The 144,179-nt window shown below is 39.6% G+C and overlaps 3 protein-coding genes and 2 long non-coding RNA genes across 9 annotated transcripts; 2 read left to right on the top strand and 3 right to left on the bottom strand.

Moving 5' to 3' along the window:
- Positions 1-2,964: 2,964 nt before the first annotated feature.
- On the bottom strand, positions 2,965-7,429 carry LOC120792377. Of its 2 annotated transcripts, none has more exons than XR_005707798.1 (3): positions 7,258-7,429; positions 4,753-4,821; positions 2,965-3,568 (listed from the first exon to the last, which is right to left on the bottom strand). It is a non-coding gene; the product is annotated as an uncharacterized LOC120792377 (long non-coding RNA). The 2 variants fall into 2 exon arrangements; XR_005707799.1 differs by lacking the exon at positions 7,258-7,429 and adding an exon at positions 6,726-6,923.
- A 608-nt stretch (positions 7,430-8,037) lies between these two features.
- Positions 8,038-19,978, bottom strand: aasdhppt (aminoadipate-semialdehyde dehydrogenase-phosphopantetheinyl transferase). The gene is made up of 7 exons (XM_040130745.1): positions 19,527-19,978; positions 19,318-19,431; positions 16,572-16,692; positions 15,494-15,615; positions 14,473-14,634; positions 9,730-9,798; positions 8,038-9,493 (listed from the first exon to the last, which is right to left on the bottom strand). The coding sequence occupies exons 1-7, from the start codon at positions 19,668-19,670 to the stop codon at positions 9,326-9,328; spliced, it is 900 nt and encodes a 299-aa protein (XP_039986679.1). The 5' UTR covers positions 19,671-19,978; the 3' UTR covers positions 8,038-9,325.
- On the top strand, positions 19,945-21,548 carry LOC120791901. 2 transcript variants are annotated; one of them, XR_005707754.1, is made up of 3 exons: positions 19,945-20,148; positions 20,318-20,438; positions 21,380-21,548. It is a non-coding gene; the product is annotated as an uncharacterized LOC120791901 (long non-coding RNA). The 2 variants fall into 2 exon arrangements; XR_005707753.1 differs by having other exon boundaries at positions 19,945-20,438.
- Positions 21,549-21,799: 251 nt separating this feature from the next.
- Positions 21,800-27,051, top strand: msantd4 (Myb/SANT-like DNA-binding domain containing 4 with coiled-coils; the record flags this gene model as incomplete). The annotated part of the gene is made up of 4 exons (XM_040131249.1): positions 21,800-22,171; positions 23,218-23,313; positions 23,453-23,752; positions 24,893-27,051. Coding segments are annotated over 4 exons (1,533 nt in total), but the record flags the coding sequence as incomplete, so codon positions are not given.
- Positions 27,052-35,389: 8,338 nt separating this feature from the next.
- gria4a (glutamate receptor, ionotropic, AMPA 4a) lies at positions 35,390-134,528 on the bottom strand. 3 transcript variants are annotated; one of them, XM_040130407.1, is made up of 18 exons: positions 134,435-134,528; positions 131,147-131,305; positions 92,650-92,889; positions 89,354-89,406; positions 88,935-89,066; positions 85,733-85,786; positions 84,703-84,861; positions 79,601-79,768; positions 78,809-78,913; positions 77,792-77,902; positions 69,042-69,248; positions 66,728-66,943; positions 65,726-65,886; positions 53,711-53,909; positions 48,142-48,389; positions 44,262-44,376; positions 40,055-40,192; positions 35,390-35,554 (listed from the first exon to the last, which is right to left on the bottom strand). In XM_040130407.1, the coding sequence occupies exons 1-18, from the start codon at positions 134,526-134,528 to the stop codon at positions 35,390-35,392; spliced, it is 2,724 nt and encodes a 907-aa protein (XP_039986341.1). The 3 variants fall into 3 exon arrangements, with proteins under 3 accessions (XP_039986341.1, XP_039986342.1, XP_039986343.1); XM_040130408.1 differs by lacking the exon at positions 44,262-44,376 and adding an exon at positions 41,824-41,938; XM_040130409.1 differs by lacking the exons at positions 35,390-35,554; positions 40,055-40,192; positions 44,262-44,376; ... (3 more) ...; positions 66,728-66,943; positions 69,042-69,248 and adding an exon at positions 76,212-76,247.
- Between the last annotated feature and the right edge of the window lie 9,651 nt (positions 134,529-144,179).

Genomic DNA, 144,179 nt, shown 5'->3' with positions numbered 1-144,179 from the left:
CCGAGGAAACAAAATAAAACTGCAATGAATACTGGACTGAAATGTGATGGTCGGTGACAGAAAGGACTCCAGTGGGATGCCAAAGTTGCTTTGCATTTTTGGTGAACCATGTAAAAGACTTTAGAAAAACCAAAGCAGGCATCATACAAAGGCTCTTTTGCTATATGTTTGTTTTGGAATATTTTGGTCCCCTGGGGGGTCAAAAGTTATTTTAATGCTTTTTTGAGGAGAATATTTGGTTATGAACATCGCAAACTGCGTCCTTAAAAATGACAGAGATATAATTAACTCTTCCCACAGTCTCGATCACATAGTCTTCTAGCATCTTTGCTGTAATGTGTTTCTTAACATAGAGTTACAATAGCTAGTTTAAAGAAACAACATATTCTCTGGGGGGCAGGTGCAGCAGTTGACCACCGTGGCAGTTATGACACTGCTTTCATCTTTCATCCTTTTCGCCTTTCTCTCTTAAATTATTTGAAATAAACAACTTCTTTTTTTCCCCCATCCCCTCTCCATTGCATAAACATTGATTTCTCTCTTCATCTCCCCTCTCCAGCTACCTCTTCCTGCATCACTGGGAGCTCCATATCAGCGTGAGAGTGTCCATTCAAGGACTGAGAATATGGTTTTCTGACGCAATGAAATGACTTCAGAAATAATTTTCCAACTCGAGTAAGAGAGTGGGTTTGGTGGCCTGAATGTCAGAGCTGGCATTGCTGTGTGGTGGAAGTACTTTGCGAATTATGACCAACTCTTTGGTCATTGTTAGCATGAAGGTAATTGCAGATTGCAACAAGTCAACTTAAAGACTGACTTCACTCGCTGCTTTCCACAGTTATCTGGTTGTAACACCACAGAAGAAGATGCTTGTTTGACGCTCATTCTTTCTGGTCTTCATTTATTCCTTATTATTTTTCTTTCCAAGATCCTGACCATCTTTTTTTCTTCTAGTTATTTCACCTCTTATCGTCCTCCTTTCATGATAATCTCTCCTAGTCTTTTTTTTTTGTATTTTGTTCTCATATTTCATTCTCTTCATCTCACCTTTATTTGCTTCAGAGCCTCCATTTCCCCCTCCTTCTGCTTCTTTCTTTTTGTCTTTCCTTCCCTGTTTCTCTCCAAGGAAGCTAAAGTAACTCTCCTGTTGCCCTCTCCCACCCCCTCCTCTCCATCATGCCCCTGTGACTGATGCTGGAGTTCTGCCTGCAGCACTAGACTGTATTTGTGCAGATGGCTGGGAAAACACACACACACACACACACACACACACACACACACACACACACACACACACACACACACACACACACACAAACACACACACGCGCTCACAAACACACGCACACACACACACACACACACACACACACACACACACACACACACACACACACGCACAAACACACATTGGTTTACATTCATACAGCTGGCTGGACGTAGGTGACCCATTTACGTATGGAAAATAGGGCAGTGACGGTGGTCATGATTAGGTTGTGCAAATGTGTGTATCTGTGTCTTAAGGCTGCTTGTTTTGCACATGTGAGAGAATGGGTGAGGAACTGTCCTAGCCCATAAAATGGAGTGTGTGTGTGTGTGTCCAGTGCGAGAAAGATGAGTGAAATCTTCCACATTGAATATTTAGTTAGTTCTCACTGCTGGAAGGATCTGATCTATGGTGAGGTATTGGGTTTAGCATTAAGGTAAGCATCAGCATTATTGGGATTGGTTTCGCATAATGCACAGTTCAGTCAGCAGATTGCCTGGTGCTGTCTGATGTGTGTAGCAAAATCGGGGAATACTCACTGCCAAATGAAATACTGAATCTTATAAAAACAACCTTTTTACTACTCAGTACACTTTTTACAGTAGATGAAGACTGAGCAAATGCATGGCCAGTTTATTCCTTCAAATATTTCCATTAACTAGTTCGGTGAAATACGACAAAACAAGTTTTTGGTTGGTTTTGTTTTTGCATTTGGGATACCAGGGACAGGCTCAAATTCGCTTAATTTATTGGATGCCAGCGCACAAGTCATACAGAGTTTTCACCACTCTAGCTAGTCTGCACACCTCCCTGATTTACTCTTCCCTTGGTGGTAGCTGTGTGAATTAGGCTTAAGGTTTAAAGTTAGGCATGCCGTTGTGAGAATAAATGATCAGAGGCTGCGGACTCGATGTTGACAGTGGATGGTAGTCTTACATTTACAGAGAGTTTTATCCAAGAAGAAGAAGAATCCTTTATTGTCCAAGTATTTTTTTTTATACACCGTGAAAATTGACTTCTGCATTTAACCCATCTGTGAGTAGTGACCACACAAGTGCTCAAGGGCACTTCAGCCAGGGATGTTGAGAGAGGATTCAAACCAATGTCCAGCCTGCTTCTCTAACCTCTAGGCCATGGCTGTCTTACAGTGTAAAGTTTATAGTAATATATACTGTAATTGAAAATATTGTATGAAATATAATATCTTTCAAATGTTGTTATATAAGGATAATCTAAGGCTAGTCTACAGGTGATTAATGCAGCACTGAATTTTAATATTTGTAAGAAGACAAACTAAATCTCTATAATCTATTATAATATAATGTATGCATCCGTTATGTTTTAGGATTCTGGTCATTCCTCATCATTAAGCTGCATGTACTGTAATTACATGGTATGTGCACTAATACTCTGGGTTACCTCGAATACGTGTAATACCACCTACCACAGACCACAAATTGACTACCTGAATGATGTAAGCCAGGCAGGTGATGACAGGAGGATTGGACGAAAATACACACCAATACCTCAATTCGGTTTGTGTAACACACGCGCACACACAGCATGGGGTATTTGATGCGACAGTGGGCGTAAAAGATTAATGCAGTGATTTGGAGAAAAAAAAAATCTACATCTTAAAGACAGAGCATTTCATTTAATTATCCTGTGAAGCAAAGATGATTTATTTAGTTTACATGGAGAATGTACAGTGGCCAAAAAGTGGGCAATGTTTTTGTAAAACAAAAGTAATGGGAGAACACAAAGAAACATAAGATTATTGGAAGTAATAGGAGAAATACTAGGAGTAATATTTGGTAATGGCCTATCAGTACTGCTATAGAGGGCATACCATTGTGGAATTTATAATTCTTAATTCTGGTTGCTCTAGCAATTATCATTAAGGAATTTATAGTATGTTGTAATGTCCTTTTGCCTGTCACTGCCACAACCTTTACTTCTCTACAAGATGTGATGCTCATGCTGTTTGCCCAATAAGTGACTAGGAATAACTTTAGGTTAGGACTTGTTGGTCAAAATGGCAAGGTTTCTAGTTATAGCCATTTTGTGTATTTTGCCTGTGTGGAGGGGGGATATAGAATAGCATAGAACTGTGTCAAATGTGGTAATTCTTTCTCCCAAAACCCATGTTGTAACCAACTTAAGAAGTGTTTCACGATAAAAACATTCACAAATCCATCATAGGACAATGATTGCTGACAGTGATCAATCCAACCATTCATGCTCTTACTGTCGGTGTTACTGCATTCAGTTCACCATGCCGCTGCAGTAATAACGGTGTCGCTAGAGAGAAAAACACATCAGTCAGCCAGCTGAATTGACTATTGAGTGGCTGCAGACTGACTGCAGGATAGAAGAGCTTCTGCTCAAAATATCAACAAATATCAACAACAATGTTGACACTAAGCCCAAATGTATAGATCAGGAAAACAACCAGTTATGGCTGTTGATAAGCTGTGTAACACCATAACAAGTGATAGTGTCATTTCAAAAGATCTGCTAAGGTCTCTTCCCACATAGACTGGAGGAGGCTTTGCTCCATTTCTGGTGCACATACATCATGAGGTTTGTAGAATATCATGTTTGTTATGAAGTCAATTCTGGCTATGCTAAAATGTCTTACTCAACCAATATTCCAAATATGTAGCATGGATTTATCAACAATATAAATACTATGTATGAACACCATTTAATTGCCAATATCCTGTGAATGGTGAATTTTTAGGTACTGAGGGTGAAAAGTTAGAAGAAAAAATATGCAGTGTTTCCCTGTAAACTGCAACCACACTTAAAACACACACACACACACACACACACACACACACACACACACACACACACACACACACACACACACACACACACACACACACACACACACACACACACACAGATGCAATTATTTAAGCATGCAGCAGACAGCCACAGTGGATGCATCTGTAATCAGAACGAGCCAACAAGTGTAAACATGTGTTAATGTTTCTGATTGGGCTGTGTTATTATTGTATATCTACCCTGTGTGTGTCAGTGTGCGTGTGAGCGTGTGTTTTGATCGTGTCAAATGTGGCATGACTTTCTAATCACATGTTGGGCTGCATAGAGCATGTTTCGAAGCGGGGGAAAAATAAACAGAGATGACTGATGACACAGGTACAAACATAAAAACAATCCACCCAGCTGGTGTTTAAAGTAACTCTTTCACATTTAGGAAAAGCTGGTCTGGAAAAGTCAGAGATTAGGGCTGATCAGAGCATAGAAGTCAAATAAAGGCAAATCTAAATTTTCTCCTGTCCTCATTTAAAGCTCGTGGATGAACATTTGACCTGGTTAATAAACCAGATATGCAAGTCGAGGGGCTGTGACTGGTGTTAACATGATGTTAGTGAGATGTGTTTTAAGTTATGGCTGTCTCTTGTGTTTTTCCATTTGGCACTGATTTATGACATTGATCTTTACAAAACTCTTACCTGTTATTTCATCTTAATAATCTGGTAGGATTCTTCCATGGTTCATTCACTGCTATTTGTACTGGAAACCTATGGGTTAAGTGAGTTAATGTGGGGATTCAAAATGGCAAAATTGAAACATTATACACCACTGAAAAATATGACTGCAAAGTCAAGATTGGAGTATTACCAGCCTGCATGAATGAAACTCTGAACTAATTCCAGTGGCACGTGGTATCCAGTCCCCTCATCCATTGATGAGGGGACTGGATATGAATGATGCTGTTTCATATCTGAGCAAACATGAAGCTCAGTCAGAGCAACGTCAACCATCGCTTTGCTGACTCCAAGCTGCCGGCTACATCAAAGTAGCATCCCACTCCCTTAGAAGTACCACAGATTCAAGTATTTGTCAGGAAAAGAAAAAAACCTTTATGTTTTCCAGCTGGCCAGAGAGACATAACAAAGTCTGGTCTTTGACACCACAGTAAATCACTTTAGGGCTCAGCATAAAACTTGTTCTCCCTGCAGTGGTTGAGGACTAATTTGTTTTTTTAAACCTAAAGACCCAAAACAACATATTAAACCACCTATCTCTCCAAAACAAACTCAAGTGTCTGAACAATCCACAGTTGAGACTATAATTCTCTTTGGTGTCAGTAATGGGGATCAAATGTAAATTAGGGTCTTCTGCAAATGTGTATTCTTAATTAAGCAATCATCCTCTTCAAATCAGTCTTACAGGAACTAAAACAAACAAGACTGTAGGCACAGCAGTGGGTTGGCTAAATGCTAACATTTGCATTCTAACATGCTCAGTTATAGTTCGACATACACGATTAAGAAATGCGCTCTTTTGTTTTCTGACGGAGAGTTAGGTGAAAGGATCGACACCACGCTCATATCTGTGCATTAAATAAGGCTAAATCAAGCAACTGGTTAGCTAAGCATTAAAAAACAGGGGGAAACAGCTAGTCTGGCTCTGTCCTGTGAATGGTGAATTTAGAGTTTCTTTAGTCCATACACAAAACAAAATGAAAAACAGAGGCACTGGCACATAGATTTTGTTACCTTTGGACTGAGTCATGCTAGCTATTCCATATTTCCAGTCTTTATGCTAAGCAAAGCTACGCTAACCAGCTGCTGGCTGTAGCCTTACATGGGAATGGTATCAATCATCTCTGCTCTCTGCCAAAAAGTAAACAAGAGTATTTCCCAAAATTTGAACTGTTGGTTCAAGATCTTGCCTGTTGTCACGCAAAATCTTAATGTCTGTACTTGCCACATTTATGCACATGAACATACTGTCTGTCACATAGCCAACTGGCTTGTGAAAAGCAGATGATGTTTACCATGGCCACCACGTGTTAATATTTGCTAATTACTTATAAAGTAAGACTACCTTCCAGTGTCAAATAAATTAATAGCTGAGGCTGGGAATGTTGTTATTTTTGCTGGTATTTGGTCATAAAACAATGTATTGGGTAAATTGAAATTTAGACCTGATAGTAGAGCTAGATGAAATTTCAAGGGGATCACCAAAGTTATTATAATTCATCCTGACGAGGCCACGAATATCTGTATAATTAATAATATAATTTCATGACATTACATCCAATAGTTGTGAACATGTTTTTCAATCTAGAACCAAAACTGGTGGACTGACCAACATTTACACTTTTAGAGTCATGTCACTAGTATGGCTAAAAAGCTAATGAGCAGATTGCTAGAGTCAGGTTTTTTCACTTTCGCAGTCCTACCTACATAGTTTCTTCGTTTAATTGCATTATATAAAATGCATTATGAGATTCATTCAAACACAGAGCATTTTTTATGGCTGTAACTGTCATGGTACAAAAAAAATGGTATCCCTTTTTGTAACAATGGTTGAAAAGCAGGAGCTTAAAAAAAAATTATGCAGCCTTGGCACTAAAGCTAATTTTAAAATGTTCTCTTCCTCCTCCTCCTCCTCTACAAAAAAACCTTGCTCTTACCCTTAACAGCAGGCTGAGCTGGGTCTCATCTCTCACCTCACTCTAAACTCTTAGTCTGATGCCCAAAGCACTCATGCCTCCATCCCACATGTTGAAAAAACAAAACAAAAACAAAAACCCAGCAGTAAACCTGAGGCAACTAAAAATGGCTTCTCTGTGAGGAAAGCCTGTGTGACTCCAGTCTGACCCTGCTGCCTCCTGTCTACTCTTTCACTGCTGAAGAGAATGCAAGATTTAAGACGGTGAGGAGGCAAACTAATTCACTCCAGCTGGAGGCAATGACTGGGTGTGTGTGTGTGTGTGTTTTCAAGCTCTTTTGCACATGCTCACCTACACACACTTAACTGACTGCACTTTCTCTGACATACCGTCTATACTTAGTTCTGTCTCTCACATACAAACAACGGAGCTCCATGGAAGTACGATCAGTGGTGTGAAAATAATAAGGCATAGGGATGGAGGCAGAAAAAAAGAGAGGATGGCAAAAAACTAAACAACAAACAAAAAAACTGATAGAAAGAAAGAGGGTTACCTGACATGAAGACGAGCAGTATGTGTGCAGGTCAGTGTCAGATTGCAGGTCCTTGTTATTGTGTGTGTTTGGGTTTGACACAATCCAGATGAAGTCAAGTGTCAGGGTCACATGTGTGAGTTCACAGAAGTTCAGATAATTGTATTTAATTTGGATTTTATACAATAAAAAATTTAGCAACCAATAATTTCCTCTTCCTGCTGTCAGGTTGAAGGTTCCAGCTGTTTTGAATTAGAATTGATTGCCTGGTTTCTATTCAAATTTAATTACAAATTCACATTAGTTTTGGCAGTGGGATAACTCATTGATCTTGGCTTCACTTCATGTTTTCATGTATGTGTTCACCTCAGGGAAGGGAATCAGGAGTGTTTAATGTCACAAACGTGGTGCATACATATTTTTTGACCTCTAACTTCCTATGATAGCCAGTGTGTGTGTACAGGTGAGAAAGGCTTATGATTATAGGTTGTGATTAGTAACAATGTGATGCAAAAAGAAACGTGCAGACTGACACTAGCTCTACATGCAGTCCTCGAGAGAGAAAGGGAGGATGGAGGAGAAATAAACTGCAAAGAAAAAGAGAGAGAGAGAGAGAGAGAGAGAGCAAACTAAATAGTCAATGGTCAACTAAATATCCTCAACTAAAAGAGATACACTACTAGATGGAGAGATAAAGATAAAGCGAAAAAAAGGAAAGAAAGATACAAGATGGCATAGATAACATGGAAGGATAAAGAAAGGAGAAAACGAATGCATGATAAGATTGGGGGTAATTTTTTAACATTAAGCTATACAGGGAAGAAGAGAAAGACAGAGGCAGACACAAGCATCTCTCACACACAGTCAACAAATACATGCACATATAGGGTTGGGCATTATAGTTGAAATCAATATATCAATATTCCTAAGAAAGTCTTTCTGATGATCAATATAGGTAACAATTAGGCAAATTAATGCAAAATCACATGTAAAAAAAATGAAATTGAAGTTGCAATGAAAAGTATTCCACTGTTATGCTTCACATAATAAAAAAAATGTCTTCAAATATGTAAAACAAAAGCTTTCATCAACTCTTTTTTTCTGTTTTTAATTATATTTTGCTTGAAATGAATAACTGGGACGGCAGGATTTTGTAAAAGGATAACAAAACATGATCCTGATCTGAAATATCACTGAATACTGATGGTTAATATTGAATTATTGTCCGGCTCTATGCACATGCACAGTTGAGACAGGAAGAAGGAAAGTACACATGGGGAAGAGTGAGAGGAGAATTGAAAGATCAAAAATTTACAACCAAGTGTAAAATAGTTATTGGATGCTTTATCATTCGCTTTGTATTAAACTCACAAAAACTGCAAGAAAAACTGGGCTAAAGAAAGAAGAGAAAAAAAGAAAAAGCACTTGAAAGGAAAAATGACTTTGTTAAGCGAGATATCCATCTTCAATACAGTTATAAAAGGGAATTATTAGTGTTTCCTTCACCAACAGACCTGCATAGACATTGCCGTTTTTAATCTTTATTTGATCCTTGTATCCCGTGACTGCATAGAGATTTGATTAACAGAAATTCATCACCAGCTATTAATCTGTGAATTAAGCATTACTTATCGTACATGTTTTACATTAAGTACACACTCTGTATTACAGATGCATTATCTGCATACTTTTGTATTTTGAAGGACAGCTTTATCTTACTTTAAACAAAAACTCAATATATTGTAGGGGGGATGTTAATGAAATTCAGAGGAAATTACTCTATTGATTAAGGTTAAATGTTTGGATGCACTGCACAGTATGTTTGTGTACATGTATCAAGTGTGTACAGGTTTTGTTTTATCTGAAATGAGGATCTAAAGATACAGGGTATCAGATGCTGTTTAGATTCTGAAATCCTCTGAGACAAACCTGTGATTTCTGGCTTTATAAATAAACTTGACAGGACTCGACTGGACTTCTGTTGAATGAGAAAGCAGCTTCAGTGTCAGTGTACGTGTGTTTCTTTTTTGGCACTTCTGAAAGGTGTGTGTGTTTGTACGGCAGGTATATGTCAGTGTGAGACAGGTGGTTATCTGGATGTGTGTGTCTCTCTCTGTCTCTGTGGAGCTTCAGCCTTCATCTTGAAGCTGTCCCAGTAGGCGGGGTCTTCCTCTGTCAGAGGTGAGGCCGAGGTGATGAGGTCGCTGAACGACAGCAGCGTAAATGTGGTGGGAGGAGGAAGAGATGAAGGATGGGGCTGACGGGGTAACAGAAAAAGAATGTGTTTATAGAAAGAGACTGTAGTGTCTTATAGTGTGCAACTAATAAATTAATTTTTATTAAGTCTGTTTAACTTTGAAAATGACTGAAATTGGACAAGTTAAAATAAAACCCTGTTTCCTTTTAACCATGAATCCTGAGAAAAGCTCAAAAAGTCAGTCTGAATGCAAGCAACCGTCAAATGCTCAACATGTAAACGCTTTGTGTCCTTACTGCAGAGTCTGGTCTGTCTGCTGGTCCGAGTGCCACAGCAACATGATGGTCAACATCCAGCAAGCTCTCCTGCAGAAACACAAACATACGCATATAGAAGCAACCACATCAGCACATGCAAATACAGTATGTAGCTGGCATATCTAAATATGCCAGGTACATACTAAATACAAAGATCACCTTTATGCTCATTCAAATTCATACACGATATGATGAAAATGGCATGTGCATCCTTATCAGACGTTCTTTCATACATCAACCCAGCATGCGTCCTCTCGTGCATAAGCTCTTGAATATATGAATGTGAATATCCAAATGTTGTGTCTGTTTGCATGATTTCTAAGGAGCGCGAGTGAAAGTGCAGTCAGATAACCACTTTGTTTACAAGTCACACATCGCTTCCCAAGCAAAAATGGTGTCTGTGAAACCAGGAAACATCAAGCATACATGTATTCATTGAAAAATGTCACTGTAGGGGATGTAGAAATAAATCCATTCTAGAGTATATATGATTAATACATGTGGCAAAAGCAGATGCATATCCAGTATTGCAGCTTTGCTTATATGAAGCTATACAGATTTTTAACACTGTTGGCCTCCCTCCCTTCACATAAAACATGCTACGGTTGCATTCACATTTTAAACGACACACACATTTCTCAGCATGCTCACAGCCACTATTAATCCAGTCCTGTTGAGGCTTAATTTTCCTACAAACATCCATTCAAAGGCTTTTTTTGGTTCGGGATTGTGTCCAATAAGTAACTTGTACTCCAAATGCAAATGGTGCGTTTCTTTTGTTGTTGCCTTTAATACTGGCAAAATACACTTGGACAGTAAAAGCCAAAAGCTGAATGTGTATATGTGGGAGTAACAGGTGGTGGTGTGTGTGTGTGGTAGGGAGTTACAAACAAAATGGCAGAGAGTGACGTAGGGAGAGAAATATCACCAGGAGCTGTATTTAAATTTGACTTTTTTTTGGGTCATTTTGCTGATAATAAAGAGGAGAGTACTGGTGTTGTTGCAGTCTGTTTTAATTGTGTGTGTGTGTCGAGTTTATTAGGTCCCTCTGCGCATGTATCTCAAAGCCTGCGGGAGTGACATCACCAGAGCTCAGCAGGAAGTAATAAGTCTCATAGCTGTTCGGATCCAGCCAATCAGCTTGCAGTGAACCAGAGGACATGAGGTCAACAGCAGTGCTGCTCATCTCATCTTTCTGGTAAGAGCTCAGAGTGTGTCTTATTGTATATCAGACAAATCCAAGAAATCGATTCACTTCAAGTTCATTTGACCTCTCGAGGTCACTGCAATCATTCACTGATCACAAATAATGATGCTTACTGCTGCTGTAAGCGACATACAAAGAGGTGGCCTGCTACACGGAGGTGTGTAGTGCAGTCTGGTGCGTGTGCCTATGTGTTTTTAAATCTTACTGTATTAAGCATCTAAAATATGATATTTTATTTTACCCTTGAACACCTGTCTACAGAATTTCATCTTTTTCTTTAAAAAACAAAAACAAAACACGAGCATAGGCTCATATGCTCTAATGTGTAATGTTATAATTTATTTTAGCCCTCATGGATTTTTCTAGTTTTCAGTGTCGATGCTGTTTTTAGACAGTGGGAAGGTATTTCATGGACGATTAAATGATATGCATTCAGTAACTTCTCTGACTTTTGCTTAGTGTGTGGTTGGTATGTGAATATTGTTGAAGGTAACCTTCTATGTGTAATGAAATAAGATTTCTGTTTATGATGAATACAGGCATTAGTGCTGTAACTAAATGCCAATTTATGCTTCTGCGTTGAATCGATGCTATAGGTATGACGTCGACGCGTACCATATGCCGTAGCCTACGCCATAGCCTGACGTGCAGCTCCTTAGAAATATAACTACACGTCATGGCGACGAAGACTGCAACACCTCTGATTGGTCTGCTGGGTAGCATTTCTCACCCTCTCAATGGCCGGAAAGGCACAGAAAAACTCATCCTCATTCTGCCTTAATGGTCAGTTGTGGTACACATCATCTCCTCTGACGTCTCAGACATGCAGGAAATGCTAATTTATTAAGATTCTGGTATCTGCAAATGTTTTTCATTTTTTCTTGAAAAGTGACTCAAATAATTAAAACAGTTGTAGATTAATATTCTGCTGCTTGACTAATTAATTAATTGACAAATATTTCCAGCTCTATTTGGCATTTTTGCCCTTATTTATCTTTTAGTCTCTTTCTAAACCAGCCATTTGTGCATTTTGTCAAAGCATTTCATTCAACAACTGACCTAATTTTTGTGGATCTCCATTTGGACAATCAATCTAGAAACTATAACATGGAACTGTTGTGAAGCTTATTCATATTATCTGATGAAGGTAATTTAAACTGAAATGTCACATTAAATACATACAAAATAAACAAGCAGTAAAGTACTGTACAGTATGTTGCTGTTACTTCACCCTTGAGTTACAATCTATCGTTAAAAAGAGGACACACGCATTACCATCTACCTGCGATCGATACAAGCGAGCTGTTATTCCCTGGTGTGAAAACACAGACACAAAAACATCATTAGGCCTCCATGACCTCGAGAGGAGAGGAGAGAGAGGTAACATCAGCCTTTTCAAACCAGTGGTAACCTTTTAGCAGTCACTTGTTAAAGGAAGTTTCTGAAAAATGTCTGTTGATATTTGAACTCAACAAACTCCAACCAAATAATCCCACAGTGCAAGCAAACTTGTTTTTTTTTTTTTTTTACATCTTTGTGGCTCTAAAACCCTTCACATGTTTACAGACAAGTGCATGTTACAGAGCAAACCACGAGACAGCAAACTGTGGCTACAGTTGCTGCTGCGAAGCAGAGAGGAGGAGATGGTTTCCCAGAGCCTGCACAAGTCTCCTGCTACCACAGCTAACATCACACCAACAGCATATCTTGGCAAACTAGAAAGTAAGCTGAATGTCAGTGGGCAAGTAGTTCTTCTGACATTTTCTTCTTTGGCTGGTCCTTGGCCATCTCTCCTTCTTGACAATATGCTGCCGTTATGCTGCTGCCGGTTTCTTCTCTGTAGTCCCAATCAATCCTATTCAAAACTCCACACAGTCTGGCAGCATAGGAAGGGTAGACTGCTCCTTCTCTTTGCCCTGGTAATCCTTAAATTGGCACTATCCATTAGCATGTGCCAGATTTACCGTCTCTCCATCCCACTGCCCCCCATCTCCCCTCTTCTTCTTTCCCCCGTCCTGTGCATGAGCACCAGTGCCCCCTGTTGCTGATTGGTTGGAATAGTGTTGTGTGGCTCGGTTTCGAGCCACTTTGTTTGTTTCCTATTTAGAGAGCCACGACTGTTTAGGAACACCGGATTTTTTTTCAGCACACACACAGAATGGACAGCTAGCAGCTATTCACTGAATCTGACAAAAAGCGAATTGGATTAGAAACGCTTACTCCACCTTTATTCCCTCTACCACTGGACATGGAGGAAAGGAGTGGGGGTGGAGGGGAGGAGGGATAGACAGGAAAAACACAAGGGGGAGGAGAGGAGAGGAGGCTGGTACGGTAAAATAAAGGAAAAAGGTGAAGAGACAAGAAAGCTAAGGAGATATTGGAAAAAAAATCGAAGGGAGAAGTGGAGAGGAGGGGGTATGAAGGTGAGGAGAGAAGAGAAGCAGAGCAGAAAAAAGGAGATGAAATGGGAAACAGAAAGGGAGAGGAGTGATGGCAACAGATGATTCTTGTGCTCTGACAGATAGGTGCATTCCTCTAATCTCTTGTCATGGGGTTAGGAGGGCTGGAGGGCCACTTGAGAGCCCCCCCATTGCAATCTCTTGTGTGTCTTTCTCTGTAGGACCACCTGTGATTCACTTTGCAGATGTTTTCCAGGGGGCAGCCACTATGAAACGGAGCACAGAGGACCCCACAGCACCACTGCTTTTAAGCTCATTGGTTTCCCAGAGGCTGCCTCCAGCTGCTGCAATGCATGTTACTATTCTAAAAAATATGCCACAAAACCCATTAATAAAATAAGTAGCTGAATAAAATAATTATAAAACAGCTGACAAAACAATCTTAATACAACATCAACTCAGTAGCTGTCTTAGAGTTTTTCATCGCATCACATGAAGAAGAAGAAGTAGATGTTTAGATTTCCATTCCTCTAAGCACTTGATGGACTTCTTGTCCATGTAGACTTAGAAGCTGAGGGTGAAAGTTCATTCTTTACAGCAGATGACAAAACAACCTGAAGGAGATGCTGTATAAAACTTTAGTAATTTCATCCTTGTACTAAAAGTATTTCTCCTAGCACTTGTTTGGAAATTGTGCTGAAAATCAACATCTGGAAGGGAACAGAGCCCGTTTTGGACACAATTAAAAAAGTGAACACAGAATCCAAATTGAATATCTAAAGTGTGAATAAGCTGACTGCATCTTAAACAAGCTATGACACTAGTAGAAAACACAGAAAATAAAACAGTTTGGCAGAATGCCTTTTAAATCTGGCAACTGATCAGTAGGAGAAAACACTGCAGGCTACTTCCATCACAGACATGTCGCTGTTTCTCTTTGGTATGTGTGCATGCCCACACTTTTTTGAGATGTAGTGACTAAATCATTGTATCCATCTTTGTCATTTGACAGAACATGCACAAGAAAGAAAAGGTCAAGCTTTTTAGGAATCTTTTATAGCTAGTTTTTTGTCTTTTTCACCTGTACTTTTCGCACCTGTCTTCAAACAGACTCACCTCAAATATCCAGTCCTCTTCTTCTTCCTCATCTAGATGCATCTTGGTCTGGCGCAGTGCCCGGTCCTGTGTGAGCGGTTCAGAGGACAGGTGAAACTCCACCCTCTGCAAGTTGAAGCCCAGACCTGTGCCGATGGCTTTGATGAAGCTCTCCTTCAGGGCCTTGGTGGAAAGGGAGCAAACTTGATAAGTTACAAGCAGCAAATCATCCCAGGCACATATAGGAAAAAAAAAAGATGTTTATAATTCTGACAAAGCTGAGAAGGTCTGTGTGTGCCCCTTTGTGTGTGTGTGTTGTACTTTGGCTCAGTAGCACAAAAACTTAAAACTACAACAGATGGGAATCTATGCACACATGTAAGTGTGTATATGTGTGAATGTGTGTCCATCCAAAACCAACCCTGCTCGGTAGCCAATGAACCACAATAACAGTATTACAAGGCTAATTGCTATGGCAACCATCGAGCTCTGCCATTAGTCAACAGTGTGGTGATGATATCAAAGCTTGACGTCTCTGTGCCACCCGCTCAATCTCACAACATCTTTACTTAGCACCCCCATTGCTGTAGCTGTCCATCTCTGTGTGTGTGTGTGTGTGTGTGTGTGTGTGTGTGTGTGTGTGTGTGTGTGTGTGTGTGAGAGTGTGTTTGTGTGTGAGTGTGTGTGTGTGTGCGTGTGTGAGAGTGTGTTTGTGTGTGAGTGTGTGTGTGTGTGCTTTTACAAGAATGAAAAAGAACATGAGAGAAAGACGGAGAAAACAGAAAAAGGAGAAAGAAAGGTGATGCAGATATAGAGGACGACAGAATGTGAAGAAGAGACAGACATGGAGAAAAATGTGACTTGAGAAGAGTTCAGACATGTATGTGTAAAATGTACAAATATGTGTGTGTGTCTCAAAGGACATTTTCTCTCACTATGTTTCCCTCTCAGACACACACACACACACACAAACCAAAAGACTGGCCATGGGGCCCAGCTCTGATGCAATGTGACGACAAGGTAGTATGGTTGCCATGGTTACCCAGTGGCGGTAGAACGCGGCGAGCTGCTGGTGTTCTGAGCTAGCTGATTGGATGACGCTCCACTCGTACGCTGTAAACTGACGAGTCATGATGCGGAAAAACTCCGGCACAGAGCTGTTACCTGGAGGGGAAGAAAGAGGGAGAAGAGAGAGGGAAGAGGAAATAGACAGGAAGATGAGGACAGAAGGGAAGGAAAGGAGGGAGATGAAGGGAAAGCAATGTGAGATGAGAGGAAGATGGAGGAAGGCGTCAGATGCAAAACAGAAGCAATCTTAAGATTATTCCAAGAACACTAAATTTTCGAGATTTAGTGTGGACTGCGTCCTTTCTGAGAAATGTCTCATACCACACACACACACACACACACACACACACACACACACACACACACACACACACACACACACACACACACACACACACAGGCCTACAGCTTTTACATCTACAAGACAACAGTGACCCCTTAAGGTCAATTTGGGAAATAAGGAAGCAAAACCATATCTCTATTTTGGACTAATGCTGATTATAACTGTTTTTAATTAGCCTCAGTGTTTACGTAAATGTAAGATAATAAGGTGTGGTGATTTTTGTAACAGAATTTGCTCTAACTATCTCACTGTCATCCCTTTTTTACATTTTCTTCCCACAGCTGACCTTACTCTCCAAGACAATCTCATGTTGCCAACTATTTTACTGTAGCTGTTCACTATTGCCCTTCTCCCCAGACATAGTTCTGCAAGTGACTTCCAATGTCCCGAGGAGGAGGCTTGTTTTTTTAATTTAGAAGAAGAGTGTACCTGAAGAAAGAAACAACAGATTTTCAATGAAAGGCCACTTTAGTGAGCCTGTTCATTCAGCTCTAAAGAGGAAGTCATTTAACTCTAGAACTATACTTGTTTCTCTGTGACTGGAAAAAATATCTGTAGTCAGCTTGTGTAAATTCACACCTCATGCAAAACTACATAGGTTCAGCTATTTTGTCCTTTATAACCAGTGAAATATACAAAGATCTTGATGTATCTGCACATACTGATTGATATTATTAGCGCTGCATTAACTGTTCACCTCAGCATTTACCTGGCATGGTGATCTTCATAATATCCACTCCCACCTGCGCCCCCTGCTCTGCAGCGAGCACAGCATAGTCTCCCTGGTGGGACAGGTTGAAACTCCAGGCCAGACCTGAATCTGAACTCACCTGGGTGCAGACAGCAAGACGGGAGATGGAAGATATTGCAATAGTAAATATTTGTAATTATACGACAAAAAACATGGGTATCAGAGAACTACTTTTGTTTGTTCTGACATCTCCAACTTAGCCTTTCCACTGAGTTGTGTGAAGTTCTACATCGAAAAACAGAAAACTAAGTCAAAAAGTCCACTATAATTTAATTAAAATAAATGATCTATGTCTTAAGCTTAAAATTACCAATGTACAGGTTACATCTTATGTAATTCTATTCATACTGCACAGAAAGTACAGCAAGTAAAAAAAAAAAAATCAGATACCAGCTTTTGAGGAAATATGAATAAAATCATTCACATAACATCTAGAATAGTTTCCAGTGGATGGAGTGGTGCAGCCATAAAAACATGAAGTCTTGGGTTTAAAATTTCACTCAATATACACATCATTTAGCTTCAATGAAGAGCTGGAGGAACGTGATACAGAGTGTATATGTAAATATGGTAACACTTGAAGTCCATATGCTTAGCATTTATGAGAACTACAGCTGCAATCAGAAATATTCAACGCCCCAAAGATTTTAAGGATTTATCCATTAAAGTTTTCTCAAAGAGCAAGATTCTGCTTCGGATGACTTCTTTATGAGTTGAGTGATACATAAAATCAACAGAGAAAATGCATGATGTAGTATTTGTTTGTAACAGTATATTTTGTTAAGATCGCCATGTCACAATTATTCAACCCCTATATAATATTGTTGTTTTCAAAGCTGTCTGACAGTTTTTAAGGCCTAAAGTGGAGTTGAAACGTAATTGAGCCTTTGGGAACTCTATAATGATCCTTCATTTGTTTCAGCTGTGATGCGTAATATAAACCCCACCCATGATGATATTCAAGGTGAGTTGCAATCATGGGAAAGACAAAGGAGCTTCCACAAAAGCTGCGAGACGAGATTAGATCATCACACCTGAAGGGCCTTGGGTATAAGAAGATTTCCAAAAAATTTAATATTCCAAGAGACACAATTGGGAGCATTATAAGGAAGTTTAAAACTTGTGGAACAGCTGCAAACCTGCCTGGCTGTGGAAGAAAGCCCAACATTTCATCAAGGGCCCTTAGCAACTTAGTCAGAACAACTAAGAGAAACCCCCATGTGATTGCAAGACACTTACAGGATGACCTGATGAAGGCTGGTACACGTGCTTCCGCGTCAACTATAAGACGTGCACTGAATAAACAAGGACTTCATGGCTGGACTCCAAGACGCACTTTACTCTTGACCACAAGGAACATCAAAAGTCGACTAGACTATGCCAGGTGGAATTTGGATAAGACTACAGAGTTTTGGGAGGCAGTTCTATGGACTGATGAAACCAAACTGGAACTGTTTGGACATATGGACCAGCGGTATGTCTGGCGTGCGAAAGGCCAGGCTTATGACCAGAAGAATACCATCCCCACGGTCGAGCATGGAGGTGGGTCGTTGATGATGTGGGGGTGTTTTTCGGCGGCAGGAACTGGCAATCTTGATCGTTTACCTGGCATCATGGATTCCCAGAAATACCAGGCCATTTTAAAGAGGAACCTGATGTCTTCTGTTGACAAATTAAACCTTGGTGATCACTGGATTTTTCCAGCATCATGATGATGATGATGATGATGATGATGATGATGATGATGATCCCAAGCACACCTCCAAGTCAACCAAAGCTTGGTTGAGAAAAAGATCCTGGAACGTCCTGGAGTGGCCTTCTCAGTCACCGGATTTAAATCCGATTGGAAAATCTTGGGTGGGATTTAAAAAAGGCAGTGGCAGCACGGAAGCCATCAAACATCACTGAGCTAGAGGCTTTTGCACGTGAAGAATGGGCAAAGATTCAGATCGAGAGGTGTAAGAAGCTTGTCAGCACTTACCGAAAATGTTGGTTAGAAGTTATAAAAGCTAAAGGATGTGCCACAAAGTACTGAAGCTGGGGGTTGAATAATACTGCACATGCACATGTGTTAAGAGTTACATTTTTCATTTGAACTTCAAACTTAAGTCAACTTCTGCTGTCAAAATAACTCATGTATCAATAAATATTTTTTGTTGTTAGGTTTTTTGTCATTTATTGTCATTCTCTTTCATCCACATCACTAATATCTTTTGAGGTGAGGGGATTGAATATTTCTAATTGCAACTGCATATAATAGGCTATATTACTATAATGTGGTTATAAGCAAAAATAGACATTTTAAGTATGTACAGTATTTATAAACAATTATGTATCCTATAAGGACATATTTTATACTATTTCTATTATAAGTATTTTAAATGATCATTTATTATCAGCCTCCACATATGGGTGCCCAGGCGACACACCAATAAGCACATAACAATAAACACTTAAAAATCGTAGTGTTAAAACTAAATTTATACTGCCTATAAAGGCTAAATGAGGGAGTTAAAGTGTGGTGTTATAGTGTGAATAATATGATTAAAGGTACTAAGCATCCACGTTTCCCCCTTGATGCACTGCAGTTATTGTAGCAGGTTATCATTGAAGGAGAACAGACAGCACCATATACTGAGGTAAACTGCTATAATTTAAGACTGATATGATTTATGGAAACATATAAAAATTAAGTATGATTAACCTTCAGTGGTGCTGCCAGGTAAGGTTTCCCTCTGGGAGATCGCTCCAGTCTGATCTCTGACCAGGGGACCCCCATCCTCTCAAAGACAAACCTCCTCAGCAACAACCTGCCAGCCTGACGGGGTAACAGACAGAGAGACAGTGAATTACTCATGGTTATCTTGATGTGACGAAAGGAGAAGGTGACAGAAAGTTTACTGTCGGACTCACCATGGCTGATTTCGCATCCTTAGCAAACATAAACTGACCGATCCTGTCTTTCTCCTCTTTCTGGATGCAGCGGGCAGCGAACAGCCAGTCGCCCCTGCTGGGTGTCCACGACCCACAGCGAAAAGCCCAGCGGACGGAACCCATCTCCTTACCTCTGTAACACCCTGTCACCTGGACTCCCCCACAACTTCAGGCTGCTCAAAAACTCTTAGTGAGCTAACGTTAGCATCGCGCGTTAGCATGTAGGGGTTTGACCGAAACCAAAACCCTGGAAAAGTTCTTTGTCAGGCTTTCAGGGTTTTGCAGGGGAGCGCCACAGCAGCGGTTGAGTGAGGGCTGCTCATTAAAACACTGGAAGCAGACTCTGTTTACATTTTGGATTTGACAGCAGGGCACACACTAGAAGGAGTCCAGCGAGAGTAAATGTCGTCATAAATGGGCGCGGTGGAGGATCGACCAATAGGAGCGAGCGACTAACGACACTTTCAACTGCTCTCAGGAATATTACAGAAACCATCAAGCCGCCTTGAAGTAGTGGGAACTGCCGTGACTAAACTGCGGAGTTCACATGGCCGAGATGTGATATTTAAGAAGAAAATGTCTGAAGTTATCTGAAAACCGTGTAAGTATAGTATCTCAACCAGTCGACCTTAAGGAATCACCTAGCGTGCACTTATGAATAAGTATATCCCTTGTCCTCTGTAACTGTGTGGCAAAAGTAGCGACATGTTGCTTGAAAAAATAAAACAGCCTAAATTGCAGGCCTAGTCCAAATGATTTTTCTCGACTAGCACCTGACTGGTCTGCACAACTTCAACTTCGAAATTCTCAGTGTCCGAGGCGTCTTGAAAGCATCATGAAAATTACAGTGCTCCGGTGTTGTTTTGACTGCGGTACGTCTGTGTGCTCAAGGTGAGTTGTTTTCACGATATATCAGAGAAAATGCTCCACTGGAGTTGGTGGGAGGATAGGCGACACACAAGACTCCATTACATTTTTTGACCGTGATGATGAAAATGTGTTGCGCTCGTCCGGTTAGAAAAATAAGAATCTCGTAGCCCAATATCGCTTCAAAATAAAAACGCTATTTTAATTAGAAATATTTGGGAGATACATGAGGGCATTACCTAGAAGCACAGATTAAATGTAGGTATATTGTCTACATGTAGGTCAACAGAAGAAACGTACATGCCAGATACACTTACAATAAATGTCTCTATGTACACTGAATATTTTTAGTATATTTTACATAATATATGTATTAGACATTGCTTAGTGTTTAGTCGAGCCAAAAGGGAGAGAAAAGAACCACGTTGCTGGTTACAGTGCTGCAGAGGAAATTGGTACATCAGCAGTATTTCTTTGCTGGCAACTGTGAGCATCTGCAAATTCACCATGTTTACTTACAACCTAAAACTCTGCATTTCTCTTTATTGACAAGTATTTTAGTTAATAAGGGACCCCTCACTCAAAAATGAATGAATAAATAAAAAAAGATTTTGCTTTACTGCGACCCATAAGAAGAGCATCTCTATGCCACCAGTGATCTACCATAAAATGAGTTTTCCCCATAACTAAAACGCACCACATGAAAACAATTTCCAAGCAAAACAAAGTGAGACAGTAAGTCACTACACTTAATATTATATACTATGTGCTTTATCTACTTTATATTGGCATTCTTTTTCTCTGTGCTGTCATTCGGCTACTGCTTCTTCTGTCAATGACAGCTGTTGCATGTATGTTTGGCCTGGAAGAGGATAGACTGTAATTCATCTGTGGTTTCTCCCTTTTTTCACATTAAAGGTTTTTTAATGAATGTGAACATTAACTACTCTCTGTTTTACCTGCAGCAAGACTGCAGAGCCATTTCAGCCTGTGATGCTTCTCTACCTCTGTAAACTCACCTGGCAGCAGTCCAGTCCAGAAAATAAAGGTGGAAAACCCTGCAAATCTTGCCATAGTCTGTGGCCTTAGCCACGTCAGATCAGGGCCTCATCAAGGCAGGAAGTGAACCCTCCACTCAAACTTGGAAAAAAGAAAAAAAGAGGGCTTTTGATGATTTACTCCCCCAGCCCACCTGGTGTGACCTCTACAGCTACCCTCACTTATTTCCATAACTCCAAGTCTCACATGTCGGTACATAGCCTCTAGTGTAACAGCTGGGATCAGTCTCTGAGGTGGGAAACTTCACAGGGACTGTTGGAGCCACAGAGGAATTCCTCCCTGATGAAGACTGTTGTACTTTTGAAGGGAAGTTATGCTGCTAAACATGGACTAACCTTTACAACAGACATCCACACTTTTCTCCCTCTGAGGACTGTCACCCCTTTACTCTTACCTGTCTCTCTTGCCAGCCCTGTTTCGACTGTCCCTCTCTCTTCCTCCTTTATCTTTCTATTTCTCCTTCCATACCTACACCTCTCTCTTTTTGTTGCTCTTTTTTCCCCAATTATTTCTCCTTGTCTCTCTGTTTTTCTCTGTGTATTTCTGGGGTTTTCTGTAACCTCCTTGTTGCCAAGCTGGATTTCCTGCAGGTGAAACATCTGAAGAGAAAGAGGAAGAGCAACTACACTGTGCGAGAAACACAGACTCTCATCAGTGAGATCCACAAGAGGAGGGATGTGTTGTTCTCCAGACAGCAGGTGTATATTTTCTCTGATCATTTTCTATGATCTCTGTCCTCTGAAGCGTGAGCCAAGTTGAACAGATCAGTAGCAGAGAGAACAGCAGCACAGACCAATTAGCTAACTCCCCTGTCCTATCTAATTAGCAGCTTTCTTCGCTTCTGTACCCTCTCGTAACCTCAAAGTTAAATGTGCAAATTGAGTTTTTAAACTAGCTGTTTAATGTAAGTCTCAGTGAGTGTACTCACTCATTACTGACAGAAAAAGCTGCACTCATGTTTTTTCAAATTTATTTTATATATATATATATATATATATATATATATATATATATATATATATATATATATATATATATATATATATATATATATATATATATATATGAGAGAATATCACAAATTTGTCTGAGGAGGTTTTTACACAGTCAGCTGATGTGGTAATCTAAAAAGCAAGTGACAACTAAAAGATTAACACATTACAAGTCAGAGGAAGAGTAAAGCTATACTGATCAGTTGCCCAGGTTGATATATTGGCTGGTATTAGCAGATACACTGCAATTAACATATATACCGGCCGTAAGTAACATGAAGATGCAGCACAGTAATACCAAGATATGTTGATATGAAGCAGTGTCTTGATTATCTCCTCTGTCGAGCAGAAGGCACTGACACAGTGTTTTTTTCAGCCACAAAATGTCCTGCATATCACACACCTTGTTCACAGTTTTTCTACAAAAAAAATTGTTGTGTTTATGACAAAAATACTATCGATTGATATATAATTAGATTTTTTATCTGTATCAAAATCCAGTATTGGTTGGGCTATACACCAGAGGATAGTTTTGTGTTAGAGACTTAGTAGCTTTGTACTGTTTAATGGATAACTGGCATTTCCATTATTTTGACAGGAGTCTGCATTGCTCACACTATTCCACAGTCCCACAAAAACCTCTTCATTTATCACAACACTACACCACCATCAAAACTCCTTGTTAGAATTGTTAGAATAAAACTATGTAATTGTTTGCTCTTGTTCTGCTTCTCTTCTCTGTGTCTGGACAGAACACAGCCATTAATGAGCTGAAGAGACAGGCATGGGAGGAAGTGGCCCGAGGTGTCAATTCACTGGGGGAGGGTGAGCTACGAACTGCTGCTGAGGTGGGATTATTTCTGTGTTCAAATCACACTTTTATTATCTTCTAGTCCTTATTTCTTAGTGTTCCTTCAGTATAATAAAAAGCTCACCCCCTGTAATCTCTTAACCGCTGGTTCTTTAACTTTCCTGTCTCCTCTACAGGTGAAGCGACGCTACCTGGACTGGCGTGCACTGATGAAGAGAAAACAGCTTCAGGCTGAGCTCTCTCTTTCCTCTTCCTCAGCATTGTCTTTTGCCCTGAAGACGGAGTACAATCAGTCTTCCCCTGAGCACGATGCAGCTTCTCTGGGATCAGGGTGTGACCAGCTGCTTGACCTTTCGGGCCTCCCAAAGGACTGTCATTGCGACTGGCCAGAGCTGGTGGCTCTCAGCGAGCCGAGCGGTCAAGCCACGATGGCACCGCCAGGCACAAAGATGGAGTACGACGTCAGTGAATACAGAGTAAGAAACAGAAACACATAATCGAGTAGTACCTATGTGTGTACAATAACAATACAAGACTGAAGCTTTGTCCTTACACCCTACAGATTCCCTTTATATGTTAGATATTCTGATTAAACCTTAGAGTCTATTAAATAAATTTCCATGTAAATGAGGACAAAATGATTTTCTCAAACACCTTCATGCTTTCTGATACAGATCTTATGTTAAAGCCACTCTTGATATGAGAAGACAAGTACTAATTAGCTTAATTAATGTCCTCATCAGCAGAGGTAGTTATGTTTAATATTTCACAGTGATTATGCAACACATTATGTAGCTCAAGTGGCTCTTACTAATTCGTTTTTTTGATTGGGCTCATAGGTTCACAAGGTAGAGATTAAATTAAATTAACGATGTGTTAATTGATTATTATTTAATTAAAATTTGACATTTAAATGTGAATTTTTTGTGATTGTATTAAATGTCTGACTTTCTTGTCCTATTTGTCCTTTTATTACTATCACAATAATTCCCTTAAAAAAATCTTCCACCTTATTTCTTAACAGTGTTATTAAAGAGTACCCAGTCTATTGAAATTCTTTATATGATCAGCCAGACAATCTGCAGTAGTATTAGAGGTGGTTTTGTGTGTCAGACCACAACATTGTCAGCTCGTCACATGAAAGTACGATATAAGTTGGAGTGCCATTCTCGCATGGTGTAAATCACTTAGGAGACAAACGTCTATACAAGCCAACCTGAGATACTACCTTAAAGTGACTCCAAAAAATATCATATGATAAAGATAAAAGATAACACATAAATAAGCTCATAATTGTATTCAGTGACAGTAGTATAAAAACTGCACAACATTCCGTGCATCATATATAGACAAGATCGAAGCTGCAGAAGCATACATATTCAGGTTTTTCGTCTCTTGTATGGGTCCAGCCTACATTTCCCATAAAGCATCTTGATCGTATCTTTCTTCATCTTTTGTCAGGGTTATTTTCTCAGACTTTGGAAAGCTCCCCCCAGAGCCACATTACACAGCTTTTCTCACAAATTGGGTAGCAGTACTTCTCATGACGTGTAAACTGAACTTCTCATGTAAAATGGGTGGACTGTCCCTTTAATGATGTCACTCTCTCCCTCTAGCTCGATGGCGATGGTGATGTGGGAGATGGAGATGGGGAAATAGATGAAGATGAGATTCCCTCCCTCCTCAGTGACATTGAGTCTCGTGGCGAGGGGCATGCTGGTGATGTTTATTCCCACAACGGCTTGGGTGTGCTCAGCACCTCCAAGGCTCCGACCTCCGCCAGCAACAGAGACCTGCCGCTGGCTGCTGGCCTGATGGGAGTGCCGCCTCATGCGCTGGGAGGACTCACCAATCATGAAAACATGGGTGCAGGGTTTCTGGTTGCTGTTGAGAAACAGCGACTGGAGCTGGAAAAACAACGCCTGGCCATGGAAACTGAACGCCTGGCAGTGGAGAAAGAGCGGCTGGTAGTGGAAAAGGAGCGACTTCGTCAGATGGAGGTAGAGAGGGAACGACTACAGCTGGAGAGAGAGAGGTTACAGGTGGAGAGGGAGAGGCTGAGGCTTTTGCTCCTCAGCCAATCAGACCACATCGACTCCTCTTTTAACCTGCTCCCACAACAAGGCCCGCCCTCGTCCTCCACGCTTTCTTTATCCTGTATTTATGATGGACAGAGGGAGAGAGAGAAGGAAGGTAAAGGGTGGATGTCAGTGGTGGATCTGGAGACAGAGAGGCTAAAACTGGAGAAGGAGAGACTGCAGCTGGAGAAAGAGAGACTGCAGTTCTTCAAATTTGAGGCAGGCAGACTGCAGATTGAGAGAGAACTCCTCCAGGTGGAGAAAGAGAGAATGCAGCTGCACAAAGATTATCAGAGCCACTAAGAAGAAAACTGATAAGAGAGAGAAAGTGGAGGTCTGAAAGTGATGAATAAATTCAATTTTCACCATCTTCTATGGCGTTTTTAAAACTGAAAAGAACACAGCATTTGCCCTAATCAACCGTAATTTCATACACATATATCCTTAAAGAAGGTTTGAGCCACTTAAACGATCATTACTGTTTATAATTTGGCCAAGGAGAAGATAGAGATTGAGGGCTGGCATAGTTATGACCATCTTGGTGAAGCAGTGCCTTATGATGTCTTCATATAGTGGGGGACAGCACAGGAAAAAAATGCCATGATAATATATCTAGGATCTGTTTGGCGCACAGAGCTGGTTATTAGCTGAACATATAAGAGGTTTGAGCAGATGCTCATGGCCCCATCCAAATACACTAATGCACAAAATGTGCAGTATAGAACATTAAATGCTGGGATATCAATGCAACACTTCCTTAGTAGTGTAGAAATGTTTTATAATGGTATATATGAAAGTATGGGATTATGATCTCCTACTCCATTTATGCATCAAATCTGTGCCAATAATTTCTTGCATGGGTGCTTGCCTATAAAATTTAGCTTCCAACATTGAAAAAACAAAAGCACACAACTGTTATTTGTACGGAGAGATTTTTTATGCTATTTATCTTTTGCTGTCAAGTGCTTGTGTTAAATATACTTTTCATGGAAATAGTTGTGACTTTGTACATTTGTCCGCCATTTTTAAACTGATATTTCTCCTTTGCTATTTTTCACAGCAGAAATCTTCGCTTTGTCATAGCAGGAAAAGCACAAGTGTGTTACTGATAACATTAACAGTGACTCTCTTCTATTTAAGTGTCCCAGCAAAGCCATGAGAATGTGACAGTAAAGACCCTGAAACTGAAGCAGCTAATAATTTTATTATTTACATCTCTGCTTTTCCTACTGTGACATGTGTGAAAATGTCTTCTGTGAAAAAGGCCTATTAAGGTTTGACTTTTGAAATTAAGATTAGAGGACTTGGAAAAGAACCTGAAGATCTGCAGTGAGCAGCTACTGGATGTTGAGAGAACTATAGTGAATTATGGGTATGTTTTCTCCAGCTTTTATTTTAAGCTCTGTTTTGTTATAAACATACTGTTAAGTGTTACTGGCTTCTGGAAACTTTATTCTGCTGCTGTGTACTGAGGGTTATATCCTCCAATAGAATTAAAAACAACTCTTCTCCATAATACAATACCCTTTGGTTATTTAGTAACAGTTATCCCTTTTACATGTTTGTCCTGAGTTAAAACCAGTGTGTCTCTTTAAAGACCTCATGACCTGAACAGGAATTCTATGTTACTAAGTTGGTAAGTAATCTTTGTTGAGACAAAAATAAGTGACTTACAGACAAATTTTGTAATGATCAGAGCTGAATAAAATCTGCGTTACACATTCAAGACCTAAAGTACTGCTTTTGACGACCAACCTCTGTGGTCTCTCTCTTGCCTTCATGTTCTCAGCAGGGCCTTGGAAGAAAAATGGCAAAAGAGAATAAGACAATAGTCCTTTTTTTTGTCTCTGCTGTATTGATGCTGCTAAGGAAGCCCGTCAGGGGTTCCCAGATCAATGCAGGCAAATAAGAGAGAGAGACAAACATTAAAAATCACTTTGAGAGCATAACACTGATGCGCTACACAAACCCTGTAACCCTAAGGAGTCAACTTTTGAGGATTTCAGTAAAACTTACAAGCTTTTCTTGCAATTCAGGTTTAAATGTTTTAATACATGTCCCAATTACTTTAAAACATGGACACACTTTTTATTGTAAAAACTGAAAAACTGGACACACAGTCTCTTAACTGAACAGAGACACTAAAGCTGTCCAGTTTGAGATGACAAAGAAACATCTAAATCCATAACGTCTAAAATCACCTGACCTCCTACACAAACACAGACAACTGACTCAAAGCAGGTGGATCGAATCACAGAGACTAGTTTATTTTACCATCTAAGGGTTATTTTGTTGTCTGCCTGTGAGATGAAAGACCCTTCTCTAGCGCTGTCTGGATTTAGAATAGATGAGAAAATCCACCGTGTTCCTGTGAGAGGGGTCCCTGAGCACTGGAAGCATGCAGTAACTACACTGGCTGCTGTGCGGAATATATGTGTGTGTGTGTGTGTGTGTGTGTGTGTGTGTGTGAGACGTGGCAACTCTGGTCAGAGTTGGAGAAAAAAATTGTACAACATTTTCTTTGTGATACTTCATCAGTTTTGATATTTAAACCCACAGTTATTATGACCTACTATACCCATTACAGTAATGCAGTCAAATTAGGAAAATCTAACCAGACTGTATAATATTAAAGTTCAGAGCTACAGTTAAAATGAAAGACAAACATAAAATATTCATAGAGACCCATCAGACGAGGAGAAAAACTGTACAGAATATACTAGGCTCAAACATTGCCCACAGACTGAGATACCCTCAGGTCCCCTGGCACACTGTTCCACAGGTGGTGACAATAAAAACTACAAGATTGCTGCCCATTGGTCACAGACCTCACTCCTGGTACAGCTTAAAGGTCTGGGCCTGTGGATCTAAGGTGTTGAATACCTGAAAAGCGTGTGTGATACTCAGTATGCCTTGGTGCTTTGAGATTTGAAAAAAAGTGGATGTACCTCACAGGTCTCTCTGAGCAGACTTGCCGCAGAATTCTGAACATGTTTCATTTTACCAAGGGCTTTCTTTAGCAGTATATACAGGAGAGAAATACAGTTAATAAGCCAAGCCTGCAGATAGTAAAATAATGTATGTCTGTGTCACTGTGGCAACATTACTTCAATGTTAAAATGTTCTGTGTGTATGTGAGTGTGCATAGACTTCAGTGCTTTTAATAAGGCCCAAAAGCCAAAAAGTGCAAAAAAAAAAAGTTATTTAGTTTTGCACCTGTTCAGAATTATCTACATCCTCAATTCAAATAATTATAATACTGACGGGGATTACATTAGCAGGTGACACATACTGTATACTTGTGTGTCATCTGCATAGCACTAAAATATACAATACATTTCCATTTTTAAGGTACATCTAGCTTAAACTGATGCAGAGTAATACAACAGTCATGCAATAAATCCTGCAGGTTATAAAGATCAGTTTTTATGGAAGTGTTTTAGAGAGGTGCTGCTAAATTTTCAACATTTAGTTTACCCTCATTGGGGTGGATGTATCCATATTTACTGAGGAATATTTGAGTTTGAGTTCGGCTTGAAGTTATTCAGAACTTATTTTAAAGTATGGCTTTATAATAAAACATGCTAAACAATACAAAATTGTTTTCTAAAGGTTATCTGGATCCGAGAGCATGAAGGTATAAATTCAGTTCAGCCACTCTAAATGGGGCCAGCTATATATTCGAACACAGAGAGGGGATGAGTGAGAGCTATGAAGGCTTACTGATTAAATATAATCTAGATGTTGTCATCTTGTCTTTTAAATATTCAGCAAACTCACTACATTTAGAAAAGAAATTGACATTGTTGGAGCCATTGGGCATTGGATTAAAGTGGCTGTCCGTAGTTTTAAAAAGCACTTTGGGGATATGCTGCTTTTTGTACCCAGCTTCAAGAAATGAACTCATTGTGCGTTTTTAAAGGAACTTGCTGATGTATTTCTTTCTCTATCAGTCTCTGTACAATTTCTTTTGAGAGCTGCAGTAAAGAGAAAGTGTCTTGCACTTGTATGTAATTTGGCCAGAGTCTAAGGGTCAGTCGTCACTCAGACTCTAAATGTATGTAATATATGATATATTAATATTGTTGATTATATATTCAGCACAGGATGAGGGAATACTTGGTGGAAAAGCAGCAAATATTTAGTTTCCATGGTGACTGAAAAAGATCTACAATAATCATCCAGAGACCGATCCTGGTTTTTAATCAACTTGTATCTGTTCCATTTGAATCACTCTTCAATCTAAAACCAAATATTTTAGTCACACTTTTCAGATGACTATAAAAATGAATAATAATATGATTTATTCTTTATTCAGTCAGAAAATTATATTTGTATCAATTCAACCCTGTAGAAACAAAGCTTTGCGTGTTTGTTTGTTGTTGTATCCGAATGACTATAGATCTGTATATACTGTATATAAGTGAGTTTTCGGGAACCACACTTCTCAGCAGTCCTGAAATAAACAGACCACAGCACCACCAGCAGCAACAACAACAACAATAAAACTGCATAAGGAATGAGCTGCTTGTGAGAGTGTTGGTGGAATTTAATTTCCTATCCAATCATGAGGGATGCCTCGAACAAAAAGAGAGAGCAGGGGTGGTGGTCATGACAGAAGAGAAGCTGTAGATGAGAAATCAGGGTTTGAGGTGGATTCTCATGAGAGAGGGATGCAAAAATGGAGAGATAAAGTATGACAGTAGGAGGGAATGAGGAGAGGAATAGAGAGTGAGAACAGAGGGGAAATGAGGAGGGGCTGAAAAGAATGAGGCATAATGCAGAGCTGAGACAGGGAAAGACAGAGACTGAAAAAGAGGAGATGAAATGAGCCAATAAAAATAAAAAGGTGAAAAGGCTGTATTCAGTCTGCAGTGATGGTAAAACAGGCAGACTGAAGGTGTGTGTGTGTGTGTGTGTGTGCGCGCACATGTTTGCATTTGCACATGAAGGTGTGAGGTTAAAAGGATGGCAAAAACCACCTCCAAATTGTTATTTTGCTTCATCTCCGGGTGGGAAATACTTGTAGGAATAACCCAGCATGGTTGTGTGAATATGCGTGTGTGTGTGTGTGGGAGTGTGAGTGAGATGGGAAAAATGGGTAATGCTTGTCAGCGATAGCTCTGCATTAGGAGTGTTAGGTCCCCATGGACTGAAAAAAGGAGCCCAAATGACAAAATCGTAGCAGGGAATTTTTAACCCCGTGGCTGCTGGTCTACAACAGCAGAGACTATTCACTAACACAGAACTGCAGGTGAAAAAAAACTCTGGCAAGGCTTAAAAAAACTGCTGTCCTTGAAGACATTTCAAAGGCGCTGGGTAATTGATTCAAATTCTGGCTCTGGTTTGAAATTTCTCTCCTGTTAAATCCTCCACTGAGGCTGTGTTGTAATTTTCGAGACCCTGATGGGTGCCAAAAATGATAAAAATGTTCAACTAAACTCATGACTAATTATTACATTTTTCCACAAATGTCATTTTTAGCCATGCTAGAGTGGTAGCTCTGGGCAAGGCAATGTCAGTCACCTATTTGGTCCTGTCTCAATATCTCCACAACTAATGGAAGGATTGGCACAAAAGTTTGTAAGTGCAGACATTCATGGTCCCCAGAGGATGAATCCTGTTGATGTTAAATACCTTCAAAACTAATGACAAATTCTCATTAGCCTCAACTGGACAGCCTCACTGAGCCTCCATCATGGCTGAAGTAGCTCAGTCTTATTTATTATCTTAAATTAGGTTTAAATAGTGGAATTCAGGCATTAAACTGTGTTGTGTGATGTATGAATATCAATTCTCATTTGTACTGGTTTACAGTCTACTGTCATACTGTTCTTGCTGCAATAACCTGTTTTTTTAAAGACATTGTGTGGTAGTATATACTGGCTGACAGACCCAGGACACTAACCCACTGCCACCAATGATAAAACGGCAAGGAGTTGTTGTATCTTGGCACGTTAAAACATTTGGGATGTAAATGTTGAGTGTTTCATCAACTGATGAATAATGAGTAGCATGAATCTGATACGATTTACTATAGTTAGTCGCATATCGAGGCCACACAGCAGGTTTAGGATGGCTGGAGGGTATTTTTCCAACAAGATGGAACAGTGTGATGAAATTTGTATGCAACAGAGCAGCGTAACACCTCGACTCGCTAATTTCTGTCTTCAATAAATTTGAACGCCTTATACCACCACAGCTATCGACGGTTTGTCTTCAACACCTGTGATCATACTTATACATTATTAATCACTCAAGCTTAATATCTGCTAATTCTGTCTTAGTACCAGTTCAGAGTTTTGTAAAAGAAAATTTATCTTATTGACAGCAAAACAAACAGCACTATTACATTTATAGAAAAGTAGAACTCAGTTTTATCAGTTGAGGCCATTAACAGTAACCCTGCAGCTCTCTGCGTTAGTTGCCAGTCTAGTTACCATATAGTAGCACATTCATACATATTGATTATTTTTCTGTGCAAATTAACACCCCTTCTTACTATATTCACCTTATGTGTGCTCCCAAAAAGCGTTGTGTTTCTGGTCTATTTCCCACAGTATGTGAATATGCAAACAGGATTGTAATAATAAATTTAAAAAAAGACGTCAATCCAGTATGGTGAAAGTCTCGCTAGTTACTTCCCTTGATTTGGCTGTAAACAAGGCCCTTAGCCTGATTGCAGTACACAATAGGAGGAGTGGATAAATAACCACACGGAGAGAGCAGGTTCAGAATTGATGTTTTACTAGAAAAAGAAACCAAATGGAAAGAAAGAAATAAAGGAAGAAAGAAACAGATGTTAAAGCCAGCAGTCAGCTTTCTGCTGTCTATGCATGAAATATTATGTGCAGGAGGTGGCAGAGAAATAAACAGAACAGTGTCATGTACAGTTTAACTGCCTGGTTTGTCTGTTCTGGTGATAGCTAGATCAGTGTTAACTGTCTTTCACAAATCCATTCTCCATTATAGAAACCCACTATTTCTTACATGCTGGATTTCTGCAGTATTGCTGCACTGATCCCCTGGGTCGAGAGGAAGTGATTGGAAACTGTCTATCATCTTTGTTTACAGAAATAAAGAAGGTTGTTTTAATATGCTGGTTGGGATACTTGTTGTTTTATGATATTATTTTCAATTTATGCTTTTGTCTGTTGAGTTTGATTTGAATACATCTGATGCATGATGAGGTATGTGATTGAATTTAACAGAGAAGTGGCTGTTTTTCCAGATAATGTTTTTTGTGTCACAACGCAAAAGTTATGCAATGTTCTGAACAAGGAGCCAGAGGGAACTCAGGATGTCAACTGGTGTCTCCAGTTCTTGATTCATCTCTAGCCCGTTATTTTGCAGTGTATCAGGGCAGAAAATGTAGTAATTGCCATTACTGAGATGAATTTGTACAGAGTTCTGTCTTACAGCGGGACAGGAGGGGAAATGAAAGCAGAGGGAGAGGGGAAGACAAAACAAAGGAAGGAAGATTTGAGAGGTGGAAGGTAGGGCACAGGAACGGGAACAGTAGAATTTTAAAACAACAAAGACAAGAAAGAATAGCAGAGGTGAGCAGGGCAGAAAACACAAGATTTCATTGCCACATACAGTATCAGACTGTGTTATGACACAGTCCCTATGCAAATATAATGTATATTTTTTTTATACCCAAATCCAGCAGCAAGTAGATGTGCCAAAAAGGCTGCCATACAGTATATAACAGATTTTTAAAAAACTGTCTGATTGATTGCTCTTGCTTAGCATGATGGATCCAATAATGTCCTCAAAAAGTGTTCAAACCCCCGTCACTCTGAACTTTCAATCTGTAGCTGACTTGGATTTGGTGAGAAGAAAAACAACAAAAAGCACTGAAGTGACATGAAATGCAACACAAATGCTACACTCTTGAAATATCAGACAGCATTGTTTCCTTACAGTACAGTAGGCCCATCCTCTCTTGAGGCCTGCCAAAATGTGTTCTCATTGTGTCGGCTTCAGTGTTGAATACTGGCAGCTACACGCTGTTTCAGGGGCCCTTCGCAGCCCCCCAACAGAGAGAGTTTGCGGTAAAAACACTGTTAGACAATGAGGAGCAGTGAATAACGGTGAAACAGACAGACAGGCAAAAACAAAATCATCCAAACCTCTCGTGGTGCTGGAGTGATCACGCTGACCTGACCCTGTGTATGCAGCAATGTGTGTGCGTGTATTTCTACATGTGTGTCCGTGTGAGTGCTAGATGGACATTCAGTGTTGAATAGGACACACCAAGATTGTGGCATATTAATATTCTCAAGTTATCAAAAAACAGCCATATAACAGAATGTATGCCATGGCCTCTGACAATCAGTGATCAATGTTTTCTATAGTTCTCTATAGATATAGATTTATTTGTATTATATATAATATGTATATTTATAAAAAAAGATTTTATCTTAATTACAAGTAGTGGCATTTTCTTTTATATTCATTATTGCAATGAACTGTTATCTAAGATGATTAAAAAAGACAGGTGAGTTCTGTTTTGCTACGCAGTTATTTACAACAGTTTTAAAAAGCAAGCTTTTCCGATATGGTACCTATCCCTGGCCACCGGAAAAGACTGAGGATTTCAAATGACAACCAAACTGCCCATAGAGTATATATTTTTAGAGAAATTGAAAATTTTACCTGTAAGTCTATATAATTCAAGTCAAATTAGGTGCACACACTATAGGCTAGTTATTCTCCGCCCTATTACCGTCCTTGAAACAAATGGTTTACTAGTCTGGACACCCTACTGTGGGCAAACGTGCAAAGAAAAATGAACTTTGATTTGCCTTTTCCATTGTGCGACTTTTTGGATCAATTTTTCAAGGGGACATGGAGGCTGAATTTTCTTCCCCACAATTGAAAGGTTTTATCCCACATGTTTTAAATACTGTATGTGTTCCCATTTTCTCCATCACTCAAACTTCTGTCAGGGCCCAGTGCTCCTGTAGCCATTTTAGATGTGGCCCTTTGTTTTATTTTTTTTTCCACCACTGAATATACAACTTGAACCTCACCTCTGCCACTTGGCAAAAAGTGATCATCACTATGTAGCATTTCTACTGTCATGTTGATGCTGTTGATGACGTATTTTATTACTACTGTTTATTTTTTTCTTTTACAAACCCCTGTGAAGTCTGTGGCCAAGATCAGCCACACATATGTGGTTCAAAGTTACTTCAGATCTATATTGGCTGATTATCTCGCTGGTTTTGGACGAGAAATCATTCTATATGTGTAGGGAGAAAAGCATTTTTTTCAGTTTAAACAGTCCATGGCAAAGTAGTGGGTCGCACAGTCCAAACGTTCAAGCTTACAGTTTTCTGGTCTTCTAAGGGTGATAATACCTGGCACTCAGTCTTTGCAGGCAAGATAAGATGATGACGACCATGATGATGATGATGATGATGATGTTAAAAAGAAATATTTGAAGTCTTAGTAAGGCGTTGTCAGGGGGTGTGGCTTATTGGCCAATTGACCAATGAAGACAGAGCAGGAACAGAGTTGTATGGTTGTCTTTTTTTTTTCTTTTACCGACAGCTGTGATCATCATCATTATTACTATCATCATCATGGTCAGTTTTGTGATCAAGTTCACAGCTCATATTTCATTTCCATGTAAGTCTGTGCTGGCTTTCCTGTTGGTTTGTAGATATCACGATGATATCCTCTCAAAAAATAAAAAAAATGAATGCTGCAGGCAAGTGTGATATTCATAGTTGTCCTTTGTTTTTTTCTCCACTGTTCACTCCACAGTTGTATTTCACTTTTCTATTGTAAAATAAGTCAATGGCAACAGGAAAGTGAGATGATGATGCGCAGTGTGTCTGTGTATTCAAGTGTGTAAAAGTAGGTGTTCTGTGTCTCTGTGTCTAAGTTTATGCGTTTGTATATGTGTTATGTTTGATATTGTATGTGTGTGATAGTATGTATGCACATTTGGGCATGTGTGTGTGTCTTTGTCAAAGTCTGCATGTTTGTGTGTCGTTAAGGCACGGCAGGTGTTTTTGGTTTTCAGGGCAGTCCAGAGGAGACCACTGCAAGGCCGGGGTGTCGGAGGGAGGCGTGTCCAGCATGCACAGCTTTGGGGCAGTCTGGCGTCAGGACGCGGCCATTCTCCCCCACACTTCCTGTGATGGACAGACGGGCCTTGTTCCGCATGGCTTCAGAAAAAGACAGCTATAGGGGGAAAGATGGAGGGGAAACACAGGAGGGAGTGGAGATAGCAAGGTGGAGAGTTTGTTTGAAAAAAAGCACCTTGTAGACATAGATACCGTACCAAAAATGCAACCACTTGCATAAAGACAGACATTTCTATACAAACACATGCACTAAAAACGCTTATACATGCATGTGCCTGTACATACACCGTACACACGAGTACAATAACAATCAGAAAAGTCTGAGGGTGCAAACACACATACTGCATAGTTAAAACAATGCTGTGAAAGTTTTGCTTTTTGCATCTACTTTTGTTGTTGAAGATATTACCTTGGACTTTTGGAAATGGTCATGGGCATTTTTTTTCTAGCTATTAATCAAAAAAAAAAAAAATCGATTTCTCAAAAAGATTATCAGCTGTGGCCCAAAAGCAAACTATGTTTTATAAATAAAGGTCACATGGACTCATAAGTGGATTGCATATCGGAAACCAGCCAGATTGTGAAATTAGAGATTTTAAAGGTGCCCTGTCGAGTTTTCTTGTAACCAAATAAAATATTTACAATCAGTGTTTCTCACCAAAACAGGCTGTGTGTGTCCCTGAAGTCTAACAAATGTGTTAAGTCCATTTTCTTCCTGATAAAACATTTGCAAAACTGATTTTTGTAATATTTTACATTGTGCATTGTTTACATCCACATATGCCTGCTAGATGTCTTCGTCCCTGCCTTTGTTGGTGCATTACTATGTTTCTTAGTGAGTTACTGCTACCAACTGAAACTATGGCAGTATGTGAATCACGCTGTCAGCATGGTCATGTGCATGGTGTGAATCCACCCCAGACATATAAACATTCAGATCTTACAAAGGCTATCACACTGTCTAAGTGCTAGCAAAGTTCAAATAATGGCAAAAGTAAATGTGAAAGCGGGCAGAATCAAATGTACAAAGTTGACAAGAGGATTCAGGTTGTAGACATCTGCATTTCATAGGTGATCATGCATTTCTGGGTTCTGGGTTTCAGTAATCTGACAGATTCAGGGGAGGATTTGAAAGGATAGGATTTGAAAGGTTAGGACTTTGGAAGGACAAAAGGAAAACATGAAGGAGTGATTTTTCTTCCAGGGTTTCAGATTTATAGAGAGGGAGTGACTGACCATACCGCTCAGAGTAGGGTGACACTTCACACAGACGGGCTACTCTCTGATTTTTCAGTAAAGGTTGTGTTGCTGCTGTTGGATGAAAATCTCATATCTCTGACAGCTGAAAAACTGAATTTTCAGATAGATAACCATGTGCTGTACCAATGTTTCTACTGTAACTCAAGTTAAAGGGTTTTACACAGAAACCATCAGCAATCCAGAGAGAATAACCTCTGCAAATGATGCTAGGAAAGAAAATATTGTTCAGTTTCATCGTTGATTTCTGAAGCATAGCAATTTGATGTTCTCCTTATAAACTAATAGCCTTTCTGCAGTATCTAGACTTGTAAAACGAACTTCTGGATACACAAATTGTAGGACAATCTGAAAATAGGCCTTTATATGCATTATTTTTCATCTATATAACAGTATTCACAAACAGCCAACTGTGTTTGGTAATACACTGCCAGAAACCGAGACAAAAGTATGCTCCTCTCCTCTTTCAATGACTGCTGTCATTCTGATGTACAGCTCATTTAAAAACTAAAGAGAAAAAATGTAATTTACTACTCTAAAAGAACATCTAAGAAAATTTCTGAGGAATCTATATTTTTTTTTAGATGTTTTGGATGGTATTATTGCAACTTGAAACTCTTTTGGATGATTAAAGTCAGACATATATGGTATATGTCTAGAGAGTTTCACAGCAGACTACATTAATGGAGGGAAAGCTGTTTAGATCAGTGTTATTGCTTCTGAGCATAGTCCAAAATGCTCCACTCTCAAAATGGTTTATCTGTGGTAAACTTTATACTTCATTTAAAGTTGGTACTTTTACTTTTTAACAGATAATAGCCAATATTTAGTGTACCACATTTAGCGCGCTTTTATTTTTGCATCCTCTGTATTGATCGTGCTAATTATCTCAAGGTGATCATCAAATATGGCCTTATATTGCTTCTGAATGGTTTGGTCAGCAGATCATCAAAATGAAGTCCAATTTTTCCTTTCACTTCAGTTACTTGCTCTTTTACAGCAATAAACAGGAGTCATCTTTTTACAACAACATCACTAAGTAGCCTTCTATATGAAGTGTTTCTTTCATCAATTATTCCTCTGCATTAACAGTAAGTAACTGGGTTATTTTGAAGTCGTCAGGGCTGGAATAAGTCAAAATGCCTGTTTGGAGCATCTACAGCAGGGGTGCACAACTCCGCTTTATGGACGACACATTAAAGGTACAGAATGTGGATAGGAAAAAGTGCCAACTCCTAGCCACCAAGCTGGGAAAGGTCAGTTCAGCAGGAATAAACTAACTCTAGCTATTATGCACAGAATAAGGTTTTTGTACCTTCATTGTTATCATGTCCTGGTCTGACCAATATACATTTGAAACAGAAAACCTGGTAAATGCAGATCTATCAGGTAATTAGAATAAAACCACCACCACTATTTTGATTGGCTGCTGTGATTAGTTATAGTCGGAACTAGAAGTTACGATTAGTAAATATTTTTCCCCATAAGAGATTGACTAATAATTATTAGCATTTTAGACAGTAACCATTGTACTTGGTGAAGGGATTCACAACTTAAAAAACTCACTACCACTCAATCAGCTGATGACTGCAGGTAGACCAATATCTCTGAACAAAAATTAAAAGCAATTAAAAACTGCTGCGGGGCAAAAATTCATCCTCCTATTTCATTTGTTCCCTAAATAATTCAAACTTCTCTGATTAGATATTTTACCTGAATGGACAAGATTAAATCGGTATTTCAAAGGAATGTTGTGCAGCAGAAAGTTTGCTCAAGTTACCAAAAGCCCAGTCTCACCCTAAATTGGTTTGAATTAGCTTAACAGCCACCGAACAAACGGTGTATTTTCTGCTTTCATGCCCACCTCACAAATGACTTCATCTGCATGTTCTCCTGACATTGTGAATAATTACTGAGAAGTTTAGTAATGAAAATTGTGGAGAAAGACTGGACAGCCAGACATAAAAATGTCTTACAGAGTTTTTCTTCCTGAACTATCTATGACATTATGGTGTGAAAAAGTTTTACTCAGACCCAAATCCATAATGATTGGTGTTCACACGTTAACCAATTAATTTGTAGCTAGAAGCAGTCACAGATTTTAATGAGGACACCAAACTAACAAACCTTTTTTTGATAGCAGGATAAGTAGACTATCCATACAAACTCATAATAGTTTAACCAAGAAAATACTGAAACATTGGAATAAAATCCCAACATTTGAGCTTTAGGTATTAGTATGAATAAACGTGAAACTTTTATGATAAATGCTGATTATTATTAGACCTGATATATCAGGAAGTCCCTTTTATTCCAATCCTATTTTGTTTTCGTCAATAAAAAACTAGACTGAAGGGCAGTATATAATATATGTACAGTATTAAAACTTAATTCATAAGTCAATTAACTGATTAGTCAGAAAATGAATTTTTTAAGCAAAAATGCCAAAAATGACCTAGTTCCTCCTTATCAGTTGCTTCTTTTCTTTGTCTTTTGTGATCTTAAATGGAATATTTTGGGGTTTTTACACTGTTTGTGGGACAAAACAAATGTAAAATCTTCACTTTGGGCTTTGGTAAACAGTCATGGGCACTATTTTCTGACATTTTATGGACAAAATGATGAATCAAATAAATGAGAAAACAATCAGCAGTTTAAATTATCATAAAAATAATTGCTATTTGAAGCCCTATACAGTATATTAAATATTATTTAATACAATGGTAGACCTGGAGGCCGGAGTTGTTCATCCCTGCTTCATCAATATCTTTTTTTAACGATAGAATTACAATGCAGGTGCCTAGTCAAGTCATCGGCAAAGGGCATCACCATCAATGTCATCATCATCACCATCATCATCATCATCTGCAGCCAAAGACGATGGAACCAAATCTGTAGTCACACAAATCAAACCCCATTCTAGCCTGGGATGAGAGCTAAAGAATGAAAAATAACAACCATAACAAAACTCAAAACGAATTTAAACCCAAAAATCTATGGAAATATAAGGCCAATAAATAAACAAAACAGGCAAAATAAATTTTCATGAAACATAAAAAGCTACATTGGTTCCACAATGCTTGACCACATCCTCATCACCACATGAAGAACAACACGGTTGCGTGGGGCTGCTGCGACAGCCTCTACATCGACAATACAATAATCTACAGCACTACCACCATGATCAACACCACCATTACCCCACCTATATGGGAGCCTCTAAATCCTACCCCTATATCTTGACCCCCTCGGAGCCGTACACGTTGTACCCCTCCCTATAAGTGGCTAGATTCTGGGTGCTGGGGGAGGGGCTGGGGCAGTGGGGGGGGCTAAGGTCCACCTTCATGCGCTTGGCTTCGGCCCGTGACTTGTAGCAGAACTCGACCAGGGCCACCAGCATGGCCAGGCCCAGGCCTCCCACAAGGATGTAGAAGACCCCAGCCACGTTAGACAGGCTCAGAGCCTGGGACGACTTGTCCTGGAGAGAGGGGAGGGAGGAGTCGAGCCCAAATGTTGGCAGAGTTAAAGGATGGGTGTTGGGGAAGGTAAGGTGAGAGGATGGGTTAGTTTAGGTAGGTGCATGAAAAGGAAGATTAGTAGGGATAGGGAAGACAGGTGGAGTGAAAAATATGAAAGATGGGAGAAGAATGGAGAAAAGAATGATAGAGAAGGAAGGGAATGAGGGATAGAGGATGTGGAGACAGCAAGAAAGAAAGGAGGGGGATGTCAGAATATGGGGGAGTGTTGAGAGTACAGATAAAGAGGTGGGGAAAAAGCAGACAGGGACAATAGGGTACAAAGGATTAGATACAAAGAAATGGAGATTGTCAGAGAAAAAAATACCCAGAGACAAATTCCAGTATTATATTGTTACTGCTGTACTATTCTGTGCTACTCTACAATATTGTATAGTTATGAATTATCACATTATTACATTCTACTTCTACAACTACAATTATTACAACACAGCAACTACATACACATTCTACATATCTGTAACAGTCAGTACAACTACAGCACACTCTACATTTCTACAACACAGTGATATCAGAACAGCTTGATTGAAGTCAAAAAGAGTGTAAATCACTTTTGATAAATCACAGAGCAGGCTTTAATCTGAGCGGTGATGACATTTGACAGTAGTCTTGATGAAATTTAAAGGCTCCAGTGGCCTGTTCTAAACATCTAGAGCAACTCCCTAGTTCTATATTGTGAAAATCCTAAAAATTTTTCCTGTCCAACAACTTCTTTTCTACTCTGAAAATAAAAACGTAATGAATGTTTTTAAGTGCCAAGATATTCAGTATAAATTAGCTGTAACACTTTAATATCAATGCTAGTATACAATACGGTAATGCTTTAGTCACAAAGTCACATTTTTGAATGTTCAGCTGACCTGCTGTAAATTGGGGTCTTCATACACTAATGATTAATCTATATTAGCCTAAGTATTTAATTGCAAGTGAACAAACTGAACATTTGACCTATAATTAGTACCAAATAATAGTTTGTCCAGAGAACTACCTAGAATATTATTTAAGAAAATGTGCACCTGTAAAATAAAGCATTACCAAGCATGACTCCAAGTTATGGAAATAAATAGATCCTATAAGTAGGTTTTAGTCCTATTTAAATCTTAAACATGAAAGCAAAAGTTACTATTGCTGAAACTAAAGAAAGGGCGGTATTCTCATCTGGTGGATGAGTTTCAAGCTACCAAAGATGGGCAAGTGTATGAGATCAAAATAAAAGCATGTGAGTGAAAATTGGCTGATGATAATCAAAATTTACATTAGATTTCTAATGCTGACTGTAATGAAGATGGAATTGCCACAGATTGCTACAGAAACTGAACAAGAATCTGAGTTTAATCTGATGCAGATTTGGATAAATGTGGTCTACCATCAGAATAGAAATAGGAAAAACTTTGGAGTAAATCACTAAATGGACAGTCTGGTCTGTTTTGGACCACATTCGAGATATGTTTCAGGTTAATTGAGAAGGTGCTCAAAAAGTTATTTCTCAGACAGTAGTTGCAGTAATCTGGAGTGTATTCAGGATGAGAGTTTCAGGCTAGCGTTCTGTGGGCCACAGCAGCGTGAGACTGACCTTACTTCCAGAGTCCTTGGGTCCACACTCTCCCTTGTCATACCACCATTTGTTTTTCAGTTTGTCTAAGACGCCTGCTTCGCTCAGTTTCAAAACTGCAAGGTTTACCGGGGTTCTTCGCGTGTAAAAATAACATAAATAACATCATAGGTCATGTTATTTTATGTTATTAGGGTATTTCACATTTGCATTGAACAGCTAAGTCACACAGAAACTTTTTGTCAAGATCAAGTGACCTAGCATGGATCCCACTGAGTACATGTGTGTATGCTCGTTGAGGAGGGGCTGGGGGGAGCAAGGAGCTAAGGCGAGCTACAGACATATGAGTGGGACCCACCTTTGTCACTTCAGGTAACACACCCATACTGCCCCAGCTGATCCTGCACTGAACCAGAGGCAAGTACTGTTAAGCCAGGACTATTGGCATCAGGCTAGCACTGTGCTACAACTGGGAGAGTGAGCTGCAGTGAGACAGGTCTGAATCTGTAGCTGAGGATTTCATAAATTTAAAGACTTTAAGGGCTTCTATCCCGTTACAGGAACAATCTTTTCTCCTTGCACTGAGATCCCACACCCCTTCCTTAATACATCTTTTCACTCTAGTCTAACTTGTTGAATTCTTCAAGCACTGTGAGGCTATTTTAGCTATGCTAGCAGTGTAGCTCGAGGAATGGTAATGTAAGTTTGTTGCTCGGCCCACCTCTTGGTCCAAGCTGAAATGTGTCAACAACTACTACACTGAAATTTTGTACAGACATTCGTGATTCCCAGATGATGTATCCTAATGATTTTGGTGATCCCCTGACTTGTCCTGTAGCGCCACCAAGAGATTACATTTGTGGTTTTTACTGAAATGTCTCAACAACTATTGGACTAGAAATTTTGTTCAAAAATTCAAGTCCCCCTCAGAATAAATTGTAATAACTTTAGTTATACCCTGTCTTTTCCTCTAGTGCCATCAACTGTCAACTGGTCAAAATTATAATTTGTCCAATATTTAAAATGTCTAATCTAAAACTAATGCCATAATGCAATCTAAACTTTGTGTTTAGTGCTGATTAGCAAATGTCAGCATGCTAAAATGCTAAACTAAGATGGATAAAATGGTAAACATTACCTGCCAAACATTAGCATATTAGCATTGTCAGTGTTAGCATGTTAGCTTGCTATCGGCCTCATACAGCTGTTAGCGTGTTTGCAGACTTGTTTAAATTTTGCAAGAAGGTGGATGGACTGACAAATGGTTTTATGTCTCAATTTAGGAATTAGCGTTATTCCAAGCAAGATGGGTATGTGTAACTAAATGTTTACTGTTATTGTATAAAATACATGGTAGATAGGCTGTGAACAAGTACGAATCATATTAAAGCTTTGCCTTAAACATACAGGAGAAAACATATTCAGGAACTAACAGTAACAATAGTTTTAAAAATGTTTGATTCTTTAACACAGTGAAGGAAACTGAACTGAAAAAAAAAAAACCCTGAATAGGATTGTTGAAATTCTACAAATGAACAGGAGATGTAGGAAACTTGGAAACATGTAATTACATTCTGCTTCTATCAATTATTCATCCTCCCCTTTGCCTCAAGTCAACGTGAGACTAATAGAATCTGAGAGCTATGATTTGACTTGGGTCTCACTTTCCCATTAAACGTTTTAAAGCCCATTTTGTCTGCTGGGTACTTGAGCAACAGGTTTTCACCTGTGGTTCAGTTTGGAGTCTTTCTGTCATTCTTCCTATTTGACTCTCACTCCAGACTCCCCCTATTCTCTCTCCTCTCCCCAGAGCTGCCACTAGGGGGCTAATATTCCTGTCTTGGCAGTAACTGCTCTCTTCTCTTTTTCCACATATCCATCACTGAACCCTCCTATCATTACCTCACACTTTGTCTTTTCAGAGGGGCATTAGATCTTTAAAATGGTTATTATTACGAGGTGTGCTTTATTGATCTTGGCAGGCCCTCACCCTTGAAAATAGACAATTTTTATTTTTTTTTGATGATTAAACGTACAATTATAAAATATATTGATCTTTTAAAAATGCATCTTTGCTCTCTTTTTGGTCTATAAAAGAGACAGCCAACAGATTTCTTTTAAAAAATTACATTTTTGGAAATTTTTCTTTACCAGGAAATAATATTCACTTTTTCTGCATCTCAACAAGCAAAGTTTTGTACCTTTGTCGCTGAGCCTGAACCTTCTATATAGAAAGGCACACACCACTAACAACAGATGCAACACTTTGCCTATTTTTCAAGCTGCAGGGTATCTCAGAAGATTTATGGTGTCACTTTTGCCCTCCCTGTTTGCTGCTTGACTCTTTGCCAGGGCAGATGCATGGGTTACTCTACCAGGATGGGGGCCGTCGCGGGCTGCCCAGCCGGTGAGCGGCCCCCATCCCCTAGTGGTGGGGTGGGCAGACAGAGAGGGCTAACCTTGGAATCCCCTCCCCCGCTGCCACATTCTCCTTTGTCATACCACCACTTGTTTTTCAATTTGTCCAACAGGCCCTGCTCGTTGAGCTTTAGCACGGCCAGGTTGACCGCGTTTCTTTAAGTAAAAAAGGAGGGACAGATAAGATAGTTTGGTCAGAGCAGAGGATGGCAGGACAGACATACAAGATGGACGTGGGGACCAAAGCCAGGAGGAAGAAGGAGAGGGAAACGAGGAGGAGAGGGACCAGAGGGAGGAGAAATCATATGGGTTGAAGGGTCAAAGGTGGGTTAGTGGGGAAGGATGCTCCCCAGACAACGCTCTCTCTTACTCTTTCTCTTTGAGTTTCTTTCTACTTCAGAGCCTTTTTTCACATTTATGTCTGTTCACCTCACATTTTCTGTTTTATAAAATATATTTTCTGTTATTTTTTCTATGCATCACTCCTCTGTCGCTCACCATTACTGGGTTGAACTCACAGAGGATGCTCCACAGTGTGTGTCAGATTGCTGGTATAAATTGTGTTAACCAGGTCTCTGTAGCCTGCTGATGGTGCGCCTGTCCCCTCCTGCTGTCTGTATGTGTGTGAGTGTGTGTGTGTGTGGTTGTGTGGCTCCAGTTTCCTACAGCCCTCCTGCTCACACCCCTGAAGGAATTGACCTCCAAACAAAATTCAAGGGACATGGGGCTAAACATTGGGCATTCATGCTACTTGTGCACATGTATTCATCTAAGCTCTTTATTTCTAGCATGTTCATAAAGAGAGGAGCTGCAACTCATTATTTTAGCATATAATCAAAATCAAAATGCTGATATTTAAAACATACTTTCAATTAGTAAATCAGTTGTCTATTTTTTTAAGCAGTTATGATCCTTGTCTTACAATGCAGTTTAAAGCATGGATCTTTAAAAAGGTTTTAAAAGTAGTTGCATTGTGGAAAGCTTCAACACTCGATACTCACAACTGTGAGTCAGCTTCTAAACAAAAGGAATCCATCCTTTTCAAAATGCTGAGTTTTGCTTGAGTGTGATTTAGTTAGATATTTCAAAAACATACTGTACCTTGTGAAAGCTGTGCAATTTAGAAGCAAACTCTCGGCTGTCAGATGTTAGTGCTTCTAACTTGCACTTCCGTACATCATCCAGAAAACTTCAAAGAATCCATGCTTTAAAGTGTGTTATCATGCAACAATAACTTTAATAGGCAAGTAGAGATGACAAAATGGATTACGTATCTTGAGAAATTGTTGAATCTCTCCAAGTTGATTTTGGTAGTGTACTGACATGAATTCCCTGGAAAGTAATGTGCAATCAGTCTAATCTGCTATGTTAAACTTTAGAATGTGGGTGGCAGTATCATAGGCTATATGTAACATTATGTTAGTATTAATATTAGTATTAATAATATTATATTAAGCTAAAACTATGCCCTTTTTGCAACAAACAATCCAACAGCAGTTTTATGAGACATAGACAAGCAAAAATGGAAATTCTTATATTCATCAACCACTGTATTGTCCTCTTTTAATTTGCTCCAATTTTCACCATTCTACTATTCCTGCAATTGTTTCTGGATAGCGTCAGTCTCTTTCCTTTCTATAATGTCCACAAGTGTCAACAAAACATGGTTACAGGAGCTGAATGATTTTGTTAATTTATTCCCCACATATCCTTTATACGTTCATTTTGTCCTGTCTCTCTTTCTTTGGTACACCCAGGACTGTTCTTCTTCTACCCCCTCTGATGACCACTCTTTTGTTTGTGAGATGCTTTAACCCATCAGACTAACCTGCCTATCTGTAAATCCCGTCTCATTTCAGGGTGTGATGGCTTGTGACTGATATGTTGTCAGTTCAGGGCCATGTAGGAAAGCAAAAGTAAAACACTCTCTCCACTCAACAAATACTATACTGCTCAATTCATTATTTACATGTATATTCACCTTTGTTTCTTCTTACTTATTTTGCCAATGCTAAATTGAAAGGTATAAAACCTTCTATAGGTCTAGCTCACTGAGTAAACATAATCAAGAAATTAAGAGAGAGACAGTGTTGTCTGGGGTGATCTAAGCTACAGGCCATAACTAATCTCATCAACATAAGGGGTATGGATGAAAACAATTCAAATATATCTGTGAGCCATGATAAAAACAGTCACATAACATATCATATGAAAAAGTAGTTATATTTCAGGAAGAATACTTTCCTAATCATCAGGGTATTCATTCTTCTCATCAACGTCAATCAAGTCAAATTAGCCTTATGATTTGTGTATTGAGAGAAGAGGCAGGCTCACCTGATGTGCACATTCCCAGCCACATGCGTGCATCAGATAGATCGGGTTTCCATTGTTGAGAGAAGCCAGAGACAACCATGGATAGTCCCAGAAATGTGTTTTGAAGGGGGCTTAAAAAGGGACCTATCCACCTGCTGTCTTTCACTTTCCCCCCATAAACGGAAAAACCTTTGTTTTTGTAAATAAAAAGAGATCAACTACAGTGACTGTGCATTTGAGGGACTTGTATGCACCACACACAGGGGAAAGTTATAGGGACAGGATGTGAGGCTGATGTGCTGTTTGTGTTTTGCCTTTTATAAGGCAAATCTCAAATACTGACAGAGAGAGATGGAGTGAGAAAAGAGAGAGCAAGTAGTCCGACTTTACTGAATGTAGTCAATTATTTTCCCTCAACAAGCTCTTGGCACATTATGTTGACAAGGTCTCGAAACTGTTGTCATAGTCACCTGAAAGATTAATTATTTGCATTTCTAGCATTCCTCAGTGAAACCTACTGGGACTGTTAGTTTAGGCCCACGTTAACAAGCCAGATAAACAAGTGTCTGCTTAGGGAAAATCTAAACAAAAGGACCAACTTTATTAGCTATTTATTCACTCACTTTCTCACTTGTTTCCTCCATCTTACACTGTCTTTATTAAAACACACACACTGTCATGTATTTTTTTTTTGAATAAAATACTGACAATTCCTAGATTTGGGTTTTAATTTGGCATTGTTCAATTACCAACCACTTTAATTGGTTTAAGAATTTAAGTGACATTTTCCTTTTTCATTTGTGACTGAGTTTTTTTGGCGTGGGATCCTGTATTGTGATTCCTTTCTAGTCCCCCCATTGGCCAGGCCCCTCTACTTCCCATTTCTCACTTTTTGTTTCCTGTTTGTCCATAAATTCCCCCTTGAGGCCCTGGATGTAGTGGCAGCAGTCTGAGGTTCTGCCTCTCCTCACAGTCAAATTCAGTGAATAAATCTCTCCTATAATAATCATAATCATAATCATCATCATCACTACCATTTCTGAGGATGAAAGGAACAGAGGGACAAGATGACTGACAAATGGACAGAGTTACCTGTAAGGTGGCCCTGTGGAGAAACAGTGATCGAAAGAGCAACAGGGAAGAGAGGATGGATACGAGCATAAAGGGGAAGGGACAAATGACAGCGACACAGGACACAGGAATGGAGCTAACAGGCCTTAGATTAGCAGAGCGATGGCAGTATATAGTGAGGAAAAAAAATACAAGAAAGAAAAAAAGGCAAGAAAAATATGATGAAATATGTAATCTACATACTCAACACACTTGTCTATGTATATCGCTGCTGCTGGGTGAAAACCTATTAAATCATTAATACATAAATTGTACTGGTGCTAAATTTTGTATGTCTTATCCTTATAACCCCTAGCACTAACAATGTCAAATGTAGCTAAATTCTAAAATTTTTGTGGGTGAGATGTTTTCACCTGACAGCAGTGACTGGTTAATCTACTTGTAGTATAAAAAGCACAGCAGGGTAGGTGGAATATCGCAGCAATAGTACAGTATCAGCCTTGTTACTGTTTCCTATTGTTACACTATTCCACCCACCTTAACTGTGAGCCTTTTGGTGTAGCAATGCCATATCCTTTGGAGTCCAAGTTCCCCCCGACTTTCATGGTGTCACAAGGCTTGCGCTGCTCTGTGTATTCGTTCATGGTGGACTCCAGGAGGAAGGCGTACTTCCCCTTGGACTTGCGGACCCTCGCCACGCCCTCCGCTGTGGTTTTGGTGAAGACAGTTGGCTCGGCAGATTTCATATATGACCACATCTTCTCGTATACAGCTATTTTGGACCTCTGGGATTGTGGAGAGTGAAGAGGAGAGAGCAGAGGTTAATTAGGAATGAATGGGTCACATTTTGCAAATATACAAGGCCAGATTCTCTCACAGAATCTAGTTTTTGTGGTCAAGTGAGGAGAAGAGAAACAATGTTGGGTAAGGCCACTTACAAATTATTTCACTTGGGGAAAAAGATGACAGATTGAGAGAAAGATAGCCATGTCACTCCTAAATAGCCTAAGTGTTTCACAGGTGTAGATAAGGGAGAATTGTGTGGGTGGCTTAGGTCTTACAAAGCAAAGAACACAGTGTGAGTTATAAGACTATTGAACCTCAGTAGATAACACTTAGCATTCAAGTGCCCCTATGAAACAGGATTCAGGTAATTTGACAAAAGCTAACACTATAGTAGTTCACTGAAGGTATTTAATTTTTTTGCACTTTCTGTCGTAAGTTTATTCCTTTAAAGAATAAGGTTGGTGATATTCTATATTAATACTATCAACAAATTCAAGGAAAATATCAAAACAAAAATGAATTAATCGTGCTAATCATATATCATGATAATCAAGTATTACCGGTGTAGCCAAGTAGCTTATTCCTCTTTAACAGAGGCTTTAAATTTTGTCCAAAAACTATAAAAACACATCAGCCCCAATTGTTGTGTTCTTTCAATACAAAGAACACAGCTACTGTAGTTTATTTTGAGTCAGTCCCACATACTGTATTTTGTACTCCTGCTGCTCAGAATACTCAATAGCCAAATGTGGATTAATCTGCAGCTGAAAATAGTCCCCAGCAAATGAGGTATTTACTCCTGACTGAATAAAGTTTGCTAAAAACTACAGTGCCCAGCTGTTTTAGTACAGTACTTAGCTCTGAAAAACTATATATATGTGACCTGTTCTAAAAGATTTGTGTCTTCAATAAGAATGAATGGGCTTGGGGCTGAGAGCCATAGACAAGGTAGCAAACAAACCAACACATCGTTGCTTTTCAGGGGATTTGCCGCCTTTAAGAAAAGTACACAACGATGGCAGCTTTAACATTCAAGACTGGCATGTTATTGTTAATGCATCCATGCTGCGAGTCTACTTCTGGATTGTCATTCACACCTCAACGGTGCCCAAAGCAGCTTCTCTAACCACAGATTCTATTATTCAAATCAACATACCATCCTTAATGAGACAAATAGGAAAAATCTGAGATGGTATATACACAAGATGTGACAGCTGAGGAGATGAAAACAATGCTCACTATTCATTACACGTTTACACAATGACACTAAATGCTGTTTATTGATCAGGCACAAGCATTTTTTCCATGCTTCTTCAATAGAAACAACAGTACAGTTCTGAGTTTTTACTGCATTTCATTTATTGCTCTAGTTTCTCATGATGTAGAGCTAACTGCTGAGGCTTTTGACTCTTATAGTCCTTGAATAAAATAACACTGCTGATGGAGGGCTCTGTCTTCCATCTTCCATTTTGATCCTCTAGCATATAATGACATTTATAACCACATTTAAAATGTAACACTACATCTCCCCTTGACAAGTCAAGCATCAATCTTTCTTTAAATGAGCTTATGACTGGAATAATGGCATACTGATCTGGTTGTGCAGTTATGAATTTGGTCATCTGCACTAACAGAAGAGCTTGTCAGAGGACATCTGGCATGATGCACTAGATTGTATTATATTGTGTATATAACATGCAGATGTGCATATTTGCGTCTGTGAGTTTATATGTGCAGTTCTGTGCACAAGTTTACATGTGAGTTTGTGAATTAGTGTGTTTCTGTGTGTGTGTGTGTGTGTGTGTGTGTGTGTGTGTGTGGACTGTGTGTACTCAAGAGTGAAAATAACAAGTGGCGAACTGTCACCCTCCACAAGCGCCCTGTTTCTTTCTTCCCCTTCTCTCCTGGTCCTAAAGTGTTATTCTGTCGACCTGCAAGCCATAAGCCAAGGCCTCAGTCACTGAAACCAGCGCCCAGGGATAGTGTGTATGTGTGTGTGTGTGTGTGTGAGCGCGTTGCTAGTGCGTGACGGACACCTATCCCATAATAATGTCACTCACATCCGAGAGGACCAGCAGGCTCCTCCTCTCTCCATCTTACCTTTTCTCTCTCCCTTTTCTCTTTTTATTTCTGTGTGCCAAAGTCCATCACAGATAAAAAAAAAAACCTTTCTCCTCATCCGCTTCTTCAAACTCCAGCCCTAAAATCATTCTCATTCCTCAACTTTAATCCATCCATCAATCCATCCATCCTATTTCCTTCATTTTTCACATTCCTCTATCAGATAATTTCTCTGTCTGGCCCAAGCAAAAAGTGTGCGTGCTTGTGTGCGTGTTGCTTTTCTGCACTGTGTGTTTGTATCTGCATGAGTGTGTGTCGGAAGAGAGTGAATGTGAGACGGTGATAATGATTGCTGTGCACAGTGTCTGGCCTCCAAGGGATGGATGTGTGACAATACGGTGTTGACTCTTTCTAGATTCTTAAACAATGAGTGAGGCTGTGAAAGAGGAAATGGATGCTGCAAGTCACCTTCAGGCATCGACACTACAGAAAACACTTTTAAATATACATCAACACACAAATCTGCTCATGTGAACTGAACACACTCACATGCACATATGTAAACACTCATACTGTGCATACCTGGCTGAATATGCATACATGCATGCTTGCATATACGCACATACTGACGCAAACACACATACACCCAGACAGATAATTAAATGTGGTGGCGAATCCCCCTCAGCTGTGGGAGAGTAAATTGCTTTTTCACCCTCCACAGATTTCAGCCTGCTCGTTATGTTGATGATGCCAGAGCCGCTCACAGAAGCACAAACTGTCTGCTACAACCTCCCTTCTCCCCCTCTGCCTCCCCCGCATCCCCAGATACACACTGTAGTGCGCAGATCTTCACAAAACATTACTGTAAATTGGTATATATACACACACACACACGGACACAATGCATGAGCACACAATTCTGAATATCCCAGAGGATGACTATGTGACAGAGCAGATTTCTTTGGGAACATGTGATAACACTGGTGTTTTGCCCATGTCTGCAGAAAATTCTGTCTTCATCAGCACTGCTCGTACATGTATGTGTTTGTATTTGTATATGAGAACTTATGTAATTGCAATCCATATGGTTGAAGGGGTCACTGGGTGAAGGCACTCCAGGTCTCCTATGGGTCACTTCCTCCACTTTGCTGTCATTTTCTGCTCACTATTTAATTGTTAACAGCTCCCTGTAGTATATTCTGTTCCAGCTCTATCCACCTCTTCTACCTAGTCCATCCCTACTTCACTGTTCTATAATATTTGTTAATATGATTATCATTGCTTTATTTGTTAGAGTAGGAGACTGATTAAATGTAACAGGCGTATGGTAAGCAAACATTGTTCCACTCTAATCATGATTGTTTGAAAATTTTAATCAAAGCACCAAAACCCATGCTGGTCCTTCTTCTTCTTCAGTATAATCCTCCAAAATCTTAGCGTAAACTTTGATGAAGCCATCAACTTTTATAAACAAATAAACTGCAAAGGGAATGCCAGAAATTTCAGCTTTGTGTCTTTTTCAAAAATAAAAGTCTCTCTCAGTTCAAGATGAGGAGAAAGTCAGCCGTTCATTTCTCTCCTCCAACCTGGACTACTGTAAATCGGTTTACACTGTCATTACACTGTCACTCGTCCTTGTCCCACCTACAGTCAGTGCAGAATTCTGCTACTTAGCTTTTGTCTGGCTTCAATAAAGGAGACGACACCTCCCCTCTATTTGCTTCGTCTTAGTGGCTGCCAGTTTACTTCAGAAGTTTACTTCAGAAGTGACTATAATATTTTGTTCTAACTAATTTAATGGCATTATCCAACTGCCTATTTTACCGCTGAACCTTTTCCCCTTTACACCTTGATATTCCCTTTCATATCTCCATACCGCAAGTGAGACATAACACAATAATGAAAGAGGCGAAGATAAAGAGTATAACCAAGCAAAGCAGAGAGGCATTCTCGGACGAGCAATGCATTGTGTGTATCCTTGGGGGCTAATACACGTCTTAATTCATTTCCTTCCCCGTATAAAATTTTCTTCATTCCTTTTGCCAGGGCATTGCTACATTTTGTGGTGTAAGTGAAATAGTGGGAAACCACTGGCATAAAAGAGTGATGGATCTACAGACAGGTGACAAGTTAAAGGAAAAACCAACATAGAGTGTCTTATTAAGGTACTTCTAGTCAGTGATTCTCCAACCCTCTGGAACTCTACTGGAGGGATGATCACCATTCTTCCAAAAGACATTCCCTCATTGGTGTTTTGATGATGGTGGTGAAGATTGCTGTCTAACATGATGGTCCAAAATCGCCCACAGGTGTTCAATTGGGCCAAGCATTCAGCTCCGTACCGTTCTCCTGGTGTACGCCACACATGCACTCGTCCACTTGTGGATAATACGGTGAGGATGACCCATCTGACTATATCACTTTTTTCCACATCTCTGTAGACCAGTGGTTTTTGTACCACTGTACTCTCAAATGTGCATTCATCTTTATAATGAGGAGTTAATGCACTGCAACCCAAATATAATATCCCTCTCTGTGTAATTGTTGGTAATCAAATATGTGCTGTCGACCACAGTTTCAAACCCTATTTTCTGATGTCTCTCTCATAGATCTAAATGCAGATGTCACTTTAGTCACTGTTCCTATTGAAACACTATCCAGTTGAGCAGTCTTTGCAACTGAAGCTCCTGCCATCTGTGTCTCAACAAGGAACCCTCTTTCGAAGTAACTTAGATATTTTCCTCTTGCCATCTTGATACAAAATCAGAATCAACTGGGCCTGCTCAGCATTTGTACACATGCCACAGAGCATGATTGGATGTTTTTTGCTTAATTGTACGATGCAGTGCACCTGCGTGGAAGCATCTGCATTCGTTAGGTTTCTTCTTTATTCAGGCTTTTCTTTTTATTTGTCACCCATCTGTATGTGCGTGCTAGACACAAACAAAATGGGGAGTCACTCATTGAAACATTGTGCCACTCCTCTATTAGTGGTCAAAAACTCCACAGGTCACCTTGAAACTTCTTTGGCTTCAGTGGCAAACAATTTAAATGTCATCTAGATTATTTTATTTTACGTTTCTCTGTGTATTATCATGACATCTATTGTTTCTTTAAAACCTTAAGATTTTGACTAGAATTTTAAATAAAGGTGTGTGTGTATGAACATAGCTGGTTTTGCAGTACTGGTTGGGTTTTAACATAGTGAAAGCCTGAAATCTCTAAAGGAATCAAGTAAATGAGCAGAATGTGTCCATACCCGGAAAAACTCCTTGGTAGAGCCTGAGTCCAGTGTCCCGTAGGCTATTTCTGTCTGTTTTGCCAAGTCCTCTGCACTCTCTATGGGTGAGACCATCCTCTCTACAGTGAGGAAGGCAGCCAGGTTGGCTGTGTAAGAGGAGATGATGATAAGGGTGAAGAACCACCACACACCTCCAACAATACGTCCAGACAGAGACCTGGAGAGAAGATAGACGGAGGCGGGGTAAGGAGAAAAAAAAGAAAGAAGGGAGTCAGGAATAAAAGGTGGAAAGATACAGAAGGTTAAGAAGGAAGTGATTTGACAAGAAGAGAAGTCATGGCAAGATTTAGGAGACGAAGGAAATGAATTGCAGATGAGACGTTAGCAGAATGACGAGCAGAAGATGATGAAGGAAAAGATGAGGGTGAAGATTACAGGGATAAAAAGACCATAAAAGAAAGACAGAAGGAAAAAACAGAGGAAAGGAAACATAATTAAGGTTAGTTCCTGAGTCACAGATATGCAACACAGCACAATGTAGTTTTACAAGGTATTTTCAACACCACTGTGTGCATGACTGTGAGAATGACAGTACTGCCAAAGTAATTGTCTTTCAATTCAGCTCCAACAATAACAAAGTATACTTGAAACAAGTTGTACTTGTGGAGCTCCGCCATCCCTACTATTCTTATTCTCTCCTTTCCTTCCTCTCCATGTTTACTCTTTTTATCTACCAATTGTGAGTGGAAACACCAAAGTAATTGGCAATTCCTTATGTTTACATGAACTTGTTTTCACTGAGTAAAGGCAGGAGAGCAAGCAAGAGTGAGCACATTACAGAAAAGGTAGAGAAAGATGGGAGAAGGTGGCAAATATTTTTTTAAGCGCCGCAGTCAATGAAAGACTGTGAAATACTAATGGGCAAAAAGAACCATGTAAAACATCCACGGTTTAGAAAGAGTTCCTCAGTTTTCTTTAAAGTATAAAAATTTAAAAGAGCCATTGTATTCACATAGAATAAAAAAGAGTTTTGTAGACCTTCTCATTCAGATGTTAACTAATCTATGCTAAAAAAAATGTTTAGTGGAAGTTGACATTCACAGTATGAACACATCCATGTTATTCATGTTCCTCAGTAGATCGGTAATCTGAATATATATCATTTTGAATTACCTGACTTCCAGTCATAGAAAGGTTTTCAAAAACATCATCCATCATTTAATATATTTATCAAAGTTTGTATGTATAAAGTTTGTATCAAACCTGCCAAAACTGATTCTTTGACCACTTGGGCGAACCCGAAATGAGCTGTAAATGCTAACATATTATCACCTTTTAAATTGATATGCCATGCTACTGAACAGTTAATTATTTATTTGAGAGTGAACCAAAACAGTGAAATTGTGTGTCAAAAAACAAAAACAATGAGCTGAAAGATGCTCAAACAGTTGAGCTGTGGTAAACTGTAGAACTGTGTGAGCATTATCTGTGAGTTCATCTCTACAAGTGACCTCTTTCACATTACACATAGTCAGGTTATTATAAAAACACCGATTATACCCTCCTTCTTCATATCCTCTTATGCGCATTCATAAAATAAGGCTAAACATTTCTTGGACAGTTAGCTGTTTGGTGACACCTCCAAAGCAGTGATATGTGAGTTATTTTTAGGCTGGGCTGGGTTTTCAAGGACCGCGTGCTAGAGAGAGAAAAGAGCAGTGAGAGAGCTGAGAGGTGCAGTGACGCCTGACTCGGCATAAATTGTCATCTTCGCATTCTGTCGCTCTTCAAAAGGCAGCACACCTCTTAATCCTCACAAACACATACAGACATAATCAAACATGAATTGATAGCATTTGTCCTTGAGGAATTGATTTGTTTACCAGAATGAATGGAAATAGCATATACTGTGATGGTTTCCCCTGAGAAAGAGTTGTTAGATTGTGTATTATACTTATTAGGGAACAAATTTTTATTTCAACCATGTGAGAATTTGTGATGGATTGACAGAGATAGATAGGCGCTGAAAATGCTGACTTACAAAAGCAATGGACAAGAGAGTACAGACTAAAAACATTTATTTGACTAGCAAAACATTGTTACTGTGTTTGATGGAAATGCTGGTTATAATGACAATGATACTAAAAAAAATTATATAAATTATCTAAAAAATAATAATACTGCTAATATTTGTCTTGCAGTTTAGAATAACGAAGATGATAATGATGACAGTGTGTAAGAGAAGGAGGAAGATGAAGAGGAAGAAGAGGCGGAAAGAACAAGGTTGGCATATTTAGAAACTAATTTTCATAGGTTCCACAGGGCTTGCTACAGAGGCTGATTGGTGTGGTCATTTCTTGTGTTCTCACCCAAAACCAAACACATGCTGCATTCATCAAAACCAAACTGCATATCCAGCTGTACTTTGTTTAAAGATATTTGCGTGACAGATGGATTTCTTAGGTCCAAAAATTTACCTGCAGCAGCTGAATGCTTATAGTGCATTTTTACAACAAATCTGTTTAGGATAGTGACAGCAATACGTTAGACCTATACAGTTAACCTGAAATGAATCACCCTCGACATGCTTGCAAAATGAATCTAGAGTAGGAAAAAAACTTAACTCCTTCCATCCTGTCAGTTTAAGTTCAGATAAGGATTTCAGAGCAAACACTTTCATGTCATAACGTGATTACTTACATTGTTATAACGTGAAATGTTTCACATCTGAACCTGGTACAGCCCCATGCATTTTAAAAGGTATGATTTTTTATGAAAATATCTTGTTATATTGTCAAAAAATGTGAAAAACTTCTCGTTGTAACAATGAACTTTTCTCATTTGAACGTGATACTGGTCTGTTTTTCTTCTCAAACGGCAGCAATACACCTTGGTAAAAAACAGATGCTGATTGAATAAATTACGTTGTAAATAAAACCAAATCACATCAGTAGGGGAACCCATATTGTATGTGGCTGATTGGAGCGTTTAATCTAATACAGAGCATCTAAAGTGGTTCTGTGTCTCGGGGGACATGAAAGACAACTATCCTACAGAGAACAGGAAAATGGATTGGTTGAGGACAACATGATGAACAACATGTCTACTTCTAAACATGTAGTCCTTGATTTGTTTGTGTGTGTGTGTGTGTGTGTGTGTGTGTGTGTGTGTGTTCATGTGTGCACATATATTTTGCTGCTGTAGAGGACATGTGCATTTTGATGTATGTGGATGAGCTTTGGAAGTGAAGTCCTTGACTTTTTTATGCTTGTATGAGTGTGCATGTGTGCTTGAGGTAGTGTAAATGTGTGTGCTACCTGTGTGTGTAGTTGTGTCGTGTGTGTTGGTATGCAACAGGCGAGTCATTCTACAGCGGGTCATGTATCATCTATGATAGCCAACAGATTGCCTCTGCAATCCTCTGTGTGAAAGATTAATGGCATGCTGTTCCTCTTTCTCTCTCACACACTCACATTATCACATACATACACACACACACACACACACACACACACACACACACACACACACACACACACACAGGGTTCTAAGCAATGCAGTGTCTTTTCATTCATCTGTATTCTCTCACTTAACAGACAAGACTGCAATTTTAGGTTCTGTGTGTATGTTTAAGTGTGTGCATATGATCTTTCACGTGTTTGCTTTTTCATCTTTACGAGAACGAATGGAAGACAAGGATGTTTCCCGTAGTTCAACCTTCAACTTATTTCTTCAGATTATGCTTTTTGTCTGCTGACAAGTATGACAGTAATCATAATCATCTGGATAGAAACACCTGTTGATGCCATTACCACAACAAAGCCTTGCACACACACACACACACACACACACACACACACACACACACACACACACACACACACACACACACACACACACACACACACACACACACACACACACACACACACACAGGAACATATGACGATAAGAAATACAAACAAACTATAAATAACAACTGACTGAACCAGTGATGGATAGTTGTTGGATAAGTGTGATTTAATTCCCCCATGTTTAACCTCAGGATGAACTGTAATAACTTTGCTGATTCCCTGACTTTTCAAGACTGTTTTTCCAAGAAATATAAACAAGTGCCCCGAAAAGTATGTCTATCTTCATGTAAAAAAAGTCCTCCAGTACTTGTAGTAATTACGACGTGCAGTGGAGAAAGTAAGGTGATGTTATTGTAGAGCAACAAAGTCTGTGCAGGGAGGAGATTGGATGGATGGAAGAGTCAACAAAACATATTTTAACATGGCAGAGCACTGTTTGTTCCCTGTTTCCCACTAGCCATCAACGTTTTTCTTATTAAAGCAAGACCACAATGGTTCTAACCTTAACCACGTGTTTATTCTTGTACCTGTGACGACAAAGATCCCGTAACCTTAAGTTTCTAGTCATTTTACCACAAACCATGATCTTTCCCTATACCTAACCAAGTTGTTTTTGTGTCTAAACCTAACTAGACCTTAACTATAGTGTTGTCACATCATAAAAAAGATTTATTAATCAACAGTGATTTGTAAATAGTTTTGGAAGGCACAGACAAATAATGTCGTCCTGCTGATAGGGGCATCAGATCAGAAAATGCTTGTGTTGTTCTGGAGTACATGGACAAACAAACAAAGTATTAACTACTAAGTCATTTAATTTGGAGGACTTGTCGAACTTTTCATTTAGTGCATAAATCTGGTCAAAAATTGAATTTGTCTAATAATTAAAACTAATGACATTTCCATCAGTCTCTGCTGAAATTTTTGTTTAGTGCTAATTAGCAACTGTTAGCATGCTAACATGCAAAACTAAAATGGTGAATATGATGACTTCATTATGCGTCATACCTGCTATACATGAACATGTTAGAACTGTCACCATGCTAGCGTTAGCATTTAGCTCAAAGTACCACTATGCTGAAGTATAGTCCAGGCTTACAGAGCCACCAGCATGGCTGTAGATGCTTAGTCTTGTTGGTCTTGTAATTTCAGATATTCCAAAGCAGTTTTACATGTGTTTAAAAGCATCAATTACTTTAAAAGGAAAAAAAAGTAAACTCAGCTTGTCTTCCAACAAATGGTGTTTTTTTTTCCATTTACTTTTCCTACCTGAGGTCTTAAATCAGGCCTAAAACATTATTGTTTGCTGCAGCTTTGCAAAAAATTACATTTGTAACTTCTTTTTAATGTTTAACTATTCATTTGCTTGTTTTTGCCTTTATTTTTTATTTTTATTGTCTTTTAAATGAAATTCGAATGTCTTTTTAATGTCTCATTTTTAATCTGCAGTATTTCTATGCTTTTGTTTTTTTTTGTGTTTTTATTGACTTTTAAATGCTTTTTTATTGTCTTCCTAATGTCTCATTTTTAATGTATTTTTACGCCTCTGTAAAGCACTATGAATTGCCCTTTGCCTGAACGGTGCTACAGCTTACACATAAACTTGCCTTGCCTTGCCTCCAAGAAAAATAAATGAAATCATATTTTCAAACTACTTCGGACACACCGGACATCACAGATGGCATGTGTTCCATTTGGTTATGCAAATCATGAGCTTGTTAAAAACTCATTTGCTTGTTTGTTAAGATATGCCAACAGGGGAAATGCAACACTTTTTCCTTTTTTACGATTAGGGAGCAAACAAGACTTGTTATCAAGTGATGGTGACAGATATGTTAACAAATCTTGAGTTTGTCAGTTACTACTGTGTCTGATGTTTTAGGAAAGTGCAGCATGAATGTTTGAATAGGACAGAAGAAAGGACAAAAACATACTGAAAATGCTTCCTCTGTGTCTTCTCCTTGCTTTTTATCGCTTTTATCGTTCTCTTACATGGACTACAGGTGCGAAACAAAGTGAATCGATAGATTGATTGAAACAGCCAGAAATACTCTACAGTAGATGGAAGAAAAAAGAGAGGGCGTAAAGGCAAAAAGACACACATTAAAGAAAATAAGATTAACAGATTAAAGATTAGGTGCAGCAGGTAGATAATGAAAGGCATAATAAAATAAAAATAATTACAGGGATCATAAAAGTGAAGCATAAAAGATATAAGACATCCATAAGGAGTTGAACAGTGAGAAGATTATTCATAGATTTTATAAAAACTATTACTGGTAAGTTTCATAAACACAGGGTTAACTGGGTTCTAATTGTTGACCTTCAGAGTAATCATTAATAAATCAGTAAGCTTCAGTGCTACACTGTGGTTAGTTAGTCCGGCCATTAGCTGGATCTGTTGCCATGATTAACTATTCAACACACCCAAGTCCATTTACTCAATACTTACACGTGACACTCACAAACACACACACATACAAACATACACATACACACACACACACACACACACACACACACACACACACACACACACACACACACACACACACACACACATATACAAAGGAAAGAGGGCAACTGTAATTTCAGATGCTTATTGACAGAGACAGATCCAATCCCCCTGGGCTGTTCACTGGTGATCAGTTTACCCCCCTCTCCCTCTCCCATACTTGCTCCCTGTCTTTCGCAGTGCACACCCTATCACTTTTCTGCAATTTATTCATTTCCACTTTTTAAAAATTCCAGTCCCATCACCTAACTGTCCATCATTTTGTTCTCACCATTTGTGCGGTGACCTGGCCAATCACAGACATTAGAAACCCAAAAGCCTGGGCTGAAAGATGACAGGTGGGTGGTGCAAATGCCACCTCAAGGTCACTCTGACAATGAGTGTGAGTGAATGTGTTCAAGTCTGCTGCCTGCCAATACCTTCTGCGTGATTGGAAAGGTGAAGGAAACACAAGTCAGGGTGTTTGCAGGAGACAGAGAATGTATGCGTCTCAGAGAAAGAAATGTTTGATGTGTTTGCCCATTAACTAAGTTGACGATTAGACCACAAAGAAGCAGGAACAGCTACTACGGCGCTCTGAGAAAGAAAGCAAAAATAGAAAAGAAGAATAGAACCCAGAGGAATAGATAGATAGATAGATAGATTGATAGATAGATAGATTGATTGATAGATATAAAAGTGGGAGAGTTAAGTAGGAGTGTGTGTAACAGTGTCTCCCAGACTGCAGAGATGACTGCAGCAGGGAGAGAGGGACCCACACTGAATACCAATGGACCTACTATGGCAGCTCAGTACACAATACACAACACACACAGTCTCACACACACATACTGTATACACAGTGTATAAAGTCAAACAACTAGTGTCGACACATGGACCAGTTGGCCGACAGATGCTCATAAAGGTTATAAGACAGACTGAAACAACAGATAACATAAAATTTTCCCTAATATAAATAGCCAACCAGTGAGACTGCAAAGCATACACACATAAACACATTCAGAAAAAAACATTTATCATAGACAGAAAGGTATTCAACTCAGTCTGTAAAAAAATCTCTTCCGGTAGAGGCTGCCTGCCTTTATTCCCAGCTCCACCGTAAACATCTACCTCAATACTCTGATCCCTGCTGACTAGCCAGGGATGATACAAGTTGCAGGATGGAGGAGAGGGAGGACAGAACCAGAACAAAAGTGAGAATCCCATGGTCAGAGAGATGTATGGAAGATGGACAGAGTAACGTGCAGGAAAATAATGCTGCCTCTGACAGTTGGGTTGCAGATGGTATGACAATGTCCATCAACTATTCAGTGATGGACAAGAGAAAATGATTTTTAATGGCATAAGCTGGATAATGTGTCGAGCAAAGAAAGTAATATAAAGAAAGTTTAAAGACATAACAGCATGTAAAGCTTTCTAAAAACACTTCCTCAAACATAAATAAACTTGGAAATGGAGCAGTTACCGCATTGCAAAGTACAGAGTATTTTCAGATACTTGCAGAGAAAGAGGTGTAGATGACATTAATTAACGTCTCAATAAACACTACTTAAAATAGCAGGTAAACAGTCTACCACAGGACTAATGTAATGAAACATGAATAAAATAGCTGATTCATTTGTAATTTGATGCTATCATTGGATTCAAACTCATTCAGTGTCAATTCAGTGGAGCATTTTGTGTCATGACATCACAACAAACTCAGTTACATTTAATTCTTCACCCTTTCCATCTTTTATAATATTTTTTAGGGAATTCACTTGATCATTGATGCATACAGAATCTAAAGCTCCACTAGCCCAGATCTTTTTAAAATGCACCTGCCATATTGGCCTAAATCAACACACGACACAGAAGAATGTGTTGCTGTGTAACAAAGCCCAGTGGATTGGACACTGCTGTGCAGATAATAGAGGGATGGTAAACTGAGAAAGTGAATAAGTGAACTATTGTGTGCTCTTAATGTAGAAGTAAATGTTAAATATTGGCTTTTTCAGTTAGAAGCAAAGTTGAAGGACCTGCATGGGCAGCAGGAATATGTCTTGTGATTTGATAATATCTTTGTCTTTGTTGGAGCTATAACACATTTCTACTGTCAGTTGTGAGCGAAGTTGGCACTATGAATTTGCCTTCCTGCAAATGTGAACAAAGGGAGATTAAGGAAATGTACTGAAGGGACAGAAAATGTTATGATACGATTATATGCATGACACGTCTCCTTTTCTAAGGACATGATCTAGAGTTTCTGCAGAGCACAGTGAAACAGTCGAGGCTCATCCATCACATGGTTTTATGGCAGAAAGCCTTGTTGGCTTATTTCCTTTCTTCATCAATGAATCTAAGGAACAAGTGAATTTAGTTATTTGAACATTACCTCTTTTCACTTTCTACCCCTTCTTGTATAATCATAAATTGTGTCATTACTTAGGTATTTCATTCACCCAGTTTGCCTGGAATGGTTTTATGTGAATATGTGGCACAGTCATTGTTTGGCATGTGAGCAAGCCGGGGAATGACAATAACAAATTTTCCTTCCTCTAGACCCGTTCACTGAAATCAGTGGCTACAGGTGGATGTTGGGGTGGAGGGGAAGCTGATTAAATGCTATGTGTGAGCAGCATGATGAGGGTGATGATGATGATGATGATGATGCAGCGATGCTCACAGTGAGCGTTGTAGCAGTAGAAGCTTAGGCAGATCAAAAAAGTCAGTGGAGCATGACAGATTAAATAGACGCGTGGGCTCGGAATGTGTTGCAAGGAGAAGAGAGTGTAATATGTTAGAGTAGCAGAGCAAATTGAATGTAGCAGAGCCTCACTGCATTTGTGTTTTGTTTACGTTTGCCCCAGAAAGACTGAGAAACATTGACAAGTATTGTTGTTTGGGCAGGGAGCTTTAGTCATGTCAGTTGACCTGCATGGTTATCAATAATGACCTCTGGTAACTGGGACAATGACTAATAACTAGGTAGTCCACACTGCGGAACTAACGTACTGCGTCCTACATAGTCTTAGTATGCTTAAATCATATAACAGTGTCTTAAACCCTCTCCCTCAACACTGGAATTTGGGGACTGTATCTGACAACTTTTATAACGTTCCAAAAAGTGACGTCCGACAAGCACCACCACTTTACGCAGCAATTGGACAGGTGTGCGGAGGTGAGAAAGTATGCAAGATTTGCTCTCTCAGCTCTCCTTTTTCATTCTTTCCATCACTTTTCAGATGTACAGCCAACTGCAACATCATGAATGACCTCATGAAGAGATTATCCAAAAGTCTGCACTGTTATCACCATTTATATGATTCACTGCATCTCACCCCTGTCTTTCAACACTTTTGCTTTCAGAAATGGTCAGAAAACATGCTGCATGAATCACATTGTTCCAAGCATACTGAACCCTTTACTGTACGGTATGCTGCTGCTGGTTATTGTCTGTGCGACCATCAGCGAAGAAGGATCATAATCATGTTCACAACACATCCAGGTGCAAGGCTAGTGGAAAACAATTCAATGAAAAAATAAGGCCTGTGCACCGACCCCGAACCCCGCCTTCATTTAAAAAGGAGTGGGAAAGAAATTTTGTGTATCTAATTTTTAATTCTGAGCCAATGTGTAAGCCTTACTTTTTTGTTTGTTCCGGACCCATAGTTATTTGCTGCTCTTTCAGTGCTTTCTTCAGTGCTCCTCCACAGCCTCGTCGAGCTTATTATGAAGCAGCAGTTTGGCTTACCCTTTTTAGTATGTCTCTATGTTACAGCTAAATGCCATGCATTTCCAAAGTTCTGTTCTGCACACACCAGGGGGTTGCATACCCCGATTCACAGACATTTTTCTATCAATATACTCCCTGATCATCCTGGAAACAGAGCCGCACCACTATAAACAGCTGCAGTACCATTCATTGAATCTACATGATTAATGATTACTGTAAGAGCTGCCCTCGTGAGAGAGGCATCTCAGACTTAAGTTTACACTGAAACCTCTTCTCTTGAGTGAAAAGTCCAGTAAACAAAAGGGAAAGAACAAGAAGAAGAAAAAATATATAAGTGACAGATTTCTCATTGTAAGAATATAATCTGTCATTTATTACTGTAGTAATCCTGGCCTATAATGGAGTTGTACTGTATTGGAAGTGACAGGATGGGGTGATTTATATGACAAACACTAGCTTCATGTTCATCACATTATCGCTATGACAGCTGTAGCTTATGCACACACATCTATAACAGGGCCTGCAAGTGACAGATAGGTCTGCATGTGTCTGTTGGGTTCTTGTGAAACTGCACAATGGGTTTTTTTGCTGTGTTTTTCGCATGTCTCAGCAACGTTGCTGTGCGAAGTGTCTGTGTGTGTTTGGGTGATTGTGGTTGCGTGCAGCTACTGTGAGTGTGTTCTCCATTTTGCGTGTTGGGGCTGAAATTGACCTGTCAGTCACAGTAAAGTAGGGAGGAGTTGGAGACAACAGGTGTCGGAGGAAAGGGGAAAAGAGAGAGACTGAAAGAGATGGATGAAAGAGCGAAAGAGAAGGGGAGAGGAGGAATAGAGGAGGAGGAAAAAAGTGAAGTTTGGGCAGCCGCTGTAGAGGTTTTGTTCTTCTCTCAAACGTGAAATTGTGATGGGAATGAAGTAGAAATGTTTGAGAAATACAATGAGAGCAACAACAGAAGTGTGTTTGGGATGAATAGAAAGTTAAAGAAATGTATGACGTTGCTATCTACACAGTTTTTTTCATTATAACATACTGAAGCAGTGCCTATATTGAGGGCAAAACATCACAGCAATGACTGTTTCTCACTAAGGCTGCATATTAAAAGTAAATCTGAATTTGTAACTATTTATCTTTGTCCTACAGCACAATTTGAACCACTGACCGACCACCTCATCTTCACCTCTATGATGAAGTGACAAGTTTCCATTCAGATACTTGCAACCAGTTCTTATTATTCTCTCAAGCACACATGTACTTTGCTTTGCTGCTCACACTTTTTCCTTCTTAAAGTTCATCATCAATCACTCTTTTCTATTGTTTGTTTTGGTCCGAAGCTCTCCCTACTGCTCCTTCTCTCCTTAGATTTGCTCCCTAAAGGTCTTGAGGATGACGGCCATGAATATTTCACTAAACTGCATTCTCAGGTTATCAATAATAAAATGCCATATTCTTACAAATATTCTAAAAATAAAGCTGGACTCTGCCTCTTCAGTGGTGCATTAAAAATTCATACACACCTAGAAAACCGCTAAATCTCCCACCATTGCACACCCATATGGACATGACCACTGGACTGTGTGCATGTGGTTTCTTCTCACATTTGTGTTTTTGTGTGCATGTGTGTTCATGTTTGTGTCCCTGTAATCAATTGTAGCGCATCTTAAGCTTCTGTAACACACAATGTCTTGGAGTATAAGTCCAGTTCAGTGAAAGCAAGGAAAGTGCTAAGAGAGGTGATTCACATTGTCAACAGTCTGAGTCACCAAAGCCTTATACTACAACACTCTAGCCGTGCAGACAGACAGACTTATACACACACTATTCCAAGCCCACACACACTTTTATGAACACATCCTGCCTACTGACTCAAATACTTTCATTCTATGTCTGTCTGACACACGCATTCACAAAAGCTCTCTGTTTGTCTCACACACTCCATTTCCCTCCCTTACCGTGGTGAGATGTCGCAGCCCTGTTGCATGAAAGCTCCCAGTGAGAACCAGAGGGAGTTGAATATGCCAAACTCGTTGGGAGGTTGGTCCGTGGGGCCCTGCTCTGTGGCACCCTCCTCTGGTTCCTCTGCATGCCACTCGTACGGACTGAAGCGACTCACCTGGGACAGCAAAGGAAAAGGAAAGATGTTGGAGAGCATTTGGAGGTCTGTACAGGAAGGAGAACTGGTGCAGGTAAATCAAAATGACAAATAAAATGCATTTAACATCTTACACAGACAGAAGTAAATGAACAGAGTGATAAATTTGTTGTGCAGTGATCATGACAGCTAAATAATGCAAACAAAACCAAAGAGAGGGTACATTTCTTGAAATTGCTGTGGAAGAGAAAAACGTTTGCTCGAATATGCAGACACGCTGGTGTCAAAGGACTTTTGCCAATGTGATTTCAACTATGTAACTTGCATTTCTTAAATCTTACATTAAGTATTTGCATATCTTGCATACAGAGCATTCTGTGATGTTAATTTTGTTCAGATAGGTCGCCTTTAAATACCTAATGATTTCCTGTACAAAAACTTTCTTAAGCGCTGTAAAAGAAATTTAAGAAAGGCAATAAAGGCAATGGATCAGAATACTTAAAAACATATTAATTAATTAAGGGTTTTAATAATCTTTAGAACATATAGACAGTGTATTCTCAGAAGCATCAAGAAGCATGATCACTACAAGTTGTTATATCATCAGAAAAGGGGATGCAACAGTGCCATGAAAAGAAGTCTCATCACCTCTATCTACGTGGATGATTATCAACAGTAAATGGGACCTATTAGGTCACATGCTATAGCTCACTGGTTCTGAATCATTTTTCACCCTGGAAACTAAATAATAGCGCTATTCTTTCATCCCTGAACCCAAACCTTCGGTATCTCTTCCGACAGTTCCAGTCCTGCATTCAGTGCTCAACCTCTGAATTGTAATTTGTCTTTAACAATCACTCACCAAAAACAGAACAACACTGACTCCGATGTAAGCGAACACTATGCACATCCAGATCTCGTATGCCAGTGGGTCCAGGAAAGAGAAAACACCTGGTTTAGACTTCTGGGGCTTCTTGATCATGATGGAGATACCCAGAGACATAAAGGGCTTTGAGAAGTCGATCACCTCTTCTCTCACCAGAGTGATAGTCAGCGGGGCCACGGCGATTTCTGCTTTCTGCGAAAAGAGCGGGGTCGGGAGAAAAGTATTTGCTTTGTTTAGTTTAGTTATATTCTGGTGCAGCTAAACAGGTGACCAGGAACTGTCTGTGAACTCTGTTGGCTGCAGAAGGAGAAAGTCTGAGGAGAAAGATAAATAAAAGAGGAAGAAAAAATTGAAACACAAAAAGGCAGGTATGGTAGACAAGATCGGTATAGGATCCATGGAGTTTGAAAGGAGGAGCGACAGAGGGAAGGAAATGAAGGAAATTAGGGAGGCAAAGAAAGGGAATTGGTGCTGTGGGTGTGAGAAGAAGGGGGACATTGAAGGTTTGAAAGAGAGAGTAGAGCCACAGAGAAAACCAGTAGCATGACAGAGAAGTAATTTATATACAGGCATTAAACTGACACTGCCAGAATATAAATTAATCAGCAAGGCCTCATACACATTTGAACGTGTGCACACTCACATATGCAAACTCTGTAAGAGTCAAAAACATCATTCATTCAGCATACCGATTATCTGTTTCTGAACAGTGCCTGCAGTCTTAATGGAAAAGGAGACTACAATAACCGCATATCAATTAACAGGTGATGAGTTAACGTCTTTCACTACTACGAATTAATGTCCTTCACTACCAGGAATGAAGATGCTACAATGCAAGGAGAATAAACAGCTAAAGAAAGACAAGGAGATCAGTAGTGATATGGAAAGAAAATAAGGGAGGAGAGGGCAGAGGAATATATATAAAAAAAAGCCAATATACAAAGGAAAGAGAGATTAAATAAATGAGAGCTAGAAAGCAGGAGACAAGAGTACACAGTATGAAAGAAAAGGAGAAGAAAGTCATAAAGATAAACATAGAATAAGGGATATAAAGGCAACTGCAAAGAGATGTAGAGGAAAGTGCTGAAATCTTCTCTATGTGGCAGAAGAGTTATCGGAAAGGACTGCGAGTGTTTGGAACAAATCAAACCTGATTAGTCAATGCAGCGGTTCTGCTGTGTCACCTTCCACTATGTGGATTCTGGAGGCTAATTAATTCTGTCGCCGTGCTGCAGCAACGTCTCCCTTCACTCTTCCATAAAGCGACAACTGACATTGTCTCCTGCATGTTGATAAAGTTTGCACTGAGACAGCCATGTGAAATCCCAGACCGTGCATGGGTGTCAATGGCATAATGAGCCAGCTTGCCTAATTCTCAAGAAACAAGTGTAACCTTCCAGACACAGCACTTCTGCAGGAAACTAACATGGTAACTAAGGACGCGCAGAGCTCAAGAAAAGTTCATGTACTACATAAGAGTTATTTTGAGCATTTCTCAGCTTAGAGTGATGGCCTACGGTGGGGTCACAATAGCAGCATCGCATAAAATGCAATGTAATAGCCCTCCAGTATATATGAACTCTATGAGGATTAAAATGCTAAGGTAACGTTGAAGCTGTGATGTTACTGTACAGGATATCATTACAGTATGCTGTAAATTGGACATGTGACTATGGGTTACTGTGTATAGATTACTGACATGAAGTACAGATTTAATCAATTTTCAACTGGGGCTGTAACACAACATCTTGAAATAAAGTGCATTCAACAGTTCTAACGAAAAAACCTTCTTAAAAATAAAAAAATTAATTCAAGACTATCTAGGCAATCAGATAATCTCTTAATTGAACCTAGGTTTATAACTCATTTTTTTTCACTGTGCTATGCTCCCTCCCCCTTTTTCACTGGTTGGGTAAACATTCAAGTGATATATGCTTTGGCAACTACTAACATCAATTCTGTTATTGTTGTTGGAGTAACTCTCTTAATTTCTTAACCTCAGTCCTGTTTTATTGCAGTAACCAGTGCTTGCAATGTACTTGATCCTGTAAGGTATGCCAGAGACTCTATGGATGATGTGCACTAATCAGCAGTAAACTGAAGATGAAGTTTAATTGAATTAAAATGAAGAAACAAGGAATTTGTAGACATCTTATTGGCATCTGAGAGCTTCTAATGGGCAATCTCCACAGTTTTCTGGCATTAGATAGACCTAATAATGAAATAATTAATTATAAAAGTAACAGAAAAAATAACCAATAAAGTCCAAATATTTTCCATCCAAACTTACCCCATACACGAGCTCTCCAACCATGCCGTTCCATATCTTCGTCTCTGGATCTCTGGCTCCATATTTCCCATCCGGTACGATGGAGATCTTGTATTTGATTCCGATATGTTTGGCGATCTCCGAAGCCAAGTCCACACAGTATCCCTCGTACTGGTCGTTGCCTTCATAAAGCTCCCAGTTCTTCTTCAGCATCACATAGGGACCCTCCTACAAAATCAGCATATGGGGAGAAAGACACAACTGTTTGGAGGAACACCACAGCAACGTTTATTCAAAAGAGGAAAAAGAAAACTTATCAAGAGGAGTCAGCAATTAGGTTGTAATATTGCCCCAGGGAAAAACATTAAAAAAAAATACCAATGAAAATGATTGCTGTGGAAAAAATATAGATATACACAGAAGAAACTTATATTACTTTTTTTTAATCATACCCAGAGGGTCACAGCTCTATACAATACACTAATGCAATGTTGCAGACAAATTTCAATTCTGCTTTAAGAAATTAAACTGCAAACCAACTGATAAAAGCATAATTTTGATCAAAACATTAGAACTCAATATAGATATGCACATTATCATGAGAGACTAATTTTACCACACATTTTCAATTTTTTTAAACCATTAAAGGAGATGGATGTCTCAAAGATAAACTGTCTTGCCAAGAAAACACACCAGCCACCAAAACTTGATAGAAACAGATGCACACTTTATGAAATGGGAAAAATATTAGAGCTGGATTTTAAAAGGCCATGTCTGAGGTAGATGTTTTATATCTCGTATTTCTGACTTCAGGTGCCTTATTTTATGCCTTTGTCTGACACTACATGACTCCACTGGGACCACTAATGCTAAGAGGAGAGAAATGTACAAGAGAATGAGGAAAAATACAGGGAGGAAGAAGAAAAAGGGAGGAAGACTGCTGCTTTAGCAATGAGTCGTAAGGGGTAAAATGATTTCTGTGCATGCAGTTAATAAAGATGCAAGCAAAAAGAAAGAGTTTAATGTTGTCTAGAGACATGGTGAGTGTCTTAAGAATGACACACACACATCCAGACAGAAGCATGTAGGTGATCACAGCGAAACATGCACTCACATTACAGCAGCTAGGATATGCACAGAGAAAAGAGACACACACAGACTTTTGAGTGACAGCATATCCATCAGGAGCAGTGAGTTATGGCATAATGCCTAAGGGTGCTCACCCTGTAATTCGACGGAAACCAAGCCTATTAAAATGCTATCAAACCCTTCTTAATCAAAGACTCATCTCATTCAATTATTCAAACAGGCGTTTATAAGATCCAACACTCTCAAGCTTTGAAACGGTTTATGAAGAATCATAAAACACTATACAAAATGAAAACATATTTTGTATTGAATTCTTCATTCAGGATATTGATTCACAATGAAAACAAGAACAGGAATTCAGTTAAATCAAAGAGGATTTTAGACTGACATGTTTTAAAAGTTGTCAAATGAGCAATAAAATTATTCTGATAGAAGTAACAGGGGATCGACAGATCAATCTTCATCCAAGGAAACTGAATTTAAAAAGAAAGCAAGTGTAGATTAGAAAAAGGCAGAATGATTAAAAAATCGTACATTGGAAAACGAACAGTACAAACAAAACCTACATATGGGAAGCTGGATTTAGAAACTGATCCTCTTTCTCTTCAGTAAACAAAGAAACATAGGAAACTATTTCCTTGCCTACCTGTATATGACTAAAAGGTAAATTAGGGAGACTGTAAAATTTTGTCTATTTAGTTTTCTACCTGTTAAACGGTTTTGTTGGTTTTAAAATGTATTGTTAGATGTTAGGCTGCAATTGCAGCAGTTGCAAAAACATTTTGGGTCATGCATTCCTCTTCCTTTGTACATGAACAAATAACAACAAATATAAAGTAATAAGAATAATCTTAAATTCACATATCATAGGCTGAGAAAGAGACACATTCTAAAACAAACAAAAAGCAGTGCGCTACGATATTTCTCACAAATCATTATTCAGTCATCAGTATAAGACTTGTTAAAGCGAAATACATTGCTTCCAATAACAACCACACAAATAAGAATTTAGTTCTGAATATATGCTGAACATTTTTCTCAAACGCTTTTTCAAAAATTGGCCACATGGTGTTCAATGCCAGAACATTTCTCCTAAAATGTAAGAACATTAGCAGATCCCGGGGTGCTCATTCTATTGACTCAACATGAATCATTATGTTAATGTACAGCAAAACAGTTTCAAGTAAATTCCCTCTAATAGCTCAACACAGCCATCCAGACTGCTCTGTAGCAGTCATAAAGGCTATAAGAAATTAAGATGTGGGCAGAAAGAAATGTTTTAAAGTACAAGACCATGTGATTTAAAGTTGTAGCCTAAATACTGTGTGATTACATTCCTTTTTGTAAATCCAGTTTTTATTGTTTTGCAATCATAAACCTGATGGTTTCCAACCTGGTGTGACATTAACCGACCAGAGACCCACAAAATAGTATTGACAAAACTGCAACATTACAGTTTGTGAGGAAACATGCTCGAAGGCTTATTTTGCGGCAGAGATTGTTTGGTGCATTTCTGTAGGTGAATGACATTAAGCTGCCTGTAATATTTGTTGCATGCCTACAGGAAAATAACTCAATTTGAACACAAAGTCAAAGGTAAAACAGAAACTTACTACAAAATGGAAGTAAATTAGACTAAATTAGACTTTATGATGAGGGAATATTTAGCTCACGTTACTTTTAAGCAAGTCAAAAAGAATGAATGATAATCGTGTAACCAGGTGGACATAATAATATTCATTCAGAAGCATTAAAATGGTGCAGTACTGGGCAGACTCATTTTGGATACAGTGAAATACAAATTCAAGATTCTGGAGTCATTTGAGCTGAGACTTTAAGCCAAATTTGTTCCGAAATTTTTTTAATCAATTCATTAGGTGGATAAAAAGGATCAGCACTATATACAGTAATCTCTTTCACTGTTAATTCATTCAGAAATTCCCATTCATTCTGGGGGTTGAAAAAAAGAAAAACTTTGCAATACCTTTAAAATACAGTGTATTCAGGAAGTATTCAGACCCCTTCAACATCTTAAGTTGCAGCCTTATGCTAAAATCATTTAAATTCATTTATAACCTCATCAATCTGCACTCAATACCCCCTCAATGTCAAAGCGATTTTTTTGCAAATTTATTTAAAAAGGAAAAAAATAAAATATCACATCGACATTAGTATTCAGACCCTTTACTCTGTACTTAGCTGAAGCCCCTTTGGCAGTGATTACAACCTTTAGCTTTCTTGGGTATGATGTGACAAGCTTTGCACAGCTGGATCTGGGGATTTTCTGCCCTTCTTCTCTGCAGATCCTCTCAAATTCTGTCAAGTTGGATGGGGACGATCGGTGGACAGCCATTTATAGGTCTCTCCAGAGATGTTCGATTGGGTTCAAATCAGGGCTCTGGCGAGGCCACTCAAGGACATTCACAGCCACTCCTGCATTGTCTTGGCTGTTATCTTAGGGTCATTGTCCTGTTGGAAGGTGAACTGTCAGCCCCGTCTGAGGTCGTAAGCGCTCGGGACAAGGTTTTCATTTAGGATATCTCCGTATTTTCGTCTGTTCAGCTTCCTCTCAACTCTGACCAGTCTTCCTGCCCCATCTGCTGAAAAACAGCCCAACAGCATGATGCTGCCACCACCATGCTTCACCGCTGGGATGGTACTGGGCAGGTGATGAGTGATGCCTGGTTTCCTCCAGACATGACGCTTAGAAGTGAGGCCAAACAGTTTAATCTTGGTTTCACAAGACCAGAGAATGTTGGTTCTCACAGTTTTTGCAAGCACTCCTCCACATTAAGATATGTTTTGGAGCATATTTCAACTAAAAAATGAGCATTAGAGATGCTGATAAATTGATTTTTGCTATGCCTTTGGACAGAGCCAGCCTAACCATTTCCCACTGTTTCCAGTTAGCTAAGCTAACACGATGAGCACTCCAGCTATATATTAAATGGACAGATATGAGAGAGGTAAAGTCTCGGAAAGAATGCGAATAAACGTATTTCTCATCAAATGTTGAACTAGTCCTTTAAGCATAGTCATTTAGAGCTTTAATTTGTACATAGTGTGCTGAAATGTAAAAGATGACTTCTGATGTACTCTACTAATGACATTTTGTCAACCTCCAGGTCAGGAGCACAAACATATTTTTTGTATTGATTATTGACCTCCATAAAGCCAAACTAGTTGACTGGATCTTACAGTGGGAAATTGTCATATCAGGGACCCAGCCATGAAAAAATGAAGCAAAGTGCCTCTTTGCTTCATTTTTCATCTTAGATCGCTGATTTAGGGGGGGAATAATTTCCTTAATGTGTGTTAACAAGGTGAATGCAGCCATCATGCCCCCTCCATCAAATTACCCTCAGGTTTATCATGTTATAAGGCCAAGTGTTTGAAATCAGAGCAGGCTACTTTGTCGAGTTAATTTAGTATCATGGAAGCAACTATACATAAACAGACACGCATATACAGATACACACATACCAATGGGAGCTCTGCCAACAGTGGCACTGTTTCACTTTAAAGCCTCCTTAAGGTTCATTATCAGTTTGCCCCAGATGCTTTTGTCTCGGTGTGGAGGTAGTAATGCAAATGCTGTGTGTGAGTGTGTTTGTGTGTGCACTGGATGTTCGTGCATGTAGTTACTGCTGGGAAGAAAGCATCATGTTTGTGTGTAACGTGGCATCATGTGTCAGGGCACGGCAAAAAAGGGAAGGTGAAAAGAGGAGAGAAAATAGGAGCAAAGATCAGGTGGTTGAAAGGAAAAGAAAGGGAGGGAATGGGAGAGAGAAATAGGTGGAAAAGCGACTGGAGAGAGTGATGTGTGGTATGACGGCTGCATGAAACTACAGAAGAACGATAGAGGAGCAGGTCAGAATACAAACAGATATAGCTACAAGGAAAATAGAAGATAGATAATAACAGAAAAGGGGAAAAGTGAGAAGGAGAGATAAAGAGAAAGAGAGAATATGACAAAATGAAAAATGGAGAGGAAGGGCGAGAGAAAGAGAGACAGGGGATGGGCTGAAAAGACAGACATAAAGAGGGAAAATGGGTGGGCGAAAGAGAGAGAACAGCTTTGTAGAAGCAAATGGTTTGGCCTGATAAGACATGAAACACTTCACACTGGAGCCAAAAAGGCAGACAGGACTTGCTATGTAAGCCAGTTAGCCAGCCAGTGAAAAAGACAGGACCCCAACTGGACAGTCACCTAACTGTCCTGTCATTCACTCAAGCTTCCAGCTGGACACTCAATCAGTTCATCATTTGAAACGCCAGGCTGTCCCATAACGAGTCAGTCAACCACCGAGACATTTAATCAGCCTGCGTGCATTCATTCAGATGGCCAGAGAGGCAAGCCAGGCAGCCAGTTAGTCACAGCCTGTGTCAGTCAGACAGTTGGTCAGTCAGTTCATTAATTAATTAATTACTGCAATTACAGTACATAATCATTTGCCCGGTCGTATATTTGGCCAGTGAGTCAGCATGATTATCTCCCAGCTATTCAGCCATAAAGGGAGAAAAGGAGCAGTCGGATAGTCAGCCTGTAATTTGACCAGTTGATAGTCAGTCAGCCACTCCACTACCCAATGCGTTAGTCATCAACCTGCCAGCTTTACACCTAGTTAGTCAGCCAGCAACAAAGACAGTCAAAAGCCAGTCAGCTGCCAAGCAAGTTAGTCCAGCAGTTAGCAAACCAGCCAGCCGGAAGCCAGCCAGAGTCACCAGCCACTCAGTCCAACCAGCATCCACAATACTTTCTGTTAGTAACAATTTTGGTTTAATTAGTTCTATATTTATCCAAAGCCAAAATTTTCATAAGCTTGTATTTTTTGTAGTCTGTTTATGTAATCTGACGTATTTTATAAGATCACATAAATAATGTACCTCCCTTGTGCCAATTTCCCATCTGCAGTTCTATGTAAGATCCTGATCCTGAGGAAATGCTTTGAGGGAAGGGAACATTGACCTCCCATTTATAAATGTACCACGGGTAGCATTCAGATATATATTTATAATGTAATATTATATTTAAGCCAACTAAACCAATCACTAAAGGAACATTTTGTATGCTGCAGCAAAACTAAGGCCAAAACAAAATCATAAACAAGAGATTGTCAAATCCTCAGGGGCTATGTTAGGAGTTAACAAACCCAGCAAGTGCACATACTAAAGGCAAATGCCACCAGGCTTAATAATCACTCCCCATCAATGCACTTTGCTCATACTGGCTTTATTTGTGTAAATGTGCATGTGTGTATTCGTGTAATCGTGTATATTACTCATTATATTAAGGCTTAAGAGCCTGCACGTGTGAATGACCCACACAGCAGCAGCTAAGTGTTTGTGTAAATGTGTGTATGTACTCCTCAATTTTTCCTTCCATCCAGATGTGGGGGTTCAGAAAACCCTCTCAGAGAAACTGAAATACAGTAGATGAGAGTATATTTTAGAGTGACGGAGCAGAAAGATGAAGATGGAGGGAGACGGGTCTAAAAAGGTGAGGGCTGCAAAATGCAGGACTGACACGAAGACCTGCCCTTGTGTCACTCTCCTCCCAAAAAGAAAGAAAAAAATATAAAAAGAAAATATAGAAATTAGGTTTGGTGAGGGGATCTCCTGCAGGAGCTCTGAAGTGTAACAATCCAACATGATGGTGATTGTGGTGTCCTCAAAAACAATGAAAGAGTCTGAATTAACAGGGTTGTCCAATGGTCTGCTGATTTTGTGCTGCTGAATGTCAGATCTTGATAGTGGCCACACAATCCATCACAGAGCTCTTGTCCAACTTTGGATTTTATCTTGAGAGGAAGACGGGAGCACAATGAGCAAGGCCTCACAGTCTCAGTGCCATTTTTTGCTGTGTTCATTTCATGGCAAACCACTTCCAAACAAAGAAAGAATTTCACAACCCCCCTATCTTTTCAAACAAAATATACATAAATGAAAGAGGCATTATGACAGAACAACAGATCACACCGTGTCCTTGTACAGAGTTTTAGAGACACAGTCTTTCAGTCTGTCTGTCCTCTGTCTTTCCCGAGGGTTTGCGACTCAGGTGAGTCTGTGTTTCAGTCTGTTGCTCTGTCTGCAGACCCGGCATCAGTGTCGCAGCAGAGGCTTCCTCATCATCAGAGGCTGCAAAGAGGAGGAGGTGGCTGAGCTAACATTAGCCAAGGCCTGCTGAGGTCACCATCCACAGAGAAATATGCAGGCAGGGGAGGCATGGAGGTTAAAATCAAGGGGTGAGGGGGATTGAAGAGATGTGTGGAGTTAAAGAAAGACACCAAGAGAGAGAAAGAGAGAGAGAGAGACAGAGAGAAGATAGTGGCATTGGAAAAACTCAGATGACAGACAGATATGGGAGGGGACCAACAGGGAAGGAACAATCTTCGAAAAGATGTATACGGTAATGCCAGACTCTGTTTTGCGCACTCATCTCTTTTACAACCACACAAAATGAATGTTATAAGAAACACAAGCCAAACAGCCATTAGAACAATAACAAAGTCTGATATATTTTAACAGTGATGGTATATTAACATAATATATATGTATCCAAAATAGGCTCAAAATAGACAGAATGACAACTTGCCTTTTAATTTATTTGACTATGTTGTTGTGTTAGGATTTGCTTGTCTTGGGCCTGGCTCTAGGCACCACACCACACACTGCACTGGGGTTTCATACATTGCCAGTTGAAGTGTGCATGTCTGGAGGTGGGGCTGTCACTAGGGACATTTAGTTCAGCTGAATTCATTTTTCTGAACTCTTTCCTGCAGCACATGTGGTTGATTTCCTCAGTGCAGTCCTGACTGCTCACTACTGCATTTAGCCACTGGGGGCACTCAAGTATTTTACTTTATTATCACAGCTAAATCTTGGAACAATCTTTTAGATATTTGCTCACATCATGACACTCCAGTAAGTAAAACTGCATATATTTTGGTCATACTAATGAGTTTGCTGGATGAAGCAAAATGCCTTGAAACAAAATACCGAACTGCTGAAGCTCAAGCATCTGTGGCTTGTTTTATCTCTGGGCTGAAATTAGTCTTTTGAGTTGCTTTCACTTGCATCATTTTGCATGTCCAATTGAATTAGACTGATTGCATTTACAGGAAGGGGATGGCCACCATAAAAAGGCTGCAGATGGGTGAAGTGAAATCAAATGTAAGCAAAGGATGTGCACAAATCCACCGATTAGTCCTCCTTTATCCTTGTTTGTAGAGGAAAGCGGAATAATTAAAATGGGCTGCAGACCGGTGTCTATGTGAAAGCCATTAAAAGACACTGGACTGAGGTCACTTCTAAATGGTGATCTGAGGTCAGTTTTAGATTTTCATTCTAATGAGACATTAGTGTAGTCTTCCAGCTGGACAAGTGCCACTCGCTTCTGGCTGTGCTCTGAGAGCTCTCTTCAACTCCTACAGCTCATCCAGTCCCAATCTGATTTTTCAAATTCTGCCACACGGCTCCCTTTTTATACTTGTATCCCCTGGTTTTCTGACAGTGAATACACCTTGTAAGTCGACTAAGGGAAATGAATCCCAGATTTTCATGGCCATGATTAATTGGAATTAATTGGATCGAAAGAGATGTGGGTGAAACTGTCCATTAACTTTGACAATCAAAAAGTACCCAAACCATGTAGAAATGAAAGCAGTCAGAAGGTACATTACCATGATGGTGGTCACGACTACAGTCCGGTTCTCCATTGCTGAGCTATCATTAGACAGAGCATTTTCATTCTGGACCAACACAAGTTTGTCTATGTCGTTCCAGTAACCAATCTGGAAGAAACGAGGGAAAAAGGAGGATAGAGCATATGAATGAGAATGATAAGAGGAAAATGCAAGTCAGTCAATCAATCTTCATAGCATGGTTCATACAAATATGAAATTTAATATGCTTACAATAAAATCAAGATAGAGAAAAAACAAATAGAACAGACATAAAAAAAAAAAGTATGTGAGAGTTGAATGGAGAGAAAGGAATAGAAAATAAAAGAATCAACAGAATGAGCTCACTCCAGCAAAATTTCCCACTGGAACTGCAGAAGATATTAAGAGATACTGAGTGTGAGCCAAGAACTTTAAATAAACACACACTGCTGTTGAAGCAACACTGAAGCTGGAACATGGTGTTATTTCTTTATCATAGGTGATACATGTATGCTTTTTTTTCCCAGTAAAGAGAAATTATGAGTACTTTCAATCTAAGCTTTATCCTCCTACTTTTTGCTATTTGAAGGATATTATGTTCAAACTTTCCTTATTTACGTCACAGCAGAATTTAATATACCCCCAGGTTGTCTGGGAGCTGCTCCAAAAAGCTATTAAAACACAGGCTGCAATGTTTCAATTGCAATTATTTGAAGATATTTATCTGCAGGGAGAAGAATTTAGGGGATGATTATGCAGTAAATGTGTTAAATTTTAACAATCGACCATCATTAGGGATGAAACAAGACAAATGAAACACACATTGAAAATTAAGGGTATCATCCTTTATCAGTAACAGTAAGCTTATGTCCTTTCAGTGGCAATTAAAAGTAACTTCCCTGCTGAAGAGTCACATTTGCTGAAATGACGAAAAACTGGCTTTCTTAAGTTTACAGTGGTATGTTCTTGTTGGCGTTCACAAAGTCAGTCGTGTTTAAGTGTCGTTTATCTTTGTTTCTTAGCCGGAGAGCTTACCTTGCGTGGTCCATTGCTCTTCAGTTCAAAAACGTCCATGGTATAGTTGACCCTCCGACCGTAGTGATCAAACTGAATGTTCCCAGTCAGGCCCTGAATGCGCACCTGGATTTATAGCAATAGTGATAGTAAGGACTGGGGAAAAATAAAAAAAACAAAACACTCTGCTGTATGGAGCAGTAATTACTGAATGTAAATGCATTGAATAGCTTTTGAAGAAAAAAAAAATGCTGACCATGAGCAGTATCAAAAATGGGGTTGTAATCATAATGATTATAAATCCAATTAAATGTAGCATCAAGGATTTTTCCCCCAAAAAGAATATGGAGAGTTCATATAATATGAATAATTTATCAGGACACAGAAATTCTGTCCTCATAAGGTTAACAAGTATTTTAGAGTTAAGCCTTGGTTATGGAGTTAAGCTTAGAATTATAACTAGGTTAAGGTTAGAATAAGACATACTGCTTATTGCTAATATTTATTATTGTTAATATTAGGGTAAGTTCCTGAGATGTGCTTGGAAGTCAATGCAATGTCGACACAGGTATAGCAGCACAAGTTTGCAATTGTGTGGACTCTTGTGGTTTCTCCATGAGAGTCCCAACAATAATTTAAAATACATAAATGTCAGCATGGATTTCTGGAACATTTTCTTCCAGCTGTTTTCCTGACTGCGTTTGTGCATATGTCTGTGTGTGTGTGTGTGTGTGTGTGTGTATTTGTGAACTTCTGCCCAAGTGTTTAAAAATCTGTCCATACTAAACTATACTACATCAAACTTGTGCCAACCTGTTTGAGTGCCCGCTCCATATCTATGCCTTGGTTCCAGGGAGCAGCTGGATTGGCCAGGCAGTCCCCAGCGTTGCCACGGCGACTGATATCAATTTTCTGACGGCGAAGGGTGCGGAAGGCCTCGGCCATCACAAGGACACCATCGTATGTTAGAGACGAGGTATACTGAAGAATAGACAAGAAAACAGACAAAAGGAAGAGACAGAAAAAAGAAAATAAATGTGATCATTATTGATGAGTTTTGAAACTTTTTTCCACAGGCAAATAAATACTTCTTCTTTGTAAGTCCAAGTACATAGTATGGTATAAATTAATACTCTACTACAATTAATTCTCAGGTAATGCAAAAATTTGAAATGAGAGAGAGAAATTAAAAAGTTTCCTGTGAAAATTTTATGAGACCGGGACTTTGCTCAGGGTGACTCCTGGGCTTAGAATAGCCAAAGGCCAAGTCTGTTATTTTTTGACAAAATAAAGCTGAGCTATAGCTACATAAAATTTTAAAATCAGTATTTACTATATTTCTAGAATAAAGATCATTTTAAAAGTATGGGCATGTTTTACTCCTGTTTTTACAAACTTTACTGATAAAAACAAACCCGTAACCTCAGAAAACATGAACTTAGATTTAGTCTGTGAATTAACTGACAATCAACAAGAGTCACAGCTTTTTCCAGTCATCTGATCTGAATTTTGGTAGCGAGTCAACCCTTTCATTTATATTTAAGTAACAGATTATACTGTGAGGGCAATGTTTCCACATTTGTAGCCCAGTTATTTCAATGTTGGAATCCCGAAGGCAATGTAAAACGAAACAAACAAAAAAAAAAATTACCGATGAATTTTACTGATGTGTTTAAAACCCAACAACATTCAAAGGACCTTTTCAATGATGGTAGCTTACTCTGCAGGATACATGATACATGAGCTTAACACCAGTGAACATCAGTCAACACCAATGTAATGTAACTTCACCGTTGTGCCAGTTATAGACAGGCTTAGATTTTTCAAATATAGTCTTTGGGCAGAATCTGAAAGCCATTAAAATGACATTAAAATGTATTTTAATCATATTGTGAACTCATTCATCAACTCCACTTAATCAGGGAAATCCCCCAAGACTTATAAGCGTGGCTATTGGGTTATATTCTAAAACAGGATGTATACAGTATAGGCTTGGACGGATAACTGAATGGGCCTACTGGGCACTGGCCAGAGCCTCTGTTTGTAGTGACTGTTAACATCTCTTGTTGGGAGGTCAATCACATACTATAAAGAGACTCTGAATGACTAAAAACCGATGCAAAACGAGCAAAAAGAAATCTCTTGAATCTGTGGCTCTCTCTCTTATGTAGGAGGTATGGTGGCCTTTAACATGTCTGTTCCCAGGGACCCACTACCTCATAATCTGTCCATGGATATAGCACATCATAAGTGAGTGGGAGTAAATTATACAAATTCAGTGTTCAAACCTAACAGCGAGTTACAATAAAAGAAAGGATAAGAGGTTATCGGTATCTGTTCTGTAATTAATCTCTTAAAAGTGGTGGTGATTTTGACAGATTATTTGACAAATTCATTATAGGTAAGAAGCAGCGCAGCAGGGATCAGCACCACACACTCAGCAGCAACACCCCCACCCAGTCCACGCACAGACACACACAGCACCACACAGACAGAGGCATTCAAACACACAGCAGTCTGCCTTCGCATCGCAGCGGAAACAAGTTGCGTGATGAAAATTCAAGGAAAGAGGGAAGTTGGCTCAGCCAATGTTCTCCACGCCTCTGCAGGTAGTATACTCTCTTACTGACATCCCTTGATTTTTATCCCACAAGGCGTGTTTTGGAAGGCTGCACAACCATGTCATCCTCCTTTCATCTGTCCCCTTTGAAACTAAAGAAGCCTTTAGGCTAGCGAATGACATATGATGACTGTAGAATCCAAATCTTGGGGAAAACAACAACTAAACCGAGCAAACTAGAATACTGTTTTCTGTTTCTGTCAGGGGCAGGATAGAAACACCTTCGGGACACATAGAAAACAGTATTGGCTTTTAAAAAACACCAGATTTAGGATAATATTTCTAGGAGCAATTCAAATCTCCAAGTTCTGATAAAACCCACCAAGTCGAAACAGATTTCCCCTGAAAATGTTAATTCTCTAAAAAAAAAAAATAGCCTAATTCAAATTTACTCTACCTTTCCATATCAGACCAAGGATCAGATTTATAAATGATTTATGCAATAAAAGAAAGCACGTAGCACTTTTAACACTGAAACTAATATCTATAAAAAATATATGCAGGGCATTTAGAATGTACATAGTTGCATTAATGCTTTACACCATTGGTACAAAGATGTTCATGAGTGAACTGATTGAGTGAGATAAAGCAGTCCATCACTTTGGTCCAGAATGAAATGTTTCAACTATTGAAAGTTTGTACAGATGTTCATGGTACCCAGGGGATGAATCCTCATGACTTTGGTGACTTTTCTTCTAGCACCATGATCAAGTCAAAGTTTTAAATTACCCAATACTTTGGTTTATGACCAAATACCTTCAAAACTAAAGACATTCCCATCAGCCTCAGCTGCACTATGTGTTTAGTACCAATTAGCAAATGATAGCATGCTAACACGAGTAACCTAAGATGGTGAACACGGTAAACATTATATCTACTAAACATCAGCATGTCAGCATTGTCATTTTGAGCATGTTAGCATTGCTGATGTTAGCACCTAGCTCAAAGCATCACTGTTTCCTAAGCACAGCCCTACAGAGCTGTTAGCATGGCTTTAGACTCTTAATCTTGTTTTATTTCAGATCATATAGCAGGGCCTCAAGAGTGTTGTACATAATGACAACATGGACTTGTTGTTTTATATAAATATATGACATTGTCATTCACATCATAATGTAAAATTGGAAAATGGATAATGCAAATCAGATAATGGATATGGAATCAGGTGGTTATGAGTCATGACATCGGCGTAAGGACACGAAAGTTAAAAGTTGCACCAGTGTCAAGCTAAGTACAGCACATATCTGGTTTGTGTCAAAACGTTTGTAACTGTGCAAGTGGCCATTTGCCTCATGCATGTGTGCAGCTTAACAGGATAATATATATGCGGTGATTTATAAATCCAGTGCAAAGACTGCTACACGTTTATACTTTTTTAATGATATTAAATAATCTCACCATACACTGTACTACAGAGAACATAATGTAGCAGATGTAGGGTTTATGAAACATAAAAACACAAAGGTCTTTCATTCATTTTTCTCCTCAAATTAGATGAGAAATTGAAATAAAGAAATTAAGACAGAAGCTTTAAATCCATTTGGACACGCATATTTAACTTATAAAATTAGCTTTGAACTCGTGTCTGGCAAGTATTAAATGCTTTACACATGGACAATTATTGATAAAGGTTGCCTGAATATCTGTTAAATATGCTAACACAGATGTTGTAAACCTATTCATATTCTGATCATGCAAATAAGGGATATGTGTGAAAAAATGAGATGAAAAAGCCTAAAAAAGGCTGTAAGGAGAAAACATATGTGATCATAAACGTTGCGGCTGAATTTTGATGAAGTTAAAATATTACTTTGCCAGGTCACTGATCATTTTCATTACATTTCAGAAAAATCTCCAGGCACACCAGAGCTCATTTCAAGGCACACTAGCCTAGAATCGCTGGGTTAAGAGATTTTGATTGATGGCCAAAAGCAGCCAGCCCAAAATCCAGTCTCCAATGCAAAAGGGAGAAGTCCCAATAGTGCTCTTCACACTGCACATTATTAGCTCTACTTTGCCTGAGGCTATGAGTTGGCCCAAGGCTAACTGAGCTCAGTTTTTACATAGCACCAATTAGCCTAGAGCAATTTAGGGGCATCAGTTGTCACCAAAGATATCTGGCTTTCTGTTTTAGTGTGTTAAATCATTTAAGTCATGTTTCTTTGTTTGCAAAGGGTAAAGGTAAAATATTGTTTTTTTGTGGTTGCAATGGGTAGGGAATGGTTAATTACACTTTATCAAAGATGTTTACAGTCCTGAAACTTAAAAACACAGGCAGTTGTGTCTGCCGCAATTTTGTATATCTAAACAACAAGAATGATGATTAGTCCATTAACACGGGTCCCTGGGTGAAAAATAGCATACCAGTAATGAAAGAATATGACCATCAATATATATTTGCATCACTGAAAGACTCCACAACATACAACATCACCTTTTATAGTTACTATGTTATGTGCATGTCTGTCCTCTGAAAGTGACTGCATGCATGTGAGTGTGAGCCAGAGAACAAGGGACAGAAATCTGCAGTGTGATGTATTTTTAATAGGTAGGTGAACATATTTCCAATGAACATATGCAGAAATTAACCGCAGTAGGCTGCAGGTCAGTAGCCGTTCAATAAAGGTGTGCTGGGGGAGAAGTGAGGGACAAAGACACTGAATGGAAGGGTGGATTGGAAGAGCCTAAATAGAGGCACACTAATGTGACAGAGGAAGTGACATGGATAGTGATAGAAAATAGACACTGAGGATGGTGAATGGGGAGGGATATGGATATACAATAAGAGAGACACATATACAATGAGTGGAATTGTGCACTTGGATGCAAAACTGTTGACAAGGGGAACGAAAGTGGGGAGGACGGAGCCATCATGGCGGAATATCATGCCGCACGAGAAGAAGTCTTTAGCCTGAAGCATCTGCATGCATCACATTAACCTTGACGCTAAGTGACAGAATCATAGAGGAGTTTATTCACTCACTCACAAGCAGGATCAGTTAATTCACCTCTCCCAAATCCTGAGGTCACAGTGTGATTGGCTAAAACGCTGTGCCTAATGCGCCATATCAATGAATGAATGGTTCAGATGCAGCACATCACCCTGTGACTGGTTACCTAATTGAAGAAGCTGTATATTTGGCCACAAAATGTGAGTGTGTGTGTGTGTGTAAATATTTGTGTCTATTGCAACCACCAACGAAACTATTCCAAATGACATTTGTTTAGGTAGTGGCACCTCTTGTGGACACAGGTTTCCAATCTGTACATTTAAGGGTAGGACATGTTTTTTCACCTTAGGTGGGCTGTCAGATCCAGGGTACTCTCTCTGATCCAGTTTGTTCCAGCGCTGCATCAGTTTAATGACTATAGGCTTGCTGAAGTCAACCAGCTGGAAACCAGTCACGTTTGCCCCACCATGCATGAACCTCTCCAGAGATATGTCCTTAAAACCCTGAGAAAGAAAGACAGAAAGAAAGAAAGAAAGAATTTGAGAGAAAAAATGATGCGAGCACAGAAAAAAGTGACCATCCCAGACCAGATGTTGATGAGTGCAAATGTATGACCAAACTCTCTGAAAGAGTGTTTGCACCTTTGCTGACATATCATACTCCACATACTCCCACAGTTTACCTGATCATTTATACACCTACTTAATATGGAGTGGCTTCCACAGCTGTGAGTGTGACTCCATGCAGAGTTACACTTCATAGTGAAATAGTCGTGATGAGGGACCCATTTGGGAATGGGCCAGAGACAGAGGTAGAGAGTAAAGACATGTGAGGGTTATCCTGGGTTGATGGATGCTAATTGCTAAAAGCTCTGGGAGCATATCTAGCCTGACCTGAGCTCAATGGCCCCTTTTTTCACCATCCTGGAGAGAACTGCTGTTGACCAGATTTTAGGGATTAATATTGCAGCAATACTTCATTTTCTGACGTGGGTTCTGGCAGCCTCCTACAGCTGTGACTTTGTCAAGGAGAGACACATGGTAATATAATAATTCTGAAGTAAAAGAAAAGATAGCACCTTAGTAGGAATATTTAAAGAACAATATGGGACTAGCAAACATGATTTGTTTTTTCTGTTAGTAACTGCAGAACAGTCTACAACTTTGGGACAAGTTAAATGTCAGAGTAGGTTTAAGTAAGGCATTGATTGTGCATCATGGCAGATTCTAATTTTTTAAAGCTTCATTTTTCTAATATTTGTGTGCCTGTTGTGGGTCCAAACAACCTGCTGTTCAATCTCTCTGGCATGTTAAAGCACCATAGCAAACATATCTCAAAATAACAGCTGAAAGCAATACCATTAAGAGTTCTTACCAGGTTTGCTATTATGTAATGGTAACCTTTTACATGTTTCCCCACACTGACAGCCTGGAAAGAAAAACAGGGAGAGAGAGAGAGAGAGAAAACATTATTGCTTTGCTATCGACCAATATGCACGGAGTGTAGCAAACTGGGGGACATGTAGGATTCAAAACTCATAGCTGTTTGATTTAAGTTTTAGGGGCCAAGGCCCATCTGTGGCACCCTTGCTTTCCCCCAACAGTGGCTGTGGTTATTTTCTTATGCTGATTAAAAGCAGAGGCAGGGATGATTCCTGGGAGGACTTCACTGGTCATTGGTACTATACTGGCTCAGACTCCGCAGTCTCCATTGCACAATTAAAAAGCTTCGACAGTGTTATCTGTTAGCCGGCCTGGTCCAACTTAATTTAAAAAAAAAAAACCTGCATCCTGTAAGAAGGATGATTTAACTTGTTTTGGTTATATCCTTGATAAGGTAAGTAGATCCAATTGTGAAGTCATTTGGCTTAAAAATTAACATTCATATTGACATATATGCAAAATGGTCACTGACAACATTTTTTCGCAGACAAGTTAAGTATGAACATACATACAAAAATACATTTTCAGTATTTTTCAGGTTTCCCTAGAACATCAATTTATTGCAACAAAAGCCTGTTTAGGATATAGTTAAGCTCGGGCATCTATAAGAGCATAAAAAACAGTCAACAATGTCAAAGTCACTGGCACTTTTCTTTTCCACTCCATGCACTGTCAATATATTTTGCCAGTGAACAGAAATTACTGCTGCCTGTCTGTCTTGTGTGTTCCTGCTGGTGTGTTTGTGTGAGATTGCATGGCTGACAGTTTGGCAGCATACTGAAGCCAAACTTGTAATTCTGCTCAAAACTGAAATCAGTAATGTTTTTTGTCATCAGATAATCTGTACTATGGGATGGAGTGAATAATGGCACATTGTGTTATATTAACATAGTGCATAAACCTAATTAATACATTTTCCATTCTTTTTTCTTTCTGTCTCTCTCACCCACACATATCATCAGCTATATACTGACACAGACAGATGCACACCCACACTCACACGAACACAGATCGCAGCTGGCAGGGGCAGACAAACAGAGCAGTCTCTGTCTCAGAGCAGGAACACTAGCCAGTGCCAGAACTGCAGAGCCCACTGTGATGGGAGTGTGTGTTTGTGTCTGTATGCCTGTCTCAGTACCCACTTGTGTGTGTAAACCAATGTGTGTGTGTGTGTGTGTGTGTGTGTGTGTGTGTGTGTGTGTGAGTGTATGTGTGTGTGCGTGAGTGTGTGTGTGAGTGTGTGTTTGTGTGTTTGTGGGTGGGTAGGTGGGTGTGTCTCTGTCTGTCTGTTCACTCACCACAGAAGCCAATTAAGAAACAGTTTGTCGGTCCGTCTGTCTAGGATGGCTACTGGTGTGTTTGTGTAGCAGTCCGAGTATGTGCATTTACTGTAAAAGCTGGTGTGTTTGTGTTATGTTTGTTGGCCTATAGCGCACAGCATGTTTTTTATGTCTATGTACTACTGGTAAGTGTTTATGTATGTATGAGGAATATGTATTTATGTATGAGTGTGTGTGTGTGTGTGTGTGTGTGTGTGTGTGTGTGTGTGTGTGTGTGTGTGTGTGTGTGTGTGTGTGTGTGTGTGTGTTTGTGTGTCTGTATGTTTTTCTATGGTTGTGTGGACAAATTTGGTTTGAAAAATCCCTTTGAGGACATTTTGGCATTTTGAGGACATTTTGGCTCCTCGCAACTCAAAGGGCTATTTGAGGGTTAAGACTTGGATTTTGGGCTCAGGTTAGAATTAGGTTTAGGTCAGGGTTAGGGTAAGGGTTGGGGTTAGACATTTAGTTGTGATGGTTAAGGTTAGGGTAAGGGGCTAGCGACTGCATTATGTCAGTGAGTGTCCTCACAACTAATGTGAGACAAGTTGTGCGTGTGTGTGCTTTTAGCAGTGTGTGTGTCATTGAGTTTGTCAGATGTGCAGACAGGATCAGATGTGATGACAGGTGGCAGAACCAATGGCATGTTACACTGAAACCTGAGTCAAAGGGCACACACACACACACACACACACACACACACACACACACACACACACACACACACACACACACACACACACACAAACACATCCACATCTGTGACACCTGTCAGAGCTCAAGACTCAACCATCAAGCAAGACAGATAATCTAATGAACTTGGACAAGCATAAGGTGTCAGAGTGTGTGCCTTCATATACTTCATGCGTTTGTGTGTCTGTGTGTGTGTGTATGTGCTCAAAAGCTGTATCTGAGTGGACAGTACAGTGAGTTTACTGGAATAGCGCACTGATGTGGCTGTTGGGGAAGCCGCATTTTTCATTCCGCGTTAGGAACTCCAGGGGAAATCTCAAACCTTGTTTTCTTTCCAGATGTCAGAAAGCATAAGGAGTGCTGTTGCAACTAGTTGACTGGAGCAGACAGCAGGCAGACAGACACCGGTAATACAGTGCAAAGAAAAAAAAACTACAATAAAAATTAAACAACTAAAAATACGATAATCATTAGTAATGTAATACTGACTCCAATTGTATTAATTTTTTCTCACAGGTTGTTTTAAGATGGTAATAATGTGTTACCGTGGTGTGGTTGTACCTCATTATGAAATGTTAAGGGCTGTTGGGTCACGGTCAGTGATGTAATCTCTGCCATGTCTGTAGTCAGTGATAGTCACATAAAACTACAATGTGGCCTCCATTAAAGTAGCATCTCATGATGTAAAATGCTGCAGTGTCGTTCAAGTTCCAGAGCAGTCTCAAATATCTTCACGTGCCTGAGATTTTTTTTTTTTTTTAAATTTTGTAATGTACTCCAGCTCGGGACTATGGAGTGTTTTAGTAACGTACTGTGCGATGTAATGGTAAATATCCACCACTAAAAACTCACGTATTTATTTATTCTTAATTTCTTTGTTAATTATTAGTTACATAGTTAATTACCTAATTTTTATTAGTTCCATCCTACTAATTGTGCTGTGTGCAGTAAATTTGTTATTATTTTGTCTTAAAAATGGTGGGACATGGAAATAAGGTGGGTTTACATCCTAATTACTCTGCTGACCCCCGTACCACTATCTTCTGATAATATGGTCTATTGCAATCGTATGGTTAATTTGGTGTGCTAAGGTTATTTGGTTTATCTTATCGATAAAATTACCTGTTCCAGGATGTTCTGTAGTCGCTCAGGCTCCAGGTCAATGACATATTTCCTCTCTTGACGTCGATCCAGGTCCTCTAGGAGTCGGCGGTACGCTGCGTCATTGAAACTTTCCACACAGATTGCACTCACCTGGGTCAACATACATGTATGCATGTGAATATATGCATACAAACAGGAAATGTGTATACGCATACAAACACTAACAGCATGTAAGAATAAGATCATGCATACAAACCACAAGCAAGTTAACAATGGTGTTTGAAGAATAAATGACAAGAACCAAATTATAATTATGTGTATGCATTGTGTGTGTGGCTGTGTAAATTACGTATGTATGCCGCATGAGATCATGAATGCTCTTGCGTGTGTGTTTTTGGCTTCTTTCTAAGAATGTGTGTGTCTGTGTGTGTCCTGACCTGCCATCCGTTCTGCCCCGCTCTCTCCATAATTGCCTGCAGTATTGCATAACCTACAAAACAGAGAGTAAAGGAAGGAAAAAAAGGGGAAAGAAAGAATTAATGCTGTACTAGGTAGAGTCTGCAGTTTGGACGTGGAGTGATTATATTTTGCAATTTTTGCAAAAAAAAAAAAAAAAAAATCCTACCAGTATTTGCATCTCAATTTCCACAATATAACTACACTAAATGCTTGAATCAGCAAAGCGTTTCCAGTTGTGCATTACTTTCCAGCAGTGTCATCAGCCGATATAATTTACAGAAGCAATACACTAATATCTTGTCCTCAAAAGTGGGATAAAGCGCCTAGCAATCCAAGCAACAGTCCTCTCTTGAATGTCACTTTATCAACAAACCCACAGAACTTATCCGGACAAAGAGTTATGAGTCAAAACAATAGTCTGTCAGTTTAGTTGAGAGTGATAATGTTGCTAGTGACATTATTATTGAAATTGAACTCGTCATGGCTTCTTTTTTAGTAGAGAACTTTGATTCAAATGCAACTCATCTGAGATCAGACTGCCACTTATCAATTTTATAGCCTGGAACAAAACACAGAAAAGAACTCTTTTTTTTTTTTCTACAAAATGACTGAGTACAGCTTTGACTGGGGTGAATTTGCATCTTGGCTTGATATTAAATTGGTTTAGATAGTTTAAAAGTTAATATGATCCTATGAGCAGCATTAGATTGAAGAGCTGTCTAAATGGTTCGAAACAAGTGGAAAAAATGACGATAATGAAAAATAATAATAATCATAAATGGTGCACAGTTTTTTATCATAATGATCGTTGTAATCTGTATCAAACGTCCAAATAGTTGTTAACTCTGCTCTGAGACGGAATGGGAATTGGGTAAAAAAAAAAAAAAAAATGTCACAGTTCACTTAAAGTCATATGCACGTGCAAACAATGAAAACCACAGACTCACACAGTACATGTCTGCATAAAACACAGTGACATAAATTGACACACATGTGACCAACAACACAAAATGACACACACACACTCACTCACACACTGCAGTGCAACTGTACCAAATGTTACCCTGTATTTTCTACTTTTGTGTGGGAGCTATTTACTGCTCCAGTAGAAGCACAAAACACATCTGAAGTCTGAAGTGTGTCTGTGTGTATCTGTGTATTATTATGGTTTACATTGCAGCGAAGTGGAATCTGTCTTTAAGTGAGTTGTGACATTGTTCTTTGTGTATGTGTTTTGCACCATTGGTACATACATTAATTTAAGGCATGCACAGAAGGCACATATATTTCATCTACTGGGCATACCTCAATTTGCATGTACTGTATATGGTGTGTGTGTGTGTGTGAGTGTGTTTCAGCAGCCTGTGTTTGGAGCAGAGCAGAGCAGGAAGCATAAAACAGATCACAACGTTACTGCCCATTTTCCAGCACATTACCAGCAGCAGGGCCTGATGGGAGCCTATAATGAACGGCCCTGCCTTGGCCAAGTCACGGGTGAGCACAGCCCAAACTCTAGGCATCTATCTTTCGCTCCATTTCCACCTCCTTCCCCCCATTTTCTCAATCTTCACCCCTCCTCCCCCTTCTATATGCTACAATATATCCCCAGAGGCTTGAGATCCTGTCTGTCGTCTTGCTCCTCTATTCTGTCCTTTCTATAATCTCCCCCCTGCCTCCCTCCACTGCCTCCCATCTACCTCCCCAATCTCCTCTTCCTGTCTCTCCCCCCACCACCTTGTTTGTCTCCTCTCTCGTTTCGCACCTGTCTTTGCTGCTTTCTCTCTTTTTGGCTGTTCCGCCAGCTCAACTCACCTAACCTGTCCCTCCAGCTCCCCCTCTTCCCTTCTCTTTCTCCCTCTGCTCCCCCTGGGTACGAACCCAGACAACCTGGACCTTAGGGAGGCTGGCAGAGGCACAGAGAGAGCACACGCAACTGCACACTCATGCACATATACACACACTGTGCAGCTCACTGACTCACTAACACGCCACTATTCTGTGGTCTGGGGACTCTGCATCATGTTTGACCTGTGTTTCTCTCCCTGTGGCAGGGAATTAGTCTCTGTTTGTGTGTGTGTGTGTGTGTGTGTGTGTGTGTGTGTGTGTGTGTGTGTGTGTGTGTGTGTGTGTGTGTGTGAGAGAGAGAGAGAGAGAGAAAGACAGAGAGAGAGAGAGATAGAGAGAAAAAAATAACGTGCCAAGCATTCCCATGACGGTGGCTAGGGGCTGAGGGTGTCAGCTGTGCCTGTTTCACTAACTTCCATGCACTGCATGATGGGATGGTTTAATTAAAGGCAGGTGAACGCTGCAAGAGTTGAGGCCGAACACTAGTTTCTGGCTGAAAAGTGCCAAACTACACCCTTGTTTCTGCAGCTGTGTCTTTTCATCTGGAGAGTGCAGCTCCAATAGCACCACCTTTGTACTTTTTCCATGAGAACAAGGCTAGATTTGGGAGTTAAATTAACGCCAAAAAATACCAGGAAAATAGACTTTGAACAAGATGATTGTGATTTGGTAATATTCTTATATTGTTGTCCGTGTGCCATTCCAAACTAAACCCAAACTAACAGTTAATTATTCATGCAAAAAGTGTTTTGAACCAGACTAATTTTGAAATCTATTTTAATCCTCCATAACTGAGTTCTGAACTTAGGCCCGGAGAACTGAAGACAGCAGATCTACACAGTTAGCTCTAGTTATCACAGCAGAGTTCATGAATCTCTCGTGGTTCCATAAGAAGACAATGCTGCTCAAATTACAGTCATTTGGACAGTTCTGGTATACAATGAGTGTAGACTATAATGCTGAGTTACAGCCCCTTTCGGATACCTTCCCCAATTCCCTCTCTGACCTTTCTCTTTAAAACCAACAAGGAAAGAAACTGGAGTAGAAAATAGATGAGGTAACTTAAGGCAAAGTCTTGGTTACTACAAAACCGTTTTGAATTTAAAAATTAACATATCCTTAAACTCAGTCCAGCCATGCATTTCCCTTCCTCAATCCCTGAACTCACTGACTAATAATAATGTGTCCATTTTTTATTTTATGCTTTCATATTATAAAAGGACCAATCAGCTTCAAGGTCCAACAATAACACTGAGTGAATTGTTGATTTCCCAGGTTGTTTATACTTCTTAATGTGGAAATTTCTCTCAGAACCCTAAACCATATTATACATTTATGTCCAAAAATACATTTAAGGCAGTCAAATTGTGGGGCATTTATTATTTTGTAACACCAGATCTTTGTATGCCTAGTTAAAATATATATTTACCTCTGTCTGTGTCGTAGAGGAAGACGAATCGGCTCCAGTCATAGTGGTCCAACAGTGATAGCAAAGCCCCTCTGATGGATGGCCGGAGCTGCAGGGTGAACTGGCCCTCTCCTTCAGTTGGGAAGCTTGGTGTCACCAGGCTGATGTGCAGGGCCCCACAGAATGATGTCAGCGTGTTCACCGAGCGCTTGTCGTAAAGGCCGAAGATGGCAAAGACCCCCCTTGAATACTGCGAGCAGACTGACGATGTAAGAAGATAGGAGGGACGGTGTTGGAGATAGAGGGATCAGGATGGAAGAGGGAAAAAAGGAGATTAAATGGAAAAAAATTAGGAGAAACAAATATAGAGTACACCCAGTGACGCTGGTTTTTTTGAAAGCTTTGCATTGATTTTGCAAATGCACAGAGTAGAAAAGTAGCAAATAAGAGGATGGAACAGAGACAGACACATGGTCCATAAATAAATTCACACTGTGGAATCTGGTTAAACATGTCAACCATTTTAATTGTGCGACAGCCTCAACTTATGTCAGCTACAACTTCTCACTCTTAATTTGACCAACAAACATCACTCTCTGATTGGTGTGTGTGAGAGCATCCGTAAATGGGACTAGTTTACCAAAAAAGTCTAACTGAGATAAATCTTGAAAATGTCTTTACTGAAGTTTTGTTGAGTTTCCTCTGAAAAACAAACATTATTTTCTCCAAATCAACATGAGACACATTCTTCTCTGCCACCTCACATGCATACACATGAAGTTATAAGGTGTAAGCCCACACATTTGCAAACACGAATTAACTCAAGGTGAATATCACACAAGTACCCTACAAGCCCCTGGCAAGCAATTTTAGAATGTTCTCACTAGTATAAAATCATTCACACTAGCCAAAACTGGCATGGCTGCTTATACAGTTGTTAAGGAAATTACAGTCAAATAACCCCACCTGCTTAGAGCTTAACATCCTTAAGATCCATCCATGTACGCACACAAACATACATACAACCATACACACACACATACACACATACACGTAGATACAAAACCCTTGACTGAGTAGCGAGCTCAGTTCAAATGTGAAGTCATTTTCCACTACAACATTGCAACTCAGTCTTCAAACATCCCGAAGCTTTCAACCATGACAGAGAGGCACTGATGTCCTCCACTATCTCGTTTCCACAAAAATCAGGCCTCTGCTTTGGTTTGTCATTCATCCATGTGGCTCATCCAAAAGTGTGTTTGAACAAAAAAAAAAGGAAAACAAGAAAAGCACTTGGTGTGTAAATCAGGGAGTCCTGTATATTGTAACAAATCAACCAAAATGTGCGTGTCACTTTCTAAGAATTAAGCAAGTGAAGTGACTAAAAGTGTGTGTCGGCTCATTTTTCTTTTTACACTAAGAAAAAAACCCCCACTGTAATGTTTCTGTTTTTCTGCCCCTACGTTCTTTCGTCTTCTTATTCCCTCCCCTCATTTCTCTCTTTGGCTTCATTCATCCTTTCAGCTAGATTCTTTCAGGCAGGCATGCTTTGAGCTTGAGCTCTATCCTGCGTCATAATTCACTCTCCAGCCTGTAATACGTCACACTGGAGTAAACAGTAAGACAGGAGGACTGCAGACTTTGCTTTTGGCAACAGATGGCCACAACCTTTTCTCTCTTTCTCAATCTCCTTTTGAATCACGTCATCTCGTACCTTTTCCTCTCTCTTCTGTTTTCAGGGCAGACACTGCATCCATCCTTTTTTTTTTCAGCTTCCACCATCCACTTTCCTTCATCTCTTCTGCCCCTCTTCCTCTATGACTGCCTCCTCTCTCTGTTCCCCCCTCTCTCCCTCCTCCTGGGACTCAGAGTAATTCCATTATCAGCTATAAGCCTCAGTGGGGGTAAACACTGAGGGAGATGCAGCTTTGACGGTTTGGCTTGTGGCAATTAAACAAAGCCGAGGCCCCTGCACCCAGGAGGCGATAAGGCAGGGATTTAGTCTCCGATTATGTGAGGAGCTAAATGTCTTCAATTCAGAGTACTAGTATACTACGTACTTAGCATGCGTCATTCAGCAGGAGCTGAGTCATGGTGTCCTCAAAGTCAACGTACTTAGTGTCTTCCAAGAGGATTTTTTACGGCATTTCCAGGTTTTATTTGATACTTTAGCGCACATATCAACATGAAAGATGGTTAGAGAGATGAGACTTTGTGTGATAAACTACTTAATAACAGGTGCTATATTTTACTGACACACCAGAACATCCTAGTATCTGGAGTGCACTAAGATGTTTACGCTAAATCACTGTTGACATTATAATGGAGTGCACAGAAGGAAACAGCACATATATGTCTAAAATCTAAATAACAGGGAAATGACAAGAATTGCAGCAAACAGCAGGCAGAGATAGATATTCAAACTGAAACATATAAGGAAAATATTGTTTGGCATTCATCCATGATGGCAGCTGACTGAATAAAATTGGCTCTTGGCTAAAAGAAACGATGTCCTTACACTGTCTAAGGACAAAAGAAAATCCACATACAATTGAATTTCTTCGACAACAGTGTCATGGCAAATGCTTTTCCCTTGCTTTTAAATGAATTTGTATTTTTGGGATCAGCTGTTTTAGGGAGCAGAGCAAAAATACAGAAGGAGCAGAACAAAAAAAAAGCATTGCACATGTGAACTGACATATTTGGTAAAAGGTTGGAGCGCTGCTCCCTTGCCAACTGATGACTTTTTGAAATTTAATTTGACTACTACTGGCCTAGACGGAATTCGTGACATCACCGTCTGCAAATTGACCCTCCTGGGTCTCCAGCAAAACTTCAGAAAATATTGACAGCCTTAATCCCTAACCATTCTATTTTTAAACAATACCAAGACATCTGCAACCATACACACAGGCAAACACAGGCCCAAAGCACATTAAAAAAAACTCTATAACCGTCTCATTCTTCATTCATCCGCTAATTTTTTTCTCTGTTGCTCTCCTCCATCTCTCACCTCCTCACTCCCTTATTCCCTTATTTTCTATCTATGCCCTCTGATCCTGGCTTTGCCTCTCTGACTTGTTTATTTCTTCTTTTGCACGTTTCCCTTTCTGATGTATGTCTTGATAGTTTCTCTGCAACCCCCTCCACCACCAACACACCACCACAACAACCACCACCCCGCCGCAAGGCTGGAATGTGCCAGACAGCGGCGTCATTGTAATAAAATGTGTGCTAAGCTTGCTTCATAAAGCTTTAATGAGAGGTGGGGACCAGCGGCACGGTGCATCATCACCACAGTAAAAGCATCGGACACAATAAGTCTCCTGGGACTTCTGCTACCTCTACCTCTCATTGCCTACCCTTGTTTTTTCTCTCAGCATCTCCATATGTTCGATTTTATACATACAATCTCCTGTCTTTTTTGGGTTCTTAATTGCTCGCTCTGTCAAACCTCTCTCTTTCTCTGTGCAGACCTCTCCATAAATCTTTTTAAGATGTCCCTTCTTTATATGCATTACTCTACAGAGTATATCCGGCCTCTGTATTATTGTATCTTCCTCTGCAGCTATCCCTGCCTCTCTCTAATTCATTTCATTTGTGTCTGTGCATTTGGAAAGCACTCTAAATCGTGCATATCAGTTTATTTCATGTTTTCCAAATTCAAATTTGTCCAAATTGCATAATGCATAATGTATCGCTGAAGTAATACACTACGGACCAATGTTTTAGCTCTCTGTGCTTCTCTGGTGTTGTTTTCCATGTGTCTGCTCTCCCATATATTTCCTCTGCCTCCCTCTTTCTTTACCTTTCTCAGTATAGCGCTTATGTTGCTAAACTGGCTGTTTGTTTGTATTTCACATGACAGCAAGAACAGATGCTCACAGATAAACCTGCAATGTTCACTGTCGCTGCACTACAGCACAGTATAAAAAATAACACACATGCAGACAAACATAGTCACCTATATGGATTTTGGAGACACAAAGCAGGCACAATCACCCCATCCTCCAACACACACACAACCATACTACTTCCAGACTTTCTGTCCTGACGCTGCTGTTGCTTCTCACCCATTAGTCTAAATATCAACCCTCTAGCTGCCAAAATACTGTGAACTCTCATTACCAGCAGGTAAAGACCATGATAAAGGAAGCACCTGAATAAATGAAGAATACAAACTAATTTAAAAACCATAAGTTGTATTTTTCCTGGCATTGCTGGGGGCTACCTACAGTGCAGCACAGTGATACCTAGAGGGTGAAAGAAGGTAATGCCAATAATAAGCTTTATGAGCTATGTAATTAGAGAGAAGTCTTCCGCCCAATGCCTTACACTGACATTTCACATTTAAGCCATTTACAGTTGTAACCTCTAGAGAAGTAAGCTCCTGCACATTCTGTTTCAGCTCTGCAGAAGATTTCCGACTTTCCGACTTTTAGAGAAAAGCAACAGTGGAGCATCCTGCAGCAAGTGGTGGAGTTTCTACAATGACTGCAGCTCTTATCCTGAGTGACACAGCTAGTTCATAGTGTAAAATAAGTGAACACGTATGAACAGTTAATGTATTGAATAGGGGTTTAAGTATGAAGTGCAAAAAATTCAAAGATAAAAAAATTGAAGAACGGTTTTGCAGAAGAACAATTAAATTAAGTAGTCTTGAGGTAACCAGCATTGTGTGATATTCACCTTGAGTTAGTTCTTATCCAAAGCCTACAAGCAGAAATCAGTTTACCCTATTTGTAGCTCTAGCTCAGGATACTTTCCTCCTCTCTCACATCCATCCATCCATGTACCTACATAAAAATTTGGGTGTGGTCCTACACCTGGATAAGTAGGATGAAAACCTTTACATATAAATTAAGGATCGGGTGAAATTGTTTGTCAGTCTCAAGCCATTCAGTGTTTACTTCCTGTATTGTGTATCTGAATAATATACAAACAATGACAATTTAAGAACAAAAATGATATTACATCAATATTATGGCTGAAACTAAAGATTATTTTCATTATCAATTAATCTGCCAATTATTTTCTTGATTAGTTAGTTGTTTAGAATATGAAATTGTAACATTTGTTATTTGGAAAAAACAAGCAAATTAAAGACATCACAGTACAAACCTTAAGATATTCAATTATCATTATTTATCAATAAGAAACACAGCAAGTAGTCACATTTGAGAAGCTTAAACCAGCAAATTTTTTGGCAGGTTGGCTTGTAAAATAACTGAAGTGATTCATAAATTGTCAAAATAGTTATTAATTAATTAATTATTATTAATTAATTTTCTGTCTGTCAACTTAAGGACTAATCTTTGCAGCTCTAAAAAATATTATGAACAAGTATTGATGTTCATAATATTTATCACTAATTTTAATACATTACATTAGATATCTTGAAGCTGAGAGTTACTGTTATCCTGTCCCTACAGTGAGTTGTCCTTACATTTGCTAATACTAGCAGTGCAACAGTGTGAAGTTCAACTCTAAACAACTTCTCTTGTATATTTAAGATAAGAATCACAAATGTAAAATGGTACTAAAAGCAAAAATTGCACACAGAAATAAGAATCAAACCAATACACATTATTCTGCTTATAGTGTCTAATATATGATAAACAAAAATACTCACAGTGTCCCAGGGATAAAAGAGATTAATTGCAGCATGAGAAACTGTCACACTCTGTTCTCTACAACACTCATTAAGATTGAGGGAAACTTCCTGCACAAATATTACTGCTGCTGAGACGGCAAAAACAAGCTGTAAACTCAACACTGACAAATCATGACTTCATATGGCAAACCTGTTATGCAAACAGCCATTTATTTAAATATCCAGCAGACACAGTGCAACATTAGTCTTCATTTGGAGTCCAGTTTCTTTCCACATATTGAATGTAAGTATTCACTCTCCTTTTAGCTTTGTTTTTAGTCTCCACCAACCTGAGTGAAATGCCTGGCTCTTCAGAATCTTGCTAATGCTCCACTACATTCACCAGCCAGTCACTAATTCTGTCTTTCTCCTGTTTAATGGTGGGCATGGTAATTGTACAGTGGGTTTTTGGAGCCTTTCCACCAAAAACTGCTGCCTGCTGCAGCCAAAAATGAGCCGGACAACCAAAATGATTAGTCAAAAGAGACTGAAATGCTCTAGAGTCAGGTGATAATCCACTCTTGAACTCACTTGTATGTGAAGACTGACCCTCTTCACACACAAGTACTAATGTGACCTATTGTTAATATGATAATATTGATAACCGCTATAAATATAATTGACAGATGCAGAAAGAGGTTGCTGAGAGAGTCAACTAAACAATATTGACAATAACATTATTGAGTTAAAAAAGATCACAGCTACTGTAGCTCTCACATACTTCATCTCCAACTGTATTTTGTCTCAGTAACTTTCTATAATGTCTGTACATGCCCCTGAGTTTTTGGTTTTCTTAGTTTGTTGAGCATTCAGTGAAGAAGAATGGGGAGCTCTCGTTGCCTCATTGATTTCAATGGCATAGCTCTCACAAGGTGGATGGTACTTACTCACTGGGCAACACATTTTTCTCCAGTGTTTGATAGCTGCTGTCTCTCCAAAGCACCGTGAAGACAAACAAAAGATCAAGCCTGGAGTTCAGTAATAAAGCAGACAACATAGCACATGTATTTCATATACAATACTAGAATGGCACTCAGTAGGGCGCATACGTCCACCAAGGCCAGTGTCAAACAACATACACTAGACTTTGGAGAAAAAATTAAAATAGTAAATGATCTGTATCTGCCCTAAAATTGAACGGGTTCTTCTCTGGCCCATGCCCCATTCCTCCACCAGATTTGGTGCAAATCAGTTCAGTGGTTTTTGTGTAAACTTGCTGACAAATAAACAGACACAAATACATAACCTCCTTGGCAGAGATAATAAAATACTGGCCAAGGACTTACAACACAGATAATAAAATTATTTTAAAAGGCATTTATAAATAGCAGATTTTTCTTTATTTTGTGGATTATATGAATGAAATTAAAGTCTAATATGGGTGGCATTCCCCAAAAAGTACAGTAAATGCAGCTTCTTACACCTGCTTTAATCACTAGTAACAACCTGTGCGAAGCCTGTCGCAACTTTGTTTGGTTTAAAACTGTGTCTGTGTTCTATAGAAAACACACTATTGTAAAGGTGCCTTTTGTGAGACAGTGAAACACTACCTTTATACTGAAAATGGCACCTGAGCACCGTTAAAGAGGATCATTATAAAGATGAGACAGAAGACAAAGTCTGGAGATCAATATTATCTGGAAGAGAGCACAGTCTCTGTATGGATTTCATATTTTTTCCTCTACACTACAGCATGGATTATAGCACAATGGAGCAATTTCTCAGAAAAAAAACACAGGCACGTCAGAGGTTAGAAAGGGAATTTCATCAAATATAATGCTTGTAAAATAATAATAGAGGGTGTTTTAACAAAAAAATCTAGCATACGTACAACATTCATACAAATGACTTGTTGCAGTATATGAGCAGCTATTTCTTTTCAATAATACTTTTCATTAGACTTGAAACATTCTAACACATGCCCCTTCATTACATCCACCTCCTGATAAATATGGGCAATTATTTTTAACCCAGACAAGAACTTGTCATCCATCCTAAGCAGCAATGTTATGATGTCAGGCTAAAAGCCTGAAGATCAATATTCGTTGAGAGGGCATGCTCGCTATTTCATGAGAACATAGATTAAAAATGAGAAGGCATAGAGGAGAGCTTTTTAAGCAGCAGCCAGCTTCATCAGCCAAGGACACCAAAACAAGAGCTATGAATGACTTCTGGAGAATATAATAGTCTTTAGTTTCCTTCCCAGAGACATGTGCTAATTAGAGCTTATAGCTAATAGATATATTGTAATTGGCTTCTATCTGGTTTAATAAGATACATTTATAATATCAAACATGTCAACCTGCAGTGTTCAGCTGGTGAGATGTTAATATTGAGACCAGGCCTCAAGTGTGCAAATCAGCAGCATTATAAGGACAAGATAAAAGATAAAGCTTGACAATCAATAGTGTGGCAGGGGAGTTCAGCCACCTTATGGATTTCATATCTGATGCTCTCCACTAGAACACAGTTTACAAGATAACTGAGCTGAAATAGCTTCATCAACAGGGCAGAGATTATTGAGAGTGATCATGTTTTGTGTGCTGTGCTGTATCCGTGTGCGTCTAGTTCGCTGTGCTTGTGAATGAGGCCATTCATCCCTCTGTCTACCTCCTTCTCCTGTCTATCTTCCCTTTTTCACAAAACTGCTTCACACAGTGAAAAGGGGAGAGGAGCGCTTTAGTTGTCTCAGTGAGGGGAGGAAAGAAGAAACAGAGAGAGAGAAAGAGCAAGAGAGGAAGAGAGTAGTTCCGAAACCCACAAGGGGCTCAGACAGTGACGAGAGAGAGAGCATACTTCTGCCAAGCAGACACTGCAGTGCGAAAGCAGGAGAAATTGGAATCTGAAGGTAGATATACAAAAAAGGGGCAGGAAGAGAAAGTGAGGAATTGCTGCCCTGCAGGCCAGCAAAGGACTGGAAAATGCTGTAAACTAGTCCTTAAGTGCTCTAACAGCTCTATGTGTGTGTATGTAAGTTAGGTCATCAAATGAAAGCAGTACATACACACACATTCAGATTAAAACACACATGCACAGAGCTGCCTCAAAGGACATCAAATTAGTCCTTTTTTTTTTTTTGGTACCCATGTCTGAATACAGGCTGAATATTGGGTCATAGGTGAGGGACAGCAGGAGAAAGGGCTCCTGGGTAGGACTGCCACACTCCACTGTCACTTCTTTATTCTCTTTGATTACATCTTTCCACTTCTCTGCACCTGTTCTTTGTCTCCTTCTCCCCTGACATCTCCTCCAGGCCCTGTCCCTCAGGCTGCATGAAATAAAAGCTTCTAGGAATAAGAGTACTGATTGGGGAAAATGAGGGCAGGTACCCAAGAGGGGGGGCAAGGCTATCTCTGTGGCCTTTGGTGTTGTCGCAGTTAGTGAATATGCTAATAGTTGCTGACATATGGCTTCCTCCCTTGTGCAGTCAAGTCAAGAAAAAAAAGAAACTTTAAAAAAGGAAATCATTGACTTGAGCTCTAACTTGAGGATAATTTTTTTATATAAAGATCATTTTTACAGTTGGCTATGATGAGATGAAACAAGGATGAGATGACAAACAAGGAAGGTCATTGGTATGTAATGATTTCCAAATTCTATTGTTCATAAGGGTAAAATTTTGCATAATTTTGAGATAATGCTGGCTTCGATCCTCTCTCAAGTTTAGAACAGTCCACAGACATGCATATCAGGTGAACTGCCGACTCCAAATGCCCTTTAGTGTGAATGTGAGTGTGAATGTGTGTTTTTTTTTTTTTTGTATGTTCTGATGTGATAGAGATGACCTGTTAAATGTATGAAGGGAAAGTGATATCAAAAAAGGACAAATGTAGAATCCATTGTCTTTTATTTTTTGCTTGTGCGAACAGTGAGGCTGATAACTTTAGAGCAAGCATAACTTCTGGAAAAACACATCATTTAAGTAGAAGTAATATTTTGAGGAAAAAGGGCCATCTGCTTTATAAATACTAAACGGGTGGCAAGATTGTGAAATTAACGTTTCATAAATTTCGTTTTTGGCTTTCTCTCTATAATTTTTAATATCCGGTTTTGATGAAGCCCTGCACATTAGGGCAATCACGGGCTTCAGAAATTACATCTTATTATTAAGTTTGAGGCATTTCACTGCATTAGTTAACAGTGAAAATGGAGAGGCAATTACATGCAAAAGCAAATGAAAATGTTGTTTGTAACTGGTACTAACTCAGTCCAATGAGCCATGGATATGACCAATCAGCACTTCTGTCTCCATTTCTGTAATGTCATGAGGAAATGAACACATTTTGGTGACATCTCATAAGAGTCTCTAGTTATATCTCTTAGCCCAGCACATCACTTGGAACACCAGGCATCAACAGAGTCGGGCCCGGTTGTTGCTTTTCCATCGAAATGACGAAGAAGTAATACCCACAAAACTGCTGAAGTCAAGTATTCTAGACATTTCTTGGGATTGGAGTCTACCATAACAAGTGGTGGTCCTACAAGCCTTGTGCTGCAAGTGGAGACAAGTGCTTCAACCCAGCATCTACTGCATGTTAGGCACATACACCTGTAACAACATTTTCAGATGATTTCAGATAATTAACCACAAGTACAGAATCCTTGGACTAAAGCTGTGAACCCCCCCCCCCAAAAAAAAAAAAAAACACTTTGAAAATCTAGTCTTGCCTAGTGCTCCATCTTGTGTGCACCACGATGTACCAGAACAGCACTTCTCCGCAGCCGAATAACAGCAGGATTAACTGCTGCCTTTTAGGATCACGTAAATCAGAACGGATAAGAAAGGGTGTCCCTAATCAGGATCCTTGAATCATGAGTTGGCTGGTAACCTGACAATGGCTGCCACAGACATTTCAATAACATTGTAATGGAAACACTCACACAGTTTGGTTCGTGACATCCAGATAATCGATGTGTCATCATGGCAAAGGATCATTTAGTTAAACATTCAAGCAGCAGTTACAATAAGCAGTCAAACTTTCTAAATTTCATGCCCTTTAAGGAAAAAAACTATGCTCATTATCAAGGCAACATTATTAAAAAATGCACATGCACATACATACACACATATTTGGAGCTGCATGTATAATACTGACAATGTGCTGCAGAAACTTTGCCTCAGCAATGAGGTCTGCAGCCACAGAGATAAAAGATAGAAAGAGGGAGAGAAGCAAGGAAAAGATAAGAGAGAAAGAGAGGGGGAAACTATGTGTCACCTGTCACAGTGCTGTGCTGCATACCCGTAGGATACAGCTCTTTAAACAGGGCTAATCTGTTTGTGCATATGTATGCGTGTGTGTGCGTGCGTGCGTGTGTGTGTGTGTGTGTGTGTGTGTGTGTGTGTGTGTGTGTGTGTGTGTGTGAAAGAGAGAGAGAGACAGAGAGAGAGATGTGACAGAGAGCCTTTTTACTCCAGTCATCTTTAAGCACTACCAACAGTAGCTAAAGCCCTGTGGGCCTGTCCGGTACGAACACACACATTCATCACACACAATCACACACACACACAGAGAAAGAGAAAGACACACATGGCAAATATCAAAATCATTCATCACAGCAGACAGGGGGAGAATGAGTAGAAAAGTAGAAAGTGAGGAGGTGAGGAGAAACTCACTAAATGTGCTCTACTCATACTGTATGTAAATACTGTGCTTTCAACTCCCTTCACACAGAGACCTCTGCTTTCCTGTGGTATGGCACATTTGGCATACACTCCTCTCTAGTAATGTGCTTTTATTGTCCTTGAAGGTTTGCAGCCGTGCATAACCCTTCAAATATCCTCAGCTTGTCAGTTCCATGCTCAGACCCGAAAGCCCCAGGTGCATAAAGCCATTTTCCTCTACATGCTTTACCTATTGGCATTTTTGAAGTGGATGCCTCTGTTTCGACATGCCTCTGTGTGATTGGTCTTTAAGAGGGCTGTAATACCACAGAGAGATTACTAGGCCTTAAGTAGATACATTATTACAGAAGTGTTCATGTAGCAGGAGGGCTGGGAATATAAAGATATCAGTTAGCGCCAAATGGTCTCTTTATTCTTCGTGCTGTATCATAAAGCACAGCTCTTCATTCTCAGACACATACAGTATCTATCAAAATTTCCCTTCACACTTGTAATCTGATGAACATGGGAAACAAACAGTACTCTCCTGTGGCAAAGGCCCATGTTTTGTTGACCCATTCATTCATCCATTCCCAACCTTCTTCCTGCGTGGCATTTGTCGCAGTATAATAACATCCCCCAACTTCCTCCTTTGCTCCTGATGGATGTGAGTTATAATTCTTGCAGCAGCTAGAGGTCTTTGTCACTTGCACGTAAACAGATGTTATTTTTGAGCATTTTTTTTAAAACAACTGATGCTGTTGTTTTTCTTGGGAGGACAGTCGGGAAACGTTAGCTGCAATTTGGGCCAAAGTAGAACTAATTTCAACTTTGAATGCGGCAGTGAGGATTTGGATTAGTGTCCAGTGCCAAAGGTTGTGCTGCATCTGGTGTGCTCTCCACAGGAAAACAATAGCTCAGTTTGACACTCTTAACAAGCAGCAAGTCAGAGAAGTAACTCGGAGACAATGAAGGTTATTTGTCTGATTTCCAGTTTTAGATGGGAAATTTTTGGCTGTCGGATCACAAAGTTGTCCTTATCTCAAAAGTTTTTCTTACAGTGCCATAGAACAAAGCACCGACTACTGACATGCATAATGATGCAGACAGTGTGACAGAAAGAGAATCTGCCAGGGGGGAAAAAAAAAAAAAATTAACCTTATCTATTGTTGCCTGCTGTTACTGTAAAAAAACACAAAATGTCTCTCTGTTGCTATCACTTTCATTTTTTATTTCTGACCTTGCCTCTTCTTGGGGTATATACAAAGGGTATACAATGGTCAGAGGGAGACAGAGAGGTAAAGAAAGATACTGAGTGTGAACTGAAGTGAACTGTGTGTGTATATATGTGTGTGTGTGTGTGTGTGTGTGTGTGTGTGTGTGTGTGTGTGTGTGTGTGTGTGTGTGTGTGTGTGTGTGTGTGTGTGTGTGTGTGTGTGTGTGTGTGTGAGTGTGTGCTGTACGTCTATCCTTTTCCATCCTCATAACCACAAGAAATGGAGGAATATTACTTGATGGAATGTCCTAAAAAGTAATAAGAATATGTCCTTGTCCCTGTGTAGGTGTGTTTGTGCGTGCATGCCCTTCCAGAGTAGGTCCACAATGATTGAGTGTGCTCACAAGATAAACAGAGCAGTAATTTAAAAAAGGAAATGACATCCCACCACCCATTTCTCCTGCTGCCTCACTCCTCACCTCGCGATTCCTCATTCTTTCTTCAGTCCATCCATCTCACTCTCCCGACTGTGTCCTCTGTCTTCTTCTCCATCCCTCCTTTTCCTCTGGCCTCTGACCACTTCTTTTGAATTTGACTGGTTATGATATGTTTTAGTCAATTCATTCAATTCAGTTCAATTCAAATCAATCCAATTCAGTTTAAAAGACTCATCTTATCAGAACACAGATAGAATACAATACAAACAGTTTGATTGGTGATTTGATCTCTGGCTCCTTATGTCCTCATGCTGAAGTGTCCTTTACCAAGACACTGAACCCCAAATTGCTTCTGATAGCCAGGCACTACACAGCATATCGAACTGGTGAATGAATGAGAGGCAAATTGTTACATTGCTTTGTCCGCTATGGTACAAAAGTGCTATAAAAGGGCCATTTGTTTTCCCACTTACACCACTACTTTTAGGTTACTCAAATCAAAAGCTAATCTAAAAGCAAAATGCTCTTTAAAAGAAGGCATAATGCATAAAAAAATCATTTTCTATTACCTATCAATACTACACTGCTCTTGGTTTTTACAAAATGCATGTAATATATGCATTGTGTGGATCCCAGGAAGACTAGTGACCACTGTTTGAAAGCTAATGGGGATCCAATGAAAGAAAGAAAGAAAGAAAAACTATGTGGGTTTTACAGGGAAAGCCTGGAAATCCTGACAGTGCATAATCTGGCAAAACACAAGGCACAAGAAATTATATTGGAAAGTATTTAATACCTGGAGGAGACTAAGGAAAAATACCTTATAGACATAAGAAAATAATAGTCTGCAAAGCATCATTAATGACATAGAATATATCACTTCATTGCAATAATTATTTAATAAAAGCATTTAATTTAGACTGAGACCTTTTAGTGGACTGCTCATCTTTACACGTATAGTAAACAAAAAAAGAAATCACCATCTGGCTTATTAGTTACTGTTTTGATATATAGGAGATACCCTTATCCAATCAAAGCAGCTCTTAGAATAATTGATATATATATAATTGTCTGACAACTAAAAACATTTATTGGAATTTATGTAATTAGTGTTGTCTTGTTAACTTGTTTTTGAAAATGTATATCATAGATGTGTGAAGTTGGCAGTGCAGTTCAGCTGTAAATGCCTGCGTGTACACAGCCAAGCTGTGTGTGTTGAAGCCTTCTTCACTGGCCTCATTACCTCCTTGTTTGCAAGAAAAAGATGCTTGCTTCTTAAAGTGCTAAGAGCCGAGCATATTTTTTTCTCAATGTGCCAGTGTGATTAAAGTTAAAAACCAATTTTACCCAAAGAGCTTTGTGCTTCCAGTAGTCTCAAATCGTCTCATAGCAACAGTAGGAACCATGACTAGCATTTTCCCAAAGCATCTGCTGAGTGTAGCTCCTAGCTAAAAAGAGAGGTGATTGGTGGACACAAGTCCTAAGTACCTCATATCTCTCTTAAAATGAGCAAAAACAGCTATTTAATTAGGAGTAGCACATCTTATTTGTTTGTATTTATTCCAGTTCAGTGATATGCCTCTTGCTCCCACAGACACTGAATCTCTGGAGTGTCATTCCTCAGCTGACCCTGCAGTCTATGACTTGCTGATCGAGGTGAACATAGCGTTTTTGGCACAGAGGTCAGGTGGGTGCAGAGTTGAGTCAATGAAGTATCACTTCACTTGTTCTACACAAACAGTCTCCTTCATGATTTCTTACTCAAATTTACAGACAACAATATAGGCCCTTGTAAATTCTATCAATTTAATAGCATTTGACTTTTTACTTTATGAATCAAATGACATACTGTATCTCAAATAAGTGTATATTGGCAGCTTATACTGTACACTTTAGGCACCAGCTGAGGGGGGTGAGTACATGTGCATCTCCAGTAACTGTATGGACAGTCTGGCCATGGGTGGAATCATACTCTGTGTAATGTACCAGCAGGCTGATAAGTATTCAAAAACAAAACATTTTCACGTGATTGTGAAATGTCCAACCAAATATCAGAAACTGTGAACAAAACTGCATTCTCTCAAACCAACCACCAGACTGTGGCTGCTGTTCGTGTGTCTGCTGAGCTCACAGCCTGTGTAAACACAGATTGTCTTAGACAGAAGGATTGGGAATCCAAAACCAGCACATTAATCATTAAAAAAAAAAAAAAAAACGTGTGAACAAAACTTGTCTTGTTATGACAAGCTACTTCTAATGCTAATGTAGTTGTCTAGTACTAAAATGAGCTCCAGAGGACACTTTGGGGAAGTAGCATGACAGCTGACATTAATTAGCAAGTGAGCACTGGATAATCTTGCATAATTTGCTGAATTATGGGCTGGGTAATTAATGTACAGTAAATAACCTTCTTGATAATGTTTCAGGTTGACCCTACCTGTAAACTTTGTTGAAACGAATGCAACGGTACCAAGGCACCAAGTAGAACTCCAATCTGTGCTGTTTGTCCTTTGAAGGGATAGAACATACTTTCATGATGTTTTGTATTTAGAGAGGAAGAATGGTGACTCTTTGACAAAATGAGTGGGCAGCACCTTCAGTTTCAGCAAACTAACTGAATAAATAAAATAAAATAAAATAAGAAAAAATAAAAATGGTTTGACCTCAATAAGACCTCCAACATTTTAATGTAATACAGCAGTGGAAGTCACCATTTGATGTTTTTGGTCAGATGTTCAAACAGCATGTTTCAACAAGTCAAAAGGCAAACAGGATTGCTTCTGGAAAGTACTGAATTAAGTCTTCATTTGGTGTTTTCATTGTCTCTTTGTCAGACTACCACATCACTACTGGAAGCAGAAGAGGGTTAGATGATTATTTTAAGTAAGTAATACACAAGGCCATGGCCTATTGGGTTGGGGATTACTCTCCTAAATTTCCGTAATTACCATTGCTCTCTAGGAACTACGACAATAATAATATACTACTTATATCTACTGCTTTTTCATAATTCATACTGCTGCAGACAGGTGTGAAGGAAAATAGCCGATCATTGGTGGTAATATTGTTTAGACTTTTATATTTTACCTTATTCCTGTCTGTTTACAGAACTTTGTGCCTTCCTTGATTTTTAATTGATATGCACTTTACACACAAAACACACTGATTGATTAATACGTAGTATGATGTTATCAGCAATAGCCCCAATTCAAATTGTTAGAGGCAATGCTGCCAGATATGTCAGTGGCTCCATTTATCTCCTTGAATTTTAAAAACCATTTGGCTTACAAGGCTTAGTAAAGTAAGGCTCGGTAGTGAATGAAAAAGTAAAAAAATAAATAAATAAATAAAATGACAGAGGAAGAGATTAAGAGACAGCGGGAGTGTGTAGAAGAATCGTAGCTTTCCCCCTCCATGTTCCTCTGACTGTAACTACACTTTCAGTCCCCCTGGGAATCTCCACACACAGAAACACTGAAGGGTAGCAGCACAGTGAACAGTCCTTGTCTCCAAGCAAAAACTCTACCTCTGCTGATGAAAGCTGAACAGACGTACACATACACATGCACGCACACACACTCACACACACTCTGTCTTATTCACCATCAATGTGTGCTCATAAATTTCCCTCTTCCCTCAAGTCAGTCCACCATAACCTCAGATGAACTTACTCGCAAGTCACAGCATCAGTGGTACACTGCAAACACGCCAACAATAGTCATGATGAAACAAACACAAGTTCTCTTGAGAGTTAACCACACATGGTCATGGTTAAAAGAGTATATCGTGTCTATGCCTTACCAGACCAAACCATACACGAAGGACAACCTCTGCTCTTGAGTTTTCTGCTGAAACCTTTCCCAGAATTTCACTACCCACATAAGCATTTCAACTGACTTCTAAAACATAACTGTGAACCTAATCTATTTTGTACATCATCCTTGGTTTACGAGAGCAGTTTGATGTTGCCCTTTCTCAGTAAAGGTATAACGAATTGACTCTAAAAGTCTTCTGTCTCTAAAGATTTCTGCATGGTCTTCAAACCCATTTCTTTTAAAAAATATCTCAATTTGCATCTTAGGCTCATGCGGAGGCTCTCACCCAGAGAATTAGAACAAGTGAGCACGTAGAGTTCCACCATGATGGTCAAACACTACCACAAACACGAGACCGGAAACCTAAGGTTATTATTATTATAGAAAAGTCAGTCAAAATGCTGGGGTAACTCTAGTGAATTACCCATGCAACAAATGTTTAAATGTCAAAGTAAACCCAGGACTGTAGCCAGAGGATGGCTGGTTCAAGTGTGGCTTGGAACCGGAATGAGTAGGTTTCTCAATTCTCTCAACAACCGCTGCTGAGGTGGCCTTGAACAAGGCCCTCAATCTTTATTGCTCCAGTGAAGCTGTTCAGGGGCCAATGAAAAGGTTGTGCAGAGATGCCTACAATGAATGAATGAATATGGCAACATAATAAAAAATAAGGGCATTGCTAGTTAAATTCCCCCAGACAGAAGATTAGAGAAAAATGTGTAAATATTTACAATCCAAAGATCTGCACCTTAGTGTGCACCTCTTTAGCACCTCTCTAGTTTTGCCAGAGCTAGATAAACCATAAAATAAAGCCCTGAAGATTCTTACAGTTTTTAAATTACCATTAACCATGACAACCAGAGTGCTGACGAGCGATCGAATGCCCATGTGCGTACTAGGGCTGCAACATGTATAAATATACTGCAGCTATGGTGAAGGTTTTCTGTTTACAGTATGAGTCACAATACACAGCTGTGGACACAGCTTTCTCCTTTGAATTTTTCTTCACACTGTGTTTTTCAGTGATTTATTTATTTTTTCTTGTTTAGGGAATCTAATGCTGAGGATTTGCCCAATGAATACAATGAAAAAAGTTTATCAGAGACGCACAGCGCCAGAATGTCCTAGTTAGAAAGCTGTCTGAAACATATTTCTCCTTGACAGAGAAATTACATAAAAAGATATGTTAAACGTGTTTCTTTTTTTCGGTTTCTACATTGTAGCCGATGATATTAGGGTTTTTATGTAGTAGTACAGCCACAGTGAATACATGCATGTCTCCCATTCAAGTGAGTGGGAAAGTGGTGGAAGACTTTTGGACCCCACTGTAAATGGTTGCAGTTTAGTCCTTTGAGTTCAGTTAACATAATCAATTTACAGATAATTGGCTTTGGGCCGAACCAATGACAACGACTAGTGGAAGACTGCTGTATCTCAGCAGAATGCTTCTCATTATTGACCAACTCTGTTTAAAAAGGGCTTTGTCATTATTAGCCTAGCTCACACAGCTAGAGGTTACTTGTTATCTAATTATAACAAATAAAAAAACAAACAAATTTTACTCAAACCACCATCAACAACTTTCTTTTTGCATTTTGGTATACAGTAATCATATCTTTGTGCATCTTTATTGCAGGGCTAACTTAATTAATTGCTCACTTCTACCAGATAAACAGTGTTTCTACATTTAAGCAGTAAATTCATGCACTGGCGTAGGTTAGCCACACTAATTTCCCTGTAGCAGAAACCATGCTATTTACATACTCCACTGGGCTTATACACTCTACGCACATCATCACACATGTGCAGATACACATTCGGAGCCTTATCTGCGCATCAAGCTTTCAGGAGTTGCATTTGATAATGACTCAGTCTCTCTCTTTCTTGAGGCTAAGCTGTTTATATGCAGATAACCACAAACAAACAGGGCAGATAATTGCACACACAACATGAAATATGAAGAAGAACGTGCAAAGACATGTGTAGGATACGAACAGCAGCTTGGATGGATGGTTGGATGAGCACTAACGCAGGAGCACACATACACAGAGATACTGTAGAATACTGCAGTTTGCCCCCTACAATCTACCTAAGAAAAATATCCCTTCTTGTTATAATTAATAACAAAAGGCATGTTTCCCAAGCTTAATGTGTAGTTAGTGTCATGTGTCTGTTCAGTATTTTGTCTCCCATCTCTCATTTTCTCTCAGTCGGCAACATTGTATGTAGCATTCACGGCAACTAAACACTCAAAAAGTACAGTGAGCTCAACATGCAGAAGTCTTCTCATGAAAAATAGATTTGCTCTATAAAAAGAACCTACATCTATACCCTCCAGTCTATTCAAGTTGTTTCTACAAAACCGGACGTGATTTGGATGAGTATGCAGAGTAATGACACTCACTATCTCTAATACTACCTGACATGAAGTGGAGGGTTGATTATGCTGCATATACCATGGTCATCTGTTTAAAAAAAAAAAAAAAAAGAGCTTGCACATTTTTTTATTGAATTTTTTAGGCTAAAAGGTTATGATGCTAAGTTAGCTGTTCATTTGTTTAGTGGGTCTACCAGTGTATAACATTATTGGCATGGTTACACAGATTGTGGCATGAATTTGCGCCACAGATGCATTAAATAAACAATGATGAATGACAAAATGTCCCTTTTTTTTTTTTTTTTAGCAAAAATTAGACAAGATGGGGGAGATATGAGGTGGACTTTGAAAAAAAAAAAATCTATGTTTGAGAAGTCAAAGTTGTTTTAAAAGACACATGCCAGCCAAACAGACAAGTGGTTTTCATATCCATGCTAGAGTTACCATGCAAAATGCAAAATGTGAAGAAAATCCTACTATAAAATAAATCTGTGTGAAGAGATTAAACCTGATCTTTCCTTCAATTTGAAACAGACTAGACTGCAGTGTAAAAGACACTTTGTAATGAATGTTTTGGGTAATAACTTATCCGACTCTTATTTTTATATTTATTTCCTTACAGATGGTTGAATGAAGCAGGGTTCCTATAAGTCTGGCTGAAGCTTGTGTTTCAAAGGTCCAGTAGAGATGCTGTGTCACAAGCGCTATGCGTGGTGCTGATACTATAACCCACCCCGAAGAGACACATGCTCAGCACCGCACCAGTGTTCTCGCAGTTATACCAATCTGTGGGTAACCATTACCACGACAACCAACCACCACACTAACGTGAGTCATCAGTCTTGTCCGGTTTACCCTCTCCCTGTTGCAGCTTGCATCTAGTTCAAGACTCTGGTGCTGGCCTACAGGATAGTGAAAGGACCTGCGCTTTCATGATCAAACCGCAGCTCTTTGAACACACTTTAAGCTGTTTATTTGGGAGGGTTGCACTTCCAATTTATCTAGCTATTATTGTATTGTATTGTATATGTTTAGTGTAAGTCGTCTGCTAAATTAATGTAATGAAATTCATCTGTGTGAGTGAGTGTCTTTTATTTCTGTTCAAAGTTACCTTAACTAAAGACTTCAGAACAAATTTCTGTGTCTGTGTCTCTGTGCTTGGGTCCTCCTCATCTTTAGCCACACAGTGTCCCTCCGATGTTATCACTACAAAAGTCTGGTATGATGTAAAAAACTACAAAGGTAATGTCTCATTATCAATATGAAAATATATACAGCTATATGCCATGTCACAAGAGGGACGTTAAAACAGGATACAGATTAAAAATAAAAAAATAACATGGCTCAGTCGACACCTACAGCTGTGTCATCATTCTTTTTATAACTACATTTACTACAATGTACTTACTATAATATAAAAAGCAATTATTATTAAATGACTAAATCCAGTCTATCATGATCCCATGGCCATGTACTACAGAAACTCAGCGTCTCTCTCCTTCTGCAGATCTAATGTCCCTCTCTACTTCTCCCTAGACGACTGCTTTGACGAAATTACCTTCCCATATGGAGAATATTACTCCACTATGCCATCTGTACTGTCATCCTATCATCCCCTTGAGCGTATGACCATGTGAGTGTGTGTGTGTGAGTATGTGTGTGAGGACTAGAGCCTGTGGGAGAATGAGCGAAGAGAGAGTAGGACATGTGTGCCTGTGTATGTCTATAGTCATGTGAATGAGTGAGATGGGGAGAGATTTTAAGTGCATGTGCATTAGAGCCAGTAAATCGCAGTGTGAATAACATTGCTATGATAAGACACAGTGTAATAATCCCCACCTAGAGCTGATTGTCATGGCTGATGCTCTTTCTCTGTGGGAGGGTTTTAGTGACTCTGTCATGTCTCACAAAGACAATTATCATTTCATGCTTACGCTACAGACAATGAAAAAGTATTTTCTAAAACGTCAAGCAGACAACAATGTGTATAATTGTTCTCTGTGCTCTGAGATTTTATGTTTTAACACAGAGCAGGTAAAACATTGTTTGCTTTTCACCAAGAAGATAGATGCGATTGGCTAAAATAGGCAACATTTACACAAATAGAGATCTGTACATACGCAGACAAAGCTGTGAGCTGTATAGGTGAGCTGAAGAGTTCCCTCTCCCTCTCTCCCTATCTCTCCCTCTCTGGTCCCTCCCGTTCCATCCTCAAGCAGACACCAAACACATTCCTGACCCAAATCTTTCCTTTCTTTTCTCACCTACTGCCTTACAAACACCAAAAGCTGTCTGAGGTAATATTCCTCTCCCCTCTCCATCATTCAGAAAGAAAGAAAGGAAGAGGGGGAGAGAGAAGGAGAGAGAGGGAGATAAAAAGATGCAGAGCAAAATTAAAGAGAGAAAAGTAATGGGCTCTGTGTTGACAAACCAAACACAATCCCACACACAGTTTGTCATTTACCTATGGGAGTTCTATATGTGTAATTACTAACTATACTTTGACAGCTATAGCAATCAAAGGCTTCAGAGTGGCGTTTTTCCCTCCAGCTGCTCAGTCGACAGACAATAATAGCTGCTAATTAACGGTATTTCGCGACTTGAAATAAAAATGCAGCATGTACTGCAGCAAGATGGATGGATGGACACAGACAGGCTACAGAATAGAAAGAAAGACATAATTCTCGAAATACGAAATACATTCGTACGACATTCTAGATACTTACAGAGACAGCCTAGACACTGCTAGACTCATGTGGAACAAACAGTGAGCAATGCCCTTTACCTTGAGAAAATCAGAGGGGTGAAAAAAACAACAGCAGTGGGGTCCTCCAGGCAGTTTGTGATCCCATTTAGTAGGCAGCCTCTGGTGATTCCTCCAACTAAAAGGGCCCCAGATGGGAAGGCTTTGACCTTGTTTTGAACTCTTTCTGCAGTGCCAAGAGGTAATGTGGATGCTCAGCTAGTTTACATTTCCCAACTGAATGCCTCTCTAAATGGAGTCATCACAGAAGCAATGATTGAGAATGTGTCATTATCACACAGACTAACCATGTTTGACATACACAGTCTGACATGCCTTTTTTTTTTTATAATATAGGGGTGATTCTACTATTCTTAATTAAGTGGGAGCACACTCCACTTACATCCATTTCTTTTGAATTAGTCTCCAATCAAGTTGTCATTGTGTGGATGGTGGTTCGATTTGCTTTACAGTGAGAGGAAACATGCTGTAGTGTATTGTCAGTAAAATAATGAAGAGCGGTAGTGTTCTTGAGTGTTAATGCTGCCAGTTTCACAGCTTGTGGAGTAATATTTCTGATAATATTGGACAGCGAGGGTCAAAGGAGGAAATATGGTGATCATCAACCATAGCTTGTCCCTTCACCTCAAATTTATCTTCTCAAATCTGTCAGAGATAGGCCAGTAGAAAAAAAAGGACCTTAATGATAGCTTTTAGGATTACAATGCACAGGATTACAAGATAGCCAACAGTCATGGGGAGCTTGGGCACCTACGGCCAATTGTGAGCAAACAGCACCCAACACTCAAAATATTACTGTACATATTACTACTAAAGTAAACAAAAGCAAAATTCTCATAAAAAAATGCACCTACAGTATCAAAAGTTAAAGTATTCTATACTGAAAGTGCACCCTGTCAGTGTTATATTTTTATACATGATTAATTTTGTTATTAGTGATACATTAAAGTATAAACAGCATTTTAATGTCTTTGCTGGTCTAGACAAAGCAAAGCTTAACTACTTTTTACACTTTCTAAGGTTAAATAAAAAGTAATGCATCATATCTTACAAAGGGATCATACTGTATATTTAGTGTGTAAAATCTTTAGGCCCCTGCACACCCATGGTTACTTATTCATGTTTCAGGCAACCCCCAGGAAAAGATGCCTTGCCTATGCTCATAAGCTGAAGTGAAAGCCCAATGAGACACTCTCTGGAACATTACCATTGCATATCCAAGCACCACAAGTCTGCAGCTTGCTTCTGAAGCAGTGCCTGGCCTTCCATCACTGTTCACTGTGTTTTGCTTCGACATATTTCTGTATGATCAGAGAAGTAAAACTACTAAGGAACCTCCTTCTGAGGCAGCAAGTGGTGCCATGGGGTGCCGCGTCTCACTGCTGTCTCAGAAGTAGGGGAGTCAGGACGCTGAACGAGAAAGATGTGGCTCAGCCAGGAAAAACCTATTGGGCCTGAAAAACATACAGTAGTCATAGCAATGCAGATAACTGCATAATTCCTCCTGGCACAGACGCACAGACTAGGATTTTATTCATGTCTCTATACTTGTGAAAATAAGAAGCCAGACACACAGAGTGCTCAGAGGTTAAAATAGAAGCAAGGGAGTGTCCATCCATCACTGTGACTGTCTGAAGAGCCAGATCGATTGTGTGTGTGTGTGTGTGTACTTGTTCTTATATCCCGGTGGGGAGTTTAGCCTGAATGCACTCTAACCCACTCGAGTCACGCTGGTGAAAAAAATTGAGGTCCTCACGGGTAGAGACTGCTGTCTGAGAGTCAAGACTTGGTTTTAGGGCTCAGGTTTGAATTATTATTATTAGGTTTAGGTCAGGGTTAGGGTAAGGGTTGGAGTTAGGCATTTATTTGTGATGGTTAAGGTTAGGGTAAGGGGTGGGGAATGCATTATGTCCCCACAGAGATAGTGGAACAAGTCTGTGTGTGTGTGTGTGTGTGTGTGTGTGTGTGTGTGTGTGTGTGTGTGTGTGTGTGTGTGTGTGTGTGTGTGTGTGTGTGTGTGCGCGTGTGCGCGCGCGCCCGTGCGTGTGCGTGTGTGTGTGAGACTATGCTCATGTGATCACGTATGCCTGCCCTCTCTGCCTCTTTATGTGTATCTGCCCCCATGATGATTGCCAGAGAGTGCATAATTAATTATTTTCTTCTACTTCCATGAGAGCCTTTCTCTCTCTTCATATGAGCCCAGCTACTGCTCTGATCAGTTTAATAGCTTTTTTGCTTCCTACTCTGTCTATTCCTATTTGTAAGTGTGATGAATTACCTGCTGGTTACCTTGGAATCTATTACCCTCGCTGAATACCAATGGACCATTAGAGATGAATTGGTTCAAGGCCGACCCTGGCTTTGCGGTTTGGGAGAATCTCAGGGTTCTCGAGGAGCAAATACAGGTTTTAACCAATGCAGACCGACTTGCAGGTGTATGCACACACGCAATACACCCACATAGATGCTGGGTTTCTCCAATCAGAGGCACAAAGTGGCAATAGTTAAACTATAATAATACAACAATGAATGACCAGAACCTTTTGTTGGTGTTTTTGTTAATTTTTTGTTTGCATTTGTGAGTGTGTATGTGTGGGTTCACGCACGTGTGTGTATGTGTGCTTCTATATGTTTTTGTGTGTTTGTGTGCGTGTGTGTGTGTGTGTGTGTGTGTGTCTGTGTGTGTGTGTGTGGTTGTGTATGTGTATGTGTGTGTAAAGGTCATGCCTCTCATCTCTAAGCGAGCCATAGTGAGAAGTACTGAGTGGCAGCACTCATCAATATTAACTAATGCCCTTCCTTTCATCCACATCATAAATCCATGGAAACAAACCCACACAAAGCTATGGGGACGAGTTCTTGTTTTGTGTGTGTGTGTGCCTGCATGGTAGAGAGAGAGAGAGAGAAAGACTGCAATGGGATGGTGACTATTATGATTAAGAAGAACTGTCAAGTACAATGCACTAGAATTCAGTACAACAGTGCTGTTTAAAATATATGAAATTTATTAGATATATGTTCGTATAATTGCAGAGACAGATAGATACTCTAGGTGATACATGTGATGACATAGGTGTAGGTACAGTATGTCCTTCAACAGCTTCTGTGTTAGTTTGAGTCTAAATAAACCTACTATGCACACACAGCTTTTGTCCCACACCAAAAACCACTTAACAGCTAATGAGTAATGAGACAGCGTGATGACAGACAGTGAAGGGTGTGAGAGAGAGAGTGACTGCTTGTAAGGTGATAAAACAAAAATAAATGGTGAGCACGACTCAAGGAAATTGGAGGAAAGGAATAAAGAAAGGAGAACAATCAGAAAACTAAGACAGCAGAAAAGCACCACGTGTTGTTTGTGATTATGTGCAGGTGCATGTGTGTGCTTATGAGTGTACAAAAGCAAAGTGAGAGGAATGAAAGAGAAAGAGAAGAAAGTCTGCAAATGGAAATCCTTTGATCAGTACATGAAAACAATAGCAGCTAAGCTGAGAGAGTGAAGTACAACAAAAAAGACATCACAGACAATTACTGCGAACATTGCTCCATTCATTATAAACACCCTTGTGTTTTGCTAAGGCGATGTGTAACACTTAAAATCCACTGTCATCTCTTCTCATGCTTTTCATCTTCCAAATGCCAGAGCGTGAAAAACAAACATAGAGGAAACAGGCATTTTTCTGTTTAAAGCTATCAAGCTATCAAGTCCAGTGGGGAAATAGAGGTCTTATTGAAACACATTAGACAGACAGACAGACAGAGGCTCTTATGGGGTGTGTGTGTGTGTGTGTGTGTGTGTGTGTGTGTGTGTGTGTGTGTGTGTGTGTGTGTGTGTGTGTGTGTGTGTGTGTGTAAAAGTGTGTAGGTGTGGGGTCGGCTTGTGTGTTGAAAGAGACAGAGTCTGCAGTTTATCCAAGTGAAGTCACATTACCTGGAGGGAACATGGGTAGTCAGTGAGAAACCCTGCACGGTCTAATCATATTATTCACTGTTCATTACTACTGCAGCTTGAACAAACAAGAGAATACAGTGCTGACTCGGAATTAATTTCCAGATTGAAAAAAAAAAACTAAAACAAAATACTTCCATCCCTCTGACTGCAAAACAGTACATCAGGTTAATTAAATTGTTTTTCTGATTGTTACTTTAATATCACTTGGCTGAACCAGATGAAACATTGCAGTATGCTGTAGGAGGATTTAACTCAATCAGCTTCAGGGTTGGTAGTCTGTAAAACCTGCAATAAGACTCAAGTCTCATTCTGTCTCATCTTGCCTCGAGGAACTGCAGACCCACAAAAAAGAATTTCATTAATATGAGTTTCAGTGCAGCATTTGTATCAGTATGATCCCCTAAATGTTGTTTCATTGGCTTTTTCATTACAATAACTAAAAGTTATTGTACGCCTACAGCGCATGAATATCAGTGAAAAATGTTGTCAACTGACATCTTTAGTCTGAAAATATTTGAGATGTTATTGCTCTTTACAAACACCTCACATTTACATTGAATCATCACTACCTGTTTGCTCTAATTTGTATTAAATTGTTCTAATTTTCTGATCATCATTGTTTTGAAATGTCTTTAGAGACATATTAAGGCATCTTTAGTGACATGTTCTAAGACTTTCTAAGGCACATTTATGACATGGCATCCTGTAATTTGAAGTCTTTGTAAAGCCACAAACACAACATTGACAACATTGCCAAACAGTTGCCTATTTACACATCCAGCAGATTCAGAGCAGCATTATCATTAATTCTGAGTTGTGTGTCTGTCCACCTGATGAAGTTCAATGTCCCATCCCCTTTTAGCTCTCTTTTTGTTCTCCAATAACTTGTGAAGGAAATATTTGGTTCTTAAGCTGCTAAATCCTCAACTACGTTCACCAGCTAGTTACTAACTGTGTCTGTCTTTTGGTGATGGGCAAGGAGTATACAGTGGGGTTTTAGCTGATCTGGTGAGAGTGTCACCTGCCACTCTGGCAGATTTCAGCTCTCTCCAAAGGTTTTCAATGGGATTTAGGTCAGGACTCATTGCTGGCAAGTTTAAAACAGTCCATCTTTTCCTTTTCACCCATTCTTTGTGCTCCTCGATGTGTTCTTTGGGTCGTTGACCTTCACCTCAAACTTAGTTTTCTGACACTGAGGAACACATTCCACTGAAAATACCTTGGTAATCTTCTGATTTCTTCATTCCTTTCATACATTCAATGCCTCCAATACCAGAGGCAGCAAAGCAGCCCCACAGCATGATACAACCTCCACCATGTTTTACTGTAGGTAGGATTTTCTTTTCCTTATGGGCTTCATTTTGTCGTCTATAAACAAACTGAAGCTCTGCATTCCCATAGAGCACTAATTTGGTTTCATCTGGCCATAGAACATTATCCCACAAAGTCTGTGATGACCGCTTATCTATGAAAGTTTTTTCAAACATTAGTCTTGGCTTATTTGTGCCCTTCTTTCAATAGTGGTATCTTCCTATGGAACCCTACTCGGTTTAGTGTGCAGCGTATGTTACAGGCTGAAACCACCAATCCAGATTACTCCAGGTCAGCCTGATGCTCTTTAGATGATTTTGCGTTGTGTTTTTTCCACGATCCACATCAACATTTTGCAAACTTCTCTCATTGAGTTTCTTCTTAACACCACGTTCTGGAAGCGTCTTAACAGTTTTATGACAGTGAAACCTCTTGATAACATTACGAACTGCTGAAACAGGGATTTCAAGATCTTTGGCAATTGCCTTGTAGTCTTTGGAACTATTATGTTTTTTGATAATAGCGTTTTAGCTATATAATAGCGATGCTTATAGACAGCTCTCTTGTCTTCGCCATTGTGAAAAAGAAACTGGAAACAGTCAGCCTCTTCTTATGCAGTAAAACCATCGTTTATTGGTTAATTCAGGTCATGTGAACACTGAAATTTAAGAACAGGTGAGTCTTATTTGTTTTTTATTTTGTTTGAGGAACTCATTTAAATTCTTCAAAAGGGTGCCAATAATTGTGCTGAGTGTATAATTTATTTCTATATTTTTATTTCACTATATAACAGCATTTTTTTGTTGTTGTTGTTTAGTAACTGGAAATTTTATTAAATATTCTGATTATACAAAGTTGGTTAATTTGCATTTATTTATGAAGTTATTCTAAATTATATACTTAAAATTCAGGAGTGCCAATAATTTCAAGCAGGACTGCACTCTCAGTATACTCTAAGCATGGACTAGGTCTTAAAAATTGTGAAAAAGGGTCCAATCTGTTTCGTACACTTGGTAATAAAGAAAAAAGATTGTCATAACGGTTGACAAATGTTCTTAAATATTATAGTCTAATGCTGCCTGTGCATCCCAGTCCTCAGCTCTAGCTTCTGAAAGCAAGAACATTTACTGCCTTTAAAAAAAACCCTCACTATTGTTAGTGAGGTGAGATATCAGTTTTACTCCGTGGCTACCTTTTTAATGAAAGAAGTGAGAAACACTGAGAAGCAGTTTTTTCTATTTTACCACTAAATGAAACCAGATTACCTGGAGCAAATGTGCGGATTCACTGCGACATGCTGCATGGTCCAACAATATTGCTTGCTGTTTGGTCATTACTCCTGAGGCTAGAATAAAATGATGCGATTCTTCAGGGAGCACTTACAGCACTCCACATTAGCCACAATATGCATGCATTGAATACTGTCCAGCATTTTGGTCGTCACTAGTGATTCAAGGAAAAAGACAAAATGTGAAGACTGATACTATGATGAGGTATTCAACCACAAATGCATGTGCACACACACAAAGCTGTCAAGAGATATGAAATTACATTTACTGTCAGTTAAGCTGACTGACCAAAAGTGAATGAAGGCAAGTAAGAAAACAAAAAGCTAGACTCTATTTCTACATTGCATTGCAAGTATGTTTTCTGTTTGTGAACACCTACTTGGACAATTTTCTTGACCTTTTTTCAAGTTTTTAAGTTTAAAAGTTATTTAAGAAGCAGTTGAGGATGAAAACTTTTTGAAAAAGTAGATGCTAAATGGACAGAATTTATATAGCGCTTCTCTAGTCTATCAACCACTCAAAGCACTTTACAATGTACAGTATGTCTCATTCACCTATTTAAACACTTCAATGCGCTTTCTGGAGGAGCCAGGGACCAAACCAGGAACCTTCGAATTTCCAGACAGCCCACTCTACCTCCTAAGCCATGCCGCCCAAGAGGTACTGTAGCTGACTCAAGAAGACTCGTAACCCTAACCTTAATCCCAAATCAAGACTAGTCCTAAAGCATTCAAATAAAGACAAGTTCATTTTGCACTGTTCGTGCGTATATATGACCAGTATAGTTTTGCAGGACAGTACGAAACTTTGCTATAATAACAGTAACCATCTCTATGAGTGTGTGTGTGTGTGTGTGTGTGTGTGAAAGAAGCCAGACTGATTTCAAAACTTCCAGGAGTAGAATTCCAGTAGTTTCTGTTATTTCATGCAGTTATCTTAACTGGATAACATAAGAGCCATTTAATTCAAGAGGCAGCTTTGAACGTCTTGGTCAATAGAGCTGCCATCTCCAGAGCTTGCAGGCGCAGGATTCATGACATTATGTGGGCACAGTATGCACAGAAAAATATCAATTGAGCTGCAATGCATCTCTGTATGTATTGTTGCTCTTGAATACTGTTTCATTATCACCATTCCAGCAACAAAACTTTTAACTCACCGCGAAATTGGAACACAAAATAAAGCATTAAAATTACAGTGTTATTACAAACTGGTGACAAAGAAAATAATGTTCTAGTAAAGGGACCTGTGAAGCGGAAAAGTCAATCCATTGTTACCATGCTATTACTCTGAACCAGATTATGTATCTTGATGCCAGGAAAAGCATTTGGAGTTCCGCCAGATTCATCTGGCCCTATCGGTGTGCCTGTAACATGAATAAACAAAGGCTTGCTGCAATGTAAGTCTCCTTGACATGCCAAGGTTTCAGATATCATTTCAATCTATTTCCCCCAGTGTGGCCATTAAAAAGACATATAACCATGCAAAACGTCACCTATAAAGATGATGGTACAGTGCTTTTATTGAACGCCTCAAATCAACTACAAGATGACTGAACTGTTTAATGCAAGAAGTGAGCTAGGTAGATTCATGGAGAAATGCTGTATGTGGGGAAGTTGGAAATATATGGACAAGTTGGCGAAATGATGATGATGCGCATATGTGTCAGAGAGAGGGAGAGAGGGAGGGACTGTGTAAAATAAATTATATTTGTGTGTGTATGTGTGTCTGTGTGTGTGTGTGTGTGTGTGTGTGTGGGTGCTGTGGAGTTGTAGCAGGGTATTCCAGGAATCTATTTGATCAAAGCTCCAAGCCTGGACATGTAGAGTGAATTTGAAACACTGATGAACTCTATGAAATTGTGTGTTTGTGTGTGTGTGTGTGTACATGTGTGTAATTATAGTTATCACTGTATTAACACCTTTTCAATTAACAACTAAATCACCACAGAAGCAGTAATTTTCTTGTAAGAACTGTTTAGAACAATCCGCCTAAAAATGTGATTCGTCAGTTTGTGAATAGCAACTGAAAAGTTGACCTCCATGTTGTCAATATGGGTCGCTCTGTTGGCCCGCATGTGTCACCTCTGTAGCTGCCCCTGACATGTAGTTACATTTTTCAGAAGGCGCATGTTAGCTCTGGCGTGGCCTATGGTATTGCTAGAGTGGCTACGTGTGTAGGCGCCGTAGCAATGCTGTGACCATAAACCAAGCTTTACCAGTTACTGGCGCAACCAAGCACACTTCTGACCGCACCCAACCACACCCATCATTGGTGCTGGGCATGGACAGGGGTTTAACATGCTTGAGACCCTCAACGAGGGAGGGCACCAAATCACTGCTTCTAAGCCTGATATTCACTTAGTCATTTAAAGACATTGATAATAGTTCTGTGTTTTGTAGTTTAGTGGTGGAACAACCCTTGTTTGTACACTTCACATATGACACTTTGGTAAAGAGAGAGATGATGGCAATCAGAAAAGAACACCCAGTGACCCCATTCCCACCTCCTCTGCAGAATGATGCCATTATTGTTTACTATTTCGATGTTGTCTTTCTTTGATTGTACCCAGCAGAGCTAACAGATTCAATCTAACACACCCTGACTGACTCACACACTGATCGCATCCCATTTACACTGCCTCAAAAATGATTTGAAACAACCCAGGTTCTGGTCTCGAAGTGTTTTTGAGGATTACAGATTTATTCTAAAAGTGGCAAACATCAACAACTAATAGGAGAGCCAAGGTTACACTGAGGTGAAGCGTAAATATCTAATTAGACTGTTATATTAATTGTAATATATAAAACATGAATTAACTAGAAGGGCACTCAGACAGCACAGACCTCCACCAAGGCCAATGTCAAACAATATACACCAGACTTCAGAGAAAAAAATTCAAATTCATAGCAAATGATCGAGATCTGCCCCAAAATTTAATGGGTTCTTCCCTGGCCCATGCTCCACCCCTCCACCATGTTCAGTGCAAATCAGCTCAGTAGTTTTTGCATAATCCTGTTGACAAAAAAAACACTAAACAAACCATCAAAATGACATGGGTGAAACATAACCTCCGTGGCTGAGGTAATAAAAATGTGAAAAAAGATAAGATTGGTACATTTGTCTTGTCATGAGTGCAGGTCTAAAAACCATTACCTAATTCAGGATCTTAATCGCGACCACATCTCCAAATTAATTAATTTTGTTCTTAACTCCAAACAACAGTTTAACTCAGTCTGGCTGCAAAGATAATCAGGTGCAGCCTGCATGTAAAAGCAATCTGTGGCAGTCAGTAAAACATAAACAGCATTGATTTATCAATGATTTACAATAGGCACGATCTATATTAACTCTACATGACAAATGAGGTTATGCATCGCCGCAAAAATAAACCATCCAAACCACCACACCACACTACACATCATTATCAGCATTATAATTACTGCTATATAGTAGGTACAGCATAGAATAGAATAGAGTAGAATAGAATAGAATAGAAAAATTGATCATTTGTCTTAGTTTTGGACATGAAATGGATTTAAATAGAAGCATTATTCCACAAATCAAGAATCCCATTTATAGCTGTGGCAGCACATCATCATGTCTCTCAGCTCTGGCATCACAAACCAGGCATAACCACCTCTTTGTTACAAATTCTTTCCTCTCCATTTCTTTCTTCTCCGTCCCTAATTCACCTTATCATTTTCTGTCTATCTTCATCACATTCTATCTCAGCACGTTTTTTTTCACAGTACACAAACAGTCACATGCTCATGTGTGCCCATGCACCTCAGTGACATACAGGTGTGCACACACACATTCAGTATGGACAGAAATGTCACTGCACACACACACACACACACACACACACACACACACACACACACACACACACACACACACACACACACACACACACACACACACACACACGTTCACTGCAATGCAGTGTTATAAAATAAATGCACTTCATGTGCATTATTTTCTATAAGCCAGTGAATAGAGACATAGTATTGAGCCCACTGGAATAGTGTGCTTCTCTGGCTGAGACACATCACAAAGACACACACATCTACACAGATGCAAGAAAGTAAAACACAAATAAACATCTACAGTACACAGGTGTACATATCTATATACTACAAAAGAGACACATGGGTATGCATGCGCACACAGGAAACAACAAAGAAAGATTGACGGTAGCAGAGGATGGGGCCAGACCCTGGGAGAAGAAAATGGGTTGTATTCATCTGTGAATAGAAAAAAACGATGGGGACCAGGGATTTTTATGATCCGTTCACGCTTCCTGAATACTAGAATAGAGAGGAACTAGCCAAGGTCAGAGGCAGAATTCCCCATTCTAATTCGGAGCGTTACTCACCACCCGGAGCAAGAGTCAGGGATTAATTTAGAGATCCATTCACCACGCCTGTGCAGGAGTGGGTTGGGGGGAGATGGACAGTAAAACATGACGAACAATAGAGGAGCAGAGGAAGGGAGACAGAGTCTGAGGAGATGAGGGCAACAAGAGAGAGCGTAAAAGACAGACAAGTAGAGAGAGATAGAGAGAAAGAATTAGAGAGATGGAACAAGTGGGCAAGAACCAAAGAAAGTGGTTATGTTTGTTATGTGTAGCCTGTGGAGCGAGAGCATACGGTTCAACTAGAAGAGCATCAGTTTCCAAACACTCTTCCTCTTATAGCCCATTGCCTGCATGAGTGTGCATGTCTATGTGTGTGTGTGTGTGTGTGTGTGTGTGTGTGTGTGTGTGTGTGTGTGTGTGTGTGTGTGTGTGAGTGTGTGTCTGTACACCAATTTGAAAAAGGTAGACAGACAATATGTAAGCAGAGACAAACCTCTGGAAAGGGAAATGGAAATAGACACATAGGTAAGAGAGGGAGAGAAACAGCAAAAAATAGTTGATAGCTGAGTAGAAACAAAGTAAAATAAAGGAAATCTCAAAGTAAAACACAAGAGAGAAGAAAAAAAAAAAAAAAAAAAAAAAAATATATATATACACACACATAGAAGGCAGGCGTTATTCTACTGTGTACTTCTCATATTGTCAATAAGCCCAATGAAAAGACCAAAGCCAACAATGCGTTAGTCCACATCTCAGTACTTTCTGACTTCACTGTCTGTGGCTCTGAGCCCTCAGCCCATGTGTTTCAACTCAAGACATAAATCTTTAAAATTGGGTCATAAATACATACATAAATATAGTTTAATTTTCAAATAGGACACTTAATTTCCTCAAACAGCTGGGCACTGCTGCTTTTAGCAAATTTTATACATACAGGAATAAATTTTATATTTGATCGGGACTATTTTCAACCATGAGTTTTTACAGCAGCAAGATGTTATACTGTGCATTCAGAAAGTTATTCAGACCCCTTCACTTTTTTCACATTTTGTTATGTTGTAGCCTTATGCTAAAATTGTTTAAATTCCTTTTCCCTAATCAATCTACATTCAATACCCCATAATGACAAAAGAAAAACAGAGTGCTAGAATTTTTTGCAATTTTAGTAAAAAGGAAAAACTTAAATATCAAATTGACACATGTATTCAGACCCTTTGCTATGACACTTGAAATTTAGCTCAGGTGCCTTTAATTTCTCTTGATCATCTTTGAGATGTTCCTAGACCTTTGGAGTCCACCTGTGGTTAATTCAATTGACTGGACATGATTTGGAAAGGCACAGATCTGTCTATATAAGGTCTTACAGCTGACAACGCATATCAGAGCAAAAACCAAGCCACGAGGTCAAAGGAACTGCCTGCAGAGCTCAGAGACAGGATTGTGTTGAGTCACAGATCTGGGGAAGACTACAAAAAAATTTTGCTTCATTGAAGGTTCCCAAGAGCACAGTGGCCTTCATAATTCTCAAATGGAAGAAATTTGGAACGACCAGGACTCTCCCTAGAGCTGGCCGCCTGGCCAATCTGAGCAATCGGGAAAGAAAGGCCTATGTGAGAAGGTGACCAAGAACCCGATGGTTACTGTGGCTGAACTCCAGAGATCCTGTGTGGAGATGGGAGAAACTTTGAGAAGGACGGCCATCACTGCACCACTCCACCAATCTGGACTTTGTGGCAGAGCGGCCTCTCCTCAGTTAGACACATGATTGCCACTTGGAGTTTGCAAAAAAGCACCTAAAGGACTCACAGACTGTGAGAAACAGGATTCTCTGGTCTGGTGAAACCAAGATTGAGCTGTTTGACCTCGGTTCTAAACGTCATGTCTGGTGGAAACCAAGCACCGTTCATTGCTTGCCCAGTATCATCCCAATGGTGAAGCATGGTGGTGGCAGCATCATGCTGTTGGGGTGTTTTTCAGTGGCAGGGACTGGGAGGCTGGTCAGGGTTCAGAGAAAGCTGAACAGAGCAAAGTACAGAGATATCCTTAATGAAAACCTGGTCCAGAGTGCTTGAGACCCCCAACCGGGCCAAAGGTTCACCCTCAAACAGGACAATGACCCGAAGTACACAGCCAAGACAATGCACGAGTGGCTTAGGGACAACTACTTGAATATCCTTGAGTGGTCCAGCCAGAGCCTGACTTGAACTAAATTGAACATGGCTTTCCACCGACGGTCCGACAGACAAAGCTTGAGAGGCTCTGCTGTGAAGACTGGCAGAAAATCCCCACATCCAGGTGTGCAAAGCTTTTCTTATCACTTTGACATTATGGGGTATTGAGTGTAGATTGAGGGGAAAAAACTAATTTGAACAATTTTAGAATAAGGCTGCAACATAAAAAAATGTGAAAAAAGTTAAGGGGTCTAAATAACTTTGAGTGCCCTGTATATGTGAATGACTCAAAATGAACAGAGGGGCCGAGTTTATGGTAATAAAAGATTATGTACAAACATGCATGTCCTCCTCAGGATGAATGTATTAACTTTGGCGATCTGTTAGTCAATAAGTTAGTCTTGTTAATGTTTTCTGAAAAATAATTGAGGTCTACCACAGTAACAAGCAATCACACTTTGGCTACGCAGAAATACTATGCAGGATCAATTCAATGTTGGTCTTGGTCTTGTAATGTGATTTGTTGACATTAATAAAATATTACTGGCCATATCCTTTAATATGCACTTTCCCAAGTATAGTTTCCCATAAATACAGTAGATTAAAAAAATCCTCTTATTCCTTACTATCTGAAAGTGTCACACATAAATTCTGTATCAAGTCTTCATTGAAGCTATATGATGTTTAAATTTCCTGAAATCTTAAAACCCAAGACTGACAGGTCGTTTGGGTTTAAGTGGATATACTGTAGTAGAATTAGGATTGAAAGTAAAAAGAGAGAACAAGGTTTCTGTCGGGTTCGGACTGGCCATCAGACCCACTGGGACAAATCCCGGTGGGCCCTGTGGTGTTTGTATGAGAGCGTGCTGCAGATGAGGGACTGGGCTCACTAGCCAATCGCAACCAAGTTTGAATCCTCACCAACCCGAGATGTAGCATGTGATGATATTTTTGGGTGGGAGGAGCTAGATGGACTATTAATTTTCCAATCATTCAGGCTGTCTATTCATTCATGTGGGCCAACAATACAGGGGGTGGGAGAAAACAAACAACAAACTTGGAAATTGCATGAAACTGTTTGATTTATGATTCTATGTGACTTGCATTTGGCTGCAGTAAAATCCTATAATAATGCTTTCCAGGGATAAAAGATGTCTACATTCATTCTATTCATGCATAAAACAACACAAATCAATTGCCAGATAATATTCAAAATTTTTCAGACTTTGAAGCACTTGTAGAGAACACCCCCCCCCCTTTTCAGTAGCCTTGCTTGAGAGTGTAGTGGCTTGTGTCAGCTTTCGTTTACAACCTGGAGATATTTAAAGAATCTTGTTAAACACATTGGTATAATACCATAAGGAGAAGTCCTGTATTTTTGTATTGTACTGTATTGATTTTGTTCGTGCTGCCTAGTTAACAGCCCCTGTGGTCAATTTATGAAAGTTTAATGAGATAAGGAGGTATCACATTACAGTACAATCACTTGAAAAATTCCCTAAAATAAGATGGATGCACCATAGGACTGTGTTAACTAGGGAATATGATATAATTTGATACCCTTGAGGGAAATTCAGCTTGTAAGGACAGTACAAAAATCTCGGTACAGTCTAAGGTGATGAAAAACTTTGAACAACTTCGCATTTTGCAGCAAAGAAAACACAGATTTTCATACTGTCATGCTGTTTTCTTTAATCAACATAACCACCATATACTTCTCAAGCCCACTACTCTATTATTTTGTGTTTTATCAAAGTGCAAATAAATCAGCTCACTCAAAAACGTATTAAAACTAACAACTGAACCTCTGTCCCCTCAAATGCAATGACATTATAACACACTTCTCTCACACTTCTCTCACCAGGAGGCAGATGAGCAAGAGGATTACACAAAGGGTATCCTGTAGAGATTGTTGCCATTTCAAACAAAAACACACTGGGGCAAACACTCACAAGCACATACAGAGATGCATCTAACCATATTAAAGGCAAACGCATTAGATTAGTGTGGCTTTCAGCGGTGTCACTCAGCAGATGTCAGAAAGCAAATAACCAAACTTCTTCTGTCAACTGAAGACACAGTTACAATAAAGCCACTGTAAGTGAGAAGCTAAGTTAAGACATCCCACGGTCAGTGAGATAAGAGAATAACAATGATTGTGCCAATAATCTTCTTTGTGATGACAAAATATGATCAGTTACATTATTTTCAGTAAATTGTACAAGTATTGGCCAAGTGGCAACCAAACACACCAGCCAGACTGAAGGAACAAAGTTACTATAATCCCCTTCCACCAGCCAACTGTGTGTTCATATGGAAAAAACATCCATTGCCATTGAGAACAAATACACACTACAGTCCAAAAAAACTGCAAAGCATAACTGCGGGATGATGAGAGGGCGTCTGGAGAGAACATCATATAATCACAAATTTAAAATGACGTTGACAAAAAAAAAGTTCCAGCATGTTATGTTTGGTTATTCTTATTCTTTTGTTATTTTTGATCTAACACACAACAGACAAATGTCCATTGTAAAATATGTTAAATACACGTTCAAATTAAGAATAGCTAACATTGCCTAAATCGGCCAGGACCTGAGGATTCTTCATCAACTCTTTACAATGTTTTTTGAGACACCATGAGCAACTTTATATTGCTTTTATGAAATCACAGAAAATAAATATTTAACAGGAATTGCATATATTGTGATGAATATTGTTATCTCATTATATGGAAATTTTTTATCGTAATAACATTTTTCGTATTCAGCACACGCAAAGACCTGTAGCATGCTGAGCAGCTCTGAACAGTTGGCAACTTTTGGCTGCCCAAAGCTTTGTTAACACTGATGTGCCAGTACAAACATCACGTCTTTCTCGCAAGTTTCCAGGTCAAGAGGCCATGCGAAGGATTAGATCTAATCTCCAGGATGACAGACAGGGATGGTGAAACATTAGTTGTCATCCCTCATAAGATCAGAGAGGACTTTAGCACCAACTGCTCCCCTCTGCTCTGAACACAAAGGACCAATTTTCACCACTATCTGCAACTGCTCCGAGACTATTTTTATAGTTGTAATAAGCTGCAATACTGGGTTATATTACCTTTTTTTGTAGATGGGATGAACAATGCTAAATGGGAATATATGTGGATAACATATAAAGGAGCAAAAGTATGAGTAAAAACCAGAGTAGGCCATAATTGTTGGCAAAATTAACTCGTGACATCGCCTGTACTCTACAGCATCTAAAATCAACATTTCAAAATGGCATTTTGTTCTACAGCTGTTACACAACAGCCAATTTTCAAACAAAGTCCACCACAGAACACTCAGCTGCTGTATTTTGTGTGACGAAGATAATGAAGTTGCAATCTGATCCTTTACATAACTCGAGTTCCTAATTAAACCAACTTTTATCCAACAGTATGGTGGGGAGAGATTTGATAGAGACTGAAAAACAAACATGTAGAGACAAAGTCCGACAAGGACAGAGAGAAAGCAAGAGAAAGAACACTCGCATGTATTTGTTTCAGCCTCATTTTTAGTCACACACACATTTAAACACTTACATGCATTGGTGACGGCGAAGCTGTTGGCGGTCTCTATGTTGTCGACATGCGGGACCAGGTTAAAGGGAGCTTCTGTAGCATTAGGGCTGGTGTTGTGAAGGAAGATAGCTAGTCGAAACGCTGTATACTCCTGATCAGTATTCCTAATGAACAACCCGCCTAGAGAGAGGAACAAAAAGAGAGGGCAAGGAGGAAAGGAACATGATGGAGAGGAAAGGAAGTGAGTTATTGTAGGGCGGTGATGGGTCGGATGGGAGCACGGTGAGAGAGGGAGAGAGACAGGAAGAAGGAGAGTGATGTGGGAAAGAAGGATAGATAGGGAGGGAGGGCAGAGAAAAACAGAGGAGGGGAGGGAGAGAAGAAAGCCAAGATCTTCATTAGCTTTGTTACAAAAGGTAATTTGTCTTTCAGCACATCCTCACTCTCACATACACATAAACATGACTACAAACACACTTATGGATACCCAGACTGCGCATTTCATTGATAAAACGGGAGAAAGACAGAGAGAGAGGAGAGGAGAAAAGAGAAACAACTAAGCTGACAGGAAGGCAGTCAAAGAGATAATGAGTTGAGAGGATATAAAAGAAAACAGAGGAGAAAGTCCAGATCAAAAAGTGGCACCTAAATAAAGGAGGAGCATGGGCCATGAAAAAAAGAAAGGGAGAGGGAGGTGAGTGCTAAGCGTCAGTTGGCCTTTAAAAATGAGAGTATCTCTCAATGCGGCCCATCTGACAGAATTAGAATGAGAGGGGGAGAGAAGAGATGACAAGAAATAGTGAAGAAGACAGTATAGGGTTAAAAAAAATTAGGGGAAGAGTTAAGGAGAGGAAAAACGTGAACAAATTTGGGAAAGAGAGAGATCTAGTATCTATGGTGAAGGCTAGCAGATCCCCACCTCTGTTTTAGAAAAGCTTTGTAAAGCTTGTACTGTAAACCAACACCAATAACTATTATGGAATAAACTGTAAATATAGAAATACATGTACAGGTATATACATGTTATTGGCATCAGTAAAGTGGAAAACAATAGCAAGATATCACAAATGAAAGACAACTGGCAGAGTCACTGTGTAATATAATCCAGAGTGTTGTAGGTGGACATGGACAGTCAGAGAAGATAGAATAACCACAACAGAGCCATAATCAATATAGTGACCAAATATTCACAGAAAAAGCGGACAATTTCAGGTGCTATTATGGGAAAATTTAAAGCTGATATTGAAGTGGCAACATTTGTTTCCTAACGACACCTACTACATGAGAAATATAATTGCCCACTGTTTGTCTCCATGAATAAATGTGTTAATATTTTCAATAACTGAACTGAACTGTTGAGTTAAATTGGCTGTGTGTTTGTGGAAATGACTGATGTCTGTTTGTTACGCTACTACCATACTTCCACATTACTTCATACAGTATGTTGGACTGAAGTAAAGTGATTTGACTTAAGTTTAACTGAATCAGACTCAGCTCAACTCAGCTGGATTACACTGGCAGACTGTGAAGCCTTGACATCACATCAGGAGAGAGACGAAAGAGAGGGAGGGAGAAAAGATGACAAAGGAGGAATTGGGAGGCAGAGCATATTGAACAAAGCAGTTGTCACTACATAACATGTTACTTGTCTCTGTCTGCATTTGTGTCTCATTCGTGCTAAACATTCACCTTTGCTTTCTCGGTGTCTCCCTGAAACGTAACTATGCCCCTTTGTAGATCAGTCACCAAAGCCAGACACTAAACACACACACATGCATACACAAAGACGAAACATCTTGAGCATATTCGGTAATGTGCAAAGTACATTTTGCATTAACAGGATTACTGATTAAGTTTAATTAACATTAAAGTCCCCTGTTTATGGTTATAAATCTGGAGTCCAAGGGAAAACCATGGTGTCTGTTTTTAGGGTAGAATTTTAACCTTTAAGCACACACATTCACAGACATGCCAGTGTCCCAATATGGCACATTATTGCACCAGTTTCTTGCATACATTTCAGAAACATCAGTCTCTGTCCCTCTCTCTCTCTTGCAAATACACACAGGCAAAAAGAAACGATCTGTGCTTCCACCGATATTACACTTGTGTGCAATGCAGAGATACGGAAATGACTCCTCAAGTGAACTGCTGGAGAGCCGAGTGTATGATCAAGTATGTATATTTGAGTGTTTAAAGGGGACAGTCAGTGGGCGAGGGGGGAAGTGTGGATGTGTGTTCTTCTGCATGCGCACACATGCTTTATACAGTATTTATGCACATGCATACATGTTCACTGTGTGCACACATGTATGCATGCCTGTGTAAAAGTGTGCTCTTGCATGCTTTACGTGCGTGTGGATGCATATTTGCAGCTGTGTGAACAGCATAAAGTATGTGTTTTTATGACTGCGTGTGCACACTCTACATGCACAAATGCATGCTTGAAAACCGGTGCAAGTATGTGTGTGTGTGTGTGTGTGTGTGTGTATGTGTGTGTGCCAAGCAGAAAATATTTAGAGTATTTAGTTTATTGGCAGCTGTAGGGAGACAGAGTCAAGGAGCTGAATCTCATTATAGGACCTCCCAGCTGCCCCCCACCAGGAGTGATGCAGTGCATTCATTATCACACACGCCTGCACGATGTGTGTGTGTGTGTGTGTGTGTGTGTGTACGTATGACAGGGGCAGATAAAGAGCGAGAGAGGAGAGATTCCTTGCATGTGTGGTCCATATGCCCTGAGCAAACCAACGATGATCCAGATTTTGTTAACTTTATCTATAAGGCAGGTTGAAAGACAGGCTTCTCCCGCACTGACAAGAGGAGGGTAACTGGAGAGGAGCAGAGAGAGAGAGAGGGAGAGAGGAAGAGAGAGAGAGAGAGAGAGAGTACTGCAGTGTCTAAACAGTGAAGAAGACTAGAAAGGAACAAAGCTCGCTGAAACATTCATGAGCCCAGAAGAGCCTTTAAAATATACGCAAATACAGTAAAAGGAATGATGGCGTGAAAGAGTTAGTGTGCATTTAGAAACCATATGAGTCACAGCAGAGATGCATAATATCTTGGATAAAAAACAAGAGAGAAAAGATGCACCAGAGGGAAAATGTTTCTATAGTTGTGTTTTCTTCTGTTCCATTACCCCTGCATGAAATTCTTGTTTTTAACAGTGATTTTTAGTCTTTTGGTGCCTGTAGGGTCCCGGTGCACCCCCTTTTCTCGGTGACTGATGTCCGCTAAAATCCACTAATAGTCAGTGTAGTGTGTCAGATCTGAGTGTCCTTGCGTAAAATCAGTAATCCTCCAACTCACCTATCTGCACTGAGCTGGGGAAAGCCCCCGTCGCCAGCCCCCAAAGGGCGGAATACACCCCGAGAAAGTGCCAAGAAAAAATAATAATCCTCATTTTTTTCTTTCCTTCAATCCCTTCAGAAACTGTTGAGAGACATCGAGAGAGAGGGGGGAGATGCGAAAAAGAGGGAAAAGGGCGCCAGAAAAAGGGAATAAAGAAGAAAGATGAAAGAGGTTTTTTCCCCCCGTTTTGTCCAGCAGTATTCCTATTCCATGGTGGGTTAGTTCGCTTCTTCCCCTGCAGTGTCCGCTCCGGACAGAACTGTGTGTCCGGTGCACATGTAAAGACGGGGAGGGAGAGAGAAAGAGTGGGGAAACTCGCTAGAATGATTGGCGAGCTGGGAGAACAGTCTGCATGGAGGCACTGGACATGCGCGCCCCGTCTCTCTCTCTCTCCTCCTCTCTCTCTCTCTCTCTCTCTCACACACACCCCCTATATTTCTGTCTCTCTTTCTCTCAGTGACATGGTCCGTTTCTCTCTCTCCACCCCTCCCCTCCTCTGCATCTCCCACTTTTCCCTTCCCTGCCTGCCGTCTTTAACTTGCTGTCACACAGAATCCATAGCTATAGTCTATTGATAAGGCTTGATCAGAGTAAATGTAAGGAAAAGCTTAAAAAGGGATCCGCGTGAGTGTGCGTGCGTTTTTGCGCGCACACTACTTCGTGTTTATGGTCCTCCTCCAGTATTTCGCCCTAACAGTGTTCATATTTTTATCTGTCACCACTCCCCGACATCATTTGGGTTTTAAATAAACACACGTGTTGTGCGCAAGAAAAAAAAAAAAGGAAGCAAAAATATGAAAGTGTTTCAAGTGAAAATGAAGACTCCTGATTTGTTGCGCTTTGATTGGTGAGGCGGACTAAAGTGAGATTTTGAGACGGACAGAGGAGACGTTTTGCCTGCGCCTTACTAACTGGATTACAAACCCAATCCATCCTGACGCATCGGTCCACTGCGCGGCCAAACCCGACTCTCGCCTGTCCCACCCGGGCAGCAGCAAGCAGGCCAGCGGCTGGAAGAGGGGGGAACCTCAGGCCGCCTACAGATGCGGGATGCTGATGGAGCCCCGGGGGAGCCGCTAAAATCATCGTTATTTCAACGTCGCGACCTTTTGAGCACAAACATCTGGCCGAGGAAAGCGACAAAAAAGCAGATGCACGAGAAAGAAAGCGCAATCATTCAGCGACGCAGAAGCCAGGAATAGAGAGGTGTTTTGTTCAACTTAACACAAGAGAATAAAATGGTGAAAAAAAGAATCATAGCCTGGAGTACATTCTGTTAGAGCACATTATGTTATAGCCGTATCCCATTCAGAGTCGTTTTATCTTGCCCGCCGGTAGCAGGTCGGTAAAACTGACAGACGGTCTGGGATAGCGTAGTTACACGGTGGAGAGCACAGTTTCATTTTTCCAGATGGCAAAACGAAAGGGATCCTTCACGGTTGTCCCATCGAAGGCTGCGGTCTGTCCCTCTCTTAGGGGTTTTCCCGGTCGACTGCAGAACATAGTAGTAAATCAAATAGCCCGGAGAAATGCGAGTTCAACGTTTCTTACACTTTACACTTCACTTTTCTATGCAGACTGGGCGTCAATTTACTTAAAACGAGGTTTGGGCCCAGCTCTCCTTCCAAAATGGAGCAGTGTGCACACAGTGACGGCCTCCAATTTAATTTAAAGCTGATTTTATAAACCAACTAGAAGATAACACAGCCAACTGAAAACTGCGTCTAATATTTATAGCTACACCTGCTGCCCGTAGCTTTAGAGATCTGCTTCCATGGGCAGGTTTGCATCGATCGGTGCGTACCGGTAGATAACTGGTGTAAGAGACGATGACATACACAACGGGATACCTACACGTTGTTAGTTTGAGCCGGATTCTAGATGCACTAAAGCAACACAGGACTCGTCGTTTACAACCTCATGCTGCCCGCGTCCACTCCCCCCATCAGACTGACGGACTCTGTCCATGGTGCTGAAGTCAAACTGCGCTGCATGCAGGCATCAGGGTGAAACGGGAGAGCGGGCTCCCCGCTGCTCTCATAACCGTGCTCCACGGAGAGCACAGTGTCTGTTGCTGAAAACAAAAACCACACCAGGAGATTTCAGTGATTAGTTACCTGTCTCTATATGGAGGGTGTGCTAATTGGTAAACTCACCTTATGTAGTGGTGCAGACTGCGACTTAATTGGCCTTCGTGGCATATTAATGTATATGTGCCCTACATCACAAACTTGTGCATTATGTATTGTATAACATGTTGTACGTATATACTTATTTTCTGACATTTCATTCTTGAAACTCAAATTTAGCCAAGTCAACAGATTTAAAGTTGTTTTGTTAGGTTCATACTAATCCCCATAATAATAATCTTGTGTATCAGTAATGCTTCACGTAGACTGAAGCATGAACCAGACAGTTACACAAAACTTTAACTGAGTGGCTGTAATGGAAAGCGGGACAGCCTCTGACTATCAAAGAAATAAAGTATCATTACCTGTATATTGGCATTATGCTGCAAACACAAAGCCAGGGCCTACTCACTATTTCATGTTGGCTAGCACTTCGATTCTTTCTCTTGCTGTGTTGCACGTGGAACTGATAGACAAAACCAGCAGCAGCTTTCATTCTTGTAACATAAGCTTGCTGAAATGTCCTCACCTCTGTTAATCCACCATAATTCCCAGGAGAAACATGTGTACACACATTATAGAGAGTTCATCTTGGTTGTAACTTATTACAAAACTCGCAGCCATTAGAGGGCCACTGTGCTGGCTTTATACAACAAGCTTTAGATGAGAAGGAAAACGCATTTAAAATCATTTCCCTAAACTTGTCTTAATAGACCAGGGTTAAGCCATCTGTATAAAATTTTGTTTGATTCTTTGTTTTGATGGTAGTGGTGACTCACTGCGGTTTATTTTTAGCTCACAGTCACTGCAGATGTAAAATTTGAAACAAAATTTCTCGTAAAGGGGGTTCATTGACTCAGTTCTCTTACTTATTTATGAATGCTCACTGAATGTGATAATGACTTGTACTGCTGTGTCTCAGCAGTGAGGTTTTTCATCCTTGTACAGTCCAACCTGGGACCTAAGGTTTTACCGTGAGTGGGCTAATGGGACTGAGGGTGAAATTACACACTTATTTATTTTTTTCCAACAGAATGACATTACCCTAATAGATTTGTACAACAAACAGTATATTATATAGTTCTGCCTGCATGATGGCACTCACAGCACTTTTGTGAGGCCTAACCATGGGAATATTTTTTCTTGTACAGAGGGGTGATTTGTTGGGTGTTTAAAGGCATCTTTAAAGGGATGCAGTATGTCTGGCTGAACGCCACAGGATACTATTAATGGTCAACCTTTGACATCAGTGGCTTTTGGGAAACATGAAATACGAGCATTCAGCATTTTCCTTCATCAGTAATCCATATCAGTAATCATAAAAAAAACCCCTCTTGAACGAAAGCATCAAGAGCAAGTGATAGAATACAGTAAAATTCTCAAAGCGTTTGCTGTTAACATTGTCACTTGCGTGACCATATCAGCCATGCTACGCAAGTTTACCTGAGTGAATAAGCTATTTTCTATCATAGTCCTTCAAGGCCAAAGTTTAGTGAGTAAATATTCAGAATGTTGTTTCTTCTGATTATTTTTAAAGAGAAGGGAACTGTGACAAGTATACTGTACTTCAGTATACCTTAAAGGAAGAAGGTCATGATATTGGCTCTTGTCCGTGGCCCTTCGTGGGTTTCCTCCACAAGGTTTGCATGGGGCTCTTCCATGTGCTCAAGTTTCAAGAGTCCAAAGACATAAAGCTCAGGTAAAAGGAAATGTGTGTGTTTGAGTATAAGCCCAGCCATGGACCGATCAATCAAAACAAATGAATCAATTAAACTAACTGTTGTATTACTACCAGATAATTAGTTTGAGATGTCCAGATGGCCAACAGGTGCAGAGGCTCAAGGATAAAGATAAATCAAGCTCTACTGTATCTAAAGGATAATATGTCATACAGGAAGTCTATTTGAAATGAAAATAGATTTTGAATCCTTATTAGTTCTTTAGAGGATTTTTCCGAACACTGGGATTGTGAGGAATTCAATTAAAGATTCAAGCAATCGATCAAGCAGCAACACACCAACACACACACACAACCTTTGTCAGCACTGCCGATGCACTTGGGTAAAAAATCTTGCATTTTGTTTGTCTCCCGTTGAGACCCTGTATGTCTAGTATTGCCCACTTTGTGCAGCTGACATTTTCCATTGCCTTAAAAATGCAGAAAATTGTTCATGACCCTTGGACACATTGTTAATGCATTTTATTTCAAAGTGTTAAGAATAAATTAGTTTTATTTAACCCAGCAGACATTTTTGTAAAACAAGTCTTTTGTGGGATTGAGTGAAGGCATCAATTCAAAGTATTCCACAGTGCTGCCAAGAACAAATAATGCAACTGCTAATTCATGACCTACATCATCTTATTACACAGTTTAACTTTACACCTTGAATTAGTGGTTTAAGGCACTAAACTTTACACACACAAACACACACACACAGTGGTACACACCTTTCTGTTCTGCTCATCGCAATACGGATGATGCCACAGTAAAAAAAATATTGTTCTTTTTCCAATATCTCACAGTGCATCTAATCTGTATATCTGTATCCAATATATCTAAATCCATTAATCCATGTATCCATTGCCTCCCAGGCATTCTCTCTGTCTGCTGAATTGATCAGAGTCAACTACTTAGTTCACAGTCAATATGCCACCTTGGTATTAAAGACCCATTAACAGAGAGTCTTATAGGCATATGGTAATTGACACTCTAATGTTAGCTTTATACCCTGACTCAAACCATATTGAGAGAAAATTAGCATTATGATGATGATGTTAAAAAGGTAATCTCTATATTTCATTTGAATATTTCTTGGTAAATCACACAAACAGTTCAATTTTGTACTGTGTTGCCCAATTTCATGGTTCAAAATGTGTTTAATCAGATTGAGATTGTAGTCAATACAGCAGTACAGCAGTTCATGTTTGGAGAACAAATTATCAAGTCTAATGCCAAGTCTCTACTGGCCAGAACTCAAACATGACATGGCCTATCTGGCCCAATGCCAGCATCTCAACTGCCTTTAAGACTCTGCCAAACCTGGCGGGTTTCACAGCGGAAACAGCTACCCTTCACCACTAAATCAGAAAAATTAGAAAGATTCATGGTTATTGAGCCCACCCAAAGCAACAATCATTTTCTTCTTAATCCAGACCAAAATCACAAGCTTTCTTATAGTTTTAGCCAACACTAATGTTGGCCAGTCTGTCAGTACAATTCACTGCTTTGGTCCAGACTGAAATATCTCAACAGCATATGAATGAATTGCCATGAGATTTTGTACAGATATTCATGTTCCCCTCAGGCTTGAATTGTAACAACTTTGTTCAACCCCTGCCTTTTCACCTTAGCACCCTCATCAGGTCAAAGTTTTAACTTGTCATTACCTCGGTTTATGACTAAATACTAAATACATGCATACATACATGTGTCAGTTCTGTTGTTGTTTGTGCTAAGTAAATGGACTGCATGTATATTACACGTTTATCCAAAGTGCTTCACAATTTGCCTCCCATTCATCCATTTACCCATTCACACACACACTAACACACTGATGGCAGTGAGCTAACATGCAAGGAACTGGCTTAACTGTCAAGAGAAGTTTGGGGTTCAACGTTTTGCCCAAGAATACGTTAATGCTTGGACAGGAGGAGTTGAGGATCAAACTGTTAACCTTGCTATTACTGGACAACCCACCAACCACCTATTAATTAGCGATTATTATGCTAACGACACTAACATACTAAACTAATATAGTGAACATGAGCATGGCTGTAGACTCTTATGCTCTAAATGTACAAGAATCTGACATCAGATTCTTTCATCCTTTTCCCATTTTCCTATTTTAAATTATGGCTTCATTAGACATATGCAATACCCAAATGGACCAAAAGTGAGTTTTACTCTAAATGGACTGATTTTTTTTTTTCTCATTCCGTAGTCCCCCAAAAAGAGAAAAATAAGATTTAAAGATAAGATTTCAAAGAATTGGAGATCACACATTTTGTGCTTCTGTGAGTCTATCGAAGGCATTATGAATGTGTATTGTTCTATTGTGCTATGACCAACAATGAAACAACCTTACACTTATATTCAGCACTAAGTAAGTCAATACACAACATTACTAGTACTGCCCAACTGTATCTTTCATCTATACCTAACCCTTGCAGTTGACCTTGTGGCACCATAAGACAATAGCCTGAGACCTTAGAGATGAGATAAAGAGTCGGTGAGGTTTAAAAAAGACAGGGGCACGGAAAAAAAAAGACCTTGAGGTCATGCAGGATTTTATATTTATGTGAGATTTATGTGATATATACGTGAGAAATGAATAAAGTGAAATCAGTAGAAATATATGTGTTTGTGTGTGTATATACCTCCTCTTCCATTTTCCCTTGACGTATCTCCATATATTTTTGCTGTCATCATGCAGAGCATGAGGTCATTATGGAAAGACATCCCATAGATCGCAATTTACACACTAATGGATACCATGCTAGTAGCAACCTATAAAATCATTAACATATGGTGGCAATTACTATTGCTATCTATCTATCTATCTATCTATCTATCTATCTATCTATCTATCTATCTATCTATCCATACATACATACACATACATATATATGTATGTATATATCTAATTTCTTCACAAGTCTTTACAGATTGTGTCACAGATGTGTCGGTGCCAGCAGTCATCCCGCCAACTTGTCATCACTCCTGCTTGAAAGGTTACAAGAATAACCCTCCTCCTTGCCACGTTCATCTCTGATTATTCATCCATCCATCCCTCCATTTCTCTTTCTCCATCCCCTGCATGTGATGACTCATCGATCTAAATGTCCCTCTCCTCCTCCCCGTCACCTCCTCCTTCCCCACCCTCCTCGTACTCCTCTTCCTACAGCTCTATCCTCCACCTTAGCCATATGCCCTATGACTCATCCCCTTAACTGTATTCCTCCAACTTTCCATCCCCTCTTTAACCCTCCTGCATTTCCTTCAGCACATCATTAGGGTAATATCAGTATCTACCAGCCCTCTCCCCTTCACCTTTATCTTTTTATCTCCTCTTTGCCCCGAAGCCTTTCTTTCCTTACAACTCAATCTACTGCTCCAAGCAAAATTGCTTATTTTCTCTTTATTTCTGCTGAATAATATTTCTTTTTGCTATACCCTCAACACTCACTTCTTTCTTTCTCTCGATTTCTCTCTCCCCCATAGCCCCAGCAGCTATCTTGTATCTTATTGGAAACAGACAAAAAGAACATTAGCAGATACAAATCAATTGATGGTGTTACTCTGTGAGTTTGCAGCTGGGGACTCATCACATTACTCTAAGTAAGGTGAAGATCAATGCAGTTCAATTGTGTACAGTGCATTTATAACATACAACAGCAACTGTTCAACCCTTTTGACTTCATGCTGATTTCATCATTGAAAGGATGGATGAGATATTTCAACAGTAATGAACAGAGGCATGCAAAGGAGACATGGATGTTATTTTTCTCATTGTTATGCAAATCCATGATCCTCCTTTTAATGAACCTTTTTTATTATAAATATGCAACTTTCATGGAATTGGGTAAAATACAGCTTGATTTACAGAAAACAATCATCTCTATTAAAAGTGGGTGTTGATGGCCCTTGTGTTTTTGAAAGCCCATTAAAAATTTCACTGCAAATAAAAGGGTAACAAAATGTCATAACAATACATTGCAGCTTCTTCTATAGCAGTGCAAAGCTGAAGCAAGAGCCCACGCATCCTGTAGCTCCACACACCTTTGAAGAGCTTTGAAGGTCTTTGCAGGACCCACTGATGATTGACTGAGTGAGCATGCTCATTACGGTTACAGACTTCACTCAGCCTCCCGGACCTGTCAAATCACAGCCGTCTGTGCCGATAAACCGTGACTTGTAAATAAATGGTATTATGGTTTGATTCAGTGACAGAGTGGCAGCGTGCGGCATCAATATGACTACTGGCGAGAATTAACGTCAGACTAATTTACAGGCAGCTGGAACTGCGAGGTAGCCAGTAATTCACAGATTAAGACAGCACAGTTGTGCTCATCGTTGTCTCGACAAGACACGGTTTATTTTTGTTTTTAAAAGACTGACATTGTCATTGACATTGTATGTGTGAAAAACACATACTCTAAATAACAAACACATATACAGTATTTCTGCATTGACAATACGCATGCACATGTACTCGCTCATTTAGGGTGGATTCTCCTGATTGATCATGTTTGTTTTGACTTTAATGAAAATCTCTGCACTAAATTAAGGGGTCACAATTTAAAAAAAATATGGATGTCTCTAAGCTTAGTATCTGTCCACTCAAAAAGTTGTTTTCTTTCTTGTAGGATTATATTACCCATAAAATAGTAGAAAAAAATTCATTACAAATAAAATGATCACAGATTGCTTGGAGATGTATCTTAAAATCTATATATTATATGTGGGTTTAAAATAAAATAAAATGGAAATAATGATCAAAGAAAAACAACTGATCTAGTAGAGGAGTGGTCTTGTTTTTTTTAATCATTTGTCATCTGTAGATGGAAGGCATTGAGATTTTCACAACAAACTCCTGAAGTGTTTGCATGTAGGGACTGTGAGTTACTTCTATAGAACTTGTACTTGAAATAATCTGTTAGGAAAAAGGAATTCATTAACAAAATCACACACATACCGGACAGTACACTTCACAATGTCCTAAGTATATATCTCTTGTATCTATAGTATCTCTAATGACATATGTTTGCACAGAGACCTCTGTCCCTGGTATGGATAAATATTAATGATACAGGAGCTCACAAAAGGGGCTCAGCAAGCTGCACTCAAGTCCGAATGCTGCCAAAAGCAACCTATACTACTTTAAAAATAAGTTTTGAAATTGTTTTATTTAGTTTTTAAAACCACCGAACCACCATGAGACTTTACACAATCCGCACTTGCTGTAATTAAGTCTGCATGTGTCTCATGTTTTTAACGCTTTGTTTTTGATGAATCCTTGTGGCGATGGTTGGGAGCCGACAGGCAAATGACTTAGCCAGGCAAGTTGCCAAAACCATTAAACGCCGCCCCTGGGCACCTGTCAGATAATGATTACCCTCTTGTGCTGTGGTCCTGCATCTTCACACACCTTGTCTAAATGCTCTGCACAGGTTCTGGCAAGGCAGACTAAATACAGACTGTCTGACGGATCGTAGGGAGCACTCTCCCCACAGGCTTGCAGATGGCTACAAACTGCCTGGATAATATGAGTGTATGAACACATATGCACACTGACACAAAAATGTGCACTGATGCCAGTGTATGCTTACCTATGCATACAAATACAGTTCTAAACAAAAAACATAAAAATGGACGGACTTTGTCCTTTGTGGGCGGGTCTGTAGGTCCATATTTTATATGTTAAGATGCTTTTACTGATTGTATGCGCACAGAATCTCTCTCTGCATCTCTCAGTCAGGTATCTTAGTCAGATCTGTGCCAGCTCCTTTCTCCTCTTCTCCGATCCTGCCACAGACCAACATTAAACATCTGGGACTTCACACTTTGCGTATGT

The sequence above is a fragment of the Xiphias gladius genome, chromosome 7, assembly GCF_016859285.1.
Source record: "Xiphias gladius isolate SHS-SW01 ecotype Sanya breed wild chromosome 7, ASM1685928v1, whole genome shotgun sequence".
Classification (NCBI taxonomy): Eukaryota; Metazoa; Chordata; class Actinopteri; order Istiophoriformes; family Xiphiidae; genus Xiphias; species Xiphias gladius.
This window is presented reverse-complemented; position numbering and strand designations above follow the sequence as displayed.

What these genes read in the sequence shown, in the direction of transcription:
- aasdhppt (XM_040130745.1), bottom strand. Translation starts at nt 19,670, where the DNA reads ATGGGTTCCGTCCGCTGGGCTTTTCGCTGTGGGTCGTGGACACCCAGC. An exon ending in AGGATGCGAAATCAGCCATG is followed by an intron (nt 19,432 to 19,526) that starts GTGAGTCCGACA and finishes TTACCCCGTCAG; the next exon opens with GCTGGCAGGTTGTTGCTGAG. An exon ending in CAGACAGACCAGACTCTGCA is followed by an intron (nt 9,494 to 9,729) that starts GTAAGGACACAA and finishes TTACCCCGTCAG; the next exon opens with CCCCATCCTTCATCTCTTCC.
- gria4a (XM_040130407.1), bottom strand. Translation starts at nt 134,528, where the DNA reads ATGAGGATTATTATTTTTTCTTGGCACTTTCTCGGGGTGTATTCCGCC. An exon ending in AGAGCAATGGACCACGCAAG is followed by an intron (nt 77,903 to 78,808) that starts GTAAGCTCTCCG and finishes CGTTTCTTCCAG; the next exon opens with ATTGGTTACTGGAACGACAT. An exon ending in GCGGGGGAGGGGATTCCAAG is followed by an intron (nt 40,193 to 44,261) that starts GTTAGCCCTCTC and finishes CCCTCTCTCCAG; the next exon opens with GACAAGTCGTCCCAGGCTCT.